Here is a 134064-nt window from a genome sequence, read left to right as displayed (position 1 = left end):
ATTTGGCTGCATATTGGGTCATGAGGGCTTAGCTGCCCCGTAGTATGTGGGACCTTAGTTCCCTGACCAGGGATTGAACTTGCATCCCCTCATTGCAAGGGATTGAATTTTTAACCACAAGACCACCAGGAAAGTCCCCATAAATCAATTATTTATGAAACTTTCACTTAACGAAACAGGAGCAACAGAGTACTATCAGAAATACATCTCAAATACCAAAAGTTTATGTATAATTTCAGAGGAAGAGTCAATTAGTCTGGAAACACACCAATAGCTGACTTCCTTTTCTAGTCCTATGTTGAGAGATAATACTAGCTCATCACATACCCATATTTCAACCTTGCTATTAGCAGCCCAGATTTTCATATTGTTTTGTCTTTTAGTTACTAAGTTGTGTCCAACTCTGCCACCCCCATAGACTGTAGCCCGCCAGGCTCCTCTGTCCATAGGATTTCTCAGGCAAGAAGACTGGAGTGGATTGCCATTTCCTTCTCCAGGGGATCTTTCTGACCCAGGATTCAAACCCACATCTCCTGCACTGGCAGGCAGTTTCTTTACCACCAGGGAAGAATTCCGTATGTGCAGAGCTAAAGACAATCCAAGGTGCCATCAACTACCAGTTACTTTGAAATGTAATTACTTATTTCATCACTAACTGAACTTTCCACATCTCTGCCACCACATCCTTGACCCATATCAGCAAAAATACTTACAGCCACTGTCACATCCCTTCCTTTCTTGCAGACGCTTCACTCATTTAGGCCCATTAACTGTTTCCTCAAATGCAATGTTTGGCAGAGAACTTTTCCTAGTAACTGAGTAAGGATCTGGTCTCAAGTTCTACTGTATACTGGTTAAAAATAGCAACTGATTCAATACTTCCTGAAGCAGGGGTCATCCTTCCTTGAGCTCTGTCTGTGTGGCCTTGATTAACAGGCAGGAAAAAGTCTTGGCCCAGCTTTGTCAGTGTCCCTGACCAAACCGATACATACACGACACACACATACACAATTTATTGTAGGCAAAGCAACTGCTAATCAGGACTTCTATCTATTTAAAATATTTCTTCAAGTTTGCAGAAAAACCAGCTCTGCTAGCAAGTAAACTTTGATGAGGGTCTGATGCAAAGAAAAAGATTTTTAAAAATCTTAAGAAATTAAACTCACATGAGTGAAAAAAAAAACAAAAAAACAAAACATAGCACCTAAATATAAAGCTGTTGTGCAGAATTCTTGACAAAAGATGAAAGCATAGACTCTGAACTTCAAATCAGCTTCTACTGCTCATTATTAAAACTCTGAAAATCCTTTTCTATTTTCTGATGTTTACAGAGGATTCCTAAGGCTTTTTAAAGGTATCCTTGAGACTCAGGTTTTCTTTACTACAGACAAAATAGTAATTTTTTTTCTCTTTACTGTGAGACTAGATGAGGTTTTCAATACTTCTTGTTAACTTTTTCATTACTCTTCCCTTGTTAATGTGTTTTAAGTATGAATGGGTCAAACTGCGCAGAAAAAGATGAAAACTGGTTGGGCTAAAAGAAAAAAGTGTTTAACTCAAAAAGTACTGGCAACAAATGCAATTTGTTGCCTACAGAGTTCATATACAAATATAAATGATGTGTGTTCATGGTGTTTCAGGGGCAACAGAGCAGCATAGCACCATGAAACTCCTAATATATTAATTGGTAGGCAGTATGCAGAGAAATACTACTTTCTCCTGCTGCTGCTGCTGCTGCTAAGTCGCTTCAGTCATGTCCAACTCTGCACGACCCCATAGACGGCAGCCCACCACGCTCCCCTGTCCCTGGGATTCTCCAGGCAAGAACACTGGAGTGGGTTGCCATTTCCTTCTCCAATGCATGAAAGTAAAAAGCAAAAGTGAAGTTGCTCGGTCGTGTCCAACTCCTAGCGACCCCATGGACTGCAGCCTACCAGCCTCCTCCATCCGTGGGGTTTTCCAGGCATGAGTACTGGAGTGGGGTGCCATCGCCTTCTCCAACTAAATGTATGTATTAAGACACTGCAGCTTTTTAAAACTGACAAACTATTTCAAAGCCAAAAATTTTTAATGCATTCTAACTAGCTTGATGCCTTCATTGACAGTACAGAGAATCTATCTTTATACATCAATGCAAAGCTCTAATTTTTGCCAAATTAAACTTTTTGGAATGTGACTTGCCTAATCTTATATATAAGCTGTGATTTTGTCCTATCCAAAAAATAAGAATCACCAAACCAAGAGTTGTCTGTTTTTTCCTTACAGGCTTCTCACATCTGATGGTCCTTTTTGGCCTAATAAATTGAGTTGCTTTGCTACCCTCCTCTTCCTCCCTCATGGCTCTCCTAGCCTGCAAGATTTATATCCCCTCCCCCACTCCTCTAGTTTCTTGCCTTGACCTCCACTATCATTAGACACTCTAATCCCTAAGTGCTGGCCCAGCATTCCAGTCCTAGATCTCTCTAAACTTCATCTTTAGATGAGGCATGCCACAAGGAAGACTGAAGATCCTGCATGCTGCAACTAAGACCTGGTGCAGCCAAACAGATAATTTTTAAAAAAAAAAATTTTTTTTTTTAAAGAAAACAATGGAAAATATCTAGGGACTTTCATAGAAGTCCAGTGGTTAGGACTTGACGATTTCACTGCCGCAGCCTGGGTTCAGTCCCTGGTCCTGTCCTGTCCTGTGTGCTCAGCTGCTCAGTCGTGTCTGACTCTTTTGCGACCCCACAGACTGCAGCACGCCAGCTCCTCTGTCCATGGAATTTTCTAGGCAAGAATACTGGAATGGGTTGCCATTTCCTACTCCAGGGGATCTTTCTGACCCAGAGATCGAACCTGAGTCTCTTGTACAATCTCTGATCAGGAAACTAATATCCCACAAGGCACGCAGCTCACCCCTCCCCCACCCAAAAACACTCGAAACAAAATTTTAAATGCTAAGGGAAAAAAAAAACTGAATCTAGAATTCTAGACAAATCCTTCAAGACTTGTGAATTTGTCACTGCCGATCTGCACTCAGGGCCAGTGACATAATTTGTGGGCCCCAGGACAAGTTGAAAATGTGAGGCCCCTTATTCAAAGTACTTTAAAGGTATATACAAAGCTTCTTCCTTTTTCCTAGAAGTCTCCCTTTCAACTTGTCTCAGTTTAAATCGATTACTTAATGTTTTTTGTAAAAAAATTTTAAATTTAAATCATTTGCAAGCTTTTTCCATTCATCTATATATTATAGAACACCATTTTAAATGCAAATATCAGAGCATGTGACTTGAATGCAGAATCAATGAACGTAAAACAATTTCTATTTTGTGGCCTGTCCAGCTGGCCACAAGAGACAAATGTAGCCAGATTCAGGAAAGTTGGAAGGAGGATGAGAGCGTCCCCTCAGGCATGGGATCTAGCCAAGAGAATGCTCTCAAGCCTAGGGATACTTGGGAGGCGAGTACAGATCCTCACAAGAACCTGGGAGCCCAGTCCTGTGACATGGGGCATGCACAGGCTAACCTCGCCCGATGGCTGCTGGAATCCTCCGCCTGCTACCCACCAAACCAAGAGGCCACGCTCTAGCTGAGGCAAGGTCTGGGCAAGTGCAGTCAGGTGTCTCCCCATTTCACAGGCCTGTCTCTTTAACTCATGACAGACAAGCAACCCCTGAGAGTCTTTAAACCTCTGCCAGAACGCATTTGATTTCTGGATGGTGGTGGGCAATAGACTTGCCCCTGCAAAACCAACACCTCTGCTTGGTGGCTCGCCAGATATACCACGGTACTGTCAGTATGGGGTGGGACAGCCATTTATACATCCAATTTCAACCCTCAAACACCCAAGCGTCTGCTGAGAGTAGAGTGGCAGTAATCAGATGGTACAGGTGAGAAAGGGGCAATAGGGCAGGGCCAGATATGCCAGGGAGTCAGAGAGAGGACAGCTGAGAATCCATACTAAGGAGATGGCAGGAAGTCAGACTGTTTATGAATTATGACTCCAAGCCCCTAGTGCACACTACATTGTCCAATCAGACTTTACTTACAAAACTCAAATTCAAAGATAACATTTATCAGAATTTCTAGATGGCTACTGCACAGCATAAAATCTCACAGGGCTCTTCTAAGTGTGGGAACCTGTGTAACTATATTGATCATATGCCCATGAAGCTCGACCTGCTTACACCATAAGAAACGTTAAAGAAAGTTATCCAAGTTGGAGAAAAATACCAGATGGAAATCTGCATATAAACAAAGAAACGATGAGAACCAAAAAATGCTACACACAGATAAATAAAAAACACATGGAACTTCCCTGGTGGCCCAGTGGTAAAGAATCTGCCTGCCAAGGCAGGGGACACAGGTTTGATCCCTGGTCTGGGAAGATCCCACATGTCTCGGGGCAACTCAGCCCGGGTTTCACAACTAATGAGTCTGTGCTCTAGGGCCCTTGTGCAGCAAAGAAGACCCAGCGCAGCCAAAAATCAATAAATAAATTTAGAAAAACACATTTTTGCCATTATTAATCTCTAAAGACTATTTACAGTAAATATAATAAGGTACTGTGGAATTTAAAATAATGTCAAAATAAATGTAAGACAAGAACACAAAGGAGGGAAAGAAAAATAGAAGTAGAACACTAAGTTTCTTACTTTACGTATTAAGTGGCATATTACTTGAAGCGGATAGGTTGAAGTAGTATGGTGTAAATTCTAAAAGAGCAACCACTAGAAGAAAAACAAGGAATAGCCAAGACGTTAATAAAAAATATTAAATGAAATTCTAAAAAATACTCAATGCAAAAAAAGATGTGGAAGTGAGAAGAGACACAAGAACAGCAACCACAAAATAATAACATGGGACAAACAAAAAATGAATAACAAGATGATATACTTAAATATGACCATACCAATAATTATGTTGTATAAATAAGCTAAGCTCTAAATAAAAGGCAAAGATGATCAAACTTTATAAAAAAGCAAGATCTAATTCTACACTTCTATAAATTGCACTTTGAATAAAAAGACATAGATCAAGTTAAAGTAGAGATACAAATACTAAATACTATCATAAGAACACTGGATTGTCTATATTAACAGCAGACTCCTGGGCAAGAAAATTAGCACAAATAAAAAGAAACATTTCAAACAAATAATAGAGTCAATTCATCAAGAAGAATTATAGTCCTAAATGTTTACGTACTTGATAGAATTTCAAAATGCAAGAACCAAAAATGTCAGAGCTAAAAATGACAAATAGACAAATCCATAAGTTTAGTATTTCATCACTGTTCATCAGTAGTAATTGACAGAAGAACAGAAAATCAGGAAATATATAAAAGACTTGAATACTACTATCAATCAACTTGACTTATAAGTGATATTTTAGAATACTACTCCCAACAATATAATTCAGATACACATAGAACATTTACCAACAGACCATATGTTGAGCCATAAATAAGATTTAATAATTTTAAAAGGATTGACTCATTCTGAGAACGTTTTCTAAACCCCAATGGAACTGAATTAGAAATCAGTTATAAACCAAAAGGAAAATCCCCAAATACTTGGAAATAAACACTTATATTACAAAAGGAAGAAGTTTAAAAACAATGAATGAGGATATTATTTCTTGGTGTTTTAAGTTGGAACACATTTTACCCCATTAAGTTTCAAGTTATATTTTAATTTTCTCTCCAGATTAAATGCTCTAGCTTAACATTTGTCTAAATTATTTTACAGCCAATTCAGCACAAAATCTACTGTTCTTTTCAAAGTTACATTTTTCTAAACCATGCAGTGAAATTTGGGTGTATTCATTTCACCTAAGACATGAACAATAAATGATTTAATGTTCTCCCTCAAAAAGGAAAAAAATAAACCAAAAGCAAATGGAAGAAAAGAAATAACAGTGAGTATTGATGAAACAGCAACACATGAATAATGGAAAAGTATTAATAAGACAAAAAAGTTACTTAAAAAGATCAATAAATTGATAAACCACTAGGTAGATGAAATAAATAAAAAAGAGAAAAAAAGGACAAATTAGCAATATCAGGAATGAAAAGGGGGCATCACTGCAGATCCCGCATTAAAGAACATAAAGGACTACTATGAATAAGTTTATGCTAGTAGATTTGACAACTTAGACAAATTTCTTGAAAGAAACAAAGTGACAAAACTGAAGTAGGAAGATCCAGGCATTCTGAACATCTCTATACTTGCTGCTGCTGCTAAGTTGCTTCAGTCGTGTCCGACTCTGCGCGACCCTGAATTCTCCAGGCAAGAACACCGGCGTGGGTTGCCATTTCCCTCTCCAATGTATGAAAGTGAAAAGTGAAAGTGAAGTCACTCAGTTGTGTCCCACTCCTAGCGACCCCATGGACTGCAGCCTACCAGGCTCCTCTGTCCATGGGATTCTCCAGGCAAGAGTACTGGAGTGGGTTGCCATTGCCTTTTCTGACCTCTATACTTACTTTAAAATTAATTTAAAAATTTTAATTAAAAACTTTTCCATAAAGAAAACTCCAGGTCTAGAGAGCGTCACTGGTGAATTTCATTAAGCATGTAAAAAATAATATCAATCTTATACAAACTCTCTCATAAAACAAAGAGAAACACTTTTCAACTCATCTTATGAGGCCAGCATCACCCTGTTAGAAAACCAGACAAAGATTTTACAAGAGAAGAATAATAAGACTCATGAAAAAAAATTCAAAAATTCTAAAGTATGAGCCAAAAAAAATCCATATGACCAAGTACAGTTTAACAACGATGCAAAAGACATCACATTTATGACATAAAGGGAATAAAAAACACTCACACTGTCAAAATGGCCATCATCAAAAAGCCTACAAATAATAACCACTGGAGAGGGTGCAGAGAAAACGGAATCCTTGTAAACAGTTATTAGAAATATAAATTGGTGCAGCCACTATGGAAAACAGTATGGAGGTTTCTTAAAAAAACTAAAAACAGACTTATATGCATCAGCAATCCCACTTCTGTAAAGCTGTAATTCAAAAAGATACATGTACCCTTATGTTCATAGTGGCACTACTTATAATAGGAAGATACAGAAACAACCTAAGTGTTTATCAACAGATGAATGGATAAAAAAGATGTTTTGTGTACACAGACACAGACACAGACACACACACATACACACAATAGAGTACTACTCAGTCATAAAAAAGAACAAAATTTGCCATCTGTAACAACACCGATGGACTTGGAGGGTATTATGCTTAGTGAAATGAATCAAACAGAGAAAGACAAATACTGTATGCTATCATTTACAGGCAGAATCTACAATATGAAACAAATGAATGAATCTAACAAAACAGAAACAAACTCACAGATATAGAAAACATCAGTAGGAGATGGAAGAAGGAGAGGCAAAATAAAGGGAGGTAATTAGGAGGCATAAAGTGCTATGTATAAAATAAATAAGCTGCTGCTGCTAAGTCGCTTCTGTTGTGTCCGACTCTGTGTGACCCCAGAGACGGCAGCCCACCAGGCTCCCCCGTCCCTGGGATTCTCCAGGCAAGAACACTGGAGTGGGTTGCCATTTCCCTCTCCAATGCATGAAAGTGAAAAGTGAAAGTGAAGTCGCTCAGTAGTGTCCGAGTCTTTGCGACCCCATGGACTGCAGCCTACCAGGCTTCTCCACCCATGGGATTTTCCAGGCAGGAGTACTGGAGTGGTGTGCCATTGCCTTCTCCAATAAATAAGCTACAAGGTTATATTGCACAGTACAGAGAATATAGGCAATATTCCATAATAAGTATAAATGGAGTATAATGTATAAAAATTTTGAATCAGTTTCACACTTGAAATTAATATAATATTATATACCAACTATATCTCAATTAAAACAAACAGATGCAGAAAAGGCATTTGAAAAAATTCTTACCCATCCATAACTGTAAAAAAAAAAGAACTCTTTAGAAAATGAGTAATTAAATTTCTACAATGTGATAAAGGGCATCTATGAAAAAAACAACTGGTAATATCATACTAAGTGGTAAAAGACTGAACATGTTTCCCTTAAGATTGGGAAAAAGGCAACAATGTCTTTTTTCCCCACTTTTATTCAACCCTGTATGAGAAGTCTTAATTAATGCCATAAGGCAAGAAAATTTTTTTTTTTTAAGTTTGGAAAAGAAGTAAAACATTTTGGGGGGCAAACAACATGATGATATATTTAGTCAGTCCCAAGAAATCCACTATTATAAGCTAGTAGAATTCATGAGAGAATTTAGCAAGGTCTCAGTTGACTTCCCTGGTGGCTCAGACAGTAAAAGCATCTGCCTACAATGCAGGAGGACACAGGTTCAATCCCTGGGTTGGGAAGATTCCCTGGAGAAGGAAATGGCAACCCACTCCAGTATTCTTGCCTCAAAAATCCCATGGACAGAGGAGCCTGGTAGGCTACAGTCCATGGGGTCGCAAAGAGTCAGACATGACTGAATGCCTTCACTTTTGCTTTTCAGGATACATGGTCAGTATTTAAGATTTAATTATACTTATAGATACTGAGATTTAATTGTACTTATAGAGCCTGGTGGGCTGCCGTCTGTGGGGTCGCACAGAGTCGGACACGACTAAAGCGACTTAGCAGCAGCAGCATAGATACTGAGAGTGCTGGAAAATAAAATTTAAAATAACATTTATAGCAGGATGTAAAACAGGAGATAAATACTTAGGAGTAAAAGCCTTACACACTGAAAAGTACAAGATATTGCTGAGAAAAATTAAAGAATGATTTTAAAAAGAGATATACCACATTAATGAACTAAAAGCTTTGATTTTGTTATGATATCTGATTCTCTCAAAATTGAGCTGCAGATTCAACACAATCCTAATCAAATTCATAGCAGGCTTTGTAGCAGAAACTGACAAGTTGATTTTCAAATATATATGGAAATTCAAATGACCTAGAATAGCCTAAATAATTTTCAAAAATAACAAAGTGATTTCAAGGCGTTATAAAGCTGTGGAAATCAAGACTATGTGTATCAGTGAAAGCAGAGATAAATGGATCAATAGAACAGCACAGAGCCCAGAAATAGACCCACATGTATACAGACAATTGATTTCCACAGAACTGGAAAGGAGTAATCTTTTCAGTAGGTGGCACTGGGACAAATGGATATTCATATGGAAAAAATGCACCTCAACCCTTACCCACACCATGTACCAAAATTAACTTGAAATGTACAGGAGTCCCCTCCCTATCCATGAAGGGTACATTCCAGTGAATGCTGAAATGGCTGATAATACCAAACCCTATATATATTGTTTTGTCGTATAATGGATGGGTAGCAGAAATAGCGTGGATTCTCTAGACAAAAGGATTATTCATGTTCCCCGAAGGACAGAGCAAAATGGTGGGAGATTTCGTCATGCTACTCGGAACAGCATGCAGTTTTCAAATTATAAACTTTATTTCTGGAATTTTCTATTTGGTATTTTTGGACCACAATTGACTGTTACTGAAATCGCAGAAATTGAAACCACAGATGGGGAGGATTACTGTATCATAAACCTAAGCCTAAGAGCTAAACCTATAAACCTTCTAGAAGAAAAAACAGGAAAAAAAAATCTCTGTAACTTTAGGAAGGGAAGGGATTTCCTAGAATACAAAAAGTCCTAGCCATAAAGGCAAAAACTTGCTAAAATGGACTTAATCAAAATGAAGATCTTCTGCTCTTCAAAAGATGTTTTAAAAATGAAATGGCAAACCACAGTGAGAAGTGTTATACACAATACATACATCTGGCAAAGATTTAAATTCACTATATAAAGAACTATAACAAATGAATGATAACTCACTCAATTAAAATGTGCATCAGATATGAAGAGACACTTTACAAAAGATTTTAGGAGTAGCCAGTAAGTACAATAAAGCACCTGAAAAATGTACACTGTCGTTAGTCATCAAAAACATGCAAATTATAACACAAGATACCACTGCATACCCATTAGAATCACTGAAATTAAAAGTAACTGGAGTAGTAAATACTGGAGCTCATGTAACTCTAACACTGCTGCTGTAATATGGTACAACTATTTGGAAAACAGTCTGGCAGTTGCTTATAACATTACTAATAACATGATTGCGTTGTGTGTGCATGCGCACTCAGTCGCTCAGTCATGTCTGACTCTTTGTGACCCCATGGACTGTAGCTCACCAGGCTCCTCTATTCACGGAATTTTCCAGTCAAGAATACTGGAGTGGGTTGCCATTTCATACTCCAGGGGATCTTCCCCACCCAGGGATCGAATCCATGTCTCTTGCATCTCGTGCACGGGCAGGTGGATTCTTTACCACTGTGCCTCCTGGGAAGCCCAATGAGTGCCATATGAGATAATTATCAGACAGGCTGGGGGCTGGGACCTGGGACACTGCTGCAGTCCTTAGGACTGGAAAAACGTCTCCTAGAGCAACAGAATACAAAGAAATTATAAGGAACTAAAAATAACTGTGTGCATAAGCAGTTGGGTTAAATAATGAACAAGATACAAAATGAGCAAATATGTAACTGCCACATCCAAGGTACAAAAGCAAGGTACAGGGCATGATCCCTACACAAGGCATCACCAAAGGGGTGGGCAGACCACCGAAGCCGCCCCTACCCTCACACCCTATTTAAGGGACCAGCTCACTCCCTCACCCCATCCCCCAACCTCAGGGAGAAAGCAAGGAAACCTACTTGTTTTTGTTTCCTTGTGCTGCCTCTTGAGGACCATTAAAGCCTTGCCCGAATTTCTTATCTGGCCTCTCATCAACTTCTCTATTGATTAAAGAGTCCAAAAACCAGGCTCTACAACAATCTCACTTAGGCATTTCATATGAAAGGAAAATATTATGTTCACACAAATATTAATACTTTTATATGAATATTCATAGCAGCTTTATTCATGCTAGTCCCAAACTGGAAACAACCAAAAAGGTCATTAAGAAGTGAATACACAAACAAATTGTGATATAATCATACAATAGGACATTACTCATCAATTAAAAAGAACTAACGATATGAGCAATAACTTGGATGTCTCTCAAAAGCATTATGCATAAACGAAACAGTCCATACAGTATGATTCCACTCATATGAAATTCAAGAACAGGCGAAACTAATCTATTATGAATGAAAGCAGATCAGTGGTTGCTTAGGGCCAGGAGGGTAAGAACTAACCACAGAGACATAAAAGGGAACTTTGTGGAGTGATGAAAATATTACACATCTTGATTGGGATAGCAGTTACATAGCTGTATACATCTGTTAAAGTTACTGATCTTATACGTGTTATAAAATGGGTATATTTTACTGCTTGAAATTTTATCTCAGTGAAGTTAGTTTTTAAATGTGAAAAAAAAAAAAAAGGTGAATGGTAAAATATTTAGTACACTGAAAATCCTATGTATCTTTGTTCTTAATTTGAATGAGAAAAATCATCCTGACTTTTAAAACATTTAAAACATGTCATTTACTTCAGAAATATGTATGACATCCCTTCTATGTGGAATCTAAAAAGAAATGATACAGATGAACTGACTTACAAAACAGAAAGAGACTCACAGACTTAGGGAACAAAATTAAGGTTGCTGGTGGGAGGGATGGGGCGAAGGGAGAGTTAGGGAGTTTGGGATGGACACATACACACTGCTATATTTAAAACAGATAACCAACAAGGACCTACTGTATAGCACATGGAACTTTGCTTAATGTTACACGGCAGCCTGGATGGGAGGGGACTATCACAACATTGTTAACTGGCTGTACCTCAATACAAAATAAAAAGTTAAAAAAAAACAACAAAAAAGATAAGACATGTCATTTAATTCAAAATTAATTTGCATAGTAGTTCAGTTACAAAACAGTTTCAGTTAGCCTATCTCCTTTCTTCCTCATAACAACCTTGATTATCATATTATTGGACACAGTTTTGTAGGTGAGGGTACTAGTGCTCAGAGAAGATAAATGAATTGCCCAGGTCACAAAGTCCAAGGTTTTCTTCTATATCACAGCTATTATTAAAAACTTGACAGTTCAGTTAATTTCAACCTGTTTTTCCTGTGTCAAAGCCAGAGAGACTGAGCTCTCTGATAGTATGCCATTCCTGAAAAAAAAAAAAAAAAAAAAAGCCAAGAAGATTTAACCTCTTGAATCTGAATATTTTAGGGGAAAACACTGCCAATATCAAATTTAAAAACAAAAGTTCTTCTCTTTGAAGTTAATGCCCCTCAAAACAGGTGTTACTGATCTTCTTTATCCTTAATAATGAAGCGAGAATCTTTTAATTAAACAGTGTTAAATTTGTTACTAAAGTAAACAAAACCCAAATACAATGAATTTCAATTTAGGGACAATTTAACTTTCACTAAAATAATCTTCTATTCAATTTTCACATAAGGCTTACTGCTTGGATGCAAAGGAAGTTCTCTACTTAATAAGGGCCCATATTTGTACTGAACTGCAGACCCATGTGTAATGAATCTTAGAGCTTTTGGAAACAGTGACTATATGATGAATAAGATATGCTAATAACTATAAACAAAAATCACTCTTTGTATTCAAGCCTAAATTCTATAGGATCACTATTACTTTTCTCTGAACAACAGACTGGTCAGAAAATCTAAAACGAGTTGTCATACAACTGTATTCTTAAACATTTAAATAATCTGACATTTCTTTCTCATAAATGCATTTGGCTCCCAATAATACTACACTATTCACTGCAAAACTTCCATTAAGCTTTTAGCTATTCCTTTGTCCAAAGAAAAGAGGGGGCTTAGGTATAGATGCCTATTTTTTAAATACCAGTTTCAGGTGTAATGCCAGAATGACTATGGCTATCTGAAGAAAATGGATGCCAAAAAGATTCTAGCTACTCAGACACTAGAAGGAACACAGCCAAATGAAAACAGAATCACTACTGATGTCAGAAGCGTGGCTTATTTCAGTAGAGATATAACTAAAGATAAAATCTCTGAGAAAGATGATTCCCTCCTCCACCCAAAAACAACCTCTACTGATTTTTCAAAAAGGTATCATATTACAAAAAGGTGAAGAAATTAAGATTCATTTTATGCATACAGTGTACAAGGTCCTTTAACAATTATAGTGCTCCTCTCAACCATATGAAGGAGATATTAGTTGCTCTCTGCATATTCTCCATTTGAAAATTAGAGATGAGCCATTTTCTCAACAGTCCAAGGTTTCAACAGCTGGAGGAGCTAGGATTCAGACCTGCCTGTGGCTATCCCAAAGTCATTTGCTTTTCCCACTCAGTATATTACACTGTTCCCCAAACAAAGAGTTTGTTGAAATTAGAATAAATGGAGTACAGTCCTAACCCTGTAACTTAATTGGCTGTGTGACCTTAGCTGTGTGACTTTACCTTTTGGGGTTTCAGTTTTCTCATCTATAAATTCTGATTTATCACTGATCTTCATGTACTTCCTTTAATATTTCTTGTAGTTCAGTTCTGTGGTGAACAAATTTCCTCCTTTTATTAATCTAAAATAACTTTATTTCACCTTCATTTTTTAGAAGGATAATTTTGCTGGATACAGAATTCTAGGTTGATAGTATTTTTCTTTAGTTAGTTTAGTTATCATTCTTCTGACTTGCAGTCAGCATTGTTTCTACAGAACGAGAATTTTGCAGCCATTCTTATGTTGTTTCCCTGTACATAATATAGCTGTTTTTTCCTAACTTCTTTTAAGATTTACTCTTTATCTTTGCTTTTCAGTGGCCCAAGTATTGTTTCAGTTATATTTATCTTGCTTGACGTCTGTAGAAATTTTCAGATCTTGAGTTAGTGTTTTCTATCTGCTTTTCTCCCCCTGGTTATAGTTTCAGGTATTTTTGGTTCACCTTTGGACTCAACTCTGGCAGAGCATCAACGCACAATTTCTCTATGCCTCCCACACTCACCTGAGATGCTGCTTTCTAAGTAAAAATTTGTAGATGGCAGACACAGCAGATAAGTGTTGGGCCAACTGGTTTCCACATTCCGATTCCAAGAGTCCATACAGTTAACTATCGGAAAACTAAGATTTCCCCTTGACTCTGTAAAGCCTCACCATCTGTGTCAGGGTTCCAATATCCAAACCACATGCTTGTTCCCAGGTATGAAAGTTGCTGTGGCTTTCCATTCACTTATAAACAATTCATTTTGGAATTCAGTTCACTGAAGTTTCATTATGTACTTCTCTACCTATGTTAGCCACTCAGTCATGTCCAGCTCTTCACAACCCCATGGACTGTAGCCCACCAGGCTCCTCTGTCCATGGAATTCTCCAGGCAAGAATACTGGAGTGGATAGCTATTCCCTTCTCCAGGGGATCTTCCCGACCCAGCAGTCGAACCCAGGTCTCTTGCATTGCAGGCTGATTCTTTACCAGATGAGCCACCAGGGAAGCCCCAGAAAAATATGCGATTTTTATTTTGTTCAAGATTTTCTTGCTACTATGGGAGCAAATATTTTCTGAGTCCTTCTAAACCTAATTAGAAGAGAAAGTCATAAAATGTTTTTAATGAAATAGAATAGTACGAAATAGAAAAAATCAGAATATGCTGCATGTAAATAAGGAAAAATATCACTTCAGATATGTTTATTTCAGATGTGTGTGTGTTTGTAATAGTTTACAAATGTATTTATCATGTTTTTGGAAAGTTTCTTCTCTAGAGACATTGAAGTCTGCCTCAGAATAAAGCACAAGTTTAGAAAAAGGATATTAGGACACCAATGTGCAAAAAGAACAGTCTAGTGCTAGATCAACTTCATGCATTCAAACTTTTCAGAAACCCAAAGGCTTTTACGTATCAACACAGAACAAAATAAGTCTCTGTAAAAATACATAAAACTCAAAATTACCATAATAGGCAACTGCTGTTAGAGGAGACTAAAACACATTCAGATATTTTAATAATAAACAGTCTTTGATTTTTTAATTAAATCCAGTTTCTGGACCTATGTATTGTAATTCAATTTGTTGTTACTGATTCCTATTATTAGGTTAAGAGTGCAAAGAAAGATTCTGGAGAGAAAATATGCTCTTTTTATACTTTGCTTCCTTAATAAAAATCTTTTCAAAATCTCTTTTTTAAGGGTGGGAGAAAGAGCCAAGCATATTCTCTCAATGTAGGAAAGCTATTCCTGGTGAAGAGAATAAATAGCTTTTAACTCAGCAATCAATGAAATAAACCACAGAAATGTCACGAATGTATATGGAGACTACAATATTTGATTTATATGGGCAGCATCATGGCTTATGGTACAAAGAGGGCAGACTTTGGAGGAAGACATCTGGATTTAAACTCTCTACAATTTACTCTATGGTATGGCCTTGTACTCTTAACCAATTCAGCCTTAATCTCTAACAAAGGAATAAGATTTACCATCAGTTATTGGAAGGATAAAATGAAATAATACATTAATATAAAGTATCTTGCACAAAGTATGCAATAAAGCCTATGATACTACTGTCACAACTTACTTAAATACTGTATGTGTATGGGAATCAGTACATAACCTCACCAACCTAACCTCCTGAATGCATCTCTTCATTTCTTTTTCTTCCCTTCATCTCTCTTCATTTCACCATTCAGTTCAGTTCAGTCGCTCAGTCCTGTCTGACTCTGCAACCCCATGAATCGCAGCACGCCAGGCCTCTCTGTCCATCACCAACTCCCGGAGTTTACCCAAACTCATGTCCATCGAGTCGGTGATGCCATCCAGCCTTCTCATCCTCTGTCGTCCCCTTCTCCTCCTGCCCCCAATCCCTCCCAGCATCAGGGTCTTTTCCAATGAGTCAACTCTTAGCATCACTGGAGTTTCACCTTTAGCATCAGTCCTTCCAATGAACACCCAGGACTGATCTTCTTCAGAATGGACTGGTTGGATCTCCTTGCAGTCCAAGGGACTCTCAAGAGTCTTCTCCAACACCACAGTTCAAAAGCATCAATTCTTCGGTGCTCAGCTTTCTTCTTGATTATAGGTAATAACATAGTGGGCACTCACTATGAGCCAGGCATAGTTCTACTTACTTTACCAGTATTAATCCATTTCATTCTTGTGACAATGCATAAGTAGGTTAGCAGTATTATTTTTTCTCATTTTTCAGATGAAGAAACAAGGCACAAAGAGGTTAAGTAACTGATATATCTTAGCACTCTCTGCCCCAAAAGACAGAAGTATTTATTTGTTCTGTAAAGTTCTTGTGGGGATTAAATATGAGATAATGTAAATGTTTAAAACAGTTCCTGGCATTTAGTAACTGCTCAGTAAATGATAGTTACTACTAGTGACTTCATGAACATACAATGTACTTTTAAGACCAGTTCCAAACTTTTCCTGTGAGATATTCCTTAGCCCTCTACCCAGTGTTAATCCCTCTTTCTGTGTGCTCCCAATTACACTTAACGGCATTCTGTAATTGTTTCACAATATTGAATACTCCTTACAACAAATACTTCTTTATACTGCTCCATGACCTCAAGAGTCTTAATATTTTGGAGTCATTCTTCCTGGGTATATTTAGGAAAAAAAGGAAACTCGGGGATGAAAATGAAAAGAGAGATAGCATTAACAGCCAAGAGGAACAAATGCTTCTAGTATGCTGTCTTTTTTTTTTTTTAAGATTTACTTATTTGTAGCATGTGGGCTCAGTAGCTGTGGTGCACAGGCTTACTTACAACAGTAGTTGTGTTGCCTCATGGCATGTGGGATCTTCCTAGACCAGGGATCAAACCGATGTCCCCTGCATTGGCAGGTAGATTTTTATTATTATTATTTTGCTTCTTTTATTTTATTTTATTTTACTTTACAATACCGTATTGGTTTTGCCATAGGTCAACACGAATCTGCCACAGGTGTACACGTGTTCCTAATCCTGAACCCCCTCCCACTTCCCTCCCCACACCATCTCTCTGGGTGGCAGGCAGATTATTAACTACTGGACCACCAGAGAAGCTCTTGCAATGCTGTCTTGAAAGACCTAATGTCTTTAATCTCAGAAAGTCACTCTGGTACTTGTTACAGCAGAGGATGCTAAGACATGCATCAGAGAAAACAGAACATAATAAAATCTGTTCAGGAAGATGGGTAGGAATTTGAACTGCTCATGGTATTTGCTTTTTAAAATTTCTATTAAATATATTTAATTAAATATTAATATAGCATTTAATCTGTAAAGCCTGAAGATAAATTTTTAGTAACACTCACAGGGAAAAAACTTGCCTAAAATTTGTCATTAAATTTAGCAAAAAATATTTTAAAGCAAATGATAAAGGAATAAAGCAAAAAAGGAAAAAAAAATTAAGTGTCAGACTGGCTTCTGCCTTTCAAAACTTTTACCATTTTGCTGTTTCTTGAAAAACAAATCTTCAAAGCAAGCACATACAGGATATTAGCCTCTTTTTTTTGTGGGGGGGGGTGTGGATATCAGCCTTTTATCTCACTCCTATCAGAGGAAACAGCCTTATAGGTAACTAAAAATGATTCCCAAAATAGCAAAGAAATGTAAAAAACACCAACATTACTAATAATAGACAACATAAACATCTCCAGTAGTTATTCCGCCTAACTACAAAGCAAGAAACATGATTCTTAAAAAAAAAACGGAATTTTAGCAATTCTATAAACTCTGTTGAGACATCTGTCATGGGAATTTTTGAGATTTTTCTAAAATGAAAGAATAAAAAATGATAGTTGATTTGATGTAGATTATATTCAGAATTTTGAGGCACAAGCCAAAGACAGAAAATATTAACTGTGGGATAGTGCTATATAGTTGGTTATCCACATTACTCAAAAACTTTTCAAATGATTATAATTCTTCTTTGCTGTTCACTGATTTTACTGGGTACTACCGGAGGTTTTACTTGCCACAGCTGTGTGACCTTAGGGGTTATCCCTATAACTAACCCAATGATGAATGTTTTTATTTCCCCCAGATTCACAGGGCTTCCCTGATAGCTCAGTTGGTAAAGAATCCACCTGCAATGCAGGAGACCTCGGTTCCATTCCTGGGTGGGGAATATCCCTGGAGAAGGGATGGGCTACCCACTCGGGTATTCTTGGGCTTCCCTCGTGACTCAGCTGGTAAAGAATTTGCCTGCAATGCAGGAGACCTGGGTTTGATCCCTGGGTTGGGGAGGATCCCCTGGAGAAGGGAAAGGCTACCCACTCCAGTAACCTGGCCTGGAGTAGTCCATGGGGTCGCAAAGAGTTGGGCACAACTGAGCGCTTTCACTTTTCAAATTCATATGTTGAAGCCGTAAGTGCCATTATGACAGTATTTGGAGGTGGGACTTTGGGAGGTAATTATGAGGTTGAAGTCCTCATGAATGAGATTAGTGTCTTTACAAAAAGAGACACAATAAAGACGATCTCTCTCTCCACTCTGGGAGGTTTCAATGAGAAGACAGCCATCCGCAAACCAGGAAGAGGACCCTCACCAGGAACTGGATAGGATGGCACCTTGATCTTGGAATTCCAAGCCTCCCGAGTTGTGAGAACTAAAATCCTGTTGTTCAAGCCACCCAGTCGACGGAATTTTTGCTATCCAGTGGCCCAAACTTACTAGGACAAATGGTAACTCTTATTGGCTCCTCCTTCAAACATATCCGTAACTCTAACCACTTACCATCTTCACTGCTATCACATTAATCCATGTCACTGTCACTTCTCCCTCTCTCATTTTTCAATTTTTACTCAGTTTTCATATTCCATGTCCATCTTATCTCAAAGGCTTCTTTCCTCACATATTTCTCTATGCCTTCACTCTACTATATTTTCTCCATACAGCTTATCGCTTAACTGAAATTCTGTTATCTGTTTACTTGTTTATCTCCTCTATTGGAACAGAAGTTTTTTCACTACTATATTCCAGCACCTAGAAGACTATGTACCAGACAGTAATCCCTCAGTAAATACTTGTTAAATGAATGACTAAATCATGACTATAAGAATATGTAATAAGGAAAGGTTTATGAAAGTTAGCAATGCCTATTACTTTAAGGGCCTCTAATGATTTGAAGTTGCCCCATTCATAGAATATGAAAACATCTTAGTATACTTTAAAGATAAATGTGCACATGTGCCAAGCTGCTTCAGTTGTGTCCGACTCTTTGCAACCCTGTGGACTGTAGCCTGCCAGCTCCCCTGTCCATGGGATTCTCCAGCAAGACACTGAAGTGTGTTGCCATGCCCTCTCCAGGGCTTCTTCCCCACCCAGGGATCGAATCCATGTCTCCTGCAGCTCCTGCTTTGCAGGCAGATTCTTTACTCCTAAGTCACCAGGGAAGCTCTTAAAGATAAATGAATAATACCAAAACAAGTTACTTAAATAATTACAAGCATCACAATAAAGAATTTTTTTGTACATTTCATATTTGCCAGGACTACATGTATAATCTCATTTAATCCTTACAATAATACTTAGAGGAAGATATCTTCATTTTCTAGATGAAGAAACTGAGGCTTAGAAGGTTAGATAACTTTTTAAGCTCATATATGTTCTTATAGGGGCTTCTCTGGTAGCTCAGCTGGAAAAGAATCCTCCTGCAATGCAGGAGACCCCAGTTTGATTCCTGGATCAGGAAGATTCCCTGGAGAAGGGATAGGTTACCCACTCCAGTATTCTTGGGTTTCCCTGGTGGCTCAGATGGTAAAGAATCTGCCCACAATGTGGGAGACCTGGGTTCGATCCCTGGGTTGGGAATATCCCTTGGAAGAGGGCATGGCAACCCAATCTAGTTTTCTTCCCTGGAGAATCCCCACGGACAGAGAAGCCTAGCGGGCTAACATCCATGGACCCAAAAAGAGTCAGACACGAATGAGCGACTAACCACAGCACAGCGTATGTTACTGTAAGTAGGAAAAGTAGAATGTGAACCCCAAAACCCTTGCTATCATTAATAACATGTAACATATTACCTTCATAATAGACATATTAAAGGGGGGCAATATGTAAGTCAGGGGTCTCTAAATTTCTATTTTAAACCCCTATCAACAAGAAAGAATGATTTATGTTATAAATTATAGACATTCAGTTCAGTTCACTTCAGTTCAGTTGCTCAGTCATGTCCGACTCCTTGCGACCCCATGAATCACAGCACGCCAGGCCTCCCTGTCCATCACCAACTTCCGGAGTTTCACTCAAACTCATGTCCATCAAGTCGGTGATGCCATCCAGCCATCTCATCCTCTGGGGGGTGAGAGTCTTCTCCAACACCACAGTTGAAAAGCATCAGTTCTTCAGTGCTCAGCTTTCTTCACAGTCCAACTCTCACATCCATACATGACCACTGGAAAAACCACAGCCTTGACTAGACGGACCTTTGTTGGCAAAGTAATGTCTCTGCTTTTGAATATGCTATCTAGGTTGGTCATAACTTTCCTTCCAAGGAGTAAGTGTCTTTTAATTTCATGGCTGCAGTCACCATCTGCAGTGATTTTGGAGCCACCCCAAAATAAAGTCTGACACAGTTTCCACTGTTTCCCCATCTATTTCCCATGAAGTGATGGGACCAGATGCCATAATCTTCGGTTTCTGAATGTTGAGCTTTAAGCCAACTTTTTCACTCTCCTCTTTCACTTTCATCAAGAGGCTTTTTTAGTTCCGCTTCAGTTTCTGCCATAAGGGTGGTGTCATCTGCATATCTGAGGTTATTGATATTTCTCCCAGCAATCTTGATTCCAGCTTGTGCTTCTTCCAGCCCAGCATTTCTCATGACATACTGTGCATATAAGTTAAATAAGCAGAGTAACAGTATACAGCCTTGATGTACTCCTTTTCCTATTTGGAACCAGTCTGTTGTTCCATGTCCAGTTCTAACTGTTGCTTCCTGACCTGCATATGGGTATGTCAAGAGGCAGGTCAGGTGGTCTGGTATTCCCATCTCTTTCAGAATTCTCCACAGGTTATTGTGATCCACACAAAGGCTTTGGCATAGTCAATAAAGCAGAAATAGATGTTTTTCTAGAACTTCCTTGCTTTTTCGATGATCCAGCAGATGTTGGCAATTTGATCTCTGGTTCCTCTGCCAATTCTAAAACCAACTTGAACATCTGAAGTTCACGGTTCATGTGTTGCTGAAGCCTGGCTTGGAGAATTTTGAGCATTACTTTACTATCATGTGAGATGAGTGCAATTGTGCAGTAGTTTGAGCATTCTTTGGCACTGCCTTTCTTGGGGATTGGAATGAAAACTGATCTTTTCCACATAAAACTACAATCATATCATGCATATTATAAACATAAAAATAAAAACTTTAAAAGCATGAGGTATTTAATAAATCATGTTATTAGTTTTCTTAAAAATTAAATATGTAAAAGGAGGGTAAAATAACCATATCACTCACTAAAATATGATTAATTACAAATATTAGTAAAAGCAATGTGATTAAACATGATGATTTTGCCTTGAAACAGCAATCCAAAGATCTAGTTCTAAATTCAGTTTATTTCAATTCCTGGTCCTAAGGGTATTATGAGCTGATTATGTCCAAATTCACATGCTGACGTCCCAACCCCTAATACCTCCGAATATGGATATTTGGAAAGAGAGCCTTTAAAAAGGTAGTAAAGTTAAAATGAATTCACTAGGGTGGGCCTTTATCCAATATGACTGGTGTGTTTGTAAGTAAAGGAAATCTGGTTACAGACGGAGAGAAGATTCTGTGAAGACACAGGGAGAAGGCAGTCATTTACTGATTTAAAGCCAAGGAGAGAGGCCTCAGAAGAAACTGTCCATACCAACACCTTAATCTCAGACTTCTAGCCTCCAAAAGTGTGAGACGATAAATTTTTGCTGTTTAAGCCATTCAGCCTGTGGTACTCTGTTATGGCAGCCTGATCTGACTAACATAAATTACATAAACAGTAATTGAATAGGATTAACTCCCCACAATACATAGAGTCAATGAAAGAAGAGCTTCATGGACAGAATCAAAATACTCATCAGTCAATTTCATTCACCAGTTAAGAGAAGGTTTTTATTGAAATCTGATTAGTAACCTCCATCTTATCCAATGTTTGTCAACTATACTTGCAAACTAACTGGACAGTATTGTACTATTTAAATTTTTAAGAAACTGATTAAAAATCCCGAGACTACTTTCTGTCCTTTATCGAGCCCATCTTTGCATGAAATGTTCCCTTGGTATCTCTAATTTTCTTGAAGAGATCTCTAGTCTTTCCCATTCTGTTCTTTTCCTCTATTTCTTTGCATTGATCACTGAGGAAGGCTTTCTTATCTCTTCTTGCTATTCTTTGGAACTCTGCATTCAGATGCTTATATCTCCTTTTCTCCTTTGCTTTTTGCTTCTCTTCTTTTCACAGCTATTTGTAAGACCCCCTCAGACAGCCATTTTGCTTTTTTGCATTTCTTTTCCATGGGGATGGTCTTGATCCCTGTCTCCTGTACAATGTCATGAACGTCCGTCCATAGTTCTTCAGGCACTCTATCAGATCTAGTCCCTTAAATCTATTTCTCATTTCCACTGTATAATCATAAGGGATTTGATTTAGGTCATACCTGAATGGTCTAGTGGTTTTCCCTACTTTCTTTGATTTAAGTCTGAATTTGGAAATAAGGAGTTCATGATCTGAGCCACAGACAGCTCCTGGTCTTGTTTGTTGACTGTATAGAGCTTCTCCGTCTTTGGCTGCAAAGAATATAATCAATCTGAAGATCATGGCATCTGGTGCCATCACTTCATGGGAAATAGATGGGGAAACAGTGGAAACAGTGTCAAACTTTATTTTTCTGCACTCCAAAATCACTGCAGATGGTGACTGCAGACATGAAATTAAAAGACGCTTACTCCTTGGAAGAAAAGTTATGACCAACTTAGATAGCATATTCAAAAGCAGAGACATTACTTTGCCAACAAAGGTCCATTTAGTCAAGACTATGGTTTTTCCAGTGGTCATGTATGGATGTGAGAGTTGGACTGTGAAGAAAGCTGAGCACTGAAGAATTGATGCTTTTGAACTGTAGTGTTGGAGAAGACTCTTGAGAGTCCCTTGGCCTGCAAGGAGATCCAACCAGTCCATTCTGAAGGAGATCAGCCCTGGGGTTTCTTTGGAGGGAATGATGCTAAAGCTGAAACTCCAATACTTTGGCCACCTCATGCGAAGAGTTGACTCATTGGAAAAGACCCTGATGCTGGGAGGCATTGGGGGCAGGAGGAGAAGGGGATGAAAGAGGATGAGATGGCTGGATGGCATCACTGACTCCATGGACGTGAGTCTGAGTGAACTCCGAGAGTTGGTGATAGACAGGGAGGTCTCGCGTGCTGCAATTCATGGGGTCGCAAAGAGTCGGACACAACTGAGCGACTGAACTGAACTGAACTGAGACTACTTTGAAAGATTTCAAAACAGACTAGAAAATTGTTTCCAAGCATGCTAAGTGTGCAGATATGGAAGTTTTACGGATGACACACATACTTTGTCTTGGGCAACAATAAATAGCAATGGGAATATTCTCAATGATCAAAATTCCCTCTCTAAATTTCATGAGTTTCTTTAGGAAATAAATGATTTCTCAGTGATTATTAACTTTTGTCTTTAAGGAAGACATTAAATGTGTTTATATTCAATTTTTTTGCTGATTATGACTTATCACAGAAAACCAACAATTTATGAATCTTTCTTATGGCAAAGGAAAATTGTGTGACATTTTATGTCTGGCAACTTCATGCCAATGTTCTTCTTATGTTCTAGGACTATAGTGACCCTATCATTTAAAATATAACTTCTAAATCCATTATTATTTGCAATAACTAAAAGTGAACAATAGGTAAAAGACAAGTAAGGATGTCACTGTCGAGTCCTTTCTGTTGGAGAATGACCATTTCCCCCTGGGGATTAATGTTTTAGATGAAATCTGATAAGACTGGATGCAGCAGTGTCAACCTGTATATTAAATATTTGACAAAGCCTAACTTATTACATTTTTCTTTTTTAACTGACTACTTTTTAAGGTGAAAACAAATGTAAGTAACAACTTGAATGCTCTTTTCACATCCTAATATATCATCTTACACACCCCCAGAAGACCTTGAGTATAGAGTAAGATATTCCAACTTATGTATGCATTAGCTGCTTTAATGCTTACCATTTTACAAAGGAACCTGAGGATATTTAGGGGTCTGCTAAAGTAACCAGGTGGCTCCAAACTCTATGAATAGACAATATAAACACTCTTCCCTTTGAAAATCAAGCAAGAACAGTGAGGAGAAGCAATATCTGTTTCCCACCCCCTAGGTTTATTGAGATATAACTGACATAAAACATTGTATAAGTTTAAGATGTACAACATGATGACTTGATACATACATAGTATATATACACATATATATACTGTGAAACGATCAGCACAATAAGTTTGGTTAACATATTCATCACCTCACATAACCTCTTTTTTTTAGAGAGAGACCATGTAAGATCTACTCTCTTAAAACAGCATTGTTAACTACAGTCACTAAGAACTATTATTTTGAAAGGTGTACATGCCCACAGAGGTCATTTACATCTGGATAGGTCTCAGGCTTTCCTGAATGACAGTGAAACATAAAGGAAGTCTATTATAGGGGAGATATAGTAAAACACTACAGGCAGAAGAAAAGATGAATGTGATTTAGAACTAAATATCAAGGAGGTTAGAAATCACAACAGTAGCGATACTTCCACTGCAGCTGGACCTTAATCTAGTGCTCCAGTTAGTAATCTAGTTTAGAGAGAATGCAGTATGATGACTGCAAACTAGGCCCTATCCAAAAATGTGCTGGTCCCAAAAGGCTATACGGGCCACTGGAGAAAGAGACCTTAAATGAAGTTGGAAAAGAGCTAACTTCCCAAACCTGCTTCTTATACTATGATGGTTTTTGTTGTTGTTGCTGCTGTTCAGGCACTAAGTCGTGTCTGACTCTTTGGTGACCCCGTGGACTGTAGCCCACCAGACTTCTCTGTCCATGGGATTTCCCAGGCAAGAATACTGCAGTGGGTTGCCATTTCCTTCTCCGGGGATCGAACCCACATCTCCTGTATTGGCAGGCAGGTTCTTTACCACTGAGACACCAGGTTAGCCAAGACTGTATCAGGATTTACAGGAAAACTAATTTTCTTGTTGCAGAACCAGTGTTATATGCTACTTAGTAAATAGATTAAATCACATCCTTGAACTGAAAAATAACAATTATATTGAATAAAAGACTAGTGTAATGCAGCTAATCTATAATGTTTTACTAAATACCAGTTTTGAAGATATTCAACTAAATTTATCCAAGAAAAATGAATTTATAAAGTTAATTTGAAAAACTGGAAAACATATAATTTAAGTTTAAAATATATTTCTTTGACATGGCTCATCATCTACATCAATGTTCCTCTCCTACAAATAAGGCTATAATTTAACAGGCAAGTATTTAATGTTCCCTAACTGCATGGTTGAGGTCACAGCAGTTCTCTCAGTCTAATTTAGTTCCTACATATTTTCGATCTGCAGTAGAACCTAATTATCACTGTTTAAATATTTTCAATAAGAAAATATAGAGGTGATCCAGAGAGATGATATGGGGTGGGAGGTGGGAGAGGGGTTCAAGATTGGGAACTCATGTACACCCGTGGTGGATTCATGTCAATGTATGGCAAAACCAATACAGTATTGTAAAGCAAAATAAAGTAAAAATAAATTAAAAACAACAACAACAACAAAAAGAAAATATAGAGGAAAAATCCAGGTGATACAGAAAAGATACATTTGTATATTAGTGTAATATTTTAAATATTGATGCTGTGCTTAGTCACTTAGTTGTGTCTGACTCTTTGAGACTCCATGGACTGTAGCCCACCAGGCTCCTCTGTCCATGGGGATTCTCCAGGCAAGAAACACTGGAGTGGGCTGCCATGCCCTCCTCCAGGGGATCTTTCCAACTCAGGGATGGAACCCAGGTCTCCCACACTGTAGCAGATTCTTTTTACCCTCTGAGCCACCAGGGAAGCCCGACATATAGATAATCAATTATTTATTAAGTGACTGTATCTGTCAAGAACTGTGCTTAGTACCTATTTTCATTATTATATTTAATTTTCAAAACTCTTGACAGTCATTATCACCTCCATTTTGTCAATGAAGACGCTGAGACTGAACAGGTTAAGTATTAAAAGGTTACTGAAGGTAATACAAACTTAGTTCTGCTTTACTCCAAAGCTTGTGCATTTAACGACTATATATTACTTGCTTTTGTAGACATAACAATATCAGCTAATATAACAGGATGTCAAATTCAACTCTTCCTGTCCTCTCTGTTCAGCAGGGGCCTCAAAGGCCAAAATCAAAACAATAGAAGTCAAGTACTTCCCTATTCTAAAGAGAAGTGCAAGGCTTACCAGTAGGGCGGCCAAAACCTGGCTCTGCTAACATCAGTACATTACCCTTGCCAAGATGATATGAGATGAACTTCAATTCTTTAATTATAAGGATTTCAAGGGACAATAGAGAGGACTTCTTTAAAGAAACCAGGTGGTGTATGTTTCTCTGCCTCCTGAGGGAAAAGGGGGAGATACTTCCTGCCCACCTCAAGCTAAGGAACTGAAACCAGATAACCACTCAGAGTGTTTTAACATGTATCCTGAAGTAGCAGGGATGGGACAAGTACCAAACCTGGCTGGGGGCGGGGGTGGGGTGGGTAAGAAAAGAACTGGCTCAGAGCTAAATTTTAAAAACTGTTTAGGTATACCACAGTCAAATGTTTCAATAGAATAGGAAGTTTTACAGAATGCCACATGTGGAAAAACACACATAAAATTAACTTTAAGAGCATGAAACTATAGAATTTCATTACATTAATGCAATGCTAGTAACTAACTGCATAATTAAATGAAGTTTATCTTTTCTTTTTTATTGCAGTATAACTGACATGTAACATTAGTTTCAGGTGCATAACACAGTGATTTATTATGTCTATCATTGTGAAAAGATCAGTACAATAAGTGTAGTTAACATCCACCCACATACATAGTTACAATATTTTAATAAATCTTTTCTTGTTATGAGAAGTTTTAGCTACTTTCAAATATGCAATCAATATTATTAACTATAGTCTTCATGCTGTACATTACCTTCCCACCACTTTTTTTTATACCTGTAAGTTTATAAGTACCTCTGATCCCTTCACCCATTTTGCCCACCATCCCTCCCTCTCCTAACCACTAATCTGTTCTCTGTATCTTTCAGCTTGGGTTTTGCTTATTTGTCTGTTAGAGTCCACGTATCAATGAGATCACACAGTATTTCTCTTTCTCTGTCCGACTTACTTCACTTAGCACAATGCCTCAAGATCTATCTATGTTGCAAATGGCAGAATTTCATTCTTTTTTTAAATTAATGACTAAGTAATATTCCACTGTGTATGTATATACCACATCTTATTTATCCATTCATCTATCAATGAACACTTTGATTGTTTCCATATCTTCATTATTGCAAACAATGCAGCAATGAACATGGGAGTGAAGATATCTTTTCGAATCAGTATTTTCATTTTCTTCAGAAAAATACCCAGAAGTGGAATTGCTAGATCAGATGGTGGTTTAATTTTTAATTTTTGAGAATCCTCCACACTATTTTTCAGAGAGTTTGCACCAATTTACATTATTACCAACAGTGCACAAGGGTTCCCTTTTTTCTACATCCTTGCCAACACTTGTTATTGCTTATCTTTTTGATAACAGCCATTCTAACAGATATGAGGTGGTATCTCATTGTGGTTTTGACCTGCATTTCCCTTATGACTAGTGATGTTAAGCAACTTTTCATGTGCTTGTTGACCATCTGTATATCTTCTAAATTAAGTTTTATCTTAATCTGTTTGACTTAGTTATTCTTCAAAAAATCTTAATGTAAGAAATAACTGTCCCAGAACTTTTCACCTTTGTAAATGCTTAAAATAAGCTAGTTTTTAAATCATAAACTCAAACTTGGTTCTCAGTAAGACATTAGAAAATAAAAGCAAAATTCTCACTTTCTAGAGTGTTCAAAGGTTGAAACAAATTTCTAAAAACTAAAAAGAAGCAATTTTTCAAAAAGGGATTTTAAAAGTCATAAAGTAATACTGTTATTTTTCAGAAATTTTGAGAATATAGAAAACAGGGGGGAAATATCTATAAGCCTACCACATCCAGCATAATCGCTGGTATATTTTGGTATATTTCCTTCCTGTTTTATTTCATAAGATATTTTTATATAGATGCAATTATAGTATATATATAATTGTATTCTGCTTTTCTTTTTAGAGTTGTATAAAAAGATGTACTTTTCAAGGTTTAAAACTGAAACATAACAAGCTCTCCTAAAAGCATACATTCATATCCACTGTACAATGCAAATTCCCATTTTATACTAAAGCTTTTTAAAAAACAAGAAGACAGATTTCTCAGATTTTCAAATCACATTACCAAATTACACATTCATTGGGTAAAACTGCATTCACATGGTTATTAAATGTAAACGCTAGTCTCCAAATTACCACTTAAAACACATAAAAGTATTAACTCTGCAATATATTAACCCTCAGGCCCAACAATATCATTTAGAAATGAAGTTATTACTAAGATAAAAAATTATCACCAGCTCTTCCCTCTCCTCCTGAACAATTTAGCTGAAAGTCATTAAGTGGAACAGAGTGAGCTAGGCCTCCCTGCCTGATGCTATGGAGCCACAGTGGCGGGGCAGGTCCCCAAAGCACTACAACAGGAGGAGCAGGAAAAGCATCTGTGCCGGAAGGCGGTGAATGCGGGCCGTCAGGACTCTCAAAGGGTAGAGGGGATGACTCCCCAAAGGGGCCGCCTCTGTGAAATGTCAGTGCTGGAGCAGAACAGCGGGGTACCAGCCTGATGGGTGGGATGGTGTGGGCCGTCAGAGCCAGAGCAGGGTGAAGAGAGGACCCTTGTGGGAAGGGGCAGCTAGTCAAGAGTACTGACAAGTGGACCTTCAACCCCTCACCTGGGTGTCTACATGTAATACACAAACTGCTCAATTACATAGGACATCCTGACTAAATACTGCTGCTGCTGCTACTGCTGCTAAGTCGCTTCAGCCGTGTCCGACCCTGTGCGACCCCACAGACGGCAGTCCACCAGGATCGCCCGTTGGGATTCTCCAGGCAAGAACACTGGAGTTGGTTGCCATTTCCTCCTCCAATGCATGAAAGTGAAAAGTGAAAGTGAAGTCGCTCAGTCGTGTCCGACTCTTAGCGACCCCATGGACTGCAGCCCACCAGGCTCCTCTGTCCATGGGATTTTCCAGGCAAGACTACATAAGTATTAAAAGAATAAGGTAGAGATTTGTGTGCAGATATGGAAAGATGTCCCCAAAACAGTGGGGAAAAACATTTCTCAATTATGGTTCCTTTTCTATAGAATTTAAAAAAGGATACACATATATCTATACATACCCACTCACACAAATATCTTGCAATAATGTGAGTTTGGATGTTACACAGCTGACCTCTACCATGTAGAGTCCCCTTTTCTGAAATGGGGGTGGGTGGGATAGATCTCTTATCTTCCTCAAAGTGGAAGAAGAAGGTGGTTAGGAAGCGATCATTCTATGATCATCTGGATAGTCTTACTTCTGTATATGGCTGATTGTGTCAACAGAAGTTCCATTATCTTCACATTGGTGCTTTTAATACAATCAGACCATATTTTTAAAAATATTGTTTTTGATTATCCTTATAATAACATGACTCAGTGTTTTGCAGGACTGAATTTTATAAATCCTGCTTATTGAATTAAAGTGAATATGGAAGAACAACAGTGTGACCAGTGACAAGAACTTGGGAGTAGGGGAGAAAGTTTTTTATTTTTCATTTTATAGCTTTTCTCAATGTTTGACCTTTTTTTTTTTAAACTAGGGTTATGTATTTCTTAATGTTGTTTTTAATTTTAAAACAGGACCTATCTGAATGGTCAAATAAATTGCATTCTAGATATACCTTTATATATATATACACACACACACACACACACACATACACAAGAGGAGATTTAGAATACTGTATAATTTAAAATAAATATTTCCAGTAGGGGACTTAAATGTATTATGGGAAATACATCAATTCAGTTCAGTTCAGTTGTTCAGTCGTGTTTGACTCTTTGTGACCCCATGAATTGCAGCACACCAGGCCTCCCTGTCCATCACCAACTCCCGGAATTTACCCAAACTCAGGATGTCATCCAACCATCTCATCCTTTGTTGTCCCCTTCTTCTCCTGCCATCAATCTTTCCCAGGATTCGGGTCTTTTCAAATGAGTCACCTCTTCACATCAGGTAGCCAAAGCTTTGGAGTTTCAGCTTCAACATAACTCCTTCCAATGAACACTTCAGGACTGATCTCCTTTAGGATGGACTGGCTGGATCTCCTTGCAGTCCAAGGGACTCTCAAGAGTCTTCTCCAACACCACAGTTCAAAAGCATCAATTCTTCGGTGCTCAGCTTTCTTCACAGTCCAATTCTCACATCCATACCTGACTACTGGAAAAAAACCTTAATACACTGTCTAGGTTGGTCATAAATTTTCTTCCAAGGAGTAAGTGTCTTTTAATTTCATGGCTGGACTCACCATCTGCAGTGATTTTGGAGCCCCCAAAAGTAAAGTCAGCCACTGTTTCACTGTTTCTCCATCTATTTGCCATGAAGAAGAACCAAAGAGCCTCTTAATGAAAGTGAAAGAGGAGAGTGAAAAAGTTGGCTTAAAGCTCAACATTCAGAAAACTAAGATCATGGTATCCAGTCCCATCACTTCATGGGAAATAGATGGGGAAACAGTGGAAACAGTGGCTGACTTTATTTTTCTGCACTCCAAAATCACTGCAGATGGTGAGTGCAGCCATGAAATTAAAAGACGCTTACTCCTTGGAAGGAAAGTTATGACCAACCTAGCCAGCATATTAAAAAGCAGAGAAAATACTTTGCCAACAAAGGTCCATCTAGTCAAGGCTATGGTTTTTTCAGTGGTCATGTGTGGATGTGAGAGTTGGACTGTGAAGAAAGCTGAGCACTGAAGAATGGATGCTTTTGAACTGTGGTGTTGGAGAAGACTCTTGAGAGTCCCTTGGCCTGCAAGGAGATCCAACCAATCTATCCTAAAGGAGATCAGTCCTGAAGTGTTCACTGGAAGGACTGATGTTGAAGCTGAAACTCCAATACTTTGGCCACCTGATGTGAAGAACTGACTCACTGGAAAAGACCCTGATGCTGGGAGGGATTGGGGGCAGGAGGAGAAGGGGATGACAGAGGATGAGATCGCTGGATGGCATCACCGACTCGATGGACATGGGTTTGGGTAAACTCTGGGAGTTAGTGATGCACAGGGAGGCCTGGCGTGCTGCAGTTCATGGGGTCGCAAAGAGTTGGACAAGACTGAGCAACTGAACTGAACTGAACTGATGGTACTGGATGACATGATCTTAGTTTTCTGAATGTTGAGCTTTAAGCCAACTTTTTCCACTCTCCTCTTCTACTTTCATCAAAAGGCTCTTTAGTTCTTCTTCACTTTCTGCCATAAGGGTGGTGTCATCTGCATATCTGAGGTTATTGATATTTCTCCCAGCAATCTTGATTCCAGCTGGTGCTTCATCCACCCCAGTGTTTCTTGTGATGTACAGTGGATATAAGTTAAATAAACAGGGTGACCCTATACAGCCTTGACGTACTCCTTTCCCTATTTGGAACCAGTCTGTTATTCCATGTCCAGTTTTAACTGTTGCTTTCTGACATGCATACAGATTTCTCCAGGCAGGTCAGGTGGTCTGGTATTCCCATCTCTTTCAGAATTTTCCACTTTATTGTGATCCACACAGTCAAAGGCTTTGGCACAGTCAATAAGGCAGAAATAGATGTTTTTCTGGAACTCTCTTGCTTTTCAATGATTCAGCAGATGTTGGCAATTTGATCTCTGGTTCCTCTGCCCTTTCTAAAGCCAGCTTGAACATCTGGAAGTTCACGGTTCACGTATTGCTGAAGCCTGGCTTGGTGAATTTTGAGTATTACTTTACTAGCGTGTGAGATGAGTGCAATTATGCGGTAGTTTGAGCATTCTCTGGCATTGCCTTTCTTTGGGATTGGAATGAAAACTGACCTTTTCCAGTCCTGTGGCTACTGCTGAGCTTTCCAAATTTGCTGGCATATTGAGTGTAGCACTTTCACAGCATCATCTTTTAGGATTTGAAATAGCTCCACTGGAATTCCATCACCTCCACTAGCTTTGTTCGTAGTGATGCTTCCTAAGGCCCACGTGACTTCACGTTCTAGGATGTCTGGCTCTAGTTGAGTGATCACACCATCGTGATTATCTGGGTCATGAAGATCTTTTTTGCACAGTTCTCCTGTGTATTTTTGCCACCTCTTCTTAATATCTTTTGCTTCTGTTAGGTTTATACCATTTCTGTCCTTTATTGAGCCCATCTTTGCATGAAATGTTCCCTTGATATCTCTAATTTTCTTGAAGAGATCTCTAGTATAATGAAATATTATGAAATCATAACATGTTCATAGTAAAAGAAGAATGCTATAAAACACTGTGGCAATGGCAACCCACTCCAGTACTCTTGCCTAGCAAATCCCATGGACAGAAGAGCCTGGTAGGCTGCAGTCCATGGGGTCGCTAGCAGTCAGACACAACTGAGTGACTTCACTTTCACTTTTCACTTTCATGCATTGGAGAAGGAAATGGCAACCCACTCCAGTGTTCTTGCCTGGAGAATCCCGGGGACAGGGCAGCCTGGTGGGCTGCCGTCAGTGGGGTCGTACAGAGTCAGACACGAATGAAGAGACTTAGCAGCAGCAACAGCAGCATAAGTTAATTAAAAATTCCCTGGCAGTCCAGTAGTTTGAACTCCACACTTTCAAGGCAGAGGGCTCAGATTCAATTCCAGGTGGAGGAACTAAGATCCCACAACCCATGTGCTGTGGCCAAAAAAAAAAATATTTATATGTATAAATAAATAAAATTTAAAGGTAAATATGTATATATACCAAAATGTTAACAGTGATTATCTCTGGGTATTAGAACTATGGCTGAGTTTTCTTTTGGCTTATCTAATTTTAAAAAATAAATATAAATTACTCATATAGCACTTGTTCGTTCTGAGCAATCACTTCATAAAAGGCATTGTGGGAAATAAAATAGAACCACAGTTAAGTTTTAAAAAATAAATTTGTTTCTTACCTTATCATGTCACAAATCCTTTATTACTAAATAACTATATATATTTTGCTTTTAAAATGACTTTCATAGATCACACACTCTGTTAAGACTTAGGCTTTATAAACTCCAAAAACATTACTAACTCAAAACAGGTCAGTTCTGGAACATTCAGGTCAGACCTCTTCTATCACAGATAGCCATTTAAGTCACAGAAATAGATAACAGAAGAGAGAAAAATACATAGGTTATGTGGAATCATGGGAGCCAAAGGAAGAAAATCTTTCAAACAGAAAAGAAAGGTCAACAGTGGCTGATGTGCCATCAAAAGTTAAATAAGGTAAAGACTTGAGTGTCTATTGGTCCTTCGGACATTGGCAAGAGCAGGTTCAGCGGCACGGAAAAGACTGAAGGACGAGCACAGTGAATTGAGAAGCTGATGGGAAAGGACAAATGGAAACAGCGCCTGTAGAAAACCCTTTCAAGGAGTTCATCCAGGTAGGCAAGTGGACATCAGAGTAGCGGCTAGAGAGGAACATGGGGTCCAGGGAAATTTTTTTGTTTTTGTTTTTTTAAGAAAGAAAATACTTTTCTTAAAATGCTTGTTTAAACATTGGTGGGAAGGAGTTGGTAGGAAAGAGAAGAAATAAAGGTAGAGAGCAAACCCCAAATGAGAGAGAAGGCACAGACCTCCAAACAGAACCGGAGGAATCAGCATCTGACAGGAAGAGGGACAGCTCTTCCACTGGGACAGAAGGTAATTAGGAAGGAAAGGTAAGGACGCAGGTACATTTACATATTTGGGGTCTGCATGCTTATTAACGTGCCCCCTAATGGATTCTATTTTCTCTTTGAAATAATAATGTGCAATTATTCGCTGAGAGTAAAGTGAGAGAAAAGTCAAAGGGTTAAGGAAAGTAAAGAAAGTTTAAAATAGACATCTTGGAGAAAAAAAGTAAGACATACAGTTACTTACATATACATTACATAAGCAGAGAGTTTTTAAAAGGCAAAGAATTAGCAACTAAACCTTTGAGAACATTAATCATTATTAGGGACCACATATGAAAAGAAAAGGGAGAATCAGATAAAGAGTGGAAAAAAGAGTAGTGGGTGGTAACAGAACCAGGAAAATAAGAATCATGGATAATCATTAAAGGAAAAGGTCCTACAAAGAAAAGAAAGGTGAAGAGAATAAAGACTAAGAAAGCGTCCTTGTATCTGGTAACAGGATATTAAATACATGCCAAAAGGGCAGTGAGGACAGAGATAACAGCTAAAGCTTAGAGAGAAAATTAGGGAGAAAAGGGGTCAAGTATGAACGCAACATTTATTGTAAAGTCAATGAGAAGAGTAAGGTCAAAAAAGAGAAGGATTTTAAATACAAAGCTTTCATATGTGGAATCTGTAAAAACAGTATAGACAAACCTATTTCCAGGGCAGAAATAGAGAAGCAGACGTAGAGAAATGGACACGTGGACACAAGAAGGGGAAGGGGAGGCCGGAGCGAACTGGGAGGTTAGGCCTGACACACACACTATGTGTAAGACAGATCACGGGGGCCTGCTGCACAGCACAGGGAGCTCAGCTCAGCTCTGTGACGACTCAAAGGAGCGGATGGGGTGGGGGTGGGAGGGAGGCCCTACAGGGAGGGGATACATGTATACGCAGAGCCAATTCATTTCACTGTACAGCAGAAATTAATACAACACAGTAAGGCAATGATAGTCCAATAAAAATAAATCCAATGCTTTAAAGTTGGGGAGAAAAACTATGTAGTTTAAAACTGTAGCAAACAATTAATGAAGGATATAATAAACACAAGGAAGAGGGAGGGGGAAGTTAAGTCACATGGAAGAAAGATGTGTCAGGAGTTTGAGAAAGATGACAGTTCTTATGGAACTGAAAAAAACATAAGGTTTATGCATGCTTAAGACCCAAACCAGGCTTCCCTGGTAGCTCAGCTGGTAAAGAATCCGCCTGCAATGCAGGAGACCTGGGTTCGACCCTGGGCTGGGAAGATCCCCTGGAGTAGGGCCTGACAACCCACTCCAGTATTCTTGCCTGGAGAATCCCCATGGACAGAGGAGCCTGGCGGGCTACAGCCTATGGAGTCAAAGAGTTGGACACCACTGAGCGGCTAAGCAGAGCACAGCACAGCACAAAAGCCAAGCCAAATTAGTTAAGGTCGTATTATATAACTTCAATCTATAAAAATTACAACAACCATGTTAAGATTTAGAGAAAAAGCCCATCTACTTGAGGATAAAAATTTTAAGAGTTGCTCAACAACAAGCTCAGTAATTAATATATTAATGGTGGTATATTCAATTGAAGTTGAAACCATGATTCACAGAGGGTCTGGCCTACATGACTGTTCATCTGTCTCCTAAACCTGGGCACAAGAGTGAACAAAGCAAACTGGAGTCAAAGATAGGAAAACCAGCAATTAATCCAGCAGGTGGAATACCTTGCTTCTTGGTGTGCAAAGAAGTTATCACCATGGGTTATCGCCAAAACCCATGATAAGAAATACATCTGAGTCACAATACATGCACACACACAACTGAAACAGGTTTCACAAAACAATTAACCTTATTACATACGATAAAGTAAAATGTAAAGTTAACATCAAATATTATCTGATCATTATTTAAAGACATTTAAAATTCCAAAATTAATATACAATATAAACATTAAAATTAGAAAAGTTCTATGTGGAGCAAAGGAGCCTAGTGACATGAGACCCAAACTGAAGTCTAGGGCTGTGAGAGAGAGCCATGTTTGCGGCGAGAACCTGGGTTTAAGTGAAGCAATAGACACAAGGAAAGTAGGCATACATAATACTAGTCAGGGATGTGATACAGTGATCAATAGTAATTGTTTGCAGGAAGGATGGAAAAACAAAGACAGATCATTTAAGAGCAGTAACAGCAAAAGTATATGTTGGTACGGTTTTATAGAATACACACACACACAAACACACAGAATCCCTAAGGGCCCTGTGGCCTTATCAAATCAAATCCTCTTTCTCTTGCACTATAGGTCAGTGCTTCCTGAACCCTTCTGACCAAAACCCATGATAAGAAATACATTTGAGTCACAAAACATGCACACACACAACAGAAACAGGTTTCACAAAACAATTAACCTTACTACATATGATAAAGTAAAACATAAAGTTCACATCAAATATTATTTGATCATTATTTAAATACATTTAAAATTCCAAAATTAATACACAATATAAACATTAAAATTAGAGAAGAGTCTATGTAATGCAGTGAGTGACCTTTCCTGTTCATAAACTAATTCCAGTCTGGAAAACACAAGGACCATGTTACATACTTAGCAGGTTCACAATAGAGTCTTGTACGCTTGCTTGAAATTGGGTCAGGGTTGAAAACCCTAGATGAAACAATAAGTTGTTGTGAAAGGTAAAAATAGTACTGAACTTATTCTATTTAGTAACGGAAATTCTTTGGTCTTAATACAAAACGATGGTCAGCAGTATTATTCATAACCACTTCAGAGTAAATTAAGAACTAAGTCGTAAGAATTCATTTTCTCCTTGGAATACACATTGAACTCAATTATTGATGCAGGGCAAATGGATCTTTCAGCCAAATGTTTTTCTTCAATGTTTTAAACTTCCCCTCAGGAAAATAATAATTAACAGTCTGGAGACAAGAGAAAATTTTATATCTCTACATTTTATTTTGTTCAAGCTTTTTTCAGAGATAATGCTCTCTTTCAGATGTAGCAACATGTTTGAAAGAGTAAAACAGCAAGCGTATTACCTGCAAAAACAATGTTTTAGAACCCTGAGATATAGAGCTCCCAATTTAGTTCACTAGGTTGCCAAACATATCAGCTAAATATGCAATTTTGTTATCCAAAACCATTGGAAAACATCTGCCAAATGAGAATGTCTTTCAACTAGAAAAATTCTAGATCCATACAATCTGCTTAGCTCTTTATCTCTTAACAGCTATCAAACTCTGCTGTTTGGGTACACCCAGTGAATGGGTACACCCAGTGAATGGGTATACCCAGTGAATGGGTACAATTAGCTCTGAATAACACATTTTAAAATCTTGGCTACTCATCAAGTCTCCTTTACAATAATGAATAACTTGCAATATTTGTCAATATATCCAAGAGATTCGGAGAGTTTTCCGCATATACCAAAGCTCTGCATACATAAAACAGTGATTCCAGAGAGGACTCTTAAGTACTTAGAACAAATGAGACAGAAAGAAGAGTCCAGTGATGACCTGCTGAGCAGTGTGCTCACTCATGATCAGTCTACTGCTTTTGCCTAAAGCTTCAAGGACCAGCAGAACAGCTGCCCTGGACGTTCAGAAGAAAGCAGGAGGATGCCTGCACTGTCCGTTGTGCTGCTTTGACTGCTGTCTCTATGTCCATCTCTGTCTATCACTGTCTCTGTCTCTCTGTCTCTCCCTTCCTCTCTTTGCTGAGTGTTGGGAAGGTGCTTTGAGAAAATAATAAAACATAAAGTGTGGATCTTTGGGGGTGGGAGAAAGCACTTTTATCAGTAGCTTCAAACAATGTTTAAAATAATTCCTCTATGTTTTCTAACCGTATTTGCAATTCTACTGCTTTACTTCAGTTCAGTCCCTCAGTCGTGTCTGACTCTTTGCAACCCCATGGACTGCAGCACATCAGGCTTTCCTGTCCATTACCAACTGCCAGAGCTTGCTCAAACTCATGTCCATCAAGTCGGTGGATGCCACCCAACTATCTCATCCTGTTTTGTCCCCTTCTTCTCCCGTCTTCAATCTTTCCCAGCATCAGGGTCTTTTCCAATGAGTTAGGTTTTCACATCAGGTGGCCAAAGTATTCGAACTTGAGCTTCAGCATCAGTCCTTCCAAGGAATATTCAGGACTGATTTCCTTTAGGACTGACTGGTTGGATCTCTCTGCAGTCCAAGGGACTCTCAAAAGCCTTCTCCAACGCCACAGTTCAAAAACATCAGTTCTTTGGTGCTCAGCTTTCTTTATAGTTCAATTCTCACATTCATACATGACTACTGGAAAAACCACAGCATTGACTAGATGGACCTTTGTTGGCAAAGAAATGTCTCTGCCTTTTAAAATGCTGTCTAGGTTGGTCATAGCTTTCTTCCAAGGAGCAAGCATCTTTTAATTTCATGTCTGCAGTCACCATCTGCAGTGATTCTGGAGCCCAAGAAAATAAAGTCTGTCGCTGTTTCAATTGTTTGCTCAACTATTTGACATGAAGAGATGGGACTGGATGCCATGATCTCAGTTTTTTGAATGTTGAGTTTTAAGTCAGCTTTTTCACTCTCCTCTTTCATCAAGAGGCTCTTTAGTTCTTCGATTCTACCATAAGGGTGGTGTCATCTGCATATCTGAGGTTATCAATATTTCTTCCGGCAATCTTGATTTCAGCTTGCACTTCATCCAGCCCAGCATTTCACATTATGTACTATGCATATAAGTTAAATAAGCAGGGTGACAATATACAGCCTTGACGTACTCCTTTCCCTATTTGGAATCAGTCTGTTTCATGTTCTATTCTAACTGTTGCTTCTTGACCTGCATACAGATTTCTCAGGAGGCAGGTAAGGTGGTCTGGTATTTCCATCTCTTTGAGATTTTGTGATCCACACAGTCAAAGGCTTTGGCACAGTCAATAAGGCAGAAATAGATGTTTTTCTGGAACTCTCTTGCTTTTTTGATGATCCAACAGATGTTGGCAATTTGATCTCTGGTTCCTCTCCCCTTTCTAAAGCCAGCTTGAACATCTGGAAGTTCACGGTTCACATATTGCTGAAGTCTGGCTTGGAGAATTTTGAGCGTTACTTTACTAGCTTGTGAGATGAGTGCAATTGTGCGGTAGTTTGAATATTCTTTGGCACTGCCTTTCTTTGGGATTGGAATGAAAACTAACCTTTTCCAGTCCTGTGGCCACTGCTGAGTTTTCCAAATTTGCTGGCATATTGAGTGTAGCACTTTCACAGCATCATCTTTCAGGATCTGAAATAGCTCCACTGGAATTCCATCACCTCCACTAGCTTTATTTGTAGTGATGCTCCCTAAGGCCCATTTGACTTCACCTTCCAGGATGTCTGGCTCTAGGTGAGTAACCACACCATCGTGGTTATTTGGGTCATGAAGATCTTTTTTGCATAGTTCTGTGTATTCTTGCCACATATTCTTAATATCTTCTGTTTCTGTTAGGTCCATACCATTCCTGTCCTTTATTGTGCCCATATTTGCATGAAATGTTCCCTTGGTATCTCTAATTTTCTTGAAGAGATCTCTAGTCTTTCCCATTCTACTGTTTTCCTCTATTTCTTTGCACTGATCACTGAGGAAGGCTTTCTTATCTCTTCTTGCTATTCTTTGGAACTCTGCATTCAAATGGCTATATCTTTCCTTTTCTCCTTTGCCTTTAGCTTCTCTTCTTTTCTTAGCTATTTGTAAGGGTTCCTCAAACAACCATTTTGGCTTTTTGCATTTCTTTTTCTTGTTCATGGTTTTGATCACAGCCTCCTGTACAATGTTACAAACCTCTGTCCATAGTTCTTCAGGCACTCTGTCTATCAGATCTAATCCCTTGAATCTATTTTTCACTTCCACTGCATAAATCATAAGAGATTTGATTTAGGTCATACCTGAATGGTCTAGTAGTTTTCCCTACTTTCTTCAATTTAAGTCTGAATTTGGCAATAAGGAGTTCACGATCTGAGCCACAGTCAGCTCCTGGTCTTGTTTTTGCTGACTGTATAGAGCTTCTCCATCTTTGGCTGCAAAGAATATAATCAATCTGATTTCAGTATTGACCATCTGGTGATGTCCATGTGTAGAGTCTTCTCTTGTGTTGGTGGAAGAGGGTGTTTGCTATGACCAGTGCGTTCTCTTGGCAAAACTCTGTTAGCCTTCGCCCTGCTTCATTTTGTATTCCAAGGCTAAATTTGCCTGTTATTCCAGGTATCTCTTGACTTCCTACTTTTGCATTCCAGTCCCCTATAATGTCTTTTTTGGGCGTTAGTTCTAGAAGGTCTTGTAGGTCTTCACAGAACCGTTCAACTTCAGCTTCTTTGGCGTTTGGTTGGGGCATAGATTTGGATTACTGTAATATTGAATGGTTTGCCTTGGAAATGAACAGAGATCATTCTGTCGTTTTTGAGATTCTACTACTTAAAAGTATTTTTAAAATAATATTATATCAGAAACTTATAATAGAGATCCCATCAATTTGGGTTGTAAAGTCTGTATCAGATTGTAGCCACCTTATAAGCACTGTTGAAATGTCCCATAATGATAGAACAGAGATATGTCAATATGAAAAGGTGAAATTTTTGATTTTCCACCAACTAAACACCAAACATCATACATGTAACATCCATGCATTATTTTTCATCCATGCATTTTAAACAAAAACTTTTTTCAATAAATATGTAGCACTTTTTCTCTCATCCCACTGATAATGCAACTAAATAAAATAACAATGAGACTGAAATAAAAAGGAAATTGACATAGTTTTATATACTTTTCTTTCTTTGAAAATATTTGAAAAGGTTACTGAAAAGTCCAGAATGCTGCTTCCAAAAATCTGTTCAATGTAAAAGATCATAACTTTCATTTGCAACATTAACACAAATACATGGAGTCATTTTCATGAGGTTTTGCACATTTGATAAACCTATTTTTAAAATTATCTTCGTGAAAGAGAAGATCTTCATGTAAGATATCTTACACTTTTTCTTGAGTCATCCTTTCCTCAACATTTTTGTACTTCCAGATGCAGCAAGCCTCTGTATTTTTTCACTTTATGCGTCCTTTCTTCTCCTAATAATTAGACAGTACATTTAGAGGGCAAATTGGTCTAATTTCTTTTTGAACAACAATTATCACTGAACTCAAAAACATCACACTTGAAGAACATATTTAAAGTTAATAAATAAAACTTACGGAGTCTCACCATTTTTACCAACAGCAAAGAAAATCCTGCTACATTCTGCTTGACCTTTAATTACATTAATATAAATTAACTGTGCAATAACCATTGCATTATGATAATCGCCAAACTGACCATCACTCTAATTAAAATAATATTGTTCTTTTGTTCCATGGTACCCCTTACAGTTTAAGTAGGTACCAGGGAAAAGATGATTTGCAGTAAATATTGTTGAAAACCAGGCTGTGTCATTTCCTCCCAGCAGGCTCTACTATCATCAGCCTTAATAGACTTTTATTTAATCAGAGTATCAAAGAATACAGATAAATATTTAAATACAAAATTATCCTTCATATTGCTAAGTAACCAACTCAAAAATATCCTAGACAGCTGGACTGTTTTGTTTTTTTTCACTCTAATGGAGAAAAAGAGAGAGAGAAAGAAAAAAAGCACACTTCTTTTAAGTAGCACCAAGAATAAATCTCACCCTCCTCAAAACTATCCTCTAACATTAACATCCACACAAGGAAAAAACAAATCACAAATATGTCACTTTTATGAATTTACACTTCAAAATAAAACTAATAATTGTCCCCATGTCCTCTGTTATAAACATTTATCTCTGCTATGAAAACCACAAATATCAGAAATCTAACTTAGAGAAATACAGGAGAGCATAAATAAAATATTTAACTGATATAAATGGATTAATACTGCCTGAACTGAATGTTAAAATTATACTTTCAGGTTGCTAGCCAGGAATCTAAGATTTATAAGCAAAAAAAAATCATAAATTTCCTCCTCAAACACACGAGGTGCAAGAGAAACATCTCAGATGCCAAATGTGAAAAAGTAAGTCCTTTGAACTACTTTCTCTTATCTCACCATTATTTTTAATTCTTCAATCTTATAATCCAGTTTAATGTCCCTGAAGTGAAGAAAAATTTCATGTTCCCTTTTCCTTAGGAGAAAAATTATTCATGCAGCTTTAAGAGAAAAAAGACAAAAGATTCCATCTTGTCCAATCCTCTGGAAACCAGTGCAGGACACTTCCAATTTTGGTCTTTTATTCCACCTAGCTTTCAGTGTCCTCACTTTCACTAAGGAAAAAGATTGCCATTTTACTGGCTCAATAAGGAGTACTGAATACAGCAAAATATTTTCAAACGTATTTTTGATTCTGATAGTGTACAAACTTCCAGGGGCAGTAACTGCAGGGTGATACCATCATGCTGGGCACAGCTGCAGCTCCCAGCAGCTCCCTTAGGATCCACAGGATCATAAAGCTGAAAATCCAATACACTTACAACCTTTCTGTATATATAGTCATTCTGTTTTTCATATACAGTATTCAATAAATTACATGAAATAATAAATGTATTATAAAATAGGTCTTGTGTTAGATGATTTTGCCTAATTTGCGGTAAAGCAGGAGTTCTGAGCATATTTAAGATAGACAGTAAAGAATCTGCCTGCAATGTGGGAGACCCGGGCTGGATACCTGGGTTGGGAAGATCCCCTGGAGAAGGCAATAGCAACCCACTTCAATATTCTTGCCTGGAGAATTCCGTGGACAGAGGGGCCTGACAGGCTACAGTCCACGGGATTGCAAAGAGTCAGACACAACTGAGCGACTAACACTGAACTGAACTGAAGCTAAGCTACAATGTTTGGTAGGTTAGATATACTAAATGTATTTTCGACTTATGATATTTTTACCTTATCATGAGTTTATCAGAACATAACCCCACAGTAAGTTCAGGAAGATCTGATAAAAGCCCATTTTAAAATAAAATGTTAATATCTCATGTCGTTTATTGACTACCGAACTGGAAGTGAAAAAGAGAATTGTTGTATGGGTACTAAATGGTTATAAGTGTATCAGTTGGTTGTCCTTCTGATTGTGTGGCTGACAAGAGCTGACTCCCTGCCTCTGCCCAGCATTAAGAGAGAGTATCACACAGCATATTGCTAGCCCAGGAAAAATTCCAAGTATAGTTTCTATTGAATATGCACCAATTTTGCACCATCCAGAAGTTGAAATAACAGAAGTGGAACCAACTGAAACTGGGGCCCATCTAGATAAGCATGGAATTACAAAGCACAGAGGATGAAAAATAATTCTATAATAAAGAGGATCTACTTTCTTGACTGGCTGTGAATTTGCTTTTTTTTTTTACAAAGAGATACTCCAATAATAGTTTGGGCAAAACACTTTGGGAATAAATGAATGACTGTCAAGTGAAATTTTAAAAGAACAGGATTCATTTGGATGTAAAAGCTATTTAATCTTCAAATAAAACCCATTTAATTGTTTTACAGTCATAATTAATAAGAAAATAAGTATAAATGAATAAATAATCCCTTCCATTCATACAAAGCAAAATTCTTTGTGTCCTTACCCTGCAGCCCCTACCCCGGAGCAATTACATCTGCATTTAGGCTTCAGTTCCCACTCTGGCTAACTCCTAAATCTGAATCCCCAATCTCAGCCTCCCCTCTGGGCTCTGGATCCTCTCTTGCCATCTCCATCTGAGGCTCCACAGACACCTCAAACTCATCATGTTCAAATCTTAAACAATTAACTTCCCCCTCCCATTAAAAATTAAATCAAGCTCTTCTATCCAGTTCCCCAAGCTGAGAAACTAAGTTTTTACTTTTCTGTTGACCTTCAAAGCCAATCACTTTTAAAATTCTACATTTGTAAATGTAAATCCTACATGTAAATTCACTTGTAAATTCTACATTTTTATCATCTGTCCTCTCCTTTTCATCCCTATTACTATTTTCCTGCTCAGCTCTTATCCTCTCTTATCTGAGCTATTTCAATAGCACCAGCTTTCTAACTTATCTCTCTACCTTTTGCTTCTCCATCCAATCCAGCATCTACATCATACCACCACCATGTTATCTTTCCTAACTACATCAAGTCCCTCACTGGCTCGCCATTGTCTTTAGAATCAAGTCCAAAGTCCTCAACATGATACACAGCCCCTTCACCAAATGAAGACTCTCTTTCTGAGTCATAACTTTTTACACGCCTAATCTGTATGTTGTTTTATAGCATATCCTATACTTCAAAGTATTAAAACCACCTTTAACACCATGTTCTATAGTGAAAGATTATGTCAAACAGGGGAAAAAATCTTTATTTCAAACGAAAGGTACTGAAATCCTATACTTAACCTAATTTCTAGAAATTTCAGCAATCCTAATATGACTGGCAACCAAGCTCTGCAACCTTTTTGGTTTTTCCAGTTTATTTCCAGGCACCATCTTTTTTAGACCAACGCCTCATCTCTATACACTCTGACGTTTAGTGACAATGTGGACCAAAACACATTCCTGAAACATACCATATACTTCCACCTAATATTCCTGGTTTGCATCCATACCTTCTGTTCCCTTCCCTAACTCAGTAAACTCCTATTCATCCTTCAAAGCCAAATTCAAATATGGTATCATCTCACTAAGCCTCCTCTTACCATATATAGAATTATCTTCCCTCATCAATGGTCCAATTAAATTCTTAACTATATCTCTGTTATGGGCTTCCCTGCTAGCTCAGCTGGTAAAGAATCCATCTGCAATGCAGGAGATCCTGGTTCAATTCCTGGGTCAGAAAGATCCCCTGGAGAAGGGATATCCTACCCACTCCAGTATTCTTGGGCTTCCCTGGTGGCTCAGACAATAAAGAATCTGCCTGCAATGTAGGAGACCTGGGTTTGATCCTTGGTTTGGGAATCCTTGGGTTGGGATCCCCTGGAGGAGGGTATGGCAACCCAATCCAGTATTCTTGCCTGGAGAATTCCATGGACAGAGGAGCCTGGTGGGCTACAGTCCATGGGGTCGCAAAGAGTGGGACACAACTGAGCGACTAAGCACAGCATGGCATGTATCTCTGTTATAACTCTTATCACCCTGAAATTGTAGGGACTTATTTATATGTCTGGTTATAAACATCTTGAAGTCAGGGAAACATTTTCTTGACTCTAACATTTAACTTATCTTCTCCAAAAAGACATTTTAAACTTCTTATTGAAAAATAATCACCTCTCACAGTATTAAGATAATGCCATAATTGCAGTAATTGAGTGACTGAGAGCTCAAAAACAAAAAGAATCTCACGTCATTCACCAGGAAAAATAATTTTCATATATGTATAAAGCATAATTAAGTTGAAGCTTGGATACGCCTTCATCTATATCTTGCAATATCAGTTTCTCTCTCTCTTTCCTTCTTTTTGAAGAAGTTCTTCACAGAACTTTCTTTTAAGTACTCCTTGGATTTCATTGTATCTCATGCACAGAATTCTAAACTCAGTATAGTGAAAGGGCTAAGATCATGATTTTTGGAGCCCAAGTCTCTGGTTTGAATCCTACCTAGCTCTGGCACCTAGGCTGTTTGATATGGGAAAGTCATTCAACCTTTCTATGTTGCTCAAAGAGGAGATCATAGTAATAACACCCCTCAAGGTGGTTCTAAGGATTCAATAAGCTAATGCATGTAAGAATTTAGAACACTGCCTAGCCCAAAGCACATCCCAATAAATGCTGGTTGATGTTATCATTATCATCAGTTGTTAAAAAAACTTTCTCTGTACTTATGCTAGCCTATGGGGGGCTTCAGTCCATGGGGTAGCTAAGAGTCGGACACGAGTGAGCGACCTCACTTTCACTTTTCGCTTTTGTGCATTGGAGAAAGAAACGGCAACCCACTCCAGTGTTCCTGCCTGGAGAATCCCAGGGACGGGGGAGCCTGGTGAGCTGCCGTCTACGGGGTCGTACAGAGTCGGACACGACTGAAGCGACTTAGCAGCAGCAGCAGCAGCATGGGGTAAAATGTAATCTCCTAGATGGAAGGAATTAAATCCTGCCCATACAAGAATTGTTAGTCTCTCAGTTGGGTCCAACTCTTTGTGACCCCATGGACTGTAGCCTGCCAGGCTCCTCTGTTCATGGAATTATCCAGACAAGAATACTAGAGTGGGTAGCCATTCCCTTCTCAAGGGAGAAGAGACTGACTTCCCGACTCAGGGATTGAACCCAGGTCTCCTGCATTTCAGACAGATTCTTTACTGTCTGTTGATCTTGGCAGACTGAAGCCTTATGCTCACATTATTTACTGAGCACCTAATACATGCCAATGCACAGCTTTAGCACTTACATTATGTATGGGTGGCCTCTCTGGTGACTCAGAGGTTGATGTTTAGTTCCTAAGTCCTGTCAGACTCTTCTGTAACCCCATGGACTGTAGCCCACCAGGCCCTGGGTCAACGGGATTTCCCAGGCAAGAATACTGGACTGGGTTTCCATTTCCTTCTCCAGGGGATCTTCCCAACCCAGGAATTGAACCTAGGGATCAAACCCACGTCTCCTGCACTGGCAGGCATATTCTTTACCACTGAGCCACCAGGGAAGCTGCCCATATAGGAACATAAGTGCTAAAACTGTGCCTTAGAATATATTAATGCTTAATAAATAATGTGCATATAAAATTTCAGTCCGCCAAGATCAACAAATTAGAAATCACAGCAAGCTTTATATATGGAGTACATGCTTGAAATTGGTGTTTCAAAACATCCATCTTGCACTGAACTGTTGAAACATGTAAAACTGTTAAAGCAAAACAAAAATTATATTCACTAGAAACTTTCCCTCTACTTCTCCATTTAATTTGGTTTTGGTACCCAGTGATCTAAAATTCTTGTCTATAATGTAAGACTTACTACAGATCATTTAAAATAAAATTTCCAGGGCTTCCCTGGTGGCTCAGTGGTAAAGAACCTTCCTGCCAATGCAGAAGGCATGGGTTTGATCCTTGATCCAGGAGGATCCCACACGCCATGGAGCAACAAAGCCCATGTGTCACAGCTGTTAAGCCTGTGCTCTAGAGTCTGGGAGCTGCAACTGTTGAGCCCATGCGCCACAACTATTGAAGCCCGTGCAATCTAGAGCTGGTCCTCCACAACAAGAGAAGCCCCCAAAAGAAGCCCAGCCACTGCAACTAGAGAGTAGCCCACACCTGCTGCAACTAGAGAAAAGCCTGTGCAGCAGGGAAGACCGGGCACAGTCACCCAAAAATTAAGAAATTATTTAAATAACAAAATAAAATATAATTTCCAGTTTTAGAAAACTGCCTATTGTCACATCAGAAAAATTAATATTCTTCCTTTACATCCTTATTTAATAAAATCTATCAACACACACACACAAACTAATGAAAAGCCAAGGGACACAATTACTACATTTCCTGGTTTCTGCCTGGGAAACAACTTCAGAACACGCCTACATTTATCCCTAGTCGAAGTGTACTGGTTACAAACTGTTATTCCTTTTTTCCTTTCCAGTCTTCCCCCAAAACTCCTCACACATTCACAAACCCACAGAAAAGAACTCAAATGTCTATAATAAAAGCTGTACCAAAAAATGCAGCTATATATTAATATATTTTGTTTTGGACGACTTAAATCTTACAAAAGCTAATATAAGTCTCTATTTGAAGCAATACTCCTAGCTTACTTTACCAGGTAACTTAAACTACAAATATTTACCTAAAGCAAAGACACAGATTAACTGCTACCAAACTTCTTGGTAAACGATTCAGTAACAGTGTAGTGTGCCATTCTAGAAAAATTCATTATCACTGAAAAATGGACCACACTTCCAACAATGGTGATTTGTAAAAAATGAGCTTAAACAATTTACACAGTAAACTGAGATGTAGGACTTCATCTAAAGCACCTTAGGTGAACCGCTAGCTTTAGGGTAAAGGTTTACAAAGAGCCTACTATGTGCCTGGCGCTTAATAGTTGTTTAACAGAATATACAATACCTAACATTTATAGGACACTCTCACTTCATTTCATTTGACCCTAAGAATACCGCCTGGAAAAAGCATCCCGATTTTACAGCTAAGGAAACGAGGCCCAGAAAAGTCGACTTTAACCGAGGTATCACATCTGGTACGTGGGTCTGGCCGAAACTCCCGCCCCTGACTCATATTCTGATCATCTTCTGTCATACTATAATAGTAACTCTTGGATGTTCCACTGTCAGATTTTTTAAATCAAAATCCTACTTGACGACTTTACTGTGCTCGTCAGATTCTGTTAAGCCTCAAAACAGAGAGAAGCAAAAATGTTTGAAAAACCCACCGTCTCAGCCTGCCGCGGTTTAATACTGACGAAAGCCCCGCGTTTCCTCCCTGCCTCTTCCCCAGGAAAGCCGAGCGCTCCCGAGCGCCACCCGGACGACGGTCCCCGCGCCTCGAGGTGAGCGGCGAAGAGACCCTCAGTCAGGCTCCATCACAGCCGCCTCCGCCGACCAGCGGGCTCCCAAATCGCTGGGCGCGGGGCCGCACGTTCGTGAGTCCCTCCAGGCCGGGGAGGTGCCGACACCGCCGCCAGCCCGCTCCCGCTCTGCGGCCGGACGGCTCCGACGCTCCAAGGCCCGGCTTCCAACGTGCGACAACCTCTGCTGCGAGGGGCCGAAGCTCCGGCCTCACAACCCGCCCCAGGTCACCCCGCTCTTACCTGCGCTGGGCCTCGAGGCCGCCTCCGCCTCTGGGCTGCGGGGCTTAGTCCTCTCAGCAGAGGCGCCAGGTCGGCTGAGCTCCACTTGGGGTGGGCTCTGTCCCGCCCCCGCAGACCCGGCCACAGGCCCCGCCCCGGCCCGGCCAAGCCCTGTTCTTATTGGCTCATGTTCCCACCCCTCACCTTTGGACCCGCCCTTGGACCCGCCCCCGGCACCGCCCGAGGACCTTCCTGGGGGAACAGCCCCCACTCGAGTCCAGTGTGGGGGCCAGAACCTTGCCCAGGAGCCTGGTCTCCAAGAGGCTGCGGCTCCCGCAGCCAAGCGGCAGGCACGGCTGTCGTCCGGCCGAGGCCTCTAGACAAAGCTCCTTAGTCACCGTGCCTGCCGTCCAACAGGCTCCACAGCGATGGACAAGAACTTTACATAATGTTGTCTTTTCACAGCTACCCGTGAGACAAAGCCTAATGAAGAAATTCAAATGGCACCTCACTCAAGGAAACCGTACAACTGTCTCCTGCCAACGAGTGTAGAAGGCCTGGTGTCTCCAGTGAAAGAGCAGCATCATTTCTTAGGCTGAGCTCAGGGGGGGCAAAAATGTCTCCGGCAGTTGCAATACAGCCCCGACTTGAAATGTACTGCTGCATATAACGCTCCCGACACTTGAGGCTTGAAATCCCAGAGCAGAGTTGCCTTTGATACTCCCAGTGCCTGAGGTCTGCTCCCACGCCCTGTTGTGACATGATTAAGCGCTGCGCCTGCAACACGCTCCTCCTCAGGTATGTGCATGGCGCGGTGCCTACTGGAGCAGCAGCCCAGTTTCACTAAGGCTGCTAGTCAAGGATGAGTTGAGCCTGTTTCCCAGGCCCTTGCTAACTACCCCACCCCGCCTGGGCCCGCCCGATTCCACCCTACCCCGCGCCACCCCACCGGAGCCTCTTGGATCTGGTGACCAAACTCTTCCCACATCTGTTCACATGAAGGTACCAAAATAGAAGACCAGGAAGAGAGGTGTTTGGTCACACATCACAGATGACTGTCACAGGCCAACTTAGCCAAAGGAGTAAAAGCTGCATATCCCAAACCGTTGTGAAACCATGAGCTATGGGGAATAAAACAGGAATTATCTTCTATAATGGTGGGGTCGGGGAGGGAAGGAATGTCAAGACATATTTTTAATCACTTCTCAATGAGGAAATAAATGTGAATATTGTGGATATTGTTTGTAGAAAATTTTGAACAACGATCGGACCCCTTCCTCTCACCACCAAAAAAATCCTTGTGTAGTTAGAAAACTCCCCAAACAATTAAGATAAAATGTTGGGCTAAAATAGTGTGGTTTTGAAATTTATTTCAAAATTCAGATTTATTCCAAACTTCGCATTCAGGAAGATTACAAGCCAAAATGAGTAGATCAAATTCCAAGTACTAAATGTGAAACCAAATCTTCATCTTCATCCTCTCTTTGGATGTAATAAATGACGTGTCTGTATTCTACTGCCCTCTCATGGGTAAGATGGAGATATGCATAATGGTAGTTCATGCCTTTTTAAATGAGAATAGAAAGTTTAATTTGGCAGTGTGTATTATTTTGATAACAAAGAGGTCAAGGTAAAAGAAAAATCAGGTTGTCTAAGGGACCTAAAAATACCCAGCAAAGAGAACTTCAACTTCAGAAACCAGGGAGAGATTTCTTACACCAGGGCTAGTACAAATGTGTTGTTGGAATCGCACCTATGCTTACGACCACCTGTACAGAATGTGGAAGCATGTAGGAATTTGCTTTTAATTTTTTTTTTCCTTTTGAAATGTCTTTATTTTCTAAGATATTTCACAAAATACTCCTTTTCACATTTGTACCTACTCATGCTGTAACTTCATGCTGCGAACAATTTGATACTAATTGTAGTCTATAAAAGAATGAGATCTTATTCCTTATACCTTTTCTGTCTAGGTATGTACCTGACTGATATTTTAGGTGTTTGGTCAGTAACTGTTTATTGAATAAGGTGAATGAAGTTATCAGCCCAACCACTAGATGGCAACACAACTGTATGTGTATAGAAATATAGTCTGGTTAATTGGAATTCCACTTGACCTTGAGTAACAGGAATGATTCTAAAAAGTTACAGGTGTAACTTTTCTTTTGGTAAATGAAATCATTTAAAATGTACCACTGCTGCTGAGTATAACTTAATTGTGAATTACATTCTTAAAACTAAGAATCCTTTTGTAAGATAAATTCTCCCTAAGTATAACAAATCATAATTACAGATTTTCTATATTGGGTTACACCACTCCTGTTTTTGTCTAAGAAAGTCACTCTTCAGCTGTATCCTGTCAAAAGGACTTTTCAGTGGTCTAAATGCCTTTAGCAAGTTCCATTCTGTAAACCAAAAGCCTGCATTCTCCCTATAACTAATCATTTGCTTGTATTTTTGCCTTGTCTTAATAACTATTTTGCCTGAAAGTCGTGGAGACTCTAGAGTCAGACAAACCCAGGTCTCCATTGCTCCCTCTTACTGCTGTTAAGTCACTTTAGTCGTGTCCGACTCTGTGCGGCCCCATAGACGGCAGGCCACCAGGCTCCCCGTCCCTGGGATTCTCCAGGCAAGAACACTGGAGTGGGTTGCCATTTCCTTCTCCAATGCATAAAAGTGAAAAGTGAAAGTGAAGTCTCTCGGTCGTGTCCGACTCTTCACCACCCCATAGACTGCAGCCTACCAGGCTCCTCCGTCCACGGGATTTTCCAGGCAGGAGTACTGGAGTAGGGTGCCATTGTCTTCTCTGACCTCTTAGTAGGCATATCCTTATATAGGTTACTAATCTCAGTTTACTTATTTTCCCCAAAATGGGGACAATAATATCTATAAAGTTGTGCAAAGCATTAAATGAAATAATGTCAATGGACCAACATCTAATACAATCTTTGGCTTATAGTAGGGATTTGTTAACTAGTGACCATTGCTATTTATACCTTACAATGAAAATCTCACCCATGTCATTATTTTGTTTGTTTTATTCTCCTGATTTAATGCCTTCAGTAATCAAATTAAGTTCATAACACCAGGTTTCATAGCGATAGGCCATGCGGATTTGGGCCACATTTGTCCTTCGGATATCATTTCCAGCAGGGCCTTCTTCAAGGTAATTGTTGCCCAGAAACCTTGCTTTCTCCTATAAGAAAAAAGGAAACAGAATGATTGTTGTCACTTTTTTACCCTGATATGGACAATAATTACATCCTCCACAAAGATTCCTTCCTTATATTAGCTGCAGGCAAGAGGCAAACAATAAACCGCTAAGCACACTCATCCAGTGCCTCAATGTGCATGATCTGCTAAGAAATAAGTGTATTTTATCTTCCTTGCCCACAGGTCCTGGCCAGAGAAAGAATAATTCTTTCTAGACCCTGTCCATAGTAACTGCACATGATTCCTGAAATAGTTTTTCAACAAGTGTTTCTTCAACTAAGTTTTTAATATTCAGGTTACCAAATTCCAGACTCAGAAGGATAATCAGTCAAAGGCAGGTCTACCTCATGAGAAATTCCACATTGCAGAACACTGTTTCTTGCCACTTCACACATATCACAGGTACTCAGCTTGAAGACTTGTGCAGCAATGGCATATTCTTCCATTAGGGGCTCCTTGGGTTATTTATTTAAAGAGGGAAAGAAAAAGGGATGCATTAAAAGAAATAACACATATCCTGCAGAAAAGAATAGTGAAATATCATTGATTCAACTTTAAAATTCTAGATGGTAAATAACAGTTCAGCAAAATATACTTGTATTGCTCAAAATTCCATATGTGTACCTTGGTGAAGTGGAATTGCATTGGGTCATCTGTAGACAGTGAGATCATTAGCCCTTTCTGGAGGAAGTCTAAAAATGGATTTCGGGCGTATTCTAGAAATAAGCTGTTGTTACTTAATGGTGACATAGCGATGGGAATCTGGGCTAAGAAAAACAAGTATTGTAACACAGGACTCTGAAAAGGAAAAGTGAAAAAAATATTTTAAAATATTGGAAAAGGTATGCAAACTAGAAATTTTAAAACCCCATGATCTACTTCAGGTTTTGGCTTTCAACAAAATTATCACCTATTCTTTAAATCCTGTTGTAAAAAAAAAAAAGAATAGTTTTTAAATCTAAATACTATTTAAAATAAATTTATGAGATCAGTTTTCAGAAACACTGAGTCAAACCAAATTGTTTAAGTTTTAATTGTCTAAGTTAATGGTCCATCTTAGGCAAAAGAATTCACCGTGAAACTTTTTTTTCTCTGCAAGAAAGTTCTGACTCTCAAAACAGGCATTTCGAAACATGCTACAACATGAAATCTGGCAAAAACCAGTTGAAGGTAGGCCAAGCTGCCTTGCATTTATCCCTTGTCAGAGCTCTAAAATGAAAAGCAGAAGATCTGCATTAACCCCTCCCTGACACTGACTAGCTAGGTAATCTTGAGCAAGTTCCTTCACTTCTCCGGACCACTGTAAAATGAAATGCAGTAAATAATCTCAAAATATTTTTTGCTCTCCTTTATTTTGATCCCAGTGTTGATAATGACTTGTGACAAAATGATAAGGAGGAAAAAGCTATCCCTCTTGCTCCCACATAAAAGTTAAGGTTGAGAAGAGAGCCTCCAACTCACCTTTTTTAAATTCAGGCCATGAGAGATGTTATCTGCTGTCATGAATGCTGTCATGAGATGAGTGAGAGCTCCAGCTTCCCCACAATGAGGTCGGAACAGAAACGTGTTCATGCCTCGTTCCCTAGGGAGATGGAGCTATTATAGGAATCACAGGTGACTGACCAGAACCTGACAACCATTCTGGGCCTAAAGTGATTTACAGAAAATCTGGTAGTAAAAATTAACACTCTGAAAGGGAGTAGGGCATCCAAAGGATTCAGCAAACCGGACAATTCCGATTCATAATCTTTGCTGCTTTGTCTCTCAGTTGTGTCCGACTCTTTGCAACCCCATGGACTGTGGCCCACCAGGCTTCCCTGTCCATGGGGGTTTTCCAGGTAAGAATACTGGAGTGGGTTGCCGTTTCTTCCTCCACGGGATCTTCCCAACCCAGAAATTGAACCTGCATCTCCTGCATTGACAGGCAGATTATTTACCACTGAGCCACCTGGGAAGCCCAAAAACACTTTCTAAAACACAGAGTTTTTGGAAAAAGAGGCAATATAGGATATGAGGTTATGGAGGAAAGTTAAGATTTGATTACTTGAACAGAAACATCTTCAGTTACCACCCAAAGTTTACCAATATCACCATGTCATTTTTTCTGCTACTCATACTTTAAGGGGGAAAGGTTTCCAGAAAACCCCCTTATAATAGTCCTATATTTCTTCCTTGCTCAGATATACCAAGATGGGCAAAATGTATGCAATTTTATCATAAATTGCACAGTGATAAGTGTAGATTCCTAAACTTTCAAAGAAAAGGAATTGTGAAAGTTACTGAAGATGCCAAAATGTCCATAGAAAAGTGAAGTCGCTCAGTCATGTCCGACTCTTTGTGACCCCATGGACTGTAGCCTACCAGGCTCCTCCATCCATGGGATTTTCCAGGCAAGAGTACTGGATTGGATTGCCGTTTCCTTCTCCAGGAGATCTTCCCAACCCAGGGATTGAACCCAGGTCTCCCGCATTGCAGTCAGACGCTTTACCATCTGAGCCACCAGGGAAGACTCAAAATGTCCATACCCCTCCCCAGATAAGTAAGGAAACTGAAGAAAAAGTCAAGGGAAATAAATTTCTTCTCTGGGCCAACTGGCAGCATCCCTCAACCACTGAGGGTGCAAGTGTATGAGGAAAGAAGTGTGTCAGATAGATTCTCTTTCCAGTTCTCATCTACTTACTTTCTCAGGCTGTTGAGCACCATGATGTTTGCATACATGTAGTAGGTATAGTAAGTGTAAGATGGGTTCTTTTCCATGGTCCACTCCTGGGGCTTAGGGCTCTTGGAGGAGAACATGTGGCCGCTATGTTTAGACTCATCATCTACACTGTCGAAGCCCGTGATCTGTCAGGAAAAATGAGCAGGCAATGGGTTTAGTCTGAATGCAGAGACCCAGCCCTCAGACAGACTTTCAGCTCCCAGAGGCAAGGACCAAATGTCAGAGATAAGCATCAAGAATTCATCATGGCTAGGTACGCAGGCTGGTTCATGTGCAGCTTTAGGAAGGCCCACAGGGTCATACTTACGTGCCTGAGGAAAACACTGAGGTCTGGGTGAGCCTGAGGGTTGATGGTGGCCTCGAACACTGGCATGAAAACATTCTCCAACATCTTTCCAAAGTGTGGAAGGAAGTTCTTAGATCGGAACACATCACTAGAGACAGGAATGAAGAGAATTTAGGAGGAGATGATTTTGGGACTGATAGTTCAAAGCAAAGGCCAAAGACAAGCAAAGGGACAAATGCCATGTTTAAGAAAAGACCTAGTGTTTCCATCTTAGGTCCACCCTGGTACCTTCTTCTTGATTACCCATAAAGAAGGATTCAGTTTGGGTTTGACATTTGTTGTTGTTTAGTCTCTAAGTCATGTCTAACTCTTTTGTGACCCCTCAGGACTGTAGCCCACCAGGCTCATCTGTCCATGGGATTTCCCAGGCAAGAATACTAGAGAGGGTTGCCGTTTCCTTCTCCAGGGGACCTTAGGTTTGGCATAGGAGGTACAAATTTCTTGCTGGACCACATGCACCTATACTGTATCTTCTACGAACGCTCTGTGGTTAAAAAAAAAAAAAAAAATTAAATCTTCACAGCTAAGGCCAGACAGAGAATGAAGAACATGGGAACTATGTCATGAAAGGGTCAATGATTTTTTTGTGTGTGGTATACAAGATGGTGAACATGAAATGCTTATCAGGAACACCTCTGATGTGCTGTAGCCAGAGGCAATCTAACAAACTCTTTTACAGCACTCAATATTTGCCACCCACTCTTTTGAGTGGTCAGAAGTATTAGCTAATTTAATCCTCATAACAACACAATAAATTAGGTACCCTTATGACCCCACTTTAAAGATGATGAAACTAAGGCACAGAGAAACTTGCCAAAGATCACACAGCTAGTAACTGGTAGAGTCGTGATTCAAGTATAGCCGGCCCAGGGCCAGGGCCCACGCTTCTGACCACCACACTTTACTGGCTCTCTGTCTTAATGATATTAGACAGGAAGTTTTACTCCATTCAAAAGGTTACTCTTTGGGGACTTCCCTGGTGGTACAGTGAATGAGAATTCATCTGCCGATGCAGGGGACACAGGTTCAATCCCTGGTCCAGGAAGATTCCACATGCCTTGGGGCAACTAAGTCCATGTACTACAACTCCTGAGCCCACATGCTGCAACTGCTGAAGACCACATGTTCTAGAACCTGTGCTCTGCCACAAGAGGAGCCATTCCAATGAGAAGCCCACGCACTGCAGCTAGAGGGTAGCCCTTGCTCTCTGCAACTGGAGAAAGCCCACACAGAGCAGCGAAGACCCAGAGGAACCAAGAATCAAATAATAAACAATAATTTTTTTAACTGTTCCTTTTTTTTTTTTTTTGGTAAAGACAGAGGATAAAGCTCTACATTGTCACAGGGCACACAGAACACAGAGGCAGATGGCCAGACAATACATCAACACTTAAGTTAGACAGAAGATCAGTGATATGAATATTCCTGAAGGCAATGAGTAATTAGCAGGTGATAATACCATTGATAAATATTCATTGATTATGGAGAACTTGAGCCCTCGTAGATGAGATAATCAGCAGACAGTAGTTGAAGTTCTGATACAAGAAAGCTACACCCCAGTACAGATGTGCTTGGGAAAGAAGGAGCTGGACACAGAGAAGAGGACCGAGAGAAAAAAAACGTATAGTAAACTGTACGTAGTTTTTCTCCTAGCTAAGTTTTAATCATTCTTAGTAAGTTATTTTGTGATCTGGATCAAGTGCCCTGTTTAAAAAAACAACCTGGTTAGAAAACTGAACTGAAATGATCTTCCTAACTCCTGTCTGTGATTAAAAGTGCTAAACCTAGAGTGGACAAAACCAGGCACCCACCGGGGACCCAGCAGAGTGCTGTCAACCAAGTTTGTATCTGTCCAGATGTGCTGCCTGGCCTTTGTTCGTGTGGAGGAGGTGAGGGCAGGTGGGATGAGGCAGGCTTTAGGGTTTCCAGTGAGCGGTTACGTACTAGATCCTGGGGACCTGGATCATCCATGTCATGTTGGGGCAGTAGACGCGGTTTTGGACGAACCAGGTGGAGAGTTTGCTCCACTCCTCAGGACTGCGGCCATAGATGGACAGGCGGGGCTCGGCATGCTGGTACTTGGCCTCCACCAAGTCTGCACCTACCTCCTGCAAAGCCAAGAGAGGAGTCCCTCAGGAGTCGATACCTGTGGGGTCTAGGGAGAGGAATCTTAGGGGTCTAGGGACGGGAACCAGAGGTCCTAAGAAGAACAGAGGTCATGAGAAAGGAAGTCAGAGGAGAACTATCAAGGTTAAGATTTAAGGAGAGCGAGAGGTGAGGGGCATCTAGTTGCAATGGAAGACTGATGGGACCTGATGGAGTCCACAGAGAGAAAGCGTCAGACTACAGATGATGCGATCCCGAGGCACTACTGCAAACGAATCAACTTTCATATGACCCTTATCTCCGAAACACACATCTCCCAACTGCATCTGTCATTCCTGCCTCCTAATGTTCAAGTGTCATGGAGATCAGGGCAGGTTCTGATCCTGACTCTTCTCGAACTTACAACTCCAAAAGTCTAGAAGAACCAGGGCCTTAATCCCAAATCCACACCCTCAGCTTCTCTGTCCTTGGAATCAAGGTCTTCAAAAATCATTACAGTGGATGTTTCACAAGAAATGACCCCATTCATTTGCGTAGTGCCTGACCCAAGTGATAGCACTCTCCCTCCCCGCTCCTTCCTCCTTCCCCTTCTTCTTCCCTGCTTCCTTCCCCCCTTCCTTCTTCCTTCCTTCCCTCTCTTCTTCCCCCTCCCCAAGAATCAGGACAGGTACCGTAGATCTGGCTGGTTCCCCCTCACCTTGATGATAGTGGCAAAATATTCCCCATTAATGTAGTTGTCTGTCTTCAGGTAGAGGTCCCGTAGCTCACTTGCTCCTACGGGATTGTATTTGTCATTGAACTTATCAAAACGTTGGAAAGTCTGACGTCCCTGCATCAGGAAACAAGAACACAAGTATATCCTTATCAGAGCTGCCTGGACACAGAGAGTTAGGGAATGACTGCAAGGAACCGGGGCCTGGTATGAGGGGAAGGGCTCGGGCTCCAAGAATGGAATACAGGATAGCTGACAATGAGAGAACCTTGAAATTGTGCAAGGGTTCTTTCTGTCAGCGCGGTAAGCCCACATGGTTAAAAGAGCTCTGAGAAGGGAGTGTTTCTAGGAGAAATACATGTGGGTTCTGAGTATTAGATGAAACTGACGTTATCAACTTACAGCATGAACATCCAGAGAATCAACAGTCAGGTCGTAGGGATGCATTTTTAATTTAGCAAAAAGTTCCTTTAGGGTCAGATTTTTCTCCTTGGCGCTATAGACCACTCTGTCAGCATCAATTTGGTAAGATTTCTTAATAAAGCGCAGTAGATGTTTCTGGTTCATACAAGCAGCTGCATGGATATGAGTGTCCACCTGTGTGTACATTCAGGTCAAGAAAAACCAACAATCCGTAACGCTTCGTTATGCTGCTCTGTTAGAGGCTACAGTGCCCACAAATCCCGCTGTGCTAAGAGAAAGGAGTAAACGATAGGGGTGTGACCTGACAGTTGGTATAGGTTCAAGCAAGAATGAACACATAGCACCTTTTTGTGCCCTTGTAAGAATGTGAACGTTTAGGCTGGATGAAATAATATTGCCTGCTTCTCTTGCATATCTGTAACATCCAGTTTACTTCCTGCATTTGATCCACACAAAATTCTTGGGGACAATTTTCTACCCCTGAGACACAGCTAGAAGTGAAGTAGTTGCCAGAGTTTTCAGCCCCAAGAGGAGAAAGGATTGAAATAATGCATTCATGGTACAGAGATGACACTTATGAGTTAGGTATTTTTATAAGAACAATTTTATAAGTGGAAGTTTTGATAGATTAAGCAGTGTGCCCAAGCTTATACGGATGACAGAGCCATGATTTGGTCCCAAATCTCTGTTCATGTATTTCCTACCCCCACGTCCTTGCAATCATTTAAATGATCAGAGCACGTGTTCGAAATGTTTGTAGTTGACTAGTTTTCCACAAGGTTTGGATCATTTGATATTCACAATCCTCCTGTGAGCTAGATTGAGCAGATATATTTTCCAATTTTACAAATGAGGGAACCAAAACTCAGAAATATTTAATCGCTTCCCCCAATGTTTTACAGTCAGGAAGTAGAAGGAAAAAGACTAGAATGAAGACCTTTTAAATCCTAGAAGAGTGGCTTTTGAGGTTTTATTTGTTTTTGTTATTTTGGTTGTTGATGACAAGTATAACTTTTATGGCAATAATGTGGTAACCCTGTCTATGTGGAAAACAGTAGGAAAGGCATTTGCATCTTTTAGACATAATCTATTTGCTTTCACTAAATTCCTCTGAATCTGTAGAAATTTTACATTAATCAGAAAAACAGTATCTTTCTTATCCTGTTCAAGAAATAATTGCATTAATGTTTTTGTCCAAGAATGATCTCTGAGCAGCAAACATGTTTACCTTTCTGCAGTTGTAAAAATCCCGATGGGGGTTGTTCTTCAGCTCCTTCAACTCATCCATCTCGTTGAGCATCTGATGGACCTGGAACTTGGAGGAGAGAAACTTCAGGCGGCGATGGGTATAGGTCTTACTGTGAAAAATTAAATCACTAATTGTAAAAAATTTCAGACATTTAAGGAACACAGTCAATTTCAAAACCATCAGTACCCTTATCACCTTTATCACAAACAATTATGTTTGTTTCCAAATGGAACTGACTTATTCTGCATTCATCTAATTTGAAAAGTGTTGGGTTCCAAGGACTTAATCTTTTCATCAAAGTTGGACATAAATGATAATGAGGGAAGATTTGGGTTCAAATCCTGGCTTAGCCACCTGTGTGACTTTGGGCAAATTACTCAACTCATCAAAGTCTCAGCTTATAAATCTAGAGTTATAAAAAATATCCACCTCATACAATGATTATGAAGAGTGAAAGAAACAATGCATATGAAGCATTTAATGTGTGTTTGAACATAGTAAGCTCTTCATAAATCCTTAGTCTTACTATCAGTAGTAGTAACAGTGGCAGTAGTTTAGGTCTTAACACTTACACAGGTCCTTGGGCAATTAAAGCAAGTAAAAAATTCATATCATCTAAGAAGGTGTCCAGATTTGGGTAAGGAAGTGGCTTGGGCTCATCTTTGCTTGCTGCTTCTTCATTAGGGTAGACGTAAACCACACCGTCCTTCATTTTGAGCTGATAACCCAGGTTTTCTGGGAGGTTATCTGTTCGGAAAGGGTCTTCTCCCTTCTTCATAGGAGGGGTAAAGACTTTTTCAATGAAATACACAATAATATATCAGCATATAGAATGAATGACCACATAAAAATAGCCAAAATTAAATACTATAAGATTTCATTTGTTTGGAATTCTATATGTCATTACGTTGTAATTATCCAAAGCTAAGCTAAAGTTCATTTTTACATTATTTTTCAAATGTGACTAATTTAGTAGTATAAAATAAGCCTAACATTTTATCTAGTACAAAAATGATTTTCAAGTTCTTTAGAATGCTGTTTAATTTGCTACACTACTTACAAATCATTTTAATTATTTAATAAACTTGTTTATCAAAGACTTCTTGATAGAGTATTTTATTAACATATGAGATGATTGCATAGAAATAAAAATAGAGTTAAAAAGTAGAATTTGGACTTTTCCCTTATTTAAACTGTCTCTATCGGTCTTTATTTAGAATGGCTATTTTTTAATAAACTTAATTTCTTAGAGTGGTTTTAGGTTCACAGCAAAATTGAGCACCAAGTGCAGAGTCCTCATATACCCCTATCCTCACACGTGCATTCCCACTATCAACATTTTCAGTCAGAATGGTACATTTGTTAGAATCAACAAAGCTACACTGACACATTATTATTATCCAAAGTCCAGAGTGTTTACCTTAGGGATCACTCTTGGTAGTGCACATTCTATGAATTTTAACAAATGAATAATAACATGTATCTGCTCTCATAGTATCATGCAAAATAGTCTCCCTGCCCTAAAATCCTTTGTACTCCATCTAGAGTGGTTTTAATACAAATGGAAATATAAAATAAATTCTAAACATAATTCTTATTTACTTATATTTCCCACTTTGTAAAGCACATGCAATTTTTGCTAAAGGATTTGAGAAGGGATAATGTGGATGAAAGTCCCCTTCTTTCCACTGCTAACAATTTCAACCTCAGAAAGCTGAGGACAAATTCCACATTGTTATAGCCTTTAGAGCACTCCTTTTACTTTCAACAAGTATGTGTCCAAGACATCAGAAAATCTGCTGTTTGCAAGTGATGACTAAAATGTCAGGGTAAGAAAAATAATATAGAAAGAAAAAGCTTGCATATTTTCTACACAAAGCTGAGAGATAAGGAACACGAAAGAAATAAAATAGTACATTACTGTGTCAAATATCAACTTTCAAATACTTGCACTTAAATATACTAGAGATATAAGATGTAATTTAGGCGAAACAAAGGTGAGACAAGCAACCTAAATGTCAATATTATAGAAGATGAACAAACCAATCCAGTTATCAAACTGGATACATGTTTAATATGATTTTAATAATAAAAGGAATTAAAGAGAAGAGGTTCTAGAACTGGAAATCTTTAACAACATAGTTTGATAGTTAAAAAACCTTAAATATTTGCCTTGTCTGAAATTTCAATTCTAGAAGCCTAATCCTAAAGATTAAAAAGCAACTGCACAAAGATGATTTATTAATGATAAAGATGCTTATTGTAACCTTGTTGGAAGTAAATTTTTAAAAGTCAGAAATGTAAGTGCTTAAAAATAGGAATTGATTACATAAATTATGATATAATTATACTATAGAAATTATTAAATTGTGAAATTATTGAAATTTGATTATGTTTAAATATGTACGTAATACTAGACAGAAAGTCAAAAATGAGACATGTAAATAAAATGTTATGGAAAGTCAAAACGTGCAACTTATTTTTATCCAGAGGGAGGCAGGAAATGATCATGTTTGGGCAATACCTTGAAGGATGACATTGGATCTGGATACGGGGACACATAGTAACAAGTGAAGGGAAGGCCAGTGGGGCACAGGAAACAGCGTGGAGACAGCACAGGCGCAGGAATGTGCTGAGCTAAATGGCTTCCGACCAGAACAAAAAGCTCAAAGGCGTAAAGAAGGCAAGTTTATAAATAGATTGAGTCGGACACAACTGAGCGATTGAACTGAACTGAGTGTGCAAATCCAAAAGTAAATAAGTAATAGACAAATAAAAGATAGATACTTTCCAGGCAGTCCAGTTGTTAAGACTCCACACTTGCAGGGGGCATGGATTTGATTCCTGACTGGGGAACTAAGATCCCACATGCTGTGCAACATGGCCAAAAAAAAGTATTTATTTAATTAAAAAAAAAAAATACAGAAGAAAGCCAGATGTGGTGTAGGCCTTGATGCCAGTCTAAAGACTGGACTTAACTTTGTTGGAGGAGGCATTAAAGACTTTTGTCAGGAGAAGGATGTGCTCGGATTTGTGTTATAGTAACTGGTACCAAAGTGAGGATGAACTGAGAGAGAACAAGATTAGCATTTAACAGAGTAATTAAGAAGCCACTGCAATGAGCCAGACAAAGAGAAATATGGGCCTAAATTTAGGCTTGGGGAATGGTGAAAAGAGGAGGTTCTGAGAGATATTGTACAGACTGAATCAGATAATTGGGCATTTTGGGGCAGAAGAGAGGATGGAGCTGAAGCTGATTATGATACTTCAAACTGTTTATACTTATAACCTTAAGTTTATAAACCATGAACTTATGGTTTAGACTTAAAACCATGGGAGCACATTTAATCATTAGTAGTTAAACCTAAGGGCTTTCCTGGTAGCTTGGTGGTAAAGAATCTGCTTGCCAATGCAAGAGACTTGGGTTTGATCCCTGATCCAGGAAGATCTCCTGAAGAAGGAAACAGCAACCCATTCCAATACTCTTGCCTGGGAAATCCCATGGACAAAAGAGCCTGGTGGGCTACAGTCCATGGGGTCACAGAGTTGGACATGACTGAGCGACTGAACAATAACAAGTTAAACCTCAAACTATATTCCAGAAATTATATAAGAAAATAACTTACCTGGATAGAAGTTCTCTTTTTCTACCCAAGCCTCACCGTCAATGTTCCTCAGGTACTTGGAAGGGGTTTTTGGAAACCTCTGAAATGACTTCTGCATATACTTCTCCCGTATACACAATGCCCGATAAAGACCTTTGCAAACCATTTCAAAATCTTCAACTGTAACCTACCAAGAAAATTTCAGAGTAGCACCTATAAAAATTGCAGAATTGGGTAAAGCTTGCCTTTGGCATCTCCCAGCTCTCCTGGTGAGCTGGCCCTGCTGAGCCTCCCCTGCCCACCCAGCTGCTTCCCATTTGACTTGGACCCTGGGTCTCCCTCCAGGAGCAGGTTCAGAAGTTTTTCTAGCTCTTCTATTTCTACCAAGGCATATCTGTCCTATGAGTCTTTCCTTGAAGTCCTGTGTTTGTTTTTGGTTTTTGTTAGATATAAGCAATCATCCAACAAATATGATGAAAAGAACCCATTCTAACATGGAAAATACTTCTTCCCAGTGACAAACATTATAAGTATGCACTTCTGAAGATAGTACCTCAATTGAAAGACAAAGTTGGTCAAACTTGAGAACTCAAACCACTTGCTGGTCAGTGTGGGAAATACTGGGGGAGGAATAAGGTGTCACATGGCCTTCAAACCCTGCCATGCACACACTGCTTTCTGTAGCTAGAGAGCGACAGAGCATCATCCTGTAAGAACTCATTCTTTGGGATGGTTTCAAAGAAAATTTAATCTGGAATTACAAATAGAAAGATTTTAGAGTAAAAATTTCTTAGAACTGCAGCAAATTTCCTAAACTGGTCTATTTCTCTTGCCCCATAGCTGACTCCCGGCCAGGCCTGGCATGCCCAAGAAGTTGTAATTTGAAATCATTGCATGCTCATAATCAGAGCCTGACGACTTTCTGGGACCAACCCCAACATAAGGTTGCCCCTGATGGTTTGAGGTCCAGCTATTGATCCTAAACAGTTGAATTCTTTTTAAAGACCTGCTGACCTTAGCCAAGAGATTCTGACAGGGGTACTAGGTCTAAGGGATCTGCTTCCAAGGGCGTGTTTGTTTCTTTGCCATCTAACAGACTACCAATCAGCTCCTTGAGGACAAGAGCTGGATCTTATACACCTTTGCATCTCAGCACTTAGCGCACAGTGCCTGGCACAGAGAAGGTGCTCAATAAGGACTGATAACATTGAATTGTTGTTTATCTGGGATGAGTGGGCTTGGGAACTCTAATTCCCCCCTTTATCTCTCTGTTCAGTTGTGAAGGTGAAGACCACGGTCAGGTACAGACCATGACCAGGTGAAGTGCAGCTCAACAGTTTAGCCACCTTCAGCCAACAGGTGTAGCCACATACTTGGTTCTTTAAAAACTCTAGGCCAGGGTTTCAGGTGCCTTCCAGCTTTTATAGGAGGAGAAGCTACTCCCCGACTTCTGTGAACCTTGTCCTTTTTCTCATCTTCTTTCTTTTCATTCCTGTTTTCATTTCCACTAAGCACATAGGGATCAAGTTTGTCTCTTAATATTGGTGGTTTTATGGAACTTTGGACTCTTCCAAATTGCTATCAAACATTTCATTTCAATTATCTAGCATCTAAAATTTCTGCCACTTGTAGAGCACCCATGTTACCACACAGAAAACAAATAAACAGAAACAGTGTCCATTTCATTGCTCTGTCACTTTTTTGGTTTATTTTTAATTGGAGGATAACTGTTCTACAATGTTGTGTTGGTTTCTGCCATACATCAGCATGAGTCAGCCATTGGTATATGTATATCTCCTCCCTCTTAAACTCCCCTCCCACCCCACCCCACCCCTTTAGGTTGTCTCAGATTGCTCTGTCACTTTTAAATATCTTGGGACTGACATTAAGTAGGTCAGTTACATGATAAGAGGGCTTAGGACTGGTCATTAAAACTATATTTGGAGCATAGACTGATGGCTAAACAGAAGTTTCACCAATATGATGCTGATTCTGCAAGCTCATGTGGCAAAGATTTATTAATTGAACAACTGTTCTGGACAGGACAGGCAGATCAAGTTGTTTGCAGCATGAGTTTACTATCGCTGTGGCATACTAGTATCTGTTGCAAATAGTAATCTACTGTGTAAGCATCTGCAGTGAAATTGGAGAAGATGGTTGGTGGAAGAACAATAACCCCATGAGAATGTTCTAACCCCTCTCTCATCTTCTTTTCTCAGTCTCTCCATGCTTCTTTCCTCTTCTCCCTCTCTTTCTCCTGAGCTGTTTTCTTTGATTGGTTTATGCCACCTGCAGCCCTTCTATCCATCCAAGTTCTGCTCTGGGTACATGTTTCCCCCAAGAGCCTCCATGCCTTCCTGAGGCTCCCTGTCTTGCTTTATGATACCTCAGTGAGACTAGATCAGTAGCTACTCTCGCTGGTTCTTTTGCCAAAATTTGTCCACTGTTTTCTGTAACACACAATATGCAGCCACATTCTACTGCATATTCTCATGGGCAAGCAAATGAGATAAAGGAAGAGAAATTATGTGAGATGATCAAAGCAAAATAGAAATATGTCACAGCATGTTGTAAACAACAAGATCCTACTGTATAGCATTGGGAACTATATTCAATAACCTGTGATAAACCATAATGGAAAAATATATATATTCATATATATATTCATAAGTATGTTCATATATATATATATGAATCACTTTGCTATACAGCAGAAATTAACACAACATTGTAAATCAGCAATACTTCAGTAAAATTTTCTGGGCTTCCCTGATGGCAGAGTGGATAAGAATCCGTCTGCCAATGCAGAGGACACGGGTTCGATCCCCGATATGGGAAGATTCTACATGCTGCAGAGCATCTAAGCCGAAGAGCTGCAACTACTGAGCCCGTGTGCTGCACCTATTGAAGCCCTTGTGCCTAGAGACCGTGCTCCACAAAAGAGAAGCTACAAGGAGAAGCCTGCTCACCGCTATGAAGAGTAGCTCCTGCTTGCTGCAACTAGAGAAAAGCTGTGCAAAGCAATGAAGACCCAGCGCATCCAAAAATAAGTAAAATAAAATATTTCCTGAATTCATAGCATATTGCTATTGAATGAGATAATGAAGTATAACAAAGGGCAAGTGAGCTAACACCTTCCTCAAAAGGAAGGGGAGGAAGAAAAGAAGCTGAGACAATCAAGCTGAGTATCTCCCAGCAGCTACATCTGGGAGGCAAGAAGCAACTCACCCCAGAGGCATAATCGCCAGTGATCTGCACTCTCTGAAAATCAGGCACAGTCTGGTAGGTGGGAGACGAAGAAATGTACTCATCGATGAGGGACAGTTTGGTGGAAGATGTTTCAGTTTGTGGAACGGACAAACAAATGGTCTTCCGTCCGAAGAAGCGCCTTTTTCTGAGTTTGAAATTGAAAAAGAAAAAGATTTCACTTTATCTTCATTGGGAGTTTCATAGTGATAATTTTATTTTGAAGACAAACAGTGAAAATTCCATGTGGGCTGGGAGTCAGGAATACGATCTAACCAAATGGAAGGAGGTGTCACCTAAGTGTTCCTCTTTCCTGGGAATAGTGGGCCTTAGGGAATATACCAGAAGACTCCCAGCACGACACTGTTCTGCACAGTGCAGAACAGCCAGTTTGGGTGTTGCATTAGCACAGGCCGTGTCACTTAGTACCTGTGCCATTTTGTGCATGTCCCTTAAATTCTGTGAAGTTGTCTCTCTATCTAAAAAAATATGTATTAATGTCTACTCTATAGGAATTCTGTGAGATTTAATGTCTAGAAAATGCTTAGCACAGTACCTGGAACTTTTAAGTTGCTTACTCAATGTTACTTCCTCAAATCAACATGTCTGCATTAAGTTTCTACTTTGGCACATACCCTGTGTTAGGTCTTACAGGGGATACTAAAGGAGGTGGATTACTGTTCTTTCCTTGAGAGTGACAGTGAAAGTCACCCAGTCATGTCCAACTCTTTGCAACCCCATGGACTATACAGTCCATGGAATTCTCCAGGCCAGAATACTGGAGCGGGCAGCCTTTACCTTCTCCAGCGGATCTTCCCAACCCAGGGATCGAACCCAGGCCTCCTGCATTGCAGGTGGATTCTTTACCAGCTGAGCCACCAGGGAAGCCCGTTCTTTCCTTAAAGACATCAAAAGAAGGGAAGGACAGCAGAACAATCTTTCCCAGTGAAGCTGGCTGGGAAGGGGGAGTTGGGTAGTGAGGCGAGTGCTATGAGGAGGGAGTTCCAAGTAAGTGGTCAGTAGTAAGTTTGAAGACTAAACTGTGGCACACAGCAATAGGTAGTGAGTGCTAGAGTGATTCAAATAAGGGAAAATAGAGTTTGCGGAGAGGGATCTGTTCAGGGAAGGTAGTAACTATGGGTCCGTCGCAAGCATAGGATGGGCAGGACATGAGGGCAAAAATAAAGGGCTGTATCCCTGAGGCCTGGAGGAGGTCAGACTAGCCAGAGAGAAGGATTCTTGTCAGGGAGCACAGCAGTAAGGTTGACTAAGAACAGAGTCTGAAGATGAGGCTCTTGAGTTCCAGTTTCTACACTGATAGTGCGGAAATTGAATGTGTGCACAGCAGCCATCCCCCATTTTGTTTTGGAATAATCACAATAATCCCATGGTAGATCATTTCCTCTTGCTCGGGTGGATGTGTGTGAGATCAGTTGTGTCCAGCTCTTTGCAGCCCATGGACTGTAGCCCACCAAGCTCCTCTGTCCGTGGAATTTTCCAGGCAAGAGTACTGGGGTGGGTTGCCAATTCCTTCTCCAGGGGTTCTTCCTAACTCAGGCATCAAACCCAGGTTTCTTATGTCTCCTGCATTGGCAGGCAGATTCTTTACCACTGAGCCACCTGGATAGGGCTTGGGTGGATAGGGAGGCTTCAACTAAAGGCAGATGAGGATGAAGGTAAGAAGGCGACTGTTTTCTTCTTTTTTAGTCTTTGTCACTTTGCCCTAGGATATAGTGTGTTTGTGTGTGTGTGTGTCTGGGTGGATGGGGGGATTTTTAGTTCTGGCAGAGTTTTTCCTCCAAGTTGAATCATCATTCAGAATGAACCATTGGTCCTGACACTTCCCCTTCCATGTGTCCCAGGGTATGAAGCATTCCCCTTACACCGCTTACCTCCTGCCTTCTGTAGGGGTGGACTGAGCCTCCAGATGGAACATGTGAGCAAACATCTCATGTTGAGAAATTGGGCAGATATCATCCACATCAAAGGGGGAAATCTCGTGGCGGCCTCCCTCATCTTTGACTTCAGAGGCAAACACTTTTTCAGCAAAGCTACGCATTGCATCATCAATAGCTAGAAGAGGTTTTCATGTGTTAGTCTTCAAGCACTTTCTCAGAACTCATCTAACGGTTTCTGCTACATGTAAGGCACAGTGCTAAGGACTGTCCTGGAGACATGTCTGCCCTACTCTCTGACAAGTGTGCCAGAAACTTCATGGCGCTTAATGCCTATTTTCTCTTTAGTGGGTTTCTGTGTGGGTAGCTAGGAAATTCATTCTCAGAATCACAAGTCAGATACTTACAACAGGCTTTGAAAGTGAAAGTGTTAGTCGCTCAGTCGTGCCTGACTCTCTGTGACTCCATGTACTGTACCCTGCCAGGCTCCTCTGTCCATGGGATTTCCCAGGCAAGAATACTGGAGTGGGTTGCCATTTCCTCCTCCAGGGGATCTTCCCGACCCAGGGATTGAACCCAGATCTCCTACATTGCAGGCAGATTCTTTACTGTCTGAGCCACCAGGGAAGCCCACAGCACACTTTAGGAGGGTCCTAAAGATGGGATTGCAGCCATGAAATTAAAAGATGCTTACTCCTTGGAAGAAAAGTTATGACCAACCTAGATAGCATATTGAAAAGCAGAGACGTTACTTTGCCAACAAACGTCCGTCTAGTCAAGGCTATGGTTTTTCCAGTAGTCATGTATGGATGTGAAAGTTGGACTATAAAGAAAGCTGAGCACTGAAGAATTGATGCTTTTGAACTGTGGTGTTGGAGAAGACTCTTGAGAGTCCCTTGGACTGCAAGGAGACCCAACCAGTCCATTCTGAAGGAGATCAGTCCTGGGTGTTCTTTGGAAGGAATGATGCTAAAGCTGAAACTCCAGTACTTTGGCCACCTGTTGCGAAGAGTTGACTCATTGGAAAAGACCCTGATGCTGGGAGGGATTGGGGACAGAAGGAGAAGGGGACGACAGAGGATGAGATGGCGGGATGGCATCACCGACTTGATGGATGTGAGTTTGAGTGAACTCCAGGAGTTGGTGATGGACAGGGAAGCCTGGCGTGCTGCAGTTTGTGGGGTCACAAAGAGTTGGACACGACTGAGTGACTGTACTGAACTGAAAGATGGGATTGGGCTCTTATATGATTAGCACCTAAGATCACCTGTTTCTGGTGGGACTAAGTTTGATTTCATAGTAACCTTGCAGCATAGTCCTTCCCATTAGGTTGGTAGAATTTTTCTGATGGTTTTAAAGATGTGGAGGGATTTCCTTGGTGGTCCAGTGGCTAAGACTTTGGGCTCCCAATGCAGAGGGCACAGGTTTGATCCCTCGTCGAGCCACTAAGATCTGCATGCTGTAGGGCATGGACAAATAAACAAGTAAAATAAAGATGTGGTAGGGTTGTTGATCTTTGGTGTTTTCTTACTAAAGAGAGCCAGTGATATCAGTAGTTTTGAGAAATAAATGTGTACTTTAGAGCCTTTCTTCCTCCTAAGACAGAAATTGTGTTGCTGTCACACATCACAACCTCATTTTTTTCAAATCCTGACATCTTGGTGATGTCAGGGGAGGGAGTTACTAAAATTTACTGCCCAGTGTTGGGAATCCCATTTCTTGTGGACATGTAGCTTCCATAATAAATGATCTTTGGAATGCCAAGTTTACTTTTACATGTAATTTTCCCATTCTTACAATGGGTGGAAGAATGATCTTTAGCTTGGCAATGAACAACCCCAAGACTTTTAGGAGAAAAGAGAACCAGTTTTATTGTATAGGGTGGTGATGCCATCAAGTATCTGCTTTTCTGTTAAGTGCCATTCTATTTTCCAGATACCCAATTGTTTCCGTATGAGTAGTCATTACCTCTGATATTGAGCTGGCCCAATAAGATCTCAGGAAAAAACCTTAATGAACTTTCTAGTCAACCCAATAATTATAAAAATCTCTTGGTACTTCCAGAAAAGAGCAGGAAGCAAATAATGAGAATGGCATACAGTTAGATATTTGGAGCAATAGTAGCAGACAAAAACATTCTTTATGTAATAACAAAGCAAACTGCAGGCATAAAGATAGATCCCCCCACTCTTGCTCCTTTGACATCTATACACGTCTCCAAAGTAACATATTTCCAATTCTAACTTAGGTAAGTGTAATGTATTCAAATACTGTTCTGTACTTACCAACTCCTACACCTTCTTCTGCTTCAGTTTCCTTATCTATAAAGTGGCAATACTATTACCTACAAACCTTACAAGGGTCTTGTGACATCAGGTGAGATAATGTCTATGAAAACTCTTTTTTAAAGCATTTTTTAAAGGGAAATAAAACAGCAGATTAAACTGAATGATATGATTCCGTACCATTGATCAGACAGATATTTGTTATTTTGAATTCGCTTTGGGTTATTAAGAAAGTGATAAATGGTATGGCTTAGTATAGGCTGAAGCATACACTAGAAATGATAGTAATTGACTCATAACTTCACCAACTCTAACAGTCAGGTCAGCCAGTTTGCAAACCTGGCTCGTCACAGCAGAGTAACGGAGAAGCCCACTGTGTTGGCTGAACTTCATGCATCTATTTGTCTCATTAAACTCAAGCACTTACTGAAACTGAAAAGCATCGTTGGATGCTATGCCTACTGTTTTGGCAAGTGCCATGATCCACGAAGGAACAAACAAAACACCAAGTAGATGCATTTGATGGCCTGAGACTGCCTCCCCATCCCACAGCCAACTGTTTCCCAGAAATAGTATCATTCCTCCCGCAGCGTCACAGGCAAGCACATGCACCTCAAGGACCAATGACAAGCAGAAGTCAGAAGAGGTTTCATGCACCATGCAGAGCAAATGGAAATAGGCCTGTTGGCTATGATGATGAAGAGAAGGAGGATGAAGATGAGTGTGCAACTGATTTGTCATGATGGGTCAGTGGCAGAGCTTTGGGAGGCCTCAGGAAGTACAGTATGGAAACAGAGCCCCAAGAACCAAATCCTACTTGCTTGAGATTTGGCTCTTCCAAAACAAGCATCCATTATTTGGGACTGCACACGTCTATTTGTTTCATGTCTTTAAACACTGTTTTTTACTAAGGTTGTATCTCCCTAAGTCACTATAGACAGTCGAAAAGTAGAAACTCTACTCTCAAGAAGTAGCTTACATTAACACCAAAAATTATACCATTGATATTTCCTTCCACTAAATTAACAAATTGTTTTACCTTCATGTAACACAGCTGAAATTTGATTCCTAATTCAAGAGCTCTGCCTTCCAAAAATACTTTAGGGAGTGGTGGTGATTAGAGAAAGAAAAAGGTGAAACTGATATTTCAAAAGGTGAGTAGATAAGATTGAGTGACAACCTAATTTATGGGCTCCCTTGGGTTTGTATAGATAATCGCCGAGTTCTTTTTTGAGCCTGTTTGAGATAATGGAACATCTGAGTGGCAATGTCTTGAGGTTAGGACATCCACATTTAGACAGAGTATAGGTAAGAGGACCCCCAACTCCAGTACTCTTGCCTGGAAAATCCCATGGGTGGAGGAGCCTGCTAGGCTGCAGTCCATGGGGTTGTGAAGAGTCGGACACAACTGAGAGACTTCACTTTCACTTTTCACTTTCATGCATTGGAGAAGGAAATGGCAACCCACTCCAGTGTTCTTGCCTGGAGAATCCCAGGGACGGGGGAGCCTGGTGGCCTGCCGTCTATGGGGTCGCACAGAGTCGGACACGACTGAAGCAGTTAGCAGCAGCAGCAGCAGGTAAGAGGAATGAAACAAGAGTGGTGAAGCAGAAGGAACCCTGGGCTACAAGTGGGGAAAAGTATCTGTGACAGCTGGGTGGCCTTGGACAAATCATAGCATCACTAGGAACCTCAATGCTCATCATTATAAAAGAGGAATGTTAATAATAACAATGTCAACTTCAGAGACTTGTTTAATAAACATTAAACAAGAAACTGCATAGTACTATGCAGAAGTTGGGGATTATTATTATTAACATGGGAAGTGCAAGACTCTTGAGAAAATGAATATCATGCTTGCTTTTTCACCTAACAGGTCCAGAAAAACATGCTTATTTCTCAGCAGTGCTTTATTAATATGTAGGAAAGATGGGTCGTAGGCCTCTCATCTGCCACATCACATCTCAGAGGAACTCAGAGGCATCATGAGTACTATTAGTCGGTCAAAGGACAAGTCTGAGATGGAAGGTAATGTACATAAAAAGTTACAATTTTATTTTAAAAATGGGATTTTATGTTATCTGATCACAAAAATTCACCATGAGAGGGTTTACTAAGGCAGGACTCAGTAGATCCCCTTAGCTAATGTCTAAGCGTCTTTTTCAAAAATGTAGGTTTTTGTGTTGTTTTTTTTTTTTTTTGAGTCAGGAAAATCCATGAGTTCATTTGCTATGCTTTGGAAGATCTATGGTCATTATAAATCTTTGTTGGTTTTCAATGATATCATTAATAAACACTGCTGAAAAATATTCATATTTCTGAATTAAAGAATGGTATCCTTAAAATATTGATACTTTGGCAAATGGCAGGGAAAATAGCCCCAGATACTCACGTTTTCCTTCAGCTGTATGAAGTAAAATAGAACAAGATAAAATATGTGAACAACTTTCAGAAATCATGGCTACTAATCAGTGCTTTGGAATAGAAATAGGTAGGTTGGTACAAGGAAGGGGGGTGGTGGGATGTGTTATTAGAGCTCATTCTTCCGTTTTTCTACAACTTGCTGCCATTAGAAAACCCTGGGGATGTAGTCATCATATACTTCTTCACTTTCTTTTCCTTTCTAACTTCTCTCTTTAAATTTATGTTTATAATTTTAAAGAAGTCCTCTTTGTAAAATGTGATTTTTAAAAACATGATCAAGAGGGATGGAAAATCTCATACAATGCTGGTAGCAAGTAAATGAAAATAGATAATTTGGTAAACAAGTAACACCTACCAAGCAGCTATTTCTGAGAATCTATTCTACTGAAATAATCCTTAGTAAGGAAAAAGCTTAGGTACAAATATTATTGTCAGAGCATATTTGTACTTAAAAAATCATAGAGAACCTAGGGATTGGTTAAGAAAATTGGAACTATTATAGAACCATTTAAAGAGATGTTTAGGAAGAGTTTAGAGTACTATGATAAATGATTAAGTTATCATGTGAAGCCAAAAGGACAGGATACAAAGTCACATGTATAATATAATCTCAACTGTGAGTGTGTTTTTTAATTCTTTACACTTGCAAAGAATATAGTTTGAAAGAAAAACACTAACATGTTAAAAGTGTTATCTTTAGATGATGGGGATTGTGGGTTTTAAAAAAATTACTTCTTTTCTAGATTTCCCAATTTCTCTAAATGAGTGTTTATTACTTCTATTTTTCAGTGAAGTTTCTTTTATTTCACATGAATCGTGTATTACTTTTATAATGAAAAAGACTTTTATTATTATTTTGAAAATTATTCTGTGTGTAAACCTGGATTGTGAACCATCAGAATATACAGATTGGGTTAAAACTGCTGTTATTCTCAGGATTTTCAGCGAATACTGTTGCTAAAGACATTATTTATGACCCTTCTCGGAAGTGTGGCAGCACAGGTTTTGTTTAGACTAACAGATTAGATAATCAATCTCTTACATAGTTTTCCATCAGGATCATCAAGGATGCTACTACATGACACAGTTTTAGATTACCTCCCTCCTAAAACTAAATACCAGAAACCCTTTGAAAACCTTGTCTTGTCTCTTCCTGAAGTGTATTAATTAAAAACACTATGAACTCCAAATAAAGGATTCCCAGACCTGAAATGATAGTTAAAGGAACGATTGCATATCAAAAGAACTGCTCTCCAAACACTTCTGCACACCTACCTGGAAGTTTCAACAGAGGCATTGTGCTGGGATCCTGTGTGCTGGGGCAGCACAGTAGAAAGGAAGAGACACGACACTGGAGGGACGACCGACTGACACTGTAAAACACGCTGACATTCATTTTATTATTCTGCTTTGCCCCTGTAATTTGACCCTTCTCCTCTAAAAGGAGACAGACGAGCTGTAGACCTATTTATAGCTTTAGGCACTGACAGTGAATAACAGGTGAAGCCTTCAGTGTTTACCCTGGGATTTTAGGCAAGATATCTGTGGTAGGCCAAGAATTGCATTGCAATCTCTAAATCTTCCTGCAGATTGGATTCTCTCAACGCGTAGTGTTCTTCTCTGACTGGACCACTGATGACTATTTTCCACCCTAGCAGAACACAACGAAGTCTTGCAGGCTCTGGAAAGTCAAGGTTCTCAGGATTTCAGTCCTGAGAACAGCCATCTGTGGTTGGTGAATATGCTGATACATTCATCAAGCTCTCAACACGCACACACACTTTTGTAAGATATATCCCTGACTTAGCAGAAATTCACCTGACAGAATTTACTTAATAAGTGGTAAATTTACTTCATATCTTTAAAAAAAAGTATTTGCTTATTTTTGGTTGCACTGGGTCTTCCCTGCTGTGCACAGACTTTCTTTAGTTGCTGCGAGCAGGTTACTCTTCATCGCAGTGTAGACTTCTCATTGTGGTGGCTTCTCGTGTTGCGGAGCACCAGCTCTAGGTGCACAGGCTTCAGGAGTCGCAGCTCGTGGGCTCTAGAGCTCAGGCTCAGCAGTTGTGGAGCACTGGTTTTAGTTGCTCCATAGCATGTGGGACCTTCCCAGATCAGGGATTGAACCTGCGAAATCAACCCAGAATACTTACTGGAAGGAGTGATTCTGAAGCTCTAACAATTTGGCCACCTGATGCAAAGAGCCGACTCACTGCAAAAGACCCTGATGCTGGGAAAGACTGGAGGCAGCAGGACAAGCTGACGACAGAGGATGGCATCACTGACTCAACGGACAGGAGTTTGAACAAATTCCAGGAGATGGTAAAGGACAGGGAAGCCTGGCGTGCTGCAGTCCATGAGGTCACAAAGTGTCAGATATGACTCAGCCACTGAACAACAGCCCCTGCGTTGGCTGTAGATTCTTATCCACTTTACCACCAGGGAAATCCTACTTCAAATCTTATGGAAACACAACTGCAGCCTGGAGTGCTCAGGTACCTTCACTAAATATATTGTTACAAAGAGAACAACCTTCTTACATATAGCATTTTACAGTATCCAAAGCACTTATCAAATATTATCTATTTGATGGTTCTTAAAACCCTGTAAGGCAAGGAGTACCTTACCTTTATTTTGCAAATGAGAAAATTTAGGCTCTGAGGAGAGATGTATTCTGCCCAAAGCATTCCAATTGTTAATGCAAAGCTAAGGCTCTCTGGACCAAAATCTCATGCTCCTTTCACAATCAAAGTCCGGGCTACACCTAAATACAGGAAGACCTCATTTTATAGTGCTTTGCTTTATGAATTGTTTTGTGGCAATTCTGCATGGAGCATGTCTACTGGCACCAATGATCCAATAGCATTTGCTCACTTTATGTCACTGTATCATATTTTGGTAATTATTTCCAACTTCGTTATTATTATTTGTGTTTGGTGATCATTGATTTCTGATGTTACCATTGTAATTGTTTTGGGGCACCATTAACCCACGCTCATATAAAATGAGAACTTAATAAATGTATGTGTTCTGACTGCTCCACTGACAGGCTGGTTCCCATTTCTCTCCCTCTCCTTGGGCCTTGGTATTCTCTGAGACACAACTATATTGAAATTAGGCCACTGAATAACCCTAATGACTTCTAAGTGCTCAAGTAAATGGAAGAGTCCCATGTCTCTTACTTTAAATCAAAAGCTAGAAAAGCTGAAAGCTGAGATAGGTCAAAAGCCAGGCCTTGTGTGCCAAACAGTTAGTCAAGTTGTGAAAGCAAAGGAAAAGTTCTTGAAGCAAATTAAAGGTGCTTCTCCAGTGAACACATGAATGGTAAGAAAGAAAAACAGCTTCATTGCTAATATGTAGAAAGTTTTAGTCTGGATGGAAGATCCAACCAGCCCAACATTTCTTTAAACCAAAGCCTAATCCAAAGTAAGGCCCTTTTTTCAATTCTACAAAGGCTGAGATTTATTAGGAACCTGCAGAAGAAAAGTCTGAAGGTAGCAGAGATTGGTTCATGAGGGTTAAGGGAAAATAGCCGTCTCCATAACATAAAAGCACAAGGTAAAGCAGCAAATACTGATGAAAAAGCTGCAGCAGGTTATCCAGAAGATATACCTAAGTATTTAATGAAGGTGGCTACATTAAACAATAGATGTCAATGATATAACCTCCTACCTCTATTGTAGGTAAAATGCTATCAAATAACATCACATGCTACAGAGAAATCATTCCTGAAAGGAAGAGTCAATTGACGCAGCAAACTTCATTAATGTTTTATTTAATTGCCACAGACACTCCAGTCTTCAGCAACCGCCACTCTGATCAGTCAGCAGCCATACCAACATTGAGGCAAATCCTCCAACAACAAAAAGATTAAGACTCACTGAAGGCTCAGGTGATGGTTAGCACTTTTTAGCAATTAAGTATTTTAAACTTAAGATATGTACATTGTTTTTCAGACATAATGCTACTGCACACTTAAGACTATAAGATACTGTAAACCTAACTTTTACACGCACTGGGAAGCCAGAAAGGTTGTGTGACTTGCTTTATGCGATACTCACTTTCTTGTGGTGTTCTGGAACAAAACCTGCAATATCTTTGCGATATTTACTGCGACAATTACTGTTAGGTAAATAAAGTCCTTTGGTAGACTCAGCAGAATTTATGAAATTGTTAACAGTGTGTATTAAAGACAGTAATATCAGTGTGGAACTTCGGATCTGGAACAGAATTGTGGGCCTGAACTGAATAATCTTTTATCTTTGCTTTCCTACTGAAAGCTGGAATAAGCCTCTTTGTCTGCAAAAGAGACCATTTTGTAGCTTTGCTTTTTGGCCATCCTCTGCTTTCAATCAACAACAGTAGAATACATTACAAAGTTGTTACTGAACCAAAATATTTTTTGTTCCTTTTGAACTCTGTGTGTGTGTGACATTTCCACCTGGATTTCCCAATGGAACTGACAAATTGACATATCCAAACCCAACATTCTCCTTCTCAAATCTGCTTCCCCTTCAAATGACTCTTCCCTTTATTTGTTGCCCTCTAATTTTCCCATTTTTTTGTGTGTGACAGATACCCTAGTTGTCTGCTCAAAAATCATTTCTATTTTTTCTTATTAACAAAAGTTAACTAACGTTGACAAGTGTTATCAATGCGCTCAGCCAAAAAACTATATTGCTGGACTTCTTTGGAGTGACAGTGGCCATGTGACACAGTCTGACCAACAGAATAGAATTGCTGGGTCGGCTGCCTGGAAAAACTCTTTAAAAAAATGGCAACTCATACAGGGTAGTGGAGGAAGGGGATGGTGGGATGAATTCAGAGAGTAACATTGACGTATATACACCACTATGTGTAAAATAGCTAGTGGGTAGAGGCCATATAGGACAGGGAGCACACCTTGATGCTCTGTGACAACCTAGAGGGGTGGAACGGGGGTAGGTGGGTGGAAAGGAGGTTGAAGAGGGAGAGAATATTCATATACATATGGCTGATTCACTGTGTTGTACAGCAGAAAGTAACAACGCGATAAAGCAATTATTCTCCAATAAAAATAAATATTAAAAAAATAAGTAAATAAAAGAGGCCAACTCAGTTGGCATATGTTTTGCCTTTTGCTCTTCTTCTTCCTGCCTATAAGAAAATATTAGGGTAGGGTAAGGGCAAATCAACTGTTGTCATAACACAAATTACAAGCAGGACAAAAGCCACATGTGAAGAACGCTTGAGCAGAAAGAAAGGGACAGAGTGTCCTGAGGCCACCAAAGTAGCCCTGGACTGCCCACTACCAGACTTCTTAACATATGAGAAAAATACATTTGTTTTACCCACTGATTAGTCAGGGTTCTTTTTTAGCTACTAGCAACCAATGTAATTCTGAGTAACACGAATGACTTCAAATTCAGATGACTGCAATAGGTTCTAATTGTTTTTCCCATCTTCAATCCAGCAAAAATGCTGCCAGACTATACCTTGATGAAACATAATTTTGATCATTATATTTTCAGTTCAAAAACATTTGCTAACTCTTCATTCATTGTTTCAACAAATTTCTTGGGCACTTAAGAAGACCAAATTTAAGTGGTTAACGTAAACAAGACCTCAGTTCCAATTCCGTCTCCTCCTCTTACCAGTAGTGTGACCTCAACTTTTGAAGTTAACTAGACACTGTGCTGAGCATTGGCATTTAGTGAACAAGAAAGACAAGCCCTCTGCTTATATTCTGGTACACAATGCACAATAAGATAATACTTCAGGTAGTAATGGGTGTTGTGAAACAAGGTGATTTCTAATGATGAGAGATGGTTTTCAGTCAATTCTATCAATATAATGGAGGACAGGAGTAGATCATTTCTCAGAACTGTTCAGATTGGTAGTATAGATTTTTTGATACCTCCAACACTTCTCTTGGAGAAGGCAATGGCACCCCACTCCAGTACTCTTGCCTGGAAAATCCCATGGACGGAGGAGTCTGGTAGGCTGCAATCCATGGGGTCGCAAAGAGTCGGACATGACTGAGGGACTTCACTTTCACTTTTCACTTTCATGCACTGGAGAAGGAAATGGCAACCCACTCCAGTGTTCTTGCCTGGAGAATCCCAGGGACGGCAGAGCCTGGTGGGCTGCCGTCTATGGGGTAACACAGAGTCGGACACGACTGAAGCGACTTAGCAGCAGCAGCAACAGCAACACTTCTCTACTCTATCATCAAAGACTCTATCCATATGAATGGAAGAACTTCTTGAGTAGACTTCCTCATGATTACGGAGCGCTAGCAGCAGCAGCAGCAGCAGAGAGAAAACAAGTTTCCTTGAACCTATGGGACCATCTTTGCTATTTCATGCTCTTATTCCATTGGTGCTTCTTCAGATATTTGTTATAAATCCACCTATTTTACAGTCCAGTCCCTTGTTCATAGAATGCACTTTTTAAAACATTTTATTATTTATTTGGTTGCACCAGGTCTGCGTTGCTTTGTGCGGGCTTTCTCTAGTTGTGGTGAGCGGCGGCTGCTCTGTGTTGCAGTGCGAGGGCTTCTCACTTTGGTGGCTCCTCTTGTTGGGGTTCGTGAGCTTTAAGCACCCAGGCTTCAGTAGTTGTAGCATGCTGGCTCAGTAGTTGTAGCTCACAGGCTCTAGACTGCTGGCTCAGTAGTTGTGGCCCAAGTGCTTAGCTGCTCTTTGTCCTGTGGAATTTTCCTGGACCAGGGTGGACCAGGGATTGAACTTGTGTCCCTGGCACTGGAGGTGGATTCTTACCCACTGCGCGACCAGAGAAGTCCCAAGGATGTACTCAAGAATTCATGACCCACCTGAGGAACTGTAATTAGTTCAGTATGGTTGGGACTGACGAGCCTCAGACGGAAGTCTGAGAAAATCTTAGCCAGCCAAATGGGGACCTCCCACAGAGACTGCCCACTGTAGGAATTCAGGATTGAGCAGAACCAGTCCATCTCTATACCCTTACCATGCTTGATCACTGACTGCAGAATGGGTGAGTGCTGAGCATGGCTACAAGGTTGCATGTGAAAAGGTATGGAAACTGGAAGCTGTTCACCAGGGCCTCTTCTCCCACCTCTGTATTTATCTGCTGTACAACGCAGGATGAGAGATCTTAGTTCCCTGACTAGAGATGGAACCCACGGCCCCTGCAGTGGAAGCACAGTCTTAACCATCAGACTGCCAGGCAAGTCCCAGAAAGACATTTAATTTATTTATAAGTATAGACACTGAAAACACCCTGGACAACTTATACAAGTGTTCTGTCTGGGCAGTGGAATGATGGCGATTGTTTTTTCTTTTGTCTTATTTGCAATTTCTACCATGAACAAGTATTTTTATCATTAAAAAAAAAATGAATTTAAAACAAAACATAATCTGGTCCTATTATCATGTATAGCCCTTAAATAAAAATGTCCAGATGTCCTCTTAAATGAGACAAATCTTTCTACTCATTTTCTGTAATTAAACTTGCTTTTTCTTCAAGTATTGGTATATAAATGTCTCGTTTAATTTTTTTAGTTTTTTAGCAAAAGAAAACTATTTTATGTCTTTTAGAAATTGTTAATGTGAAATATTTCAGCCAAATCATGGCTACATTGGTTGGAGCTCACTCTTCCCATCATTTAGAACATTATTCCAATGGAAAGCATTCAGAGTACCAAGTAACAGATTTACAGACTATTTTTTAAAGCTGAGATTTCTTGTATTTTATCGAGTTAGAGACACCTGTAATCTGAGGCTCTACAGGGAGGAGGTAACAGACATTTAACAGCTATGTGCACAGCTTTTGTCCAGAAATCCCTTCTATTCTATAGCTGGTTTCCCTCCCTGCTGCAAAACCTGCAGGGAGCTCCCAGCCCTTTCCAACCTGCTCTTCACCTCACCCCCTTCAATGCCCTCACAGGCACTCACGGTTCAGGTGCCAAAGCGTTCTATAGGGCTCAGGGTACCATAGTAAATGTTCAGGATAAGCTTAATCCTTTGTAACACTGCTTCAGTGGCAGCACTTCTGAGTTCCTCACAACTCTGGTTTGGAATATAACAACACTTTTAACTGTGGACTTTTTTGGTCACCTTTTAAAGGTGTGTGAAAGTTAACTTAAACCTAAGGGATGAGTTTTAGTTTGGAACATAATCAAATTATGAAATTTTATGGTATTTTACTGGATTCAGCCTCATCTCTTTGTCAGTCATAATTTCCCACACATGCCTAAAAATGAAGAAGTCAAATTTGTAAGATTCATCCTTTTCCATGAGACAAACTGACTTTGTCTTCTGTCTCTCGAATGGAAAGAAAATTCAGCAATTTGCTTTTAACAAAGCAATCAAAGCGTCACAGTATACTGTGTTCTGTTAGGAGAACAGGAAGCATGCCCTGGGGTCTGTGCAGTAGCAACAATGCTTAGCATTGTTCTGAGGTATTTTTGTTTTTTTAACATATATTAATGCATTTAATTTTTACAGTAATCTTTTGAGGAAGTATCATTACTTCCATTTTACAGTTGAAGAAATTCAGGTACAAAGACTGACTTGTCCAAGGTCTCATAAGTTATTAAGTGGTAGAGGTGGGATTTAAGCTCAGGATTTCTGGCTCCTGAGTCAGGGCTCTTAACCATGGTGTTATATATGGCCTCGCTCTTGCTTAGTTGTGCAATGACCATAACTGTGCCCAGAGTGTTTGGTTTTGTACCTAGACATGCGGATGTGACTAGTGATTCCAGCTTGACTGATGGTTGTAGGAGGAGACCGGTGAAGTCGAAGGGTGTTTAAACATTTAATTATGAAATGTTCGAATTAAATCTTGAATGGAAGCCTAAAACGAAAAGATGAAAATGCTTATATTGATAAAGAAATGCAAATAGGACAGTAGACAAAATATCACAGTTTACATATTAATCTGGTGAGAGTTTGAAATTTTGATATGTCCCAGAGTTGCCCAAGGTCTGGGATAAAACATGCTTTCATGTGCTGTTGGAAGGAATCTATTAATAAAACCTTATTTGGAACTTCCCTGGTAGTTCAGTGATTAGGAATCTACCGCCAGTGTAGGGGACATGGGTTCGATCTCTGGTCTGGGAAGATCTCACATGCCGAGGAGCAACCAAGCCCACATACCACGACTCCTGAGCCGGGATGCACAAGAGCCTGTGCTCCGCAACAAGAGAAGCCACTGCGATGAGAAGCCCAGGCATCGCAAGCAGAGAGCAGCCCCAACTCACTGAAACTAAAGAGCCTGCACTCAACAACAAAGACTCTGCACTGCCAGAAATAAATGATTTAAAAAAGTTTGGAGGAAAAGTAAGGCTATACGTATTAAAACAAAAAACGCAAGTACAAACAACTATTTTGTGGGAATTTGCTCCATGCCTATGCTGGCAAATATATGTTGAATATAATGATATCTGATATGAGAAAATCATCAAATAAACAGCCTATATATTTGTCAGTAGAGAGGTTATATAAATTATAGTATTACATACTTTTCAAAAGAAAGATGTTGCTATAAATATGCTGACATAGAAAAGGTGTGGAATTTATATTATTAAGTGAAATGAATAAGGTACAGAACTAGATGGTTTGTGAAAAATTACAAAATTTTCACAGAGATGACAGTGTGCATATGAATTATGAGTCTGTGCCTAAGAATCTGTCACTAAAGATGACAGAACAACAATAACAAAACTTTAAAGTGATTAACTTTGCGTAAAGGTTAACTGCAATTCTACATGTGGTTTTTAATCCTTTTCAATTTTTTAAGGCAGATTCTATTACTATTATAAAATTAGTGAAACTACTTGAAAGATGAGGTCATTTCATACCAAATTTCAGGTAAATTAAAAATTGTCATTCTTGATATTTAAGCCTATAAAAATAAAATATCTCGCTAATATGCAAAAAAAAAACCCCAAACACCCCAAATCCCAAAATTGATGAAAATGGAGCCTGAGGTGAAGGACAAGGGAGGAAGAGGAGACCCCACCCACTCAGGCTTTCTCAGACATCTCCTTTATGATACTTCAAGGGCTTTGAGCAGCATGGTTTGAAAACTACAGCTGACCCTTGAACAACGCAGGACTTAGGGGCGCCCACTCTGCACGAAGTTGACAACCCACCTATAACCTACAGTCAGCCCTCAGTGTGCATGGTTCCTCTGTATTCTTGACTCAACCAACCTTGGACTGTGCGGTACTGTAGTACTTACTATCGAAAAAAATCTGCGTATAAGGCAAACTGCCCAGTTCAAATGTGTGTTGTTCAAGGGTTATTATCTGGAGTAAATCCATCTATTTTTATGCGATTTACATCAGTATAAAAAGACCATTCCTCTCTCACATGGCTTTTATGGGAGGTTTAACAAGATGCATGTAAGGACACTTTGAAACTGTGAAGCAATATACAATTTCCTTATTTGAGAGCTTTGACTTGAAAAGAAGAGACTCAGGAAGCAATTGAAGCTTGAGACAGGTTCTAGTGCCTCTTGGGTAGCCTTGATTATTCTCCAAAAAATTAGGAAGGAGGTGACCTTGGGCAGTGTCATGTGGGTGGCAGCTGGATCAGCGAGGCTAGACAAGTTGTGTCTCAGGGAACAATGTTCTCCTTTGAAATAATCACCAAATTTCAACTAAGAAATGTTTGTTTTTGAGATCTCTTCTCAATACAAAATGAATGAGGAGACAGTCTATCTGGTTCACTGCTGTACATTCAGAGTAGCGCAGCATCCAGGAACGTAGTAGGTTCAATAAAAACCTGCTAAGTAGATTAGGAAGGAAAACTTACCAAGCCAGTGAAAAACATCACATGGCTGTCTTACAGTGGAACCTGAACTTGGTTCTCTGAGAGGAAATGTCAGAGAATAAACTATAGAACCAGGCAGCGACAGGGACACAGACCTTGGTAACTTCAGTTCATAGGCTATGCTAGAGTTTCATTTTGGACTTTAACAACGTGCCGTTTTCCCCCAGACGAGTATCATACAGAACTCACACATCTCGAGCTCCTATAGAAAGTGTCAACAGTGCCAATTTTATCACATCCACAGGAGCTATTCTTAGAAGACTGCTTTTCCTAACCAGGATAGTATTTCAGCATTCTGCATCTGAAGGCTCTAGCAGGCAACTGCTCAGTTTCAACCACATCCTCCCTGGTTAGGCATGTAGCTGCCTCTATCTTTAGAAACATTTATCATCACCTTAACCCCCAATACTGCAGGCACTATCCCTTGTTTTCTTTATATGACGCCTACAAACCGATGGCAATCTGTATTTATGCTAGTTTTAAGAGGTTAAACATTAAATTGAAAACACCTCCCCTCTCCCCGCTATAGGTTAATAAGTAAACTATTTTGGTGCAAATAGCAAGTAAATCATGAACGCAACGTCTCCAGATAAGAATGATTAATCCACTAGGTCTACTTCCAGTTCCCGAATCTGAACCATTGATACTCCCTTTGGCACTGCAAAGGCTATTTATCTGTATTTTGGATGTTCTAGGATGCTCCCAGAGTTCCAGTTTTCCTTTACTAAGGTATAAGACCACATTTCATTGCCCAGAGTACAATGGGAGCATTACAAAAGCATACCCTTCCATTTGGATACTAGACACTGATTCTCTCCATGCTCTCCAGTCATGGGCTGGACATAATCTGAAATGTGTCCTAAGTGGTTTTGCAAAATGATCACTAGCATGACCTCCTGGCCCCTTTACATGTATTTATGGATATCAAATAACTCATGCAACTGTTGGCCTTTTAATGACCTTGAGAATTGCTAGTTCTAAGAATAGAAACCTTAAAAGCACAGAGATATAAGGGAGGTCCCCCTATATTCCAAATAAACAAGTTTCCTTAGCTTTTTCATCGTCTGTCTTTTCTATAGCTTCATTTTGCTAAACAAACAGCAGCTCTCATCAGTAAGACAATATTCTTTCCTCTTTCTCAGTTATCTGGGGGTCAAATATTAGAACAAAACATCTGATGTGAGGCATAGGTAACTGACTCGGGGGAAATCTGTTTTAGATATACCAAGTCTATGATTCTGTTTGGCATATACATTTTACAATCTAAAGTATTTATACTCATCCCAGTAGCTAGAAACATTATTTTGTTGCTTAAATTTGGTTTCCATAAGATTAAATCAGTCAAATACTAATGATCCACATCTCTGCCCTTAAATAAAAAAAGTGAAAATAAATTTGATGTCTTTGGTAGAATGAACCAAGGTCCTCGTAATCACTGTATTCTGGTATTGACTGAAAAAGTCTAGATTTGAAATCACTCTTTTATATCTCCTAAATTAGGACTGGGAAATCTGTGATATCCTTATTCAACTTCCCTATTTTGCAAAATGAGGAAACTACTGGCTAGAGGAGCAAAATTATAGTTGGAACCCATGTTCTCTGGCTCTCAAAACTACACCAAGACTCAAGCTTAAAACCTCAGAATCTGCAATCCGATTCCTTAGAATTTATCCTAAGGAAAAACTGGAAGATGTGCCCAAGGGTATGTGTGCAGTGATGTTTATCTCAGCACTATTTATAATAGCTTCCCCAACACACTGCCCCCCCCAAAACCAGAAATGACTTAACAATCCATCAACAGACAACTAGGTAAATCAATTATAGTTCATTCATATAGTGGAATCTTACACAACCATCAAAAATAGCGCACATCTTACGGGAAAGGAATCCAAAGGGAGGGGATGTATGTATACGTATAGCTGATTCATTTTGCTATACAGCAGAAACTAACACAACATTGTAAAGCAACTATATTCCAATTAAAAAAAAAAAAAAACTACCAAGATTGGTAGACTGTGCAATAGCACAAAGATAGATCAAAAGATCCAATGGTAAGTAGTTTCTAGCATTTCATGTTAATGTGTGAGAATCTGACATATAGCTATGAATCATACTTGACATACTAAAGCAGGCTCTGACTTATTTTATACTGACAAAATGAGGAACTCAGACCTTCCAATATAGTCCAAACATCACATCCAAAGTCTGAATTTAATATTAACTTTCAATAAAGGCACATCAGTGGCAAAAACAATTATGACTAAGCAAAGAACTTCCAGTTTTTATTTTTTAAACATTTAACAAGGAAACATTCAACCAAATTTTTAAAAAATTAGGATGGATTAATTTACAATAAAATAGTCAACTTAAAATACCAGCCCTTTCACTTAGGGCCAAGGAGGCCAATAGTTTCTGTTTGATCAGCAGAACTGCACAATAGACATTTTTACCTTTATTTGATGGCACAGAAATATAAAAGTCATACAGCTTTCACTGAGCTCCTCCCTTCCCCCCAGAGAATTCATACAATTGCTTCTTAGGTCAGTACTCAGGCCTTTAAAAATTATCAGTTATATTTTGAAATATATCTACAATTACTCTGAAAATGAGAACACTTTTAAAAACAATTCTTTTAAGAAACACCTTAAAATAATGTCGTGGCACATTAGGTTTCTTAAAGAAACAGCAAAAATGAAAAATAATGTTTAAGAATTATAGTCCCTTGTTTATAGAAACCACCCAAATAAAATAGTTTCTCTAATTAGTTATCCTTGCTTCTTATAATTTATTAGCAGAGATGAATTACAAGAAGCAGAATGCACCCTTTTTTGGTTCTTGGTTGTAGCTGCCAGCTTAAGAGTTCATGACTGTAAATGTAAAGCAAAATACAACTATGCTCACCAAATCTGGAATGGAAAAAAACCAAAGTATCTCTTTAAAGTGTTTCTCTATCCTTGCTTTCAAGTCAAGACAAAAAATTCACAGCAGTTTAAAGGATGATGAAAGACTAAACATGGGGCCCACTACAATACATACCTAGGATCATTTCACCTATTACACTTCTGAAGTGAACACTGTAACAAGTATGATATTACCAAGTAGCATTCTGTAGTAAGCTGTTGGAACAAGTACAGCACTCAACGGATTCATTTACAGACAGGCATGGTAGCTTTCGGACAGAACACCTTATTTTCACAATCTTGAACGTGCAACCTTTAAAAAACGAACAAACATAAAGTAATATGCAATTTATGACAGCTGGCCAGGCACTTAACTTGGGGAAAGAGACTTTCATATTTTGAGGTACACTATAATTGTTTTCAGCAATCACAAACATATTCTAAAAACTATAACACACTAACTGAAGTTATTCAGCGTTTAAAAGTTTGTCACTCTATAGTGCCAAAATTCACACCAAAGTGTATAACTTTTTAAGAAGCTATTAAAAGGACGTTTTCAAGTCTGAATTTTGGCCCCACGTAGATACTTCTGTGCTTAGAACATACTTGAGAAAACTAAAAGATACAAACATACACCAGTAAAGGGTGCAAGAGCCTAAAATGAGCTACTCCCCCCCACCTCCCCACATCCGACATTAGTAAGAGTCACACTGTCACTCACACAGACAAGAGGAAGAGGAGGAAGACAATACAACCGAGTTGACAAGCCTCAGTCTATCCTCAAGGAAATGACAGAGCAATGCTCCAAGAGGAGCAGAAGCAAAGTGGCAGAGAGTTTCTGTCTATGAGTGTGGACTACGAAAACTTCAGAATTAACACTAAGGAGCACAATTCTCTGGATTTTTCATTCTCTGGGTACAGTATGATTTTTTCTTCTCTTCCAAATTCATTTCAAGGCAATGTAGAATTTGCTTAATAAATGACAACTCTTATTAGAAGAGGACCTCAGTAAGTACACATTAGAAGACGAGAACAGAAAGTGGCCATTTTGGAACGATTCTTTTATCAAAAGTTATCCAAGGCTATTTTTATTAGAATTATCAGGATATTATCTGCAAATAGAAAAGTCAAGTCTCCAAATTCTCATAATTATTAATTATATTTTCTATCCCTTCTCAAAATGGCAATTTCAATCCAAAGGCTATTTCTAGTTCAGCACAAACTTATCAGCTTGCTACCTGGTATGCCCAGACTAATTATTCAACATTGTTTTAAACCCTTAAAAGAACGTAAGAATAAAGAATATTTTAAAAATATTGATCTGAGGCATCCTCACTCTCAAAAACTTGAGAAAAAAGATCAGCTTAATTTGATTTCCATGTGGCTAAAAATAGAGTCCAGATAAAGACTTCTAAGCTGACCCTTCTCAGGAAAACAAGTTTTTCCAGTCCTGGTTAAGAATTTGTATTAACCGACTTCTCCTTTCCTTGCAGGACTAACCACACACATCTGGCAAAACTATTAGCTGGAGTTAATCGTGAGCAAATGTGAAAGAATTTCTCTCTCTGTGATGCTAATTGGCTCACTGAAGTTTTGACACTGTGACCCTGGTCTATTAGCACCATGCTTTACTCAGCTGAAATAATTAATCAAGCCACTGCCATGAGGTGACGAACAGAGAAGGGGACCAAGGACAATTATATACATCAATAATTATTAATACCATGATATACAGTGAAAATGTGTCTATTAACATATTTGAGGCATGAAAATCATTGATCACAGCTATTAAATAAAACTGCGTCACACTTTTACAATTTTTGAACACCTGCAAATGTAGACTTCCTGATATGATCCAAATTAAAATATGAATGGAAGTTCATTGAACATTAGATTATCTGTAAGTTAAAAGGAAACAAATTATATGTTTTGCAGGTAGTAAACTACCAAAAAAAAAAGTGGAGGTTAGGTAAAAATTAGGTGAAATTATTCCTAATCATTTATAGTCTCATCTTTCTCTCGGGAGAGCTCCAAAATAGGTCTCCAGAAAATCAACTTTATAGATGTAAGAAATGGCATCTGCTATCATATTGGTGTATCTTTCCCTCAAAGCTAGATGGGTCACAGACATATCTCAGACATTCATTTTCATGTATAACAGTTTCTGAGACATCTATTCCACTGAAGTATTGTAAAGGAAGTCTACAAGTCACTTCCAGGAAAAAGGCACTTCATCGTGAAAGTTACATTTAATTGCAAGAAAGTTGAGAAGATGAGGGTAGACTCAAAAGCTCAGTATTCATTTTTGTATTTCTAAATACAGAGTAGATGCCAGTTTATAGAATATAGATGATAACATTACAAACAAACCAAAGAGCAACATTAACTATATTCTCAGCAAAACAGTAATTTATGACATTTCTCCAAAAACCAACATAGTTCCAAGTTCAACAATAAAAAGGAAAAAAAAAAAAATCACCAGCAGTTGCTACTTTAGAGCTCAAGACATTGTTTTCTACAGAATTTCATGTTTCTACAGTTTGGTTCTCTGTTTCAGAGTATTAATTGCTTTTCAGATGAAAAACCTGGGTGGCAGAGGTGTGTTTGTGTGTGCTGGGGGAGAACCCAGGGTGGAAAAATACTGGGAGTAACAAGAGGTTCATTTCTCTGGTCAGACAACCAAGTGAGGAGGTAGTTATTCTGAGAACTTCTCAAACAGAGAATATTCTATTGATCTACTGAGAGTTGGGGAAATAGCAGGAGCTTCTTTTTGAGACTGAAGATAACAACAGGACTACTTCTCCTCCAGGGAAGTCAGGACCAGGGTGTCAGTGCAGCTGAAATAAAGATGGACTCTGTATAAATGGCACATAGAATTTCGGAAAAACAAAGTTATGAAATCAACATAAATGATAATACGTTCATTTCCAAACTTGCCCTACCTTGACAGTGGCTCTTTTCTGATGTGAGAACTTTAAAAGTATCTAAGAGAAAAGAAAACACATCATGTCATCGTCAAATAGTGATCCTTTACGCTTCCGGTATTATCTTTCATAAACAAAATCTTCTAATTTCTAATATTATTGAAAAGGTAACGCTGTCTATAAAATAATTATATGTTTTTAAAACAGTTTAGGCTGCAGTACTCTCAGAAAGGCTGCCAAAAGGAAAGCAGTTAATTTTAGATTTTTAAGTGAGGTGAAACTCTCAGTTAAATAGCAACACAGAAAAGATAACAGCAATACTCCTCCAAATTGCCTAAATAGTACTTATACCTCCATCAAGAGACTATGTGCTCGCTCACCTTGTTACATTACCACACATGGCAACCCCATACAACCTTGAGTGCCATCATCACTGCTGTTGAGTTTTTTCATTCGGTACTGACGTATTTCTCTTACCAGTGTGTAAAAGGCATCTTCAACACCCTATAAAAGAGAGAAAATGATAAAGACAGCTTACACAACCCAAGTTGTAAGCTCTAATTTGTATTTCCTTATGTGGATTTAAAATTGCAATTATTCAATTACTAGCTGAAAAATAGGCTGAGCATTCCTACTGTATCACATTAGCAGGCTGATATACAAACAGCACTTTTTGCAAAATGACATTCATGCACCTATACCTTAAACAGTAGCTGGTGTTGATGGAGAAAGGACTAATGTTTTAAGTATCTTTAATCAAGGGTCTTTATTTAGAAATACTTGTGCATGTTAAAGCAGGCGTAAAAAAGAAACCAGATCAGAATATTAATAAATTTATTTTGGGTTTAAACTGCAGATTAAAAAAAATAGAAGTCTATTAAAAAATCCCAACCAGTGGTGGGATTGTGGTGGTCCAGTGGTTAAGACTCCATGCTCCCAATGCAGGTGGCTAGGGTTTGATCCCTCATCAGGGAACTAGATCCCACATGCAGCAACTAAGACCCGATGCAGTCAAATTCATAAAAAACAAAACAAAACCAAAACCAACCCAAACAACAAAGAATGTAGATCACATCTCTAGCAAAGAGTCCATCAGTCAAACTTTTTCTGCCTTAAGCCCTTGCCAGATGCTGGAAGCTGTACTATACCTGTCTGGTCTTGGCTGAGGTTTCAATGAATGGAATCCCATAGCTTTTGGCCAGTTCATGGGCTTGTTTTGTGTCAACTGTCCTTGTTGGCAAGTCACACTTGTTTCCTACTAGCACCATAGGTACATCATCCGAGTCCTTTACACGCTTAATCTGTTCCCTAAAAGAAGGGAATGTATTATGGTAACATAAGATTAAACTTTTAGGAAGGAATAAACAGTCTGAAGTAAAAAATAAAATCTAACAAACTTCAGCTAGCCCTATTGGCTTCTAGTATTGCGTTTCCCTGTTTTTTTTTTGTTGTTTTTTTAACTACTTGCATACTAAGAAGACTGGTTTAGACTTGATGCAATAGCCACAAGGAAGCCAAGTACCAGTTCACTTTCTATCTTGACACAGGCCCCTTTTAGGTTTCTTGATTCTCTGAAGAGCTGGGCTCTGGATTTAACTGGTAACTCAAAATCACACTCTAGATTAAGGTCTGAAGTATAAAAAGTAAAGCTTACTGCCTCCAAATAACTTTTCGAAGATTCCTGGAGTATGACAGTATTTAATGAAAGACAGTCTATCCACTTCTCTGGATGGGTGGTGTCCAAACATTTTCTTCAAACAAAATTACAGCTGGAAGTCCAAGATATAAATTAGAACACACTATAACTGCTCTTATTAACAGCAGATTAAAAGATCTGAAACTCCCAACTGATAGTACTCTCTTCAACGACAAGACACAAGACACAGCAGTGTGGAAACTATTGCTCCAGATTCTCTGGACCAACCCTGTCCAACGGGTATTCTCATGATGACGGAAACATTCTCCAGCCGCCCTGTCCAGCTATGTCTATTAGTCACATGAAGCTACTGAACACCTGAAAAGCCAGTTGCTAACGTGGGACCAAGGAACTGACTCTTGAATTGTTAATTCTACTCAATTTGAAAAACCACAAATGGCTTGTGTCTACCACACTTCACGGCACTGGTCTAGACTCTCCCTTTGAATTACACACACAATCATGAACCTGAAATCCATTTCACTGGCTATCTACAGAACTGAGCTTTGTTTGGGGTGACGGCAGTACCCTATGTGAAGGGATAATGCAAGAGAGCTTAAGAGGAAAATGATTTGTAGAAATGTAGCAAATATTAGGTGCTTGTCAAGTGCTGAGCATTTTATTCAGTGCTTTATTAATTCCAGAGAGAAAATGGAAAGTAGAACAGGTTTAGGGGAAGAAAACCAGTTTGGGACTTGTTTCTGAGAGTCGCCATCTTCATATGGTTGGAGTGTACACCAGGACTCAAGGTTGCAGCAGAACACTTGCGTAGCATTTACTCTGTGGCAAACACTGTTCTGAGGGATTCCCATATTTATTAACTAATTTAATTTTCACAGCAACTCTGAGTAAGTACCGCTATCTTCATACAGTTAGATAAGGAGGCTCAGAGATTTAGTAGTTTGTCCCAAACTTCCATGGCTAAGAGATGATGGAGCCAAGCTGCAACCCAGGCAGAGTTTATATTCCTAACCACTATATTATTCTGCTTAAAAAACACAGGTCTAAGAAATAGAAGCCCTGGGTTTTTGGTTCTGGGTCTATTAATAACAATCATGACTATGAAACCTAACAAACCTCCTTCTGAACTTTACTTCTGTAAAATAAGAATGTCATACCAGAATTTATATGGTCCAATCGAGCTTTGAAAGTTAAAGGTTCTGTGCAGAAAGGCCATCTTTACATTCCTTTGTCCTGCTTTTATCTTTATCTACCTTCTCCCCATTTGTTTTTTCCTGTTACCGTCTGTTACTGAAGAATGTTTTTCAGAGGGATCTGCTCTCGAGATTTCTTTGTGATCTCTCATAACAAAGCCTCTAGCTCTAAATCACTACCATTAGCAAGCCCCACGCATGTATTACCATGCATTCTAGCCAAAGTAGATTATGTAAAACAAATCCCAGTATTAACTTTCAGTAATAACCCCAGGTTCCCAATACCACAACCTAAAAGAAATTCTCTTCATAATTAAAAATCTGTATCTTCCCTAGTGTGGTATCCTCATCCCTACCCCAAAACTTCAGAACACACTTAAAGATGATCCTTTCAGAAAAAACAATGCTCCTAGTACCTGTAGAGGTTAATATCTGCAAATGATTTGCTATTATTGATGGCAAATACACAAAGGAAGCCTTCGCCTGTCCTCATGTATTGGTCTCTCATGGCACTGTACTCCTCTTGTCCAGCTGTATCCAGTATGTCCAACAGACAGGTTTCACCATCTATAACCACCTGTTTTCGGTAGGAATCCTGGGGTGTGGAGGGTAGGAGGGTAGGGAGAGAGGGAGATTCCATTTTTATTAAAAATCATAGGGAATGCAATGCTACTGCCAAGGTTAAATAAACTCTAATCAAGTCCAACTCTGTCTCTTTGCTTTGTCCCTCAAACTGCTAATATATACATAATCACATAGAAAGTACTTAAGGTCACCCTAGGAAGAAGTCCCAAATGTTATATGCCTGCAGAAAAGAAAATATGGTCACTGTTCCTGGAAAAGATGAAGAAAACATGGTAATTCAAAGGATAGTTCTATTGCAGATAAGACTAGAGATTAGGTTCACAGTGTATTTCACTGAAGTATGAACTGCACTTCTCTCATTTGAGTTGTCTATTGTCAATTTACTATTCTAAACATATCTCCACCAATTATAACTTGCCCTAAGATACAGTGTCTTTTGTGTTCATGATTATATACACAAATATCATTTATTTCAGAAAATAATACCAAACTATTTTTCTCATCATGACAGATTGTCATCATGAATATTTGGGAATATTCATCCCCATGAGTATTTTTCAAATATTCATGAATCAAATTCCTGAAAGTTCCAAACAAGGTTAAGGTACACTAATTCTTTGGGAAGAAAGAGATGCTCAGATCATATTAAAAAAAATCAATTTGGCTCAAACACAAAATTTTTACTTTTCTTTAATGTTTATGTTCTGGGAATTCAAAGAATATAACCTCATCACACACTAAAGATCTGGCTTCAGAAACAGTGTGTAACACAGTTTGCCAGCCTATTCAACAGCTCCTCAGTAACTTACTGCATTTCAGGACTGTAATATACTTTCAAATTAACAGAGAATTCACATCGCCAAAATTTCCCTGAAGCATGAAATATGGTCAAGTGTATGTGTGTTCTAGGGAAATAAGCAAAATTAAAATGATAAAGATAGGTTTTAGTCAAACTAAAATGGGATAACAGAAGTCAGAGAAGTGGTTATTTCCTGGCAGGACAAGGGGGTTTACTGACTAGAAAGGGGCATGAGAGAACTCTCCTGAGCATTGGAAACAGTCTATATTGTTATCTATGTGATGGTTACATGGTGTACACAAATTTAAAGCCACTGAGCTGTAGCTATAAGACTTACTTTATGTAAACTATCTTTTAACCAATAAAACTTTGAAAAACATCAAAACATTATAACCATTAATACTAAAGCTGGTAAGCCTAAAATAAAATTTTGCCAAGGACTAATTTTTAAAAATGCCTATATTAGAGATAGCTTGCATTAAACACTTAGTGGTTAGGTAGTACAAAGACCAGGGTGTGGATTAAAATAATCTCTAGAGTTTTACATTTCTAAATTGGATTAGAATAAGATTACAAACTATTTATGTAAAAGGTTTTAGATACCACTTACTGAAATCAATCTGTAACATGAACTCCTACAAACACAACAGAATCCTTAAATAAGTAATAATTACACTGCATCAGCATCCACAAAAATTTAACATACTTGATTTTTCACATCGCTTGTGTGTCCGGCAAGACAAATTTATGGTACTTTACTAGAGGAAGAGAGTGATTGCTCACTATCACATAACTAAAACTGAAAATAGGACGGTACTCCAAGGCACAGTGACTCAAAATCTCATGTTCTTTCTACCTCAACCCACAGTTTCAGTTGCTTCCAACTATGTAAGAAACACCTAGATCTCTCAATCCTTTTTCTCCTTCCTGCTTTTATTCAGATATTTATACTATGACCTGTGTTCTTTTTAACAGAGCTGTCATATGAAGAAACTAAACGAGTTCAACAATGACTTTGCAACAGTTTACAAAACGATAAAAATTGTAAACTTTTTATAAAATCTTCAGCAGCTAATAAAAATGAATTCTTCCCTACAAACATGTAAAAAAAAGCTTAATTTATTGTATTACTAAACACAGAGCCCCAAATTACTTTTTCTCTTCTGATCATTCCTTTAGCTAAAGAACAGCTGAAGGGTACGGGGAAGGGAACGGGTAAGACTAAATGGAAACAGAGAGGTACGGTCAGCGGACTACCACTGGGCCTCACCTCTATGGTGGGATCATATTCATCTACAAAGTGGTTCTGGATTAGCTGGATTGTCAGTGCACTTTTCCCAACACCACCTGCTCCAACCACCACCAGTTTGTACTCAGTCATTTCACACCAGCAAGAACCTGTGGGAAAGGAGCAATTAGGGTTAACTGGCGAATCACAGAACTTCAAAGCTTTCTGTAATCAACAGTAACTAAAACCAGAATTTGAAATGGACTGGTTCCGTACACGTTCATCTCCACTTGGTTCTCAAAGTGATTCAGGAGTGCAAAAACACTTGCAGGTTACTGTGGATCTCAGAATTCTGGATTAATCTTCCAGCTTACCCTCACCCTCGTTTTCAAGACTTTGGGCCCCGCCCTCAGACTAAGGTAAAGGAAACCCCCCTTCCTACTCCTCCTGTAAATCTTCTGTTTTGGGGGACGGCCGCCAGGCTGTCTCCCTTTCTTAGTAACCCCCGCTCCCCGCCTTTCTCCAGAGAACTCCCCCGTAGGGCTCAAATCGAAGGACACCCCCGCCCAGGGCCTTTGTTTCCAGTTCGTAGATTCCGCTCGATTTTTGGCAACAAGGAATTATCACTAGGCTCGAAAGCTGAATGCTACACACACCAGAGCCTTACCTCTAGCTCCACTGCCTCCACTTCGGATAGATTACGACCACAACCAGGAAAGTTGTTGGGAGACCCCGGAACCGCCATGAACAGCCCCCACTAGGGAGCGGCACTTCCGGCCCCGCCCGATACGTAATCAGTCTGCGCCCAAGTCCCCGCCCCGGCCACGTGGGCCACTGACCCAGGAGTCACGCGGCAGACCGCACCCAGACCCGCCCCTCCCATACAGGACGTTTTAATAATGAAAGCGCTAGGTGCTAGTGTCTCAAAAATCAGTAAAACTTTATTCGCTTCCATTCTTTCGCCATTAACAGAAAACTGGAGAAAGCAAAATGTTATGTGTTTACAAAGATAAATGGCCTCTTTACCCAGAGAAGATCAAAACCTCAAACGACAACGGGGAAGATAAAAGCACCCTCCCCCACATCCCCTGAGCTGACCCATGTCATCTTAGACAAAGCCTTCAGTCCACTGGCCAGGGACCTTGTATATGGCCAATTCAAGATGAGGGCCAAGAAATCAGACCAATCCGTTCCCGTGATAAAAAGTCGAACAGAAGCTACACCAAGGGTCAAGTGCCTGTATTTTTACAGGACACAGGAACCAGGCGGCTACTTATAAAAAAAACAAGATTCATTTCAGGCACAACTTTTTTATTATTTTTTTCTTTTGTTTTGTTTTGAAATCAGTAAAAGAAACTGGGTCCTATAAGCTGCAGTGATCTAAGCAGCAGCAAGTTTGTGCATTCGTCTTTTTTTGTTTAAATACGTTTAAATTATCACACTGCTGGCACACCTCATTTGCATGAAATTCTGCACCATACATACTAATTGTAGTAAAGTTACCCACCCCCCATGCCAGAAAAAAAAAAAAAAAACTACTCTGGAAGATAATTTTCACTGAAATCTAACCAAACTTCGTTAAGTGGACTGTGACAAGATTATAAATGATATGAAAAATAACATTTTAACATTTGGCCATCAACTTAAGGAAATGGTTTGCCTATACAAATTTTGGTAATTTTTAATATATTCTACCCTCATATGGTCCTCAGAATTAAAGCGTAATAAACAGAAAAGGAAGAAGAATGCAACTGAGTGCTAAGGCAGAAATCTTGCCAGAAGTAATGAAGGTAGAGTATATACTAACTATCAAGTGCAGAATTTCATAGGGCCAACAAGTTAACAGTCTATATTTTTCTCTTACACAGGCGAAGTGGATTTTGCAATTACCAGTTGCGTTAAATGCACCAAATAAAGCTCCTAAAATTGATACTATAAGGCGCCACCTTAAGTTTTCCAGGCTGCAACTGTGCATAATTTTAAAATGGTTTTCTTAAATTTATTTATTTTTTTAAACATAACACGAGGAAGGTGTTAAAACTGGTGTAATAGCTCAATAGAATAAGTATTCCAGATTTTGGGAGGGATGAAGAGAGAGATATTCAGAACCCTTCACCAGAATCCCCCCAACTTGATCATAGTGGATTAATGATGTGCTTTGTGGATGTGGTTAGTCAATGACACCAGCTTGACGGATCTTTCTTTCTGCACCAAATCCCTGTGAAGAAATAAAATTGCAGTTAATGAACCAGGTGTGTGACAATCATGGTACATTCACAATCCCAAAATGTAACATGATATATATATCACATGTATGTATATGTGATATTAACATACAATACCAAAGTTTACTCTCTATCACCACCAATTCTTTTGCAGAGGAGGAAATCTATAGTAAGCTTTCCTGATCTATTACCTAAACTATGTTCAAAGTATCAGAAATGTTCCTCTTATTGTAAGTAACCATTATGTTAGGGGCTGACCCAATAGGCAGGAATCCTAACTGATTATGATAGTGATACTTGAAGCACTTTCGTAAATTAAGCCCTTTGAGCTATACTAAAATAGGACCTCAAGTAGTATGTTGGTTTATCAGTTGCCCCCATTTCCCCACTAAAATTTGTATGCCCTCATACCATTGAGTTATCTGGTCCCCTTGGCTGACGAAGAACCATTAGGCGAGGAGCACTGGCATCATCCAGGGTGATATTCTTCAAGCGATTGACCAACCTATCAGGTCGTGGAGCTGCAACAGCCTTGGGGCCCTCGCTATAAGAAAGTCAAGAGATGAGAATAAGCAACACTTGGTGAGAAGTAAGTAAGTACATGCAGAATGTGTCTTCTACCTAATACCCAAATGACTCAGTGTTAATGAGGGGAGACTCTTGCCTCACCTAGCCAACTGGCTAGCAAGACAGCACAGACAACTTGGTTTATCTTTTTATTCCCAACTCAAGGTTTATTACTGTGTAGGAGCTGAAAGAATCATTTGGGTGAAGTTCATCTCTAGACTGGTCCACAATCAGAAAGACCAGTTCTGCAGACACATAAAACAAGGTACTGGGTATGAAAAAAAACCACAGAAAAGGAAAAATATGAAGAAGTATTTCCAGAGACTCTTAGCTCCTCTCATGTTAATGGTGTTATTAAAACAAAATAGTGCCAGAAATGGTAAACTATGAAATGTAGACAATGAAGAAATAACCAGAAACTTGCAGAAGCGAATTACACAAAGCAGTGGTGGAAAGTGAAGAAACATGATAAAGCAGAGATTACAAAAGTTAAAATACAGTCAAAGGAGGTTACTAATGAACAACAAACTCACCAGACTCGCCAAACATTACAAGCACTGCACTTGCCAGTGCGCTGATTAAGAATCACTGAGAATTCCACCTCATCTCCTGCCTGTAGCTCAATGCCATCCTGAACTTCTTTCACGTGGAAAAAGAGCTTCTTGCTATCTCCTACTTCATAGTTAATGAAGCCAAACTGAAAATTTAAAAAGACAGTAGTGTAAAAAAGACACACCATAGGAGGGAAAAGGAAACTCACTTTGAATGAAGCACAATGCATGACCCTAATTAGAAGGGGATTTATAAAACATGGTGTCAATGCTGATGCTCCAGTTCAGCTGCCTCGTCTGCAAAACTGAGGGAAGAAATGTATCTTTGAAATCACTGCCATTCACTCTAGCACAGCCAGAGTAACAAAGGTTGTCTTGTGCCTACATATAATGCATGAACCAAGCTTTTGAATTAAGCAAAATCAGAGAAGTTGTTATTTGAACATATGCTTGTTCTGCTCCCTTCCAAAATCAAGCTGGGTTATGGTATTACTAGAAACAGCCATACAAAATGTTTATATTCACTGTACTGAAATTTAAAAAAAAAGTCTTCTCTAAGGACTCACAGATTTCACTGAGATCTTAAGTACCAGGAATAGTTTTGTTTGCCCAAAGTTTATTTTATGAAAACTTCTATATACATGGTTTCTTTCTTTGTGTGGTCTACTAAAGAAGCTCTGAGCTCAAGTATGAAAAACTGTTAATATGTCTTTCTATTCTGGAAGTCTCACTCTGAATTCATTTTCCCCATTATGTTAGTTATTAGTACTACTTTTACTTTCCTTTTGCTACTATTGCCATTTTTAAAATATGGTTTTTCAGTTTTTAATAAGCTCTTCAAATCATTGAAAAGGAAGATAAAGTAAAAATAAAAACAAAATGAATGTTGATGGTTCCTGCTTGGCTGAAAAATTTTCAAGTTTGGTTACCAACTCATAAAAGGATTGAACTGGATCCAGAGGTATTACCACTTACCTGATCTTTCACACACTCCACTGTAGCCCTACGCAGGGGTGTGATGTTGTAGGCCATAGTCTGTGCATTTTGGCCCAGGACACACAACTGGAACTTGACACTCTCCCCTTTCTGTAGGCAATCCCCTTTGTTGGCCATCCCAACTATGCCAAATGGATAGACCTCACCTTTCATATCCCCTGTAGGAAGAAACAGGTACAAAGTCTAAAGGCTAATATTTCACAACAGCCCTCTCTGTTGATGGTCCTAATAAATTTATATATAATTTGCTAAAAATATTATATTCACTAAGATTTTTAGTACCTGAGAAATTCTACTTTAAAGCTTCAATAAAATCCTGAATGCTAAATACTACCATGAAAATGAAGGAAAACTTGTAGCTCATTGTCACTGTACTAGCTAATGAACAGCTTTAAACCAAGTTTATAGGGAAAATGAAAAACTCCAACAACACTATCACTTACCATCTCATTACCTAATTTTAAAGCACTGTGGATTGCTCACATGATCCACTGGATTATCTTCTTTCCAAGTGCACAATATGAGCGAGTCAAAAACATTTCTGATCCATACCCACCTGGGCATTAAACAAGCCACGCACAAGCAAAAACACAATGTAGACAATCTTTTTGGCATTCCACCTCCTTTCTTTGTTCTGATTGTGGTGCTCTCACACCTAAGGCACTTTTCTCCTAGATGGCCCATCACAGTTTCTCTTAATGTCAGATAGTAAATATTTTAATCTTACAGAATCCTGTCTCTGTCACAAGTACTCAATTTTGCTGTTGGCAGTGAGAAAGCAAAGACAGTATGTAAATGAACAGCTGTGGTTGTGTTTCAAGAAAATTTTATTAATAAAAACAAGTCATCTTATTTGCTGAGCTTTGCCCTGGAATAAAAAGTTGGCTGGAAGTCAAGGCAGGCTACAGATAAAAACCAGGCCAAAGGGTTCAATCAGCTACCTATCAGTTCACCTGGATAGTGAATTCACTAAATCAACAAAAGTAGAAATGAGGGTAAAAATATCAGATGGAAGAAGTAGCTTCAAAATTGGGAATGCATTTAACCATTCTCTTGATGATTACAGAGGCAAGTGAAGATTTTCTTTTCAAACTGAGAGGAACTAAAAACTTTGAGGAGACACTGCCAATAGAGCAAGTCATACAGAAGTATTAGAGACAACTAGACCAAGTGATGGAGAAGGCGATGGCACCCCACTCCAGTACTCTTGCCTGGAGAATCCCATGGACGGCGGAGCCCGGTGGGCCACCGTCTATGGGGTCGCACAGAGTCGGACAAGACTGAAGCAACTCAGCAGCAGCAGCAGACTAAGTGATATTGGTAGTAACTACCATTTATTAAACACTTACTATACTGATTCATACTTAATCTTTATAGAACCTTTTGAAGTTGAAGATATTATCTTCATTTTAAAAATAAAGAAACTGAGTAAGGAAAGATTTAACTTGTCTAAGGTTATACAGCTAGCAAGTGGAAGAGCTTGTGTGCAGATCTAGGTCTGTCCAGCACTGAAACCCTGGTCTTATATGAGGTTAGCTGTCTTCCTAAAAGAGCTGTTCTCACCACCAAGTGGGGAAAATGTGATCTGTATAGTCCCAAAAACTCTAGGCTTGGTGATTTCAGGAAAGTTTCCTTTTCTACAAAACCTTGCTTTTAAGACTGTATCTAAAGCCTAAGTGTAAGTGTAAGAAGAGTAAGAAGAGTAAGTTGAAGAGTAAGTGGATTAGGGGTTGCGAATGCAAAAAAAAGTAAAAAGGGAAAATGAAGGAGAGGAAGAAGGGTATTTTGATGTTATCTCATGAGTTAAAATTAGCTGCCCACACCCACATGGCCCTTTTAAGGGTTTGATAATCATCATGGCATCATAGTTCAATGATGACTTGCTATAAAGTTAACTCATATTTGGAGATGTGCATATATGAGGATACTGGTTTCACAGAATAAAGAAATTCCTAAGAACTCTTGTGATAAAAGAACAGGTTCATCAAGGCTAATTTCCTTCTCTCAAATGACCTGCTCTTTCCACTTTATGTTCTGTGATTCCCAGATGGCACAAGATTTATTCTCTTTAAATCAAGCTATCATCTTTCGTTGGCATTTCAAACCCTCTTATCAACCTCATCCTTACAGTAATTCTGCTATATTAATCATCCAGTATTCCCTACTGTATTTCTATTGCAAATCTGTTGGTCTTTCTGGTACTGTTTGGAGCAAGCCATTACAGCAGTTCTCAGGGAGTTGTCAAAGATTGGGGGAAAAAAGGCAGAAAAATGAAAAATAGGGAGCCCTGACCTAGAGACAAGTAGCAGGATCCTCACAGTATCCTGTAAGTAACAGACTTAAAATTTTACAGGAAGCAAAAATGTTTATAGAATTGAATAGTTACTAGGACATTTTGTCACCACTGATGTAAATAACCAATGAATAATAGAGAAACAAAATTGTACTAAACCCAGCCAACTGTCAATGTCTGATTATCAACCATTAAATGTGTATTTTTAGTGTGAGATTTTGTTCTTAGTCTATTATAACTCAGTCAGTAGCTCACATATCAGTCATTTATTCACATAAATCCAGGCTGATCTCATTTCCAAGAAATAAAAAAAAAATAAAAGCCAAGCATGGGTAGGAAAATAAATCACTTCTCCTTAATTCAGTTTTTAAGGACAAATGCAACACCACATTTTAAAATCTAAGACATGTTCTTCTGAAGGTAAGGCAAATTTCAAAACATGATCAAGATGTTCTTACCTTCGTCCACGATCTCAATCATTCCTTGGTACTCATTCTGTGTTGGATCAACACTCCTCAAGGGGCGAATGACTTTACCAGAGTAGATGGTGGGATCAGCTTCCTCAGTAATGCCATTCACTACAAAACAAAAGCATGTATACCTCTTTTGCAATAATTATATGGAAATACTATTCCATAGGATTAAAAATCAAAAAGCAAAAATCATCAGGACAAATGTTAATACAGGGCTAGCTGGTTGTCTGCTAGTCTTAAAATACTTCTAAACTCTTATTAAAGATGTTCAAAGAATTAATAAGTATTCATATTTAAACATGTCTCACTCTCTCACCTTTTCCAGGTGACCAGATGTCACCTTTGTAGTGAGGTATTCCCTGGTCTCTAGAAGTAGTGGCAACCCCAGTACTTATATACTTCTCCAACTTATTTTATCTTAATATCTTTCTGAACATACTACACATAGTATTTCACTCATCTTGTTTGCCAGTTTGTCTTATTTCTTCACTGCTGTACCCCTAGTATCTAAAACACAGCATACATCTAGGTATTTGTTAAAGTGAATGAACATTCTTAACTCCCATTTCTCTAGAAAAACATCAAGAGAAAGTGTTATTTGGGGAATTGTATTACATAAAACCCAAAAAGGAAGTTGCAAGAAATCAAAGATTCTAAACAGCAACAATTTTCTGAAGTTTCCATTATTTTTCACATTTGAACTCATTCTTATTTAAATAAATCTTCCAGAGGAAAGCCTCCCTCGCTAACCCCCTGGAGATTATCTTGGGGTTATTTTTGAAAAAGAGATATTGAATTGACAATAAACTCAAAATGACCTAAATAATCTAGAACAGTGGTTTTCAAACTTCAGTGTTCATCAAAATCACTTGAAGAATTTGGTAAAACAGGGTGCCCATCTCCAAAGTTTCAGTAGGGTTGGGGTCAAAGAACATGTATTTCTAACAAGTGGCTAGGTGATGATGCTGTTGTCTAGGGATCACACCTGGAGATCACTGACCTAGAACAATAGGGTTTTTGCTCCCTCTCCCACCTTACCCTTCACCCTTTTACCAAAAGAATAGGCCTTTGACTGCAGCAGAAGTCACAATCCATTACCTGAGTGTGTTTTGTTCACTTTTTCTGCACTGACTTTGTTGCCTTTTCCTTTGGACAAGCTGTACTCAACCATGTCCCCCAGTTCCAGGCTATCAACATCACCAGAGAACTCACTGCACGGGAGGGGAAGGAAATGACATTTGAATAAATATTTACCACAAACATCAATGGGAGCAAGCAGCCTTTATTTCTTCTATCATAATATTCATGATGTGCTTACAAACTGGATATGGTTTTAAGCACTGACTCATATGATCTTCAAGAATATCCTATGAAGGGGTACCATTATCCCCAGATTTAAGAAAATGAAACTAAGATGCTACAAGGTTATTTTCATTCAATAAAAAGATAATAAAAGTTACATAGCTTTTAAGTGGCAGAGCCTGGATTCAAACTGAAACTGTATGGTTCTAAGAGCCCACACTATGGGCTATGGCTAACCACTATGCTGTAATACCAAATCAAATACACAATTCTCTTGATAGCAACATATTAAACAGAACTCTTTCACTGAAGTAGACAGGGTCCTATACAATGTTCAAAGCAGATATAGGTCTTCCTGTATCTTTTGACCACGTTTTCTATATAGAGGTAGACAACTGTATATACTGCCAAAATTTTACCAATATGAAATCTTGAGATTAAGAACTACATAACCACCCAGTATTTATATTTTTGACTCTAAAACCAAAGAATGGAAGCTGAGTTCTTAAAAGGCAATCCTTACCTGTAATGGAAAAAGATTTCCTTATCATGATTGGCTGTTTCAATAAATCCAAAATTATCCTTCAAAGTTGCCACATACCCCAAGAGCCTCTTGGAGTTTGAATTACGACCTAAGAGCCGCACACAAGTTGCAATCTGCTGTCCAGGCCTCTGTTTGTCACTAATACTAAATTCAACCTGTGAAAAATAAGGATGCTTACTATGACATTTCCACACTAACTGGAAATGACAACTCCCCCACACCTTGCTTTCCACTTAAATAGTCCGTATAAAGAAGTATTATTTTATTTCTCATTCCATTTTTCACAAGGATCAAGTTGTTGCTCTCCAGTGTGTATTCCTTATAGATCTCACTTTCTCTAAAGGAGGTCAATGAGAAACCAGACATTTCCAACCAAGTACAACAAAAATTAACCACAATGTAAAAACCTTTGGTATGATTTTACTTTGATGTTTTAACTTTCTTACCAATATGATTTATTTTAAATAAGGTAACTCTTTTGACATATCTAATGCTTAAACACTTAACTCCTCAAAAAGCTTTTAACAAAAGCTTGCTGGACCCTATTCTAATTGAGTAAACTGCTTTTAAATAGGAAGATGTTCATATATTAAACTTGTAAGCACAAAAGAATTGTAGCACAACTTGATAAAATTTAAAGAAACCATTTTTTCAGGATTTAAGATTAAGATGATGACCTTTAACTCTCCCTCCCTCTCCTTCCTCTAGTAAGAACAACTATCTTGCCTTGTCTCCTATTTGAGGAGAAGTAGATCCTTCCACATCCTTGGCTTGAAAAGCAATAGTCAGTTTCACCCCACAATCATCATAAGCAATAATGCCATCCTCAGCCTCCTAGAGATACAGACAGAAAACAATGAAAAAGAATCAAGAACTGAAAAAACAGTATCAACACAATTACAGTTACTATAGAATCCTGAGCCAGAGAACTGGCAGAAATTTCTTATCTAGGGTTCTCTAAAATACATATTTTTCGTATGAATAAAAACATGGTCTTACCTTAACTCAAGGCCAACTCAATCTGCTGTCATTTGGTCTTAAAGTCTTATCTTAATTTTAACACTGAGAGGGAGAACTTACTGGCAGGTCTATGCTAGTTTTCACAGCCAATCAGAAATCAAAGAAAAAGCCCTATCTTTCTGTTAAATTAATTAGTGCTACATTTATAAAGAAACCTTGAGACTTTCTCATCTGTACCTCTATTCCGTGAGGAATATCCTTTCCTCATATATCTCCACCTATTAAATGTCAATGTCCTTAGTGAAATCGTCCCAGATGCTGTCAGTTTAAGAATTAATTGTTGACAAAGATCCCTTACTGACCTTTTACAGCAGCATTTAAAATTGTTTGAATTAACCTGTTTCTATACAATTCGTAATCTGTTACTTAAGAGCAAAAATAATCTTATGGATAGCTTCATATTTAGATTCAGTGGGTTTTTTAAAAAATGGGGAGTCCCAATGTATGAATTGAGTCTACCAAAATTTCAAAGTTTTAACTTTCTTGGATGACAAGCACTATCATTTCAGATGAGTGGTTCTAAACTGGGAGTGGTCAGGAGATATTTGGCAGATTCTGGAGACATGTCTGGCTGTCACACAGGGGGAGAAAAGATACTGGCCTCTGGTGAGTAAAAGCCGGTGAGGGATGCTGCTAAACATCCCCAAACACAAAGAACAGCTACCCACCTCCTCCTTCCCAAAGAATTATCCAGCTCAAAATATTAATATTGCTGAGATTAAAACCTCTGCTTTAGATTGATTCACTGTTCCTATTATAGAGAATTCTGAAAGACTAACACTCCATTATTGTGTGAACAGTGGTTTCCTTTAAAGAGAAGAGACAAACTGCAAAAATCATTCTGATTAAAACTTACCTTTTCTTTGCCTTTATTTGGGCTAGTGGTTTTAGGATTCGAAAAAGTGGCCTCTTTTTCTACAGTGCCCAGAAAACGATGATCTGAATGGGAGTGGAACGAAACCGTGCCCTTGGGAAGTTTTTTAATCCTAATAGCATGATTTCTTTGGGCAGAGAGCATATCCTACAAATGATAAAAAAAAAAAAAAAAAAAAAAGTAATTTAAAACTGAAAAAGGAAGGACCAAGAAAACCGCTCATACTTTTCTCAAAAACTACTCACAGGAACCACAGTAAACTCTACTTCATCTGCAATATGAAGCTGGTTCCCATCCAGAATTTCACTGAAGTGGAAGAACATACGAGCATCACGATCCACACACTTGATGAAACCAAAACCATCTCTCATGGCAGCAATTACACCCTGAAACCAAAATAATACTGGCTGTGAAGACTGCCAAGACAACACTCAAGTTTGGAAGTATCATCACATTAAATGTTAGGAAATTAAATATCCAAATCTTGTATCCACATTTAAAAATTTCCATTTAAATACAAATTCACTGATTTCAAGAAAATAATCTCTAAGTAACTGAGACTCCCCAGATGCTACTCCTTGGCCAATAAACAGTAGAAAAATTATTTCTGAAGTAACTGTATGCAGCATATTCCATTTAATTTTCAACTGTCAAAAAAATATTCTGTTTAACAAGATGAGGAAACTGAGGTTGAAAGAGGTTAAGCAATTTGCCCAAAGCACATAACTACTAAGTGGCAAATAATGGATTCCAAATAATGCCCAAGCTTTATGACACTGTAACTTCCAGAAATTAAAAATCTACAGAACACTACTTCAAATACCTCAAAAGTCAACTAAAGGCAACTTTATAATCTCAATTTCAAAAATCTTTTGAGTTTAGGCACAGGAGGACTTAAAATTTAGGTTTGAAAAATAAACTATATAAAGTCTCATCCTCATGGTTTTTCTCCTTCATATTAAATTATCAGTTCTGTAAAGGCCTTATATCCAGAATAACTGGACATGACAGATACATGAATAGTTACTGAAACACAATTACTATCGACATACCAATGACTTACATATTGCATATTTACATATTATAGAGATGATTACTCTATAATCAGTCTTGAAGATAGCCTAAGCTACATTCTGACATTTAATCCTCGCTAAATCCTGATGACAACCAAGCTATTCAACAATGTTCTCCATACTGTAAAGCAAAACAGATCTAAGAAACTTTTTTCTGAAAACACTGCAAATGTCAAACAAGGTCAGCTCTCCTAATGGTTAAAAAAGTCTCAAGAAACTTCAATTTTCATTGAACATATCCAGTCCTACCGACAACACTGGGAAATATTACAGATAGCACTCCCCAACTTTTTTGGCACCAGGGATCCATTTCATGGAAGACAACTCTTCCAAGGACCTAGAGGTGGGGGGAAGGAAGGGGGTTCAGGCTGTAATGTGAGCAATGGGGAGCAGAGGGCTTGCCTGCTGCTCACCTCCTCCTGTGCAGCCTGGTTCCTAACAGACTAAGGACCAGTCCACCGCCCTGCTGTAGCTATTAACTCTAAACAGCACCAAATGTATATTACATTTGATAAAACTAATTCATGAAAACTGAACTTTAAAAATATGTTTGGGCAACACTGGCATCATTTCCAGACATACATTCACTAATAAAAAATTGCAAGTTCTACTGTAAAAACAAAACCTACTTTGTGGAGTATTTTATGGAACAATCTGGAAAAATCTACTTTCTACAATGATGAACTTAAATCAACTCAGTCTTCATATTTAAGGACCAGAGAAGCACTGATTCTCAAAAGACCTTAGAAATCATCCTCTCCAAATTTCCATTCTAAAACCTTCTCACATCTATTTCAAGGTAACTGGGAGAGTTAGGTGTCAAACCAAGATTGAGTCAACGTCTGTATTCTTAATCACCTTAATAAGGTAACTACTCAATATTGTCATGCCTCAAAGAATTTTCAATACCATATTACAAACTTACATATAACATCATCCCACCTACCTTCCACATTGGATACGAATCTAATAATGTCTAACACTTACCATCTCTCTGGCTTCATTAGTGAACTGAAATGTATTTGATAGAACTTCTATGTTGGTTGCTCGTTCTAATTTGTCACGACGGTCTGTTGAAATATTAAACCTAACGTGGTCACCTTCCAACAGGGTCACCTTGGATTTTGTATCTTTGTCTCCAAAGGGAAGTTCTTTAGGAATCACAAAATCAACTTTGATGCGTCCTGGCAATGGGTCATTCTGATGAGAAGGAAAAACTATTTTAGCTGGAGATTTCTCATCCTTCCTAGTTCTAAGTCAAACAAGAAGAACACACAGTAAACCCATGTTATTTATAATAGATAATTCCCTAAAGGAAAAAAAGGTGTTGAAAACCTATGTTCAATTTGAAAGCTTTTGTGTTCTGGGGTCACATGACACAACCATGAACTCATGATACTGCAGTTAAGATCCTGCACTCTGATACTAAGAGATTTTACTTAAGGAAAAAAAAAAAAAAAACCCAATCTCTTATGTTTTACATTTCCTTAACAATGATACCACTGGTCTCATCTCTTCACTCCCCCCCAGACCCCATACATACAAAAAAGCCCAACTGGGGCCCAAGCACACACACATGAATTGTTTTCCCTCCCATCTAACTAGCAATTTTTTTTTGGCCCCTTTCTCCACATCACCCAGCTAAAACAAACTAATAAACAACATATTCATGAATGTACCAATGGTTCCTATTTAGTTTAATTCTATACATTAAATACTTAAAATTACATTAATTGAATATAATAAAACTTTTGTATACCACACCATTCTGATGAGGCAAAAGATGACTCTCTTGAAAAAAGACTATTTACCTGGTTTTTACTGGGTACTTTGGGGATAACTTTGGTTACAGTTCCTTCAAAATGTTCAATGCTGATATCTTCAAAAATGACTGTTCCTTGAGGCAATAGTCTGACATCTGTTGCAACTTCTTTACCCTAAACCAGAAGGGAACATGAGGGGCACACATGTCATTTCAAGTGTTTCATAAATTTTAACTACTTACTTTAAAAGAAGGTCAAAGATCAAGTTATTTAACTATCTTACATTTCGGTCCTTGATTGTGAATTCCACGTCATCTCCAGGCTGTAAGGATTCTAAGTCACCCTTAAATTCACTATAGTGAAAGAATATCTCCTTTACAATATCGCCTCTTTCAATAAAGCCAAATGCCTCCTAGAGGCAAACAAATATGAAAAAAAAATTATGCACTATTCAGCATATATATTTATGATTACAATTTACAATTAAGAAGCCTTTTAAGTGGCAACATTATTATTTGGTAAAGTCTAATATTAATACCAATGAAATGGCCATTTTAAAGAATTAGTAACCAGATTGCTTTTAAAGTTAACATTTTTTAAAGGATAGACAAAGAGGAAAATCAAAAGACTTGGGTTTGAAAGACTTAACACAGCCAAAGAAAAAAACTCAAGTTTGTCAAATTTGATGACACTTACTTTCATGGCACAAACTACTCCCTGATAGCGAGCTTGTTTCTTTTTCAACAGCATAATATTACGAGCACTTACAGCACCAGTACTGGAAAAAAAGAATCAGGTGGGGATGGTGGGGAACAAAGAGGGGTGGAAAATGCATTGATCTGGTTAGATATGATGACTTTAGAGAAACAATAGTTTTCTAAGCCCTCAAGACTTTTGCATCATCACTAATGTAAGATTTCCTAATACACAATCCTTTTCATATAGCTTCACATGCAAAGGACTTTTGCCCAAACTTCCTAGCTTTTGAAACTGGGTACAAATATATGTAACCATTTTCCTTTTGGGCTGTTGAAAATAAGTCCACAAATTGGATGCCATCAGATGGGGAATGCTAAGGTTTTAGAAAGGCCATTACGTGAACAAACACTGAGTAGGAATTATGTACTGCAAACAAACATATGGGGAAACATAAATAAGACATGGTCCTATTTGCAATGAATACTGAATTTAGTAGCTATTTCATCAATTATACAGCAAAGAAACCTTGAGTAAATGCAGTGATTATAGGAGATATTTGCTAAGCTTTAAAAAGTGACATTCACCTCCACTGAAAAGACAGACGTCATATGTTGCTAAACTGTCCCCATCTTTGAGCAGCAGCATGTAAATCTGACAGTGACCTCACTGACTGTAGCCCACCAGGCTCCTCTGTCCATGGAATTCTCCAGGCAAGAATATTGGAATGGGTAACCATTCCCTTCTTCAGGAGATCTTCCCAAACCAGGGATCGAACTCAGGTCTCCTGCATTACAGGCAGATTCTTTACCATCTGAGCTACCAGGAAGCCCTTAAAGATGGCACAAACTGTCTAAGATGAAAGAGTATTTGTTGGTGTTTTTTTAAGGATCTTCAGACCAAGCTATTGGTCTATTACTTCCCTTAATTCTTCATGGACAAAGTGTAGCCCAACTGTCCTTTTTATTTCAGAAACTTAAGAGAGTAACAGATGCTGGAAAAATCCTGTGCTTTTGCAACTCACTACAGTGAAAAGGTCTTATTTAGAACCAGATTTGGGATTGAAATGTCAATTTAAAAGCTGTGTGCCCTTAGGCAAGTTACTTTATGAGAACATACCTCACTTTACACATGGAAGACTTATCAGGTAAGGCTGTTCTGAGGATTAACAACTGTACATAAATAATTAGTACAAGAGCTTAGCACATTCAAGAGTTTATTAAGATTAAATAAAGCCCTTTCATTGGCTCCCTATCCACCTCAAGCCCTATTCCCTAGTTTCCTACTTAAGATTAATTCGAGGCCTCAGACTAGAACTACTAATACCCATACCTGTAACTCAATGGTAAAGCTCAAGGCTAATAATTCTGCACACACTACTGGAACTTTATTCTGTACTGCCATTCAAAGTCCATTCCTAGCACTTTCTCCTATTTTTAAGTTCCCTTTGTGCTTGTATCTATCTTTTGCAGTCTAAGTAAAAATAACCATCACTGGGCTTTCTTAACTACATTTTCCTTAACTGCTTATGCCAAGGAATTCAACAGCTCTATCTCCTGCCTGTCACTAGCTTGTTCAGATCTACACATACAACTACATATTTAATATCTTCACCCACAGACACCTCAAATTCAAAATGTCAAAATAAGCATAATTCTTCTCCCACCCTTTATCTTTCTGCTGTACCTCCTAAGTCCAGTTACTGCTATCATTAGCTGTCTAGTAGCCTAAGCAAGAAAAATGGCATCTGGAACTCCTCTTCCCTTAGATCTAATATACTCCTCTATCAAGTTATTAAACTTGGTCATTTTTTTTCTCTTATGTGATTTGAGTTCTATACCCTACCACCCACTGGCCTATCCATATTAGACCCTTATCTTTCATATTAACTCTCACACCTCTGCCTCTTGTCTAGAGCAACCCTACTCTCCAAAAGCCTACCATCCCCACCACTTCCAACAATTGAAACCATACTTCCCCAATTAAAATCCTTCAAAGATTCCTGTTACTAATGAATAAAGTTCAAACTTCATCTTTCTATGATCCAGTCAATTCAATCAACTCAAACTTTTGGCCATTTTGCCCAAACGCTACTTCCTCTACCCAGAATGTTTTTCTCATTTCCCTAGTGACTCCTCATCTCAAAGTGTGCCTTAAGCACTGCTGTTTGGCCAAAACTTTCACTGATCTCCAGCAGAGATCCTTCAAAGTTCTGATCATGTTTTAATTATCCTCCTATTTCTGACACCCTGCATAGTGCTTATCATAGAGCTAATGCTCAGATGTTTAGCTGATGAATAACAATTTAAAAGATCATGAACATTATCCAGATTTACAAGTAAGGTTTTTGACTCACTTCAAACTTCTTACTGCAAAAAGAAAAAATCCACTTAAATGGGAGACAAGAACTTACTGTTTATTGTTATCAATTACAAAGTTTATTTTATCTCCAGTTTCCAGCTGAACATTCCCTTCAACATCTTCAGGGGTATAAGTCAGATAAAACACTTCCTGTGAATTAACAAGTTATTATTACTATATTGCAGGATGCATGTTCACTGTATAATGTGATTTACTTTGTTAAATACTTCTTAAACTGGCATTTAAAACCGAATCTCTTAAAATTAAACGACTTTTGACAAGTACATTAACTTATTCATATAAACACTCTCCCTCCAAGGTGCTGATGACTTCTGCGAGTCCACAGCTGAGCAGCAATCCAACTTCAAAAAGCTTAAACACGTGGAAGCATTTGCCCAGAGGCTGTAGTTACATTTCAAAAAAACAATTTTTGTATAAGGCATTCCAAACAAAAAAGCTGGAGTTAGTGCTTAAAAGGAACCAGAAAAAAGATCCCTTCCCACAACCCCCCCAAAAAGTAAGTAAAAGAAGCATTTTACCTTAATGTTCTAACTAAGGTCACACTTGGGCAAGCTAAGACACTTGGAAGTCCTATGGATTTTTTTTTCTTTTTAAATTTTTTGATTATGCTGCACTCAAAGCCTCTTTGAAACCAAATTTAAAACTGATTTTTTAATCAACTGCAGCTTACGTTTTCTATTTTGAATTTTAAAGTACGCTTATAGATCACATGGTGGATCAGGCAAAGGTTTAAGAAAAATACACAAGTTTACCCCATTACGTTCGTAGCATACACTCCCTGTTGGACTCTGACCCGGGGCAGCTGGAGATTTACTCTCTAAGTTGTGAGGAACAGCGCACACAACCTACCAGTCAAAAAAAAAAAAATTTCCATTGCTAATCATTTCAGGAGCAGCACTGTGCAATATAAACTGAATTTTAATATCCTCTATACTATACATAGGGATGCATTTTAATATGATCCACAGAGGATGTCATGCTGCCAAGTTTCAAACTTACAGTACATCAACTGACTGTAAGTATATACTTAGGGTTATATGTAAAAACCCAAATGACTCTTGACCAAATTTTTATTTCAGGTCAAGAAATGCCAGTGCTTCTGATATAATTTTAAAATAGTAACTTTTATATACTATATCTCTCTTGCGTGCAAACTGAGGAGATGGGGTGAATCTTCCTTTTCTAATGTGAAAGATAAGCAAATTCAGGGCCCTAAGAAAATATAAACATCAAAGTCACTAACTTGTCCATTAATTCGTTCTTCAGGGAGGATTTCTTGTTTTATCTTCACCAGTTTAACAGCAATGGGCTTCCCAGTCCGCCGGTCAGATGATACTTCAAATTCAACATCATCTAAAATAAAGAGTGTTATATTTGTTGAACTAATTTTGGTAAAATGGTATCTCACTTTAAAGTTAAACTTAATGCTGCATTTGAGTTTTTTCTCTAAGTGTAGTCTCTGGACTAATGGAAGCAGCAGCAGCATCACCTGAAGCATAGCAGACAGGTAAATTATCAGGGCCCACTCCAGACTTACTCAAACACAGACTCTGGGCATCAGGTACAGCTATCTATGTTTTAACAAGACTCGTAGGTAACTCTGATACACACTAATGTTTCAGAACCACTGCTTCAGACTAAGTTAGTCATATCTCAGTCTTAGTTTTCATGGCACTTACACATACTACAAATGGTGCAACGTAATGATATGATTTGGCAAGCTTCCTCCCCCCTCCACCAAAATCCCTCTACACCCTTACTTGCTTCATCTGTAAAATGAGGATTAACCAATATAACACTCTTGTACAATATTCGGAATGCCAAATATTCACGTTAACACATTATTGACCAGAGATGTATCAATACATTTTTAGAGAAAGATAATCAACATCACTGTTCAAAGTCGTTAGATCTTAAAATTTATCACAGGTTCATTACACAAGTTACGACTGTTCTTATCACTCATTTTGCTTTTTGTGCCAACCCTGTGTATATAATAAATGCAAGTTTATCCCTGTAAAAATTTTTTAAATGACACTGCAGAATTTTGAGTGAAGAATGTTTTTGGTGAATTTTACAAAGATTATTTCCCTCACTATCTGAGAGACATATATACAACAAAACACAACAGCACAACAAAAACACAAAAATCCTTAGTGACCGATTCTGATACAGAAAGTGAAAATGAAACTCATGGTGCTGGAGAAGCCTTTACAGGTGTGTCAGGTGTTAATACTGAACATAATAACCCACTACGTGTTAGTGAAATAACAATTAATTTCTGGCCAGTCAAGATAAAAATATCAGACACTGGTTTCTGCAAAAATCCCTTGGTCAGTAATGAGTTAACTATTGCTCTTTTTTCTCAAAGATATTTTAAAACACACAGAGACCCTGTAACTTCAGTCCTTTAATAAGCCATGCTTTTTCTACACATGAAAGTAATTTCTATGGTGTCAGCCAAAATGAATTTCCATATAGTTCAATGGTGACATCGTTAAGAGTTGTTTTTTTTTTCAGCTACTACACAAACTAGGACCTGGCAAAACAATTAAAACTAACATTATAAAGTTTAATATTTTACTGGCTTAAAACCTAATAGCCAAACAATCATTATTATGGGGAGTAACAAATCTACCAAGTATTTACTTAAAAAATATTCAAAGGTATCTTTTACTCAGTAACTCTTTCATCCCTCAAAAAGATCACCACCACAACCGAAATCAGGATTCTGCTGATTTATATAGACAAACTTCAGTAATTGGTACAATGAAAAGGCCCAAACCATAGCACTGTCAGGAATAAGTTGATATGCAAGAAAAATTTGGGATCAGTTTTATAAAAAGGAGAACCGACAAATTACCTCCTACTTTTAAGTCCTGCAGGTTGCCATTATACTGTGAACAGTGGAAGAAAAGTCTAGCTTGACGTTCTGAACACTGAATAAATCCATAAGAGGTTAGCAGTTTTTCAATAACCCCAGTTTCACGCAGTGCTGCTGAAGTACCATTGGGGTACCCATTATGTCCATTGTTGTGGAGAAGGTTTGGATCAAAGCTCATCTGTTTTAAAAAGAGAAAGAACTCAATACATACAGATCTGTACATTCTCTCTGTAGCATACCACGTCTGATTAACAAATCACTATACTTTTAATATGAAAAGGCAAAGAAAATAAAGGTAATACAAGTAAAGGGAAGATTATGTGTTTTTATTACTGAAATGTTAATTTAGCCAATAAAACATTTCAGAGGAAGTAATTCAAATTATTTTGGGGAACCGTCCCAATTTATGGTAGGATTTTCACTTCCCACAAATCAAATTTCTGGAGTTTAAATATTAAGACAAAACAACCACATAAGTAAAATCTGCCTTTAATTAAATTACTAAAACAACATCAGACAAAGGTAACTAATATTCAAGAGATGGAAAACCAAACTACCAAGACATATCATTAAGGAATTTATTAATACTTATTTTGAAAGATAAATAGAAACCTTGATGCTATTTGGTAAGCCATGCATCTTGGAGGCAATTACTTAAGTTAGTAAAAAGAATAAAAGAAACCTTCTATGCAATATTTATTTCAAACTAGAAAATGCATGCATGCTCAGGTCTTTTAATGGAAGACGACTGAAAACAGTGAGTTAGACAAGAGTTTTCTAAGAACTTCAAGGCAACAAAAGCTCTTCAATCCTAAAATCATCAATCACTTCACAGGCACAATTAAAAGAAATCTTTTCATTTGTTTCAGATACCTTTGAAATCTCCAAATACTGTCATTTGTTTCTATGATTAGATAAAGCAAAATAAAACACTCTTACAGTAAAAGAGTGGCTATTTAAATGCAAGGTATTGGGACCTATCTAATCATCCGATACTGTCTATCACAGTGGGTATTTCATTTTATTTAAGTGAAGCATGACACAGGACAAAATCCCTATGGAAGGTTAGATCTATCACTGATCTATAGCAACATACCCACATCTTTACAACTAGTTTTAGACCTTTTCATTGAAAATTTGACTCATAAGCACTTTCACTTGTTTGATGTTGGGCATTAAGAATATTTTTCATTAGGAAAAAAAGACCACTGAAATTATAGAAAGATAAACCCAAGTTTCAAGTAGTTAAACACTGTGTGGGATAGCCAAATCATGCAAAACAAAGCCATCACACTGATAGGTGGTTAGTTCCGGTTCTTTCATGGTAGACACTGTTTTGTGCTGGATGTGTGTTAACTCATTTAGTTTTTACAAAACCCCAGGAGAATGTAATACTGTCCCTATTTTACTAATGATGAAATAGACACTGAGATTAAATGACCTGCAAAAGTCAAACACAGAGGATTCAAAACTATATGCACAATACAGACTCTAAACTAGGGCATGTCAAAGTGAAGTTACCCAGTGATCTGGTTAAAATACAAAATCTGACTCACTGGCAGGGGTTTGAGATTATCTAATTCTAACAAATTCCCAAGGGGATATCAATGCTTTTGCTTCCTGGACACCCTCTGAGTAGCAAGCCCTAAACTACCAAACTTACCTTTCAAGACTGAAGGTGAAGGAAATGCTTAGGGAAGTTAGAAAGTGAGTTTGCAGGGTATTTCAATCAAACTGAGTGACGCTTCTTAGTCATGCTCTTAACACAAAGAAAAAAGCTAGAATGACTGCTTCCCTGACTTACAGATCTCTGATACGTGGGGGTCCTCTTTTGTTTTTTAGTCCCAGATGAGGTAGAAGATGAAGATAAAGGTAAAGAAAGTGAAGGAGGGGCTGCAGGAGGGGGATGAGGATCAGATGACACAGTAAAAAGGTTCTCCATCTCAAACAGCTGTGATAACATAACACAATGTTTATAACTAAGTAACAATTTAACACACATTTGACAGTCAACCTGCATATCTTTACCTCTACCATTAGGTTACTCTAGCAAAATAGAAATCATTGAACCAGATTTCTAGCAACAAAATAAATTATAGCATTAACATTAAAAGGTCAAACTGAAATACATTTTTTAAAGCACTTACTTAATCCCTAATCCACAACATTAACAATTTTTAAGATGCTGTAAGTCTGGCAGTTGCTACACTCAGACAATTGAGCCCAAAGTCTTCAAAATGTCTCCCAACTTCACACAGAATTCAATATTCTCAATCATTTGTCTCCCTAAAGAAGGTTATACACAGGATAATTCAATGGTGTGTAGGAAGAATCTTAACTAGAATAAATATATTTTGTCCAGAGATAACAATTAGCTTTTTAAATGCTCATTAGATATTTATAGAAAAGGCTTGGCTGAACTGCTTTGTCAGATCAGATCACAGGTCAAACATAAAGCATTCTGAGGTTGAGTGGAGGGCCTCACAGGAGATTGACAGTGAAGCCCTCATTTATTTACTTTCAGCATATTAAATTTACATTTCCCCAACTAAGTGCACATACAAATTTAGTTATTTGGTTTAATTAAACTGCCCTCACAAATAGAAAAAGTGTTGAGAAAGATTCCTAGAGAAGAATCTTAGACAGAAGATAATGCTGATAAGCAAGCAAAGGCAGAGTACTGGGAGCCAACGCTTCTAACCCGAGCATTAGTTCTTGTACTTCCACATTATGAAATAAATCTCCATTAATGAGATCTGACAAGTCTCACAAAAAGCTAAGATCAAGACTGTGATACTTATGCCAGCAATAGTAGTGATAAAACACAAAATCCATACTGTGCCTTAGATATTAATTCATGATAGTATAAAGTTTTTAAATTAAACACTTACAAACTGAGCATCCAGATACGTATTTTGAGTGAGGCTGGAAAGTTTCTGTTAACAGGTAAACTACTTTTATAATACTGCTTATTTTATCTTTGTCCTATTTGTACCACTGCTTTGTAATGCAAGTAAAGTATAATCACACAATTTATAAAAATATACACATGTACATTTTCAAATTAATTTGAAAACCACTATCTCACCATCACTGACTTAGATCATGACTTTCAATCTCTGCTTTTTTCACGTTTAGACTATAGTTCTAACCATTCAAGTAAGAATGCAATGATATGATCTATAATACATAGGCCAGCAAGCTGCAAAAACCACATCTCCAGTCTTAGCAGTCTAGCTAAACGTAGGAGGTAGTAACTCATTTTCCTCACCCTAAGGGAAAGTGAACCAGAATCAGAAGGGATTACAGCTGTCATTTCCTTCTAAGACTAAACTGTTCCCCAGGGAGGGTACTGGAATTTAGGCTGTATTGCTTGAGTCTCATCACACTTTTAAATGAATACATCAAAACAGAATTGAAACAGAACGTCTCTTTTCTCCTAGTATCTTAAGTTTTTTCTCGACCCTTTATCCAATTTGAGAACTACTTTTAAAAAATGGAAAACCATGTATTATTCAAGCAACTTTAGATAAGACAGTGCGTTAACCCTTAATAAAATTCCTAATAGTATACTTAAATTCTTTTTTAAACACGCACCAACAAAACTTTACAGAAAACACCATTAGACAAAATGGTAGGTCATTTAAAAAAGAAAAAACATATAAAACCAAACAATTACATAAAAAAAGAAATTCAATGGAAAAAGCAGGTAGCTCAGCAATAGATGCTTGTTTATAAAAAATTAAAGACAACAACAAAAAAGGAGGTGGTGGTGAGAGGAATGAACCAGTGTATGTTATCTGGCTTTTTAAAAAAATAGGTGGAAAAATCTAGTTGTTCAACTCATAGCATACAAAAAGTATATTTCAGATGAACTGTGTTAAATGTCTTAACAAATATTAAATAAAAATGCGTGTATTTATAAAGATTTTGGAAAGGGGACTTTCTAGATTTAAAGTCAAAAGAAAAAGGTGCAAGGGAAAGGATCTATATTCGATTATGTAAGAAGTATAAACTTTTATACTCAAACCTAAAGAGAACAAAAGCACATGTAAATATGTAAGTGTACTATTAAAGAATTTAAGCAAATCAGTTAAGAATTAAACTACTAGAATATAAGCTTCATGAGAACAGGGACTTTTTGTTCAAAGCTAAATCTCCAGTGCTACAGTGTTTAGCATATAGGAAGTACTCATTTGCTGAACTGTGGAAGACAAATAAATTAGTCTTAAAAGATTACTCATTAAAGACAAAATATGTAAGCTTCAACTGTGGCAAGCAAATATTTAGATAAAGCAAATTATTCATTTATCAAACTACCAATGAAAAGATTTAAAAATATTGAGAAAGTAGGTTAAGAAAACGCTAATATTTTTCCATGGTGGTAAACTGGTGCAATCTTTCTGAAATTTAACCGCATGTACCAAAACATGGGGGTGTTTTCCTTAATAATTCTACTGCAGGAAACCTATCCTGAGGAAATGTGAAACGTGGACAAGGCTTTATGTACAAATGTGTTCACTAAAATGTTTTAATAACAAATTTCTAGAAATAATATTAAGTTTAACAACGGGTCAATAAATCACAGTAATTTATACAATGGCAAAAAATATTTATATGATTTCAACTGGTATTTTAAAAAGGGAAAGACCATGAAAATCTACTTTAATACTCACAGACAAGAAAATACTTGGAGGGTGTTTTAAGGGCACAGAGGTAAAATTGGTAAACGGGAACAGGATCCAGTACTCCCTTCTCACCCCACCACTCCCATTCCTAACCACTGCTATAGGCACTAAACCAGGATGAGTGCCTACAATGTCACAGTGCTGGTCTAGGTTCTACTTGTATAGTAGTGAACACAACAAACAGACATCGCCAAGTCCAAGTTTAGACTTTTTCTTCTTGCAACATTTCTTGAGTTGTTTCTCTGTTTTTCCTAACCTAATCTGCTTGGCTCGAATTAGTTTAGAAAAGGTAGTCCTTTCCCAAGGGGGAAAGGAATCAGATGAATTGGAGACTGCAATTGACACATTTACACTATCGATATTATATATAAAATAGAGAACTAATGAGAACCTACTGGCACAGAAAACGCTACTCAATGTTCTGTGGTGACCTAAATGGTAAGGAAATACAAAAACAAATCTAAACATTGTAAAGCAATTATACTCCAATAAAAATTAAAAAACAAACAAAAATAAACCAAGGTCACCTAATCACAGACAACTGGGCTTTAAGCTACAAACAATAACAACATCCTTGCTTTCACTTTTTCTCTGTAAGTCTTCTCCCCTGCTCCTATTGTAGGAGCACTCCTTACCACTTCCAGTTTGCCACTGCCTGAATGTAATCAGCAAATGTTCAAATAAAACTCTTACTAACTGCTGTGTTCTGGGTATGTTCTAAATAATTATCCACTGAGGTACATGCCACTACTTCTCTTATTGTACTGTGACCAATAATATAATACAGACAGTGCTGAGTGATTATGTTTCTTGATTCTGTAGACTAAAAAGTTTCAGTAACTTCATTTAACTAGGAAAAAAAATCCTCTATATTACTTCTTAATAAATCAGTAAAATCAGGTTTTCTCCTTCTCCTATTTCTTATAACTGATCACTTATTACTAAAGAAAAAACAAACCTAATAGGGTTAGTTACTTCATACAAAAAGCCTGGAATGATGCTTATACATAAATATACATGTAACTACTTATTACTAAGTCTTGAAATGGAAGGAGGATAGAATCTGGCAGCACATATGTGGAGACCCCTTTGAAAATCAGTCCATTATTCAAAGTCTTTTAATGTTTATTATGCAATCTGTATCTCTACATACTGATCACTATGCTATCATGAGATACTCGGTCAAATCTTACTGAAAATTTTTTATTTTGTGCTCCTGGACTTCTGATATGGACAAAGAGCAAGCTGGAAAGTTTGCACACCTGACTTTGAAAATCAATCACGACATGTGAAGTTCCTGGTCATGGGTCTCCATTAACTACTAGCACACTCCAGCAAGTTACCCTGTCACCTTACTCACTGGGGGCTTTAGTTTTCTTTTAATGTTTCTAGCTTTGCTTTCCTTCTGTCATCTTAAACTGTCTTGATCAAAATACTCACCAAAACAATCCATGTCTATCTTTACATGTCAATCAAACTTCTTATAAACCTTATTCTTTTTTGGTATTTTTTAGGGTCAATCCCATTCTTCAATATTTATTCACTCCTAATTATGTACTACTTTAAACTGTCTTAAAAAAAAAACAAAAAAAACATCTCTTAAATGTGGTTCTCATATAGAGAGTAAGCTTATGGTTACCAAGGGAGTAGGGAAGGTGGGATAAACTGGGACATGGGGATTGACATATATACACACTACTATTTATTGAATATAAAATAGGTAACTAATGAGAACCCACTGTATAGCACAGGGAACTCTACTCAATGCTCTGTGGTGATTTAAATGGGGAGGGAATCTGTAACAAAGAGTGGATATATGTATATGTATGCCTGATTCACTTTGCTGTACAGCAAGAAACCAATGTAACATTGTAAACCAACTATACTCCAATAAAAATTAAATTAAAAAAAAAATCTGTGATCTATTCCATTACCAAATCTGTTTCGTTAGCTGCACTCCTTTTAACTGGAATTCACAACCGTACAATGAGAACATGTTTTAATGTCAATATCCCCACTCATTTACCTGTTTGTAAATATTTACTGTATTAGTACTTAGCCTATGTATCATAAACTAAACTGCTTACTAGAGTAAAAAGAATACAAAGATTAGGTTAAACAAAAAGCATTTCTACTTTAAATCCATTTCTACAATTCATGCCAAGGCAACCAAAGCTCTAGCATCTTGTCTTTTACCCTTCTGAATAAAGATAAAAGCTGCACAATTTCAATCTCCATTATTTTATCTAACTCAGCACAATTGGTAGCAGTCTAAAATTATTTTTAAAAAGTCAAACGAGGAGGGAGGAAGAAACAAACAGAAAAAGCAAGTGGTAAAATAGCCTTAAAACTAAGTAACTAAATATCTGTTTATGGGTAATTTAAATAAATTGGTATTACTGGTAGTTCTAAATTAAGAAATAATGCTGGTTCACAGTGAGGTGATTACAATTAAGCTTTCAACCTTTAAATAAATTGTAGATATGGGTCCAGGTGCTTTTTGAAACAGTAATGAAGCTTTTGTAAGACAGCAATCTAAGAATGATCTGTTTTCATTCCCCATCTTATTTGATCAATGCATGCATGCTCTGTCACTCAGTCGTGTTCAACTCTTTGTGACTGCAGACTGTGTCCCACCAGGCTCCTCCATCCGTGGGATTTCCCAAGCAAGAATACCGGGATGGGTAGCCATTTTCTCCTGCAGGTGATCTTCCGGACCTGGAGATCAAACCCTCACCTCCTGCACTGCTGGCAGCTTGTCTGCCACTGAGCTGCCAGAAAAGCGTGCATTTTACACAAGGATTACTACCAAGTGCTCCCTGGAATTATCTTCCTTGGTCTGCCTTCCTGGCTACCTTTACTTCTTTAAACATTCTTCTCTTTGGCATTTCTTCCTGAATTACCTATAAAGTGATGACTCCTTTCTCAATTCCAAGTCTTTATTTCTGATTTCAGAAAATCTAGAAACTAAAGATTTAAAAGGAACAACTGCTCTTCACAATCCTACCTCCCCCAAACCACCACTGTTGAGCATTTCATACTACAGTATTTCCTCAACTTTAGATTATATCTTACAAACAAAATAGATTTCCACAAGTCCCCACTTGAACTTCTCTATTTCTATGAACAAAGGTTTCTAACTTGGACAACTGGATAGACTAAATTAATTCCCTCCAGCCTCATTTTCACATTCAACTGGTCACCAGTACTATTACTTCTACCATTAAAACATGCAGTGTCTACCTTTTCCTCAGCCTTTACCCTAGCTTTTATCTTCCCTCCACTCTGTCCACTGTTTGTAACACATCTTCCTATTGTCAACCTATCCCTTAAAAGCAGTACCGTTTGTCTTTAAAAGATACACTTGTGAATATATAACTTTAAAATCTGAATTAATAAACTATTTCAGGTTTGAACTACAAAATCCACTAAGTCCTTGCTTATAAACAGCTGGTATCTTTCCTGAAGAATAAAGCCAAATATAGTGGGCCCTTTAGAACTGTCCGGCAAGCATCCCTTTCCAGTTACTCTTTCTGCCCCATAAAACTGTATTCTCTACTCTGTTCATAACGGACTACTCAATATACATCATGGGCTTTCAGATCTCCCCAGATAGGTTCATTCAGTTATCTCTATATCTCTACCAAAGACCCTTCTCTCTCTTAACAAAGTACTACTCACCTTCAAACATCCCTTTTCCTGCATATTTTCTTTACCCAAGATTACCTCAAACAAGACTGCAAAGGGCTTTCCTTTCTGAAGCCCTAATTTCTAAATAGTACCAACGGAGTTCTCTTTCTATGAGACCAACAAATTAAGAGACCTGCATATATGAATAAATATCATCTTGGGTGAAAAAAATCCCAGTTCTGGCCATAAATACTGTCCTCATCTAAGAAAAGACAATTAAGTTAAATAAACTAGTGTTGATATTTTCAGACGAAGAGTTGAAAAATATAAACTGTTTTCAGAATACTTTTAGAAGCGAGTAGATTAAGATTTTATACTTAACTAAATAACTAGGAAATCCAGAATTATAAACTAACTCTTGCCAATAGGAAACGATAAACCTACCTCGCAGTGATAATCAAATATTGCACTTTCAGTAGTATTTGCTGATTCTTCTTTTTCAGCAGACGTTTCAAAGAATGAAAGTTGCTAGTATTAAAAAAAAAAAAAAGAGCGAGAGAAAACGATCTATCAAGCTAATAAAGAATACAACTGCTGCTGCACCGGGCAATGTCACAGCACAGCACTGAAGAAAACAAAGACTACTAGCAGCGTTGGGAAGTGCTCTTTCAAAGCTGTTGAGTAGGCACAAACTTCTTGTTTCAGATCAAGTGTTGTGTCTTCAACTTTAAGTGTACTCTTCTTTGGTCTTGTTGGTTGTTTCGAGGTTTGTTCCTTGCCTGATCTGAACTTGAAGCAGCAGTTTCAGGTGGTAAAGTCTGTTCTGTTACACTTCATACTAGAGATAAGAAATTAAGACATTAAGTAAAAATAGAAAAGCTCATCTCATTAACTTAGAACCAAGCAATGCAGAAAACTTGGAAGCATACACATTCATCACTTGAGCAATCTCTCAAGTGTTAATGGATACCTTTTGTGGTATTGTACACTCAAACCCTGAAATTATTTCACGTTCTTTATTGATATGCCCTCCCCACAAATTCAGTTATATAATGTTCTACTTAATGTAGTGTTTTATAACTACCTAGCACTGTGTTATGAACTGTGGACAATACGAATTTCCTGTCATCAGAGAATTTATACTCTTATTGAGTTACACATGAGAAAAAAATTAGATCATAGGACAAAATGTCCAAAATTAATTTGCTCAACTAATATATGGATATCTACTACTAACATACTATTTGAGAAATACTATTTATGGTTTATTCATCACTAGCTGGGCATTAAAGCTACATCGTCAGAGGCTTTTAAAGAGGTGGCATTATTTCAGCTTAATTAGGAGAAATAGGCAGATTTTTGAGAAAAAGAAAACAGTTGAGCATCCTAAGCGTAAGCTATAACATAAACCAAACCAGAATATGCAATTAAATCATAAGTTCCTTGAGAGCAGAGACCATGTATTTGATTTTCTATAGCTTTATTTGTGAATGACTGTTACAAGTGTGGTTTGTTGTTTCAGAGGAATCAATAGACTAGCCTGGCTAGAACAAGAGTGCTGGGTTACAAAGTGAAAATGAGATATATGGTGTGACAGATGTATCAGAGCCAGATTATGAAGCATTTCAACTTGATATATAGCAAGAAACAGAGAGTGTTAGTTCTTGATGAAACAGTATGAAGTCCTGAAATCCTATGAGATGACTTCATGAAGGAAACAGACATCTCATTTGAGTTGTTGCCATAAGCAGGTAAGAAATGTCTTGAGAAGAGAAACAATTGAGAAGAAAACAAAAGAGAAATGAAATGTCTATTTCACCACAAAATAGTGCTTTTATTAGCTGTACAAAAATGATTATTTTGCAGTGCCTCAAATGTTAGCTAAAATGTCGCTGTTAACCAAAATGACATACAGGGAAAAGTAAAGGAGGATTTGGTTTTAGATATGTGGAGAAATGGACAGTATATTTGAAGAACATCAGAAATCAGAATGACTACAAGGTGAGGTCAGAGCTGGTAAAACAGCTTAGAGGAGGAGAGCCCAATACTAATCACCAGTAAATGCTACAAACAAAGTTATTTAATCTCCCTGAATTTCAGTTTCTACAGTGCAAAATGAAAAGTCAGTAACAGCTGATCTACCGCCACTGGGTAAATATTCCATGACTTTATACTGTAACTTCAAATATCAAATGTTACATCTGTTCAATCTTTCAGTTTTATTTGGATCATTCAGCTATTACCCAGACTAGACACTTCTTTGAGCAATGGTTCTCAAATCACTGGGAAGCCTATGTCCAGTCCCCACTCAAACAGTAATCTGACTGGCCTGACTCAGGGCCACTTCTGTAATGACCCTCGAGTCCTCCCTCTCCATCTACACACCCAATGGTGCAAGTCTTATCAATGTTTCAAGGTATCTTTTATATTCATCTTTTGTTCTCAATGACCTATTTATCCAGTCAGACAACACATTTGCTAACTTCAGTATCAACTCTTCCCACATTCTGTCATGTAACACTACCAGACTGACTGACCTAAAATTCCAATTTCATCTCACTCTTCTCCTTCAACAAAAACCTCAGTGATTTTCCCAGCACTCTAAATGGGAATTTCTTAATCCTGACTGCAAATCCAACGCACCCGGACAACTTGGGGTGGGGGGTGTGCGGGGAATCGAAGCCTGGATCCCAACATGAGATTCGAATTTAACCGGGGTTAGGTCCTAGGCACTGGGATATTTTCCTCCTCCACCCATTTCCCCAAGGTGTTTCTGACTTCCAGCCAGCATTTAACCACCACCACTCAAGGTGTGTTTTGTTCTACTTTACATCTTTCTTCTGCTCTCCAATTCTTCTAGATTGGTGCATTTTCCTTCTTAATTCTTAAAACATAACTCTTGGGAGATTTCTGAATTCTAGTCTTTGTGCATATGGGTCTTGCCACAAAGTATATATTTTGTCATCTTAAATGTTACCAAAAAAAATCCCTTCTTGACCATTCTAGCACAGATTATCTTATTCCCACTAAAGGAGGCAGTAACTCCCACTGCTGGCATCATTCTTTTTGGTACCAAATCATTTCTGCACTTGGTTTACAGGTTTATGTATCGTGTCCCTTTAATATGCTTCAAATTTCTGAGAGACAAACTCAAGTTTATTTCTTTACCACAGCCCACTTTAGCACCTTACTAGGTACTGCTAAGTTTCCAGAGCAGAAACTAATATAGCAAAAAGACAATGATAGATAATAAGCAAAAGACAATTCAAGTTGGTATACTGTTCTACCAACTGCAAAAAACTTTGTTTTTACTGAATTGGATAGTCTTAATTATCCAATCAAGAAGTAACCTCTTCTTTGAAAAAAGACATCCACCTGGAATTGAAATAAACTGGCTATTCACTCATGCCAAGATTATTAGATTCATGGGTGGTACTGACAAATAATTTTGCTTTAATCCTAAGTGTACCCCCCTGCCCCCCAGACACTTGCTATACAGAGCACTAATTTTAAAAACTAGGGGACTTCCCCAGTGGTCGGTCCAATGGTTCAGACTCTGCTTCCACTGCAGCGGGCGTGGGTTTGATTCCTGCTCAGGGAACTAAGATCCCACATACTGCAGTGTGGCCAAAAAAAAAAAAAAAAAAACCCATAAAAACTAAGGAGAAATTTAAATGTGTATCTGAGAGTCTTCCTGACCACTAGGTAATTAACTTCTTTCCCTTTGCTCTGTATGGGAACACTATCACCACCAATTATCAACAACTATGCCTTGCTGTTTTAGCAATTAATGCCAAATCTTTTACTTGAACTGAAAATCCAAACAGTCATGCCCTATTTCACCTTCCTTAAAATTATCATCACCTGTCTTGTTATTTACTGTCTCCTCTAGTTACCTGCTTTATCTCAAAGAGCTAGCTGAAGCCAGGCACATAGTAGGTACTAAAATAATACATATGCTGAACCAGTACATTTTTACAGCATTACTTCATCTAAAATGTTATCATATAACCTAGTTTATCATTTTGACAAATTATACTCAAAGTCTGTACAGCATTCACTTGGGAAGAATGTTAAAGAAATGATAAACCAGTCTTTAGTAAGTCTCTCCACCTAATCCACTCTGTTCAAATTAGTTTCATTGAAAACAACAGCAAAGACCCAAATAGACAGCAGGGAACTGAAAAGGCTATCTGTTGATTTATATGACCAATACTCATTCCTGCCTTAACTCCAAACTTCACAATTCTTTTTTCCCCCTCACTTCATATTTCTTGATGCAGTAACTCAAGACAAGTTTAATTTTATATAAGTTTTCAGTTTCACTTTGGGATCTAAGGAAAGTGATAAAAATTTAGATAACTACCTCAAAACAATTTAAGTCATCACCATGTTGAGTGGAAATAAAAGAATATCAAATTGCTGCAACTATCTTTTTGTATAGGTTCACTGTAGTAGAAACAATTGTGATTACTAGACACTTACAATTATACCCTCCCATCACTTAACTTCTTTTATATACACTAATACTTTGAAATAGGACAAACGGCAGTGTAGAAAGAAGCTGAAGAAATGCTCCAGACACAAACATGAGAACAGCGCAGACCAGCACTGTCCAACAGCAATATTGTACAAGTCATATATGGATCTTAAAAATATCCTAGTAATCATATTAATGCTGAGAGAAACCAGTGAAATTCATTTTAATTAAGTATCTTATTTAGCCAAATCCGAATGTCATCACTTCCCACAGGCAACTGACATGTTTTAAACATTCCTTGAAATTGAATGCTTATTTTATATTTCAGCACATTTCAATTCAGAACTGTGCACAGTTCAAGGGCATGAAGGCCACACAAAGCTAGTGGCTACCACACTGGCCAGAGCAGGTATAGACTAATTATGGGGAAAAGGCATTGGCATGCCCAATAAAGCAAAAGCAAATGTAAGGCCGTTGGCCAAAGACCTTCGCTGATAAAAAGCAGCAGTACGTGGCAAACCTGCCCAGAGAAAGAGCTTGCAACTGGCAGTTTACACTTACTATCATTACATCCAAGAAGCAGAAGTCCAAACAACTAACTGGTTATATACCAGCAGCAACTGCAAACCAATGGATATTCACAGGTTCAATGTGAATAAATTGCTGAATTTATTTTCAACTATACATTACTGTTTTACCTCAGTATAAAAGGACATATAATGCTCCCAAAATAATCTTTCAATGCACCATACTCCGTTTAATACCTCTAAAATAATGTAGCACAAGAGAAACATCTAAGTAAATGGAAAAAAAGTTTTGAATTATTCAGTTTTTTAACTAGACACTCACACATGCAAGCGGAAAACACTCCAATACAAGACAAAGAAATTTTTAAAAATCGTTAATTTGGCAGAAAGTATTTAACAGCAAGAAATGATGGGATTCAAGAAAACAAGTTACTCCCAACACAGCCAGCAATGTCACCACTGAAGACATTCCAGCTATTAAGTCTTAAAGAATAGTTATAATTCTTCTAGCTGTAATTCTCATTATGAAAAATTCTACAAGTTAGAGCTCTCCATAAGACAGTTTGGGTTAAAGATCTCAAAGTAGTTCCCACTTTGTTTTTTGAGAAGATGATAAACCAATACCTTGTATTTTACAAGATCAAGATTTTTATTTTGTAATACAGTCCTCAAGTTCAACTCCTTAAAAATGTGTCCACAGAGCATTTCCATTTTTAAACTACCTTGTTAAAAGTATGGTCCTCAAAACAATGTGAATGAACTTAATGCTAATGAACTGCACACTTGAAAAAAAGATTAAAACGGTAAATTCTGTTCTGTATTTTACAATCTGAAAGAAAAAAATAATCTTAAAAATGTTGGCCCTACATCGTGTGTAAGTGGAGAGAAGGGAAAATAGGAGTAAGATAAAGCAGGACAAGTCAGTTTTCACATTCTCATTTTTTATTTGGTAGGAATTTACCAGTATTTTCAACCAAACTCTAAAGGTCATACCTGTTAAGTCAGAACTTATTTACAAAAAAGGAAAACCTATCTTCTGCGCCTCAAATGCTTTGCTTTTCAACTCAGCTGCTATAAATACTCATCTCGATGGTAAGCATCCAGAGCAGCTGCAAAATCACTCAAACCACTACCATCTCTTTTATTTCGGGCCTATGGCTAAAAGGAAAAAAACAAAACAAGGTTGAAAATTTTTCAAGATTTTGACTCAAGCCTATGCCTGTTTAAGTATATAAACCCCCTCCTGACCCACACCATGAATACCCAATATTGGTTAGTACCAAAATGACACAAGGCATTATACTGGCCCTCAATGTAGTATTGAAAATGCTCACCTTCTAGAAACTCAAAATGAAAATTACTCAGCGTTTTTAAACAGAGTAACTTAATATTTGCGCCAATAATTTGATCTCTACATTTTACAGATTAATAGCTCTAGTCAAAAGCTGCCAGTTCACACCATCCTGATAAAAAGCTTGATCTCTCACAGGAAATATTCCAAGATTTAACTATCACAGGATCTCTGGGCGTCCTCTCCTGCTTTATTATCTTGTCTACCAACTGTTTAAGAAGACCACATTTTTTCGCTCATTGTAGGTGCAAAACAAGGAAATTACCTCGGACAACAACGTTCAGCCTTTTGTATTTGCGTAATGAAGGCTGTTTTAGAGTGTTCCCTGCCTTACTTGTAAGTTAAGCAAGGGAGGAGCTATCCGGGTGTTTCCAAAGGAAAACCTTAAAGCACAAAGAACTAAGATTTCTTAGTGGCAATAAGATTTCCTACTTAGGATAGAATGGTAAGAACCTCAAAGTGTCTGCGACCAGAGCTCTAAAAAAACTACACAGAATGACGAAGTCAGCCTTTCATTGCACAATATGGGCCAGGCTCTTACACCATAAGAACCAGAGAAGGTGGTAAGAAGAACGCCACTGAGCTCTCAAAAGAGTTTGTTTTAACCCTAGAATTAGCGGGGTGAGAGCCCTGTGCCTAAGTTCAGAGGCCGGTTCTCTTTCTCAAGAAGCTAAAGGAGAGGGTTAGACGGGGAAGCTGGGGTTGAGACCGAAGATAAACAGCTCCGGGTGAATGGCAATAAAGATGACACTTTGGCTGGGCTAGCGTGCCAGAAGTGGCCGAAGAAAGGAGGTGTCTCTAAGCAACTTAGATGGAGCGGGGTCTCAGTTCATACACAAAGGAAGGGCCACTGCCGCACTGCGCTCTGGTACTGGTAGGCAGATCCGCAAGCAGGTGATGGCTAAGAAACTATAGTGTCCAGAGTCAGAGTAGGCCGCTCTCCTCTGCCTCCGGCTCTTCCAGTCTCACACAAAGGACCGCGCCACCACCCCCTCGCCCCGCCCGCCGGGACTTGTAGTTCTCGTTTCTCCCACCAAGCAGCAGAGGGGGAAACAGCCAGACTACAACTCCCAGCAGCCTCCGCGCCCGAGCCCCGCACCCCTGCCTCCATCTTGGCTGCGGTCGGAGCCTCCATTTTCGCTCCCTCCCCCCACTTTAGGCACCAGCACCACCACGCGCTGAAGCCTGGCCTCCAATCTTCACTTCGGCTCCACAGCCTGATGTGAGGCCTAGACAGTTGAACGGGGGACGGGTGGAAAAGCCCGGGGTGGGGATTCAGGGCGAGATGTTATCTACCCGGAGCTCTAGGAGTGCCCACCCTGACTCAGAGGTCTCTCCCATTTGTCTTGATTTTTTCACCCGCCCTTAACTTGGCTTCCTGCTACCCCCAATTGGACCCTGAGGTCGTACTCACCCCAACAGCTCAGCGCCCCCTCTCCAGCGCCGCCATAAGCAGCACGGCCCGGTACGTAGGAATAAATCTCGCTTCTCTCGCGAGAGTTGCAGGCTCCGAGCGCGTGCACAGGAAGGGGAGGGGGAGTGTATCCTTAGTACGCCTGCGCACGAGGGCTGACTGACGCCAGCCAGTGCGCTGTGCTTAACCACAACGGAGGTGGTGTCAAAATTCCCCTAGATCTCCTCCCCCTTGAGCTGCGGAAATCAATCTCTGTTTACTGACTCCACTGGGACGCACGGGGCGGGGTGTCGGGTGACTTTCAGTGTCTTTGATATTTGCAAACTTGAATATGCTTTAGGCTGCGAGACCAGGGTGAACCTCCAGGGAGAACAATTTGGAGGACGTATCAGAAATGTCATATAAAGGATTTCTCTTTCCTCAGCGATAATCCAGAAGTTCCCAAACCGCAGTTTCATTTTTCTCACAGTGGAGGCTTTCTTGTCTGCTACATTAGACTGGAATTTTATTTAGTATAGAGTTAGATTTTTAGCAAGCTAATTTGAACACCCTGAGAACTTTATCTCCTATAAACTATGTTGCTTGCAACAGACAGTGAGCGAGGTATCATGGCCATTAAACTCCTTCAGTTGACCTTTCTAGTTACTGGAATGTGTTCATAGTGTGATCCAAGGGGCTGAATTGGTAACCAAAAGGTTGAAATCTGGGTAAATGGATGATTTATCTCATAAGGAGAGAGGGTAGGAGGGAAATATTAATTCTGGCCACAGAAAAGTTCAATGAATTATACCTTGCCAAAGATCAGGCAGTCCCCTTTGGTGAGAGGAATGCTTTTCACATTCTGTGGCTCTCTCACTTGAGAACACTGGATAAAAAATGACCAGTCATGCTTCTGAGAACTTGCCCACCCACTTTATTTTCCCTCTCAATACTTATTTGTCCTGCATCTTATATGTGTCGTCGCTGGGATGTATAATAGTAACAACAAATGGACATTGTGGTGTCCTCAAGGAACTTTCAGTCTAGCATCATTTAATCACAAAACCAAAATCTGAACATACACATTGAAATAACTGCAATGAAGGAGAGGTGCACAGTGTTATGAGAGTATGTAACCTTGGATTATAAGAGGAGGTAGTATCTTACTTCCGATGTTCAAAGATGCTTTCTCCAACTCTTCTGCTATCCCACAAGATGCCCCTTCTCTTTGAAGCTTCCCACCCCCACCCCCACCCCCACCCCCCAGCTTTCCCAGGCTGCACTGTCAATGCTTTTATGAAAGCTCACTCTGTTTTTGCTAGTTTATACTAGCTAGTGATACTTTAGAACAGGGCCTGTGACATTCATCTTTGCATCACTCTATCCTGACAATGCCTGACAAAGACAACCTTCGAAAGTTTGTTGAATGAACAGCACTGAACAACAATGTAAGAAGTTAGAAAGTGGAGTGTTCTTTTGGGAAGTACAGAATGTAAATACATCAGACTAGCTGTTTTGTTTCCTCTGCCTGAATCTTAAATTGAGATTTCTCCACCCCAGTAATAGATCCATTTGGATATTCTAATCTAATGTTACAGAGAAACTGCTCTGGGCTCTTGCACTAGAAATAAGGTCATGTGAAGCCAGGCTAAAAGTAGAATTAGGTCTCAAATATCACAGCAATGGAAAATGTAAAAAATAGTCTCACTAAATTCTATAAGTACAAATCCTATTAATGAGAATAAACTCTCAATTTCTACCATCACACGTAACTTCTAAAGATCTTAAACCATGTAAGACCTGAAACCATTTTATCGTCTTTATTCTGGTACACCTCAATTGCCTTTATATTCCCCCTTGATCCATAATTAGTATCAAATTATATTTAAGACAAATGCAAATATGTATAAACCCAGAAGCATATATTTTAGCTTCCAAGCATTAAAAAAAGTAACAGATGGAGTAATTTGATTTAAATCACTGGTTTAAATGATTTAGTCTTTCTACAAGTACTACTCATAGGTTTCATTTTTAGGTAGAGATAGGTTTAATTTTTAGATCACATTTTAAGGCAATAATATTTATTCAAATTAATTTTGAAGCCAAGTAAAAAACACAAAATGTTTTCATGTTTATTTTTTTTTAACTGAAGTTAATTAAAGCACAAGCTTGTGAAGTTACTTGGAAAATCATTTCCTATACAAAAGGATAATCACAGATTTGGGGAAGATATTAAGTCCATTAAGGAATAATAATCAGAATTTTATTCAGAATTTCAGAACAGGAAAACACAAGTTAGAGCAAAAACTTTCATAAAGAATACTACTTCTATAGGAATGCAAATAAGACTTAATCTTAGAACCCCAAAATCCAAAACTTTTATTCATCAGCAAGCCCCCAAACAGTTAAAGTGATTTTTTGAGAATAACATATAAGAATAGCAATTATTAGAGCTTAGATAAGAATAGGGTGAAAGCTTAATATAATGCTTCCCTTTAAAATGTCAACATTGCATTTAACAGAAGAATTATGTGGACAAGCTAAGCTCCACACTAAAAGTAATAACCATAACATCTGTCAATTAGCCAGAGAAAAGCATAGAGCAAAGCCTTTTTCAAATTTAATTAAAAATAAAGCCAATTGCATTTAGAATAAAATCCATACCCTTTTACCATGATCTGCTGCTGCTGCTAAGTCGCTTCAGTCGTGTCCGACTCTGTGCGACCCCATAGATGGCAGCCCACCAGGCTCCGCCGTCCCTGGGATTCTCCAGGCAAGAACACTGGAGTGGGTTGCCATTTCCTTCTCCAGTGCATGAATGTGAAAAGTGAAAGTGAAGTCACTCAGTCGTGTCCGACTCTTAGCGACCCCATGGACTGCAGCCTTCCAGGCTCCTCCATCCATGGGATTTTCCAGGCAAGAGTACTGGAGTGGGGTGCCATTGCCTTCTCTTTACCATGATCTACAAGGCTATAAATGAACTAGTCCCTGCTAAGTCTGTAACTCCTGATTCACTGTGTTTCAATCCACTGACACCGCATTACAAATTTGTTCAGACTTCAGAATTCTTACCTTTTCTCTTGCCTCTGCCTGGAATGCTCTTTCCCCAAATCATTAGATATTTGGCACTTTCTCATCATTCAAGCCCAAATGTTGCCACCTCACAAAGCTCTTTTCTAAAGTAAAAGTGCCCACTATTACTATTACTCTCCATATTACCACTATTACCATTACTCTTCATAATATTAGCTTATTTTATTGTCTTTCAGCTCAGTTCAGTTCAGTGACTCAGTCATGTCCGACTCTTTGCAACCCCAACGACTGCAGCATGCCAGGCCTCCCTGTCCATCACCAACTCCTG

General features: G+C 38.6%; 3 protein-coding genes across 6 annotated transcripts; all 3 read right to left on the bottom strand.

Annotated features, from left to right (window-relative positions):
• Positions 1 to 51720: 51720 nt before the first annotated feature.
• On the bottom strand, positions 51721 to 74302 carry AMPD1 (adenosine monophosphate deaminase 1). 2 transcript variants are annotated; one of them, XM_068964803.1, is made up of 16 exons: positions 74182 to 74302; positions 72875 to 72886; positions 68195 to 68375; positions 66285 to 66450; positions 63078 to 63243; positions 60024 to 60243; positions 59431 to 59560; positions 58182 to 58376; positions 57765 to 57896; positions 56906 to 57069; positions 54923 to 55049; positions 54577 to 54740; positions 53358 to 53478; positions 52521 to 52694; positions 52241 to 52351; positions 51721 to 51879 (listed from the first exon to the last, which is right to left on the bottom strand). In XM_068964803.1, exons 1-16 carry the CDS (start codon positions 74300 to 74302, stop codon positions 51721 to 51723), a joined length of 2343 nt encoding a protein of 780 aa, XP_068820904.1. The 2 variants fall into 2 exon arrangements, with proteins under 2 accessions (XP_068820904.1, XP_068820905.1); XM_068964804.1 differs by lacking the exon at positions 72875 to 72886 and having other exon boundaries at positions 74182 to 74203.
• Positions 74303 to 85783: 11481 nt separating this feature from the next.
• On the bottom strand, positions 85784 to 95767 carry NRAS (NRAS proto-oncogene, GTPase). The gene is made up of 7 exons (XM_068961873.1): positions 95659 to 95767; positions 95034 to 95161; positions 92796 to 92974; positions 90678 to 90837; positions 89910 to 90033; positions 89548 to 89589; positions 85784 to 89442 (listed from the first exon to the last, which is right to left on the bottom strand). Exons 2-5 carry the CDS (start codon positions 95142 to 95144, stop codon positions 89914 to 89916), a joined length of 570 nt encoding a protein of 189 aa, XP_068817974.1. The 5' UTR covers positions 95145 to 95161; positions 95659 to 95767; the 3' UTR covers positions 85784 to 89442; positions 89548 to 89589; positions 89910 to 89913.
• A 163-nt stretch (positions 95768 to 95930) lies between these two features.
• Positions 95931 to 130787, bottom strand: CSDE1 (cold shock domain containing E1). Of its 3 annotated transcripts, XM_068966466.1 has the most exons (19): positions 116439 to 116576; positions 114614 to 114812; positions 112994 to 113103; positions 112503 to 112595; positions 111782 to 111879; positions 109369 to 109450; positions 108956 to 109084; positions 108721 to 108846; positions 107897 to 108109; positions 106082 to 106222; positions 105819 to 105983; positions 104669 to 104776; positions 103922 to 104097; positions 103195 to 103307; positions 102082 to 102201; positions 99310 to 99488; positions 98317 to 98480; positions 97628 to 97760; positions 95931 to 97209 (listed from the first exon to the last, which is right to left on the bottom strand). In XM_068966466.1, exons 1-19 carry the CDS (start codon positions 116574 to 116576, stop codon positions 97162 to 97164), a joined length of 2535 nt encoding a protein of 844 aa, XP_068822567.1. In that variant the 3' UTR covers positions 95931 to 97161. The 3 variants fall into 3 exon arrangements, with proteins under 3 accessions (XP_068822567.1, XP_068822568.1, XP_068822569.1); XM_068966467.1 differs by lacking the exon at positions 112503 to 112595; XM_068966468.1 differs by lacking the exons at positions 95931 to 97209; positions 97628 to 97760; positions 112503 to 112595; positions 116439 to 116576 and adding exons at positions 123397 to 123790; positions 130725 to 130787 and having other exon boundaries at positions 98313 to 98480.
• Between the last annotated feature and the right edge of the window lie 3277 nt (positions 130788 to 134064).

This window comes from Capricornis sumatraensis, chromosome 2 (genome assembly GCF_032405125.1).
Source record: "Capricornis sumatraensis isolate serow.1 chromosome 2, serow.2, whole genome shotgun sequence".
Classification (NCBI taxonomy): Eukaryota; Metazoa; Chordata; class Mammalia; order Artiodactyla; family Bovidae; genus Capricornis; species Capricornis sumatraensis.
This window is presented reverse-complemented; position numbering and strand designations above follow the sequence as displayed.

Coding starts and splice junctions, on each gene's coding strand:
- AMPD1 (XM_068964803.1), bottom strand. CDS start 74,302: ATGAATGTCAGCGTGTTTTACAGTGTCAGTCGGTCGTCCCTCCAGTGT. Junction 59,561..60,023: donor TTAATTGCCCAAGGACCTGT/GTAAGTGTTAAG, acceptor AATTTTTCACAG/TAAGACCTATACCCATCGCC. Junction 54,741..54,922: donor TCAGTGTTTTCCTCAGGCAC/GTAAGTATGACC, acceptor TTTTCCTGACAG/ATCACGGGCTTCGACAGTGT.
- NRAS (XM_068961873.1), bottom strand. CDS start 95,144: ATGACTGAGTACAAACTGGTGGTGGTTGGAGCAGGTGGTGTTGGGAAA. Junction 92,975..95,033: donor AATATGATCCCACCATAGAG/GTGAGGCCCAGT, acceptor TCCACACCCCAG/GATTCCTACCGAAAACAGGT. Junction 90,838..92,795: donor GCAGATATTAACCTCTACAG/GTACTAGGAGCA, acceptor CCCTTCTTTTAG/GGAACAGATTAAGCGTGTAA.
- CSDE1 (XM_068966466.1), bottom strand. CDS start 116,576: ATGGAGAACCTTTTTACTGTGTCATCTGATCCTCATCCCCCTCCTGCA. Junction 114,813..116,438: donor CCCCCACGTATCAGAGATCT/GTAAGTCAGGGA, acceptor TTTTTAAAACAG/ATGAGCTTTGATCCAAACCT. Junction 106,223..107,896: donor CTAATGAAGCCAGAGAGATG/GTAAGTGTTAGA, acceptor TTTTGGTTTCAG/GGTGTAATTGCTGCCATGAG.